This window comes from Haliotis rufescens, unplaced genomic scaffold (assembly GCF_023055435.1).
Source record: "Haliotis rufescens isolate VD_foot unplaced genomic scaffold, xgHalRufe1.0.p SCAF_15, whole genome shotgun sequence".
Classification (NCBI taxonomy): Eukaryota; Metazoa; Mollusca; class Gastropoda; order Lepetellida; family Haliotidae; genus Haliotis; species Haliotis rufescens.
Window position 1 is genome coordinate 22,096,698 of NW_025963835.1, and position 144,179 is coordinate 22,240,876.

Sequence of the window (144,179 nt, forward strand, 5' to 3'; positions counted from 1 at the left end):
GGCTTCACACATTGTACCCATGCAGGGAATCGAAGCCGGGCCTTCGGCCTGACGAGCAAATGCTTTAACCACTAGGCTACCCGACCACCCCAATATATAGAGGAAGAACGCTTATGACATTTGAAATTGATATAACACTTCTTATAAATGTCTATGATAACTTGTGACTTTCTTTTTCTGGTTGGCAGATAGTAGTGTCTTGTCAGTTAGGAAGTTAAAGTGTTATACACTACAACAAGATGTGTTGGTATTTATTATGGACGTTTTCTTCCCACAGGCCCGACTCTGGAATGGGACTCAAGCACTGCTAATAACAATATTGACATGTCTGGATGTGTAATCACAATTACCACCCCAGCCGTCCCTTCTCCTGGCACAGGATGTCGGATGCAAAGCACCAATTCATGTCTGGCATCCAGGCCTTTAATGGTTAAAAACTGTCAAGGCCAGCGATGCATGTATCGCGTAACGTTTCGGGTTTGTGTAAAGGAATTGATACACGATAATACATTTATACAAGAGATTGCCCTTACCCCCACCCCTGTAGATGCTGCCTTTAATCAAGTCACCGGACTGAGTGTACGTGTTGCTGCATGCCTAAAGCACAAGCAGCAGCTGTGTCTCCGTGTAGACTATAATAACACCCTCCTCACTGATCGCCCTCTCATTCAGAACAGAGTTGGACAATCTATTGACCTACAACTGTGTTTTCTAATGGATGGGGCTAATGACAAAATATTTGTTGTTGATGCCGGTGATAACACAGTGTACACCACCGTCACAGATGTTGCTTTTGACAGACCCATGTGGGTCATGATGTATGTTGGTAGTCCCGCAAATTCAGATAGAAGAGGAGAACTGATTACAGGCCACAACATCACAGGAACCTTCGCCAACTACAATCATTAGACTAGTTTCCACTATCCACAACAATAACTCTATGTAACATGCAATGTATACAAGCACAGCTCAGTAAAAAAATATGTATGCCTTTGACACATTATCAACTTGTGTACATATGTAAAAACACGTTTGATTTACATATTTAATACAAATAGTAATGTAACCGTGACGATCCGGGTTAGAATCCTGCTTGCCGTAAGAGGCGACTATGCTTGTCGTAAGAGGCGACTAAAGGGATCGGGTGGTCAGGCTCGCTGACTTGGTTGGTGCATGTCATCGTATCCCAATTGCGTAGATCGATGTTCATGACAACAATCACTGGATTGTCTGGTCCAGACTCGATTATATTCAGTCCGCCGTCATATAGCTCGAATATTGCTCATTTCGACGTTAAACAACAAACAAACGAGCAAAGCAAATCCGAATGAAATTTGAAACCATAATACTGGAACACGGCTGCTGTTCAGTACTTTTACTGTCGCAATACATCAAGCGTCAAAGTGGACATTATTTGAACGCAGACTAGAATAACAAAGTTAATGACTGAATATTCTCATGCTAGCATAAATTGCGTCTTACCTTCGAAGAGTGTAATGTTTTACAATCATATCAATTCTCATTTACCGATTGTCGCATGCTGACCACGGCAAATACTATTTCAAGTAAACATGACACTGTGGTGTAGTTGCTCTGGTCCATTATGAATGTATACACACATTTAGGTTAACAGTACTATCCCGAGAGCAATATAGAATTGACAGCAACTATAAAAGTCCTGACAAAAAAGTCTTCGTTGAAATCATTTAAGCATTGCCATTGTCAACGTGTGGCAATAATTCATGGGAGATAACTCGTGTGGTACTACTGAGTAGGGCACCACCACATCTCTATCCCCGCTCCATATCGATACATCCTCGCCTGTAATCAACTCATTTGAACAGTCCCGTGATATTTGTTATTACCATGTTTTACTGCAATTGTAAATAGCCCGCATTTGTGTATTTTCATTTTTTAGACATGATTATGTCCTTTTTCATCTGACATCATGTTTTCTACTTCGACCAATGTTTATGATGTTCACAAAGGACTACGTCATTTAATGTCAGCGAGTTCGTTATATATAAAGCTATGTCAGTCATATGACGTCATCTGAGTAATTAAAATACCTCCAAGGTAAGGGCTGGACTGAAAATTATATTTTCATTAGGGTTTTTATGACTCGGGGCACGGGCTGCCCAGTCGTCATAGACGGGAGATAGCCAGCTGGCCGTGCTTTCCAATTTCATACTTAGATTAAGGTTCTTGGTTTATGATTAATATTTCCGTGATTAAGGTTTTCATTCATCATTAAGCCGACGCGCTCTTATTTTAACTGAGCTACTGCTCAAAGGAACGTTAAACCTTACACACTCCAACCCAAATTACTTTGACGACACAATAATGATGGCTAACTTCACCTAGTACATCCACTCGTGAAATATGAACGTGTTTTAGTGATGTGGTCATGTTATTCTCTGTGGAATTGTTATTCAAAGTTCTTTCCGCATTGATTAATCAGTATCAGCAGTCATAATTTATGTTTCTACTGTCTACAATGTCTGACGTGTCTGCCTTGTTTCCTTAAGACATTGGTATGTATATTTCTTGCAGAAAATAGAACCCAAGAGCCTCATTAGTATTAATGTTGTATACTTGTTGTGTAGTCGAACACTACTTACGTAAATGCTGCTTTACATAGCGCGCGCGTGTGTGTGTGGATTGTTCCTTATTGTGAAAGATATACACTTATTATACATTTAAGATGTCACCATGAAATGTCTTAAAGTGTTCATTTATTGTGAAGTTGTGCAAGTGTATACAGCAATTCCCAATGTTAGTATTATCTAGATATGTATATTCGTATTATGATGTAATATTAACTGGATTATGAATGAAAAAGTGAAGTGCAACATATAGGTTATGTTGCAATGTTTTGAATGGGGCTTCAAAATTGCTTGAATTTGTGTGAGAAACATCGTCATTTAAAATATAAACTTACCCTGTTTTGAAATTTGATGTAGTCCCCCTGTAGAGGAGATGCCTCTTACTTTAATTTGTAACCGAGTGCTTTACACGAACCAAGATCTATGATGTGGTTTCACATTAACCTGTTGATTTATTGGGAATGATCCTGTTGGTGCAACGTGATTGCCAATGGAACTGGAACAGCCGCAATTTAGGCTGCAGATGAGTGACACGACACAAGTGATTTGTGACCTGTCAGTTTCAAGATTTCACGGCATTCGACGCCAATATTTGAAAGAAATGTGACAGTTTTGGTTCTGACACAGAGGTTCTGTATAATTAGTGAGAAAACGCTACATTCACCATGATCTATCGTTAGTTTCGCCCTATGAATTAGTGTCCTGTGTCAACATTAGTGTCTAGTAGACAAGACAACTATGTATACGCTCATAGGCTTCAAACATTCCATTGATGCACTGAGTGCATCTGCTGAAATGTCAACAGTCAAGGCTGGTGAAAAATAATCTTGTGAAGATCATTATTTCCACCCTTGACATCAAGACTAGGCCTATTTTGGAAGATTGACCGTTGTTGCTTCAAGGTAAATATTAATGTCAATGACTTTATTGCTCTCACATATACTTTTGTGGATTTTGTACTACCACTATAGTGTGTCCACCCGTTGTAATTACTTTGCAGTAATTTGTACCGATTTGTAAACTTAGTTAATTCTATATGACAGTTGTTGATTGTATAGCATTTCTTTGCCTTTTGTTTTTGGTATGCCGTCTGTGACAGTTTAACTCAAACTGATATTTTCAACTTTAGCCAAACTATTGTTAACAAGGAGATAAGTACATATCTAAATATGCTACCAGTGACAAAGTCGACGAACTGACGTCTTTGCACGCGGAGAAAACAATCAAGTAAAGTTCAAGGAATTGCTTCATGCATGAAGTCGCTGAGGTCAAATATCGCATTTCCATGATAATACATCAAATGTTTTGAATGAATGCAGAAACCTAACTTCACACATCTGAAAGAGAATATTTTATATTGAATCTGTTTTTTTACAGTTTCATTGTATATACCTTTTTTATGATTGCAAAGATTATTCCTGTGGCTATACGGCTGAAATGTTGACGAAATGATGTTGTGTAACACAATCACTAACTGAAACAGGAACGCGGCTATTGAGATAACCTACAACGATAACATCAAACCCTATTGTAATAACTAACCTGGCCGTCTATGTGAGCATTGTCAAAACCTGTCAGTTCTCGTGTGTTTGACACATATGCAGGGCTGTAGGTCAGTATACGCCCCACGAATAATTACAACAGAAGTAGTTTCAAGAGACGTTTGTTTTAAGTGAGTACAGTGAGTACATGTTGCAATGACCAAGGATAGAAGTTTCTTGTTTAATAACACACTCTGCAATAATCCAGCTATAAATCGGCGGCTTGTATATAATCGAATCTGGCCAAGAATATCCAGTGATTGATAATATAATGAACAGCGATCTATGCTGAGGTATGATGACGCCAATACAACCAAGTCTTCCAACCTGACCACCAGATCCACTTTCTTACCTCTTACGAGCCGCATAGACTGCAAGTGACCAAACATAACCGGGAACTAGATGTTTTAGAATCAATGCAGAAACTGATCATTGTTTTTGAAAGGAAAGGGCCTTGTTATACAGGATATATGAAGTCTACTGGTATAAGTATATTTAAGCCTCGCTTAATTGGATATGTGTTAAATGCTTCTTCAAAACCGATGTTAAACTGTTCGTGCTTGTGAATTGTGTTACCTTTCTTTTGCCTCACATCATCAATACCCCACGGGCTTGACAGCACTGCATTCTTCTATATGAAGCAATGTCAACACACATCGTTCTTTACTATAAGGTAGCAATATAGTGTAAAGACGGAATATATAAATATTTAAAAGCACAAATATATTGGCATACAAATATATATAACTATAAATAATAAATACACATATATATTTGTGTTAGTTTTAAGCCACACACAAACCTACAAACATATGAGGCTATGACAACGCGAGCCATGTAACCTGACAAACATAGCACTGACCAAAGATAATAGAACTTCAGAACAGAAGACGGATCCTTGTCAGACATTGAAGGCTTTTTTAGCAATGGTTTTAAACTCACTAACGAGGCCGTAGAGTCAACTAAACAACTGCTAAACAAGGTAACGTCTTCTTTGGACAACCACACAGCAGATGAGGAGTAGAGCTGACCAGACAGAAGATCTACAAGTTACGACATCATCGGCTTCTTCTTTCAAAAGGATGTTGCAGGAGTCTCACATTGAGAAACAATATACGAGGACAGGCGTAGGCTTTGTACCTGCCAACCTGACCCACCTTTCCTCCGCAATCCAGGGAGCAGGACTGATAAGGTCAGTCACGTACTTCCCAACACAGAGGCCGGGATATGTACCAGGGGCTGACAGATACATTGCCATCACACTGACACCTGCAGAATTTCAAAAGGGTAAATTAATTTTTATTATGTACATGTATGTAAAAATATCTATAAAATGTTATTGTCGACATGAGGTAGCTGTGGTTCGACAGTTTGTGATGACTACTGTCCCACGTCTGCTTATAATGACTTAAGTTTATAACTAAATGTAAACGGTTGGATATATTCATTATTATAGTGTGTTTGGGTATGTTGTAGTGAAACTAACATTTAGTTTTAAATAGATAAAGGTATATCATAATCTTTAGTTCGACAGTTGGTCTATTTCATTTCTTAGTTACATTGTAATCTGTTTAATTCGCTGATGTGGACAAGACGATTTCCAGCGGAGATGAAGCCATTTCATGTGAGATGTCATGTGTTTAAGCTCCAACTTATCTTACTCATGTGCTCATCAACATAAGGGGCACCGCTTGACCTGTGATGTAAGGCTCCTGTGCGGATTTCCGTAGACGGTTATGCCAAAGTCTGTAGATGATTGGTTTGAATCAAAATTGAACCTTGACTATGACTCTTTGATTGTCTACATCATACGCATCCTCATCGGTTTCACAAGCACCAGATGCTTGCCGTAAGAGGCGACTAACGAGATCGGGTAGTCAGGCTCGCTGACTTGTTTTCTGTTTGTCATAATATCCCAATTGCGCAGATCGATGCTGGTCCAAACGCGAATATTTACAGACCGCCTTCATATAACTGGCGGCGTTAAATAACAAACAGACAAAAAATCCCAAGCTACAGATAGTCGTGGAAGTTCGATGGATAGATGAAGGACATTAAAAAAAACCCATATAACTGTTCATATGATTTGCTTTGTCTTGTACTATATATTTCGCTGAAATGAAATGTCACTTTTTTTACTTGAAGGAATAATACATGGGAGGTGGAAAATACATATTTCGTCTTGTATCATTTTAATAAAAACATTCTCAGTTATGAGGCGGCTGTCAACTTGAATGGGTGTTATGTTATACTGATTCAATAATGTGTATTTGTGAATGAGACTTACAATGAATGTGTTTTGTGTTATTAGTTCGTCTCTTGTTTCCTCCCTAGGTCCGCACCTTGAATGGGACTGCAGTACAGCGAGTGACGACATCACTGTATCTGATACTTTGGTAACAAATGAAAAGCCCAAGACTCCGCCCAAAGACATAGAATGTCGAAAAAGGTCGTGGAGACGTCTGTTGACATCAAGACCTTTGGTTATCAGAGGTGGAAGCCGAGAGATGTTTCTGGTGAAAGTCAGCTTCTCTTTGAAAAAAGGGTCACTGAGATAGGAAGCATGGTGTTTGAGACAGCAATGATTGCCAACCCCGCAGATACTTGCTGGAACCAATCAACTGGACTGAGTGTACGTATCGTAGGATGTCCAAAGCATAAGCACCAGCTTTGTCTCTGGGTGAGGTTTGATGGCAAACTCCTCTCTGATATACCTATTGTTTGCAATCAAATTGGTAAGGCATGTGCCTTACATCTATACACTCTACTGGGCGGTAGGAGCAGTAAGATTTATGTTGTTGACATTGGCAACACTACAGTGATTCAGTCTGTGACTGACACTGTGTGTGAAAGAACATTCTGTGTCATGGCGTATCTAGATGCATCCCAAGATTCAAACATGACGTGTGAACTAATATCAGGTCAAAACCTTACACTATCAGAAGGAATGACCCAGTTGTTATCTCTGAAGGGAAATGACTAGACGGTGAATAAACGCGTAAAACATCATCAGAGGGGATGGTCTCCAGGACCCGACGTCCATTGTGAAAGAATAAAGAGTTCGTGATCATTCCTCCCGTACAGATCTCAGCGACCATTGTGTGCATCCCATCCTTCCTTGCTCACCCGAAAGGCTCGAACCATATTGTATCTTAAATTCAACTCTACTATTTTTTATGTCCGATGTGGAAGGACACCTGAAGAAAATGATGGCGATGTAATTCCTTGTTTTAACTTTTCTTTATGTTCCCGCGTTTGTGCAGGTGAACTCTTGAATTACTTATGCATGTGTTTGTGACGGGTGCCACTGGTGGACCTGGATGCTCTTACCTTACGTGTACACTTCGTATCATCACTAAGTGATGGTGATTCATAGACACCTGCTCATGATATAGTCGGAATCGTACAACAGACTTTGCCTTTAAGCAGAGATTTCTTTTGATTCTGTAAAGGCTTTTGTCGCTAAATATGCAATGCTGATATTTCTTAATATATCTTTACAGTACTGCTAGGTTGACAGTTTAAATTTAAGAGTGAGTGAGTGAGTATGGTTTTAAGCCGCTTTTAGCAATATACCAGGAATATCACGGCGTGGACACCAGAAATGGGTTTACACATTGTACCCATAGCGGGAATCGAACCGGGTCTTCGGCGTGACGAGCGAACGACCACAAGGCTACCCGACCACCTCCTTTCAATGAAGGCAGAACAACATTATCAGTGTTTCACATAAGAATATTTATAGGCATTTGCAAATGATTTAGAGATTATCCTACGGCACACGATTCTTTTTGTGAAATGTAGAAAAATATAGGTTTCCGTGTATCACATGGATATATAAGCTTAGGAAAAATATCTCGGAACGACGCTACATAAAACTGTGTCTGACCACTATCACAATGCATGACATCATATTTAAATATCTGCAACTATTCTTGATATGACGTGACGTTGCTATGTGCGGCATGTAGCATAATAGGACATTTGGTGTGAGTTCCGAGTTGCGAGTTGGTTATTCTTCATATTACCCGAGCGACACTGCAACCCCGCATGCACTCTGCTTGACTCTTTTTACTCTGTCAGTAACCAGCAGGGATTGAGGGAGTACGGTTTAACGCCGCTTTTGCAATATTTCAGCAATATCACGGCGGGGGACACCAGAAATGGGCTTCACACATTGTACCCATGCTTGCAATCGAACCCGGGCCTGCGGCGTGATGAGCGAACGATTTAACTACGAGGCTACCCCATCGCCCCACCAGCAGGGAGATGTAGATTCTGTATACTTATACTGTATACTTACTCTAGGTCACTCGACTATGAGTTTCACATTAGTCATTTTGTTCGTAAGCGTGTTCTTTGTCACAATCATCGACCGGAGCAGAAAATCCAGTATTGCCTACATCAGATGATGTAGTTCAGTACACAAGTTCCCTGTGTATAATTACACGTAATCAGAAAAGAACGTCAACATATATGTTGTTTACATATTCGTATTATGTCGTTATGTTGATGGGCGATAATAGAGCCCAATTATCATTATTCTAAGCAAACATAACCCTGATCATGAAAAGGGTAATTTTAACGAAATGCTGAGAAAATGATACGTACGGCCAAAGTACAGAACTGAATTAAACACAAATACACACCTTCATAAACGGATTAACTATAAGTCTTGATGTCAGTAAACATGCCATTGTTAATTCCATGTCGCCTTGACAGTTGAGAACAGTTCTTTGCTGTGGACCTTACAGGTTGGAATCCAGCATGCGACACACGCTGTTCGTCAAATTGTGATCTAGGTAAATGATATGGAGAAAAAGCAGTTCCATCATTAAAAAATTAGATAGATATGATAGATTCAAATTAATAGGTTTGAACGTGTTCCTCGAACTCAGTATGTTATTCAACATTACCAATGACATTGGGCTAAGGTAGATATACAAAACCTAAAGTTCAATTATTGCAAATCGCAAATATATGTCCTCTTCTTGAGCACCAATTTCGATAACTACACCAATTAACTAAAAAAATACAAACATAGATTGATAAACCAAGACAGATATGACTTATTCAGATTATACAGTTTTTGATTTAACTCACTGTGATATTTAGAGGTTATAATATGGCAGTTTTCATATCAAACCCCAACCCTCATATCAGCTCGAGGGCCGAAGGCCAGATGGCTGATATGGGGGTCGAGGGTTGATATGGCCTTTTTATCATATACCATGGCATAACATTGTAAAATGTATCTGTTTGCCAGTGAATGCAACACATTATATTAATGTCCACAAACGAGCAGGCGACGCACTAAGGGACATAAGTCGGGCTGATTTCGATCGTTATATCAGCACGGCCGGGTTATTACACCCCTGTGAGCCAATATGGAGATGGTCATATCACAGGGGGGTATCACAATAACCAGACCCGTGTTACATCCCTGCCGGGCTGTTATGCCTTGTCAGTGCACTTAGAATGGGCAATCGATATCAGCTCGATTGGAGTTGGTTCGTCGTCTGCTCGGCTAATATTCCCATGACAGCGTCTTCTCAACAAGGTGAAAATGTTATGGATCTTTATGAATGGATACATTATTTTATGGTATATGATAAAAAGGTTATTGTATCATATATATCGACCACCATTCATTTGGCCCTCGGGATGGCATGGGGGTCTCGGTTTGATATGAGGTGTTACATGAAAAATGCCATGTAAAAACTCGAGTTTCCACTGACACTGGTAATATGAATTCATTTATCAATTTGCTGCAGCTGCGCACATATTCGTCTACAAGAGTTTTGTTTTGTCTGTGCATATACGTGCCTGGTTGCATCCACGACACATCACAAGGTGTGATCGAAGTACACTGTTTACAACTGACCTATTTACCATTGTACGAGACTGCACACACCATACGAGGTAGTCATGTCTTTCAAGTTGTTATAATAACGAAAGTAGCAACTGCGCGTGTGCAGAAAGGCTTAGGTGGAGTGGTGTCTGTGTACGTGTATGTAGACGCCTTCTGTACATCTCTCTGTGTCATTTCTCTTAATTAAGGTAAGAAAGTTAATCAGTCTGTTGTTTATGACGTGTTGCTGTGTCAGGATCACAGAACGTATGTAATGCAGCAGCGTTTATGTTGGAGTAGTGATTATATAAAGTTGATGTGAATGTCGAGTTACTTCCTGCTTGTTTTCAACATCTGAATGATATAGGTCGCGTAACATTTGTTACTCAATGACAGACGCAAGAAGCATGAAATGTCGCTGTACCCATTTTTATACAGAATATAAAATTAAGGTTACATATGTTTCACAATGTCACTTGATGAGTGTTGTTAGTGCTGCCTGTCCATGTTGATGGCAACTGTCACCGGGTCGTAAAACCAGTCTGGTCACATTCTTGAGATTTACTGCGTCGTCACCGTTCGACAAACAGCTTCCCTTTCCCTAATATGCCCGGTGTCGCCACCCTTTAATATTGACAGTAGCGGGTGACTTCGCCAAGGTGAACACTACCAAGCTTACTGTCGTTCATTTCCCGACGAACGTCAGTATGTCACATGATTACGTTGTCAATCGCGCGGAGACATACAGAACTACTTTAGGGGAATTCCTCAATGTAAAAAAATAACATTAAAAAATAATTAGGGAAAACTGAGAGCAACATCGATTGAATGATCACGGAATTTGCTTTATCTTCATCAGCTGATCAACGTCAACAAATACAACTTCAATCCTTAAGTTAAGTCCGGCGGATGCCATACTCCGGTGTCTTTACGTTCATTGTCAGGGAATCAGTGACCTGTAAATTTTAATTTCTAGTGGTTTAAATCGCATACTTCTATCATCCGCCGGAGTTTGCCGAGAGGTGACGACGCAAAGGGCAATTAAGAGAGAGGTGAATGTTACGTTCACTAGACCGTGACTAGACTGGTTTTAAGACCCGTTGACATCAACACACGGATATAACAAATCTTTCTGACATTTTGATAAACCACATGATGGGAACATTCAGTGAAGCTTCTTTTTCAAATTTAAGCATTTGTGTAAGACCTGCCCACTTGGTTAAGTACACACTACTTCACTATACGACATGCTGTATGTAAGCAGTCTACTGCCCTACCTTTCTATGGCATGGAGTATTTCTTTTATGAAAGGAGCTTCTGTGCATGAACATTCATTGAGTACACTCAAACTCATATATGTACGAGTTCATGCCACCGAACAGTATTCCATTTATATCACGACGTGTCTGCTTAATGTGGGAGGAAACCCACGAACACGGGTATGTTGCTGGCATACCTAAAAACATAATCAGGGCGAAGCGGGATTCGAAAAAAACGATCATGACTAAGGGACACAACTGTGTACAGTGAAAACCGGTGCCTTAGACGACTGGGCCACCCGTGTCCTCCATACATGTACTTGTGGTTCGACCTTTGCTATTGTTATTCCCGAGGTGATATGGGACACAGGCTGCTCAGCTCTCCACATTGCTGAAACCAGGATCGGCGGTTCGAATCCAATATTTGCTCCTGTTATGATTCTAAGTTTGTCAGCACCCCTTTCATGCACGTGAGTTTCTCTATTGGGTACGTTACTTCGAGCTTTCCTCCCAAATTAAGCTGACATGTCGGTAAATACTTGAACTACAGTGAGCAGAGTAAGCCAAACATCACTCTCACATGGGTTAAAATAATACATCGCTTTACACATAGCAAAAGTGATATACCCGAAAGAGAAACATGTATATGAGGAGGGGAATTCTGAATCCTAGTCTGTAACATTCGTGTGAAGTGATGAGATGCGTATGTGTAGGTGGGAGTCTACATGTATGCTTCGGGAAATTGATCACATATATAAGCACTGTCTCACGACACTTTCAAATTCATAATATATGTTTAAATCCATCACAATGAAAGAAATTGATTCCATTTAATTTAACATGGTCGTGATGATTGTCTTTTGCCAGACATCATGTCGGATCTTGTCTCAGTTGCTGCGATCAAGGATCTTCTGACAGAGTGCCCAATATGTATAGAACACTTTGATGACGCAACACGAATTCCTCGTCGTATGCCATGTTGTGTACAGTCCATATGTCAGCCCTGTCTGGAAAGCTACAGTGGAGGTGCTGCAACCCTATCCTGCCCCATGTGTCGACGGCGACATAATCTGCCTGGTGGGGTGAAATCTCTGCCCAAAGAGACTGTCATCCTGAAGACTCTGGACTACCTCAAGATCCAGAAAGGTCTCCATCTGCCATGTACAGATTGCCCTGACAAGGAAACAGCTGTAGCTCAGTGTGACAACTGTGGAACATTTTTATGTTCCATTTGCTTAAGTGCCCATAAACGGAATACGGTATCAAAGACCCACACTATAAATACATTTGATGAAATGAAGGGCCGACCTCTACAGAGTTTTCGTCGTCTACATCAGTGCAGTCAGCACCAACAACCTGTACAGTTCTACTGCTACACTTGTGACAAAGTCGTCTGTGTGTCCTGCACTGTAGTAGATCACAAAGAAGGGAAGGGACACAACGTCGTGTCCGTGAATGAAGCACACCAAGGAAAGGCGAAGTCCATAAATGATGTTTTAGGAAAGATAGAAGAGAAGACAAAGAGACTGAGCGAAACGGAGTCAGCCCTTCAAAAGAAGATAGAGAACATCAAATTGTCAATGAAGGTAGCAAGAGATGATATCAATAAAATCTTTGACAACCTGAAGGATAGAAGGATTGTTCTTCTTTGATTCAGCCTATCAGATGTTGAGGGGAAATCTGCTGAGAATCTGAAGGTTACAGAGGAGGCCTTGGATTCGACAAGACTACTGCTGACTAAAGTGAAATCTTCTTCCGAATACATGCGACAGATGCGCAACAAAGCTGACAAGGTAGAAGATCTTCAAGTAATGGGATCATCTGAGGCATCTTTGAACTCCATGTTGAAGGAGTCACCACAGGAAATACCCTTTGACAGGACTGGAGTCAGCTTTGTTCAAGCAAACGTACAACATCTGCAGAATACTATCAATGTGGCAGGAATGGTCAGATCAGTCACGTTCTCCCCAACAGAGAGGCCGAATGGTATCCCAGATACTGCAGTACACAACGTCATCACACTGGAACCTGCAGAGTTCCCTACAGGTAGGTAGTAAACTATTACATATTGTTCATCTATTTATCATGTGTGCAGCTACCTCCTATGTATTGAATCCTAGAAGGGACACTGTCGCGTTGTCAGATTGTCGCCCTTACAACAATATAGTTCATATATCGTTATTGTCTGTGTCGTTTTTCATAAACCAAATGTGTCTTCACAGCAAGAAACAACGTTGCTATTTCTATTCAATTTAATTCTGGTCTCAGAACGGCCCTGTCGTTTGCGTCTTTTACAAATGTGAGTGAGTGAATGCGTAAGGTTTTACGTTGCTTTTAGCAATATTCCAGCAATATCACGGCGGGGGGACACCAAAAATGGGCTTCATACATTGTACCCATGTCGGGAATCGAACCCGGGCCTTCAGCGTGACGAGCGAACCCTTCAGCCACGAGTCTACCCGACTGCCCCCTTACAAATGTAGAAGTACCAAAAAACTGTGATCGTGGAATTGAACCCCAGAACCATACACTCAGGGATTTCCTGACACGCTGTAAAATAACTGTAATTTAGTTCAAAGCGGCGTTAAACCACAGGTCACGTTAGTCACGGGGAGTCCTTGGATGGGTGACTGTGTTCGGCTGCTTGGCTCCTTAGAGTTTCTAGGGCTTCGGTCCTGCCCAACGCTGAAGCACATGCACATGTGGTGCCTCTTTGGGCAAGGAAATTCTTCTCACTTTATCAGCTTGTCGTCATGATATTTGATAACTGGTCATCATGTAACTTGTGTGATATCTTGACAGCGTAAATTGTAAGTTATTCTTTTTGATGTTACTACTTCGAAGACATTGAATATGTATACTGAAAGGCAAAAGAAACGTCACTTCTGAAAATACTGATAAAACTTAACAGACACTGGCAGTGACATGTTCTGTGGTCAATAAACTCATTTATCGTTCTACTGCTTCTTTTTGTTGCCTTAAAGTCCATTTAACAATTGAGTGTAAAATGGAGTGCTTTGCCCAAACGCAGCCTACAAAAGTGCAATGGGACTCAGTTGCGGAAAAATCTTGTCAAAAACATGATGCACGTGCATATCGTGGATGGTATGGGTATAAAAGAAAATCAAAACTGTTCAGCTGGCTTTCGTTATTTCGATTAATCAGCTATGCCAAGATTATCAGGAAATGAGAGGCAACAAGCGATCGGAAGACTGCAAGCAGGCCAGAGTGCACAGATCGTTGCACATGCATTCAATGTCAACGTCAGAACGATATATCGTTTGCAACATCGCCAAAACATCACCACCGACGACCGACGACCGACCGCGTAGTGGTCGTCCTTCAGTCACTATTCCCAGAGAAGATACGCCAAAATCTGCAGAATCGATTCCGAAAGGCCACTGAAACAGCTCGGCAAACCTTTGGCAACCACCAGCGTGCCATCAGTGATCGTACAGTCCGGCGTCATCTAACTGCCAACAACATCTCGTGCCACCGTCCTGCTCGTGTACCCATCCTGAGAGATCGTCACCGACAGGCCCGACTGCATTGGGCCAGGCAGCATCAAAATTGGCGTCAACAGCAATGGAGAAGAATCATCTTCACTAATGAAAGTCGCTACTGTGTTTCAACGGTGGATGGCAGAGTCAGGGTCTGGCGAAAGAGGGGCTAACGTTATGCTGATGCTTGTGTTATGGAACGAGACCCGTGGGGCGGCCCAAGCATCATGGTTTGGGTGGAATCGGACTGAACTTTTTTTGCCCGTCATCAAAACCACACCTTTCAGCGAGACAACGTCCGTCCCCACACTTCCAGAGTCACCAGGGACTTCCTCCAGCAGCACAACATCCAAATCATGCCTTGGCCTGCCCTCAGTCCGGATTAGAATCCCATTGAACTCTTGTGGGATGAGATCCAACGCCGACCCAACGACGTACGCCTAAGGCCGACAACTGCAGCAGAACTGCGGGTAGCGTTCCTGAGGATATGGGCCCATATCCCCATATTAATGGCCTTCATCAACAGGCTAGTCCACTGCATGTACAAGAGAAGTGTGGCTATAGTCAACGCCCGTGGTGGCCACACCAGGTACTGATTTTGAACCCCCCGGCTATGATGTCTTTTGTTGCCTCCCCAAATTCACAATTCGCAAAAACCTTCCCCAGACTGTGGGTCAAACACTGACTTTCTCCGACGAGATCATCGGCCCTGTTGTTCTACCGCTTTTGCGTCGTCATGGCCCAGGCATTACCTTTCCTCGTGACAAGGCCCGGCCTCAAATTGCTCGACTTGTTCGATATTCTGTTCAACAAAACAACGTGTATGTCATCCCCTGGATCGGCGCCTTCAACGTCAACCACGTGTTCCACAGACGCTCCAGGAACATATTCCAGCAAACATGGACAGATATCCCACAGGACTTCCAAGAGACAAAGATGTGTTGCTTGCATCGCCACCAGAGGTGGACACACACGCTATTGATGTGTAAGTTGACATTTTTGCATGTTCATGTTTTTTTTTATGAAATCACGCATTTTCTGAAGTCAGTATGGCAAATTAAACCATTTGAATTCTTACAGGAGTCTTTTATCTGTTGGAAACCGAAATTGTTTCAGATTTGGTAAAAAACATAACTTTGCATTAAATCTTATTCAATTGAAGGGAGCACGGGTGGCCCAGTCGTCTAAGGAGCCGCGATTCGCTGTGCAGAGTTGTGGGTTCGAAACCCGGTTCGCCCCGATTATGTTTCTTGGTTTGTCAGCACCATACCCGTGCTCGTTGGTTTCACCGAAGACCTGCATCACATCGGGCTTTCCTCCCACATGAAGCTGACACGCCGTGATATAACTGGAACTGTTAAATGCGGCGTAAAACACAACTCACTCACTATTCAATGTCACAAGATCTTTTGTTGTTCAGTATAACTCCACAAGACTGTTTCACAACGGGGGTGATTCCAACTTTCCAACTTTCCAAAAGTGAACTTCCTCTTTGTGAAGAGCAGTATTCCAACACCGACGTTTCAGCATTTTAAGGTTACACTGGTGGATGTTCTTTCTCCATATTCCATATCCAATGGCAAACATTCCTGGAGTTGCGCCCCCTTGCCCGCTTGGCGGCGCTGCGGTAGTTACGGTCCAACATTCATCGTAGTATCCGCGGGAATATATAAACTTCAGTCGACATTGACCCACTTGCTTTTCTGTAAACAGCCGGTAGTACTTGAAGGCCTATTTCTATCATGAATTACGGAAGCTGGAAGTTGCCCAAACTGAAGACTGAGCTCAAAGCACGAGGTGCTCGAGTGTCAGGAAGAAAAATCGATCTGATAGAACGGTAAGTTTCTGATATTGCTATTTCTCGGTTTTTCTTACTGAGCAGTTATTTTATAAGATTGTAACAGTAACTATTCCCCATTTTGTCACTTTACACAGTGCAATATTGGTATCATGGTCATTGGTAGAACATATGTTTAGTTTAGACAACTGAGATCTCTAAACAAATAACGTAAGCACCGACGCGATAATGCCGACAACATAAGTGCTTCAGTTTTCGTTCACGTAAACAACATGCCCCCATTGCTAAGGACGCGTTGAGATGCACTGACAAGGGAAAGAGCGGTGACCACGGATCTTGTACGGAAGGTAAGTGTCAGTCACAATAATTTATTCTTCGAATTAATGACTCACTGGCAGTGTGCAAAATATTACACCCTTTTACATGCGGTTGGGATAACTTCCGGTTTATAGATTCTATAATTATTTGGGCAATCATTCAATAATACATCGTTCTTCGATACGAAAATACATAGTAAATTTAAGCAGAGATAGTATCTTGGAAGCGCCCTAAGGACTGCATCGCGTTTAACTCACCAACACCCACACAATCAATGTAACATTTTCTCCTATCTCCCCCACCTCCCAATAAATGACAAGTCCCCAAAAATGTATCTTAAATAATCATAATGCCCCCGTCCCTTTCTTCGTTGCTATACACATATTTTGAATTTTGATTCATCTGTGGCCAAAACATGATGTAACAAAGCGTGAGGTAGGTACTGAAATATTTGTAAAACATTAAAAATTGCTTGAGCTCTGCACCATCCGATGGCTGAAGAAAGGCTGAGGGTTATCAAGTTCATCGTCCTTTACAGTGAGTGCCTTTTAGATTTTCATATAGTTTTATTCATTTTAGCAAGTGTGATTGGTTCACACATTTATTATTTCCTCAGTGTGAAAGGTACACACATCTATTATTAAAGCCAGAAGTTTGAAAGGTTCACACATTTATTAGGGCTGAAACGATACATTGGTGCACTGGTGCATCAAGTTTTCATGCATGATACACAGTACTTTTTTACACTTGCTAAATTAAGTTTCTTACTACTTGTTTTATGACACCCAAGTGTCAGTCAAGTACTGCAAATATGATGTAATTAGCATTTCAAATTCACTACTAGAAATTTACTTTTGAACCTGCTCTGAAATATTTAGTCAAGAAGTTTCAACACAATTTGACATAAAAATGTGACCTTATGTACTGTGATGTGACCTCCCTGTACGTATCGTTTCACCTAGAACATTTATTTCATCCTCAAGTGTGAAAGGTTCACACATTTTTTATTTCATCCACAGGTGTGAAAGGTTCACACATTTATTATTTCATCCACAGGTGTGAAAGGTTCACACATTTATTATTTCATCCACAGGTGTGAAAGGTTCACACATTTATTATTTCTTCACCAGTATGATGGGTCCATACTTTGATGTGCATAACAGCGTTTATATTTCTAATATTAAAATTAGATGTAATGAAGCCTTTGAATGGTAGTCTAACAGAGTAATCTTTAGACATCGGTTCGATTCCGGTCGAAGGCAAACACATAAAGAATCCTTATTCACAGCATGTATTTTTATTTTGTGACACAATGTCTTATTCTTGTGATAAAATTAATATCCGTATTATTATATGTTGTTTGTTTTCTAACAAAAAATTTATATACAATTACTGTAGTGCAAGTAAAGATATTATTACTGTACAAAAGTCAAGTTTTAGTACTGATAACAATGCAGAGATGGCTTAAGCTTCCTTACTGACAGAAATACTGATTTGTTGACTTTGGAGTTACAGGGATCTGTTCTTAAAATAATTGTACTTTTTGACAAAATGGAAACTAACACATTTGTGTACTCCAAAAATAATTTAATAGTCCATATATTTTACAGTGATTTTTTTCAATTAGGTTTTTTCTTTTACAGTTGTTTATTTCAAATGTTTTTCAGACTAGAGAGCTATGACCGAAACTGCAATTTTGGGAGAGAGCCAGAACTTGAAGCTGAGTTTGAAATGACACTGCCCCTAGTTGAAACTTATAGGGATGTAAATGGTGACAGTCATCTTCCTTTTTTAGCATATGAAGCTATAAATTATTACTTACAGCCTTTTCAGAAGAAACTTGGTTCAAGTTCAAAGAATCTGTACACTAGTAGGTTTTTGAAATTTTTTCGTTATTCAAAACCTAGTAACATGTGTTTCCTGAAGTCTGAGTGCTGTCTGATGTGACTTACAAAGTCGATATTGCAATTGATGACGATGGTTCTGTTGTGGAGGGGCAGTGTGAGTGTGCTGCAGGCCAGGGTCCATCAGGACATTGCAAACATATTTGTGCAGAGTTATATGCTATGCACAAGTTTTCAACAACTGGCGATGTTTTAACTGAAGAAACATGTACTCAAAGATTGCAAACATTTCATAAAAGTAAACCCTATAAAGGCAGTCCCATAAAGGCGACTGACCTTGATTTATGCAACAGTGAATTGAATGTTATATTTGACCCACGACCAGTTCAGTATCGCAAAGTGCCAAATTACCCTGACTTTTTCCGCAATGTTTTGTTGAACCACCCTAGTGTCAATACATTTCCAGTTGCTCAAATGTTTCCTCCAGCAAATCCATTTGCTGTTAATCATGATCATGATTTTCTTAAGTTATCTTTAGCTGACCAATACCTGAAATCCCAGAATATATCAGAAATATCAGATATGGACAAAACCAACCTTGAAATAATAACCTGTAAACAGTCAAAGAGCGAGGAATGGAAAACTGAACACACACAGAGAATTTCTTCTTCCAATTTTAGGAAAATTTGTTTGGTAACAGACAAAACTGATTTTCATAAACTTGCTAGATCAATGACTAAGCCTTTCGAGGACATTCAAAGTCCACCACTTAGACATGGCAGAAAATATGAAAAGGTGGCAATAAAAGCTTTTGAAAAGTCAAGTGGTTTCAAAACCTCACCATGTGGCATGTTTGTGTCAGATGTTCATCCATTTCTCGCAGCTACACCAGATTCACTTCTCGGTGATGATACTACCATTGAAGTGAAATGTCCATTTGCATCTAAAGACCGTCTAATCTCTGAGATAACTGTTCCCTATTTGAAGGTATCTGAGGGAAAACTTACCCTTGACAAAAGCAAGCCATATTTCTTTCAATTGCAAAGGCAGCTCTACTGTACTGGTAGAAAACAGTGCATTTTTATTGTATACACGATGAAGGATTTGAAATATTTTACTGTATCTCGAGATGACCATTTCATTGAATCTATGGTTGAAAAACTTGTGGCATTTATGACACCTTTTTTCAAAAAGGCACTACTTGACAAATTCTATTTCAGAGATTATGACAGGTATTCCTGGTAAATTCAGTTACTGCTGATACTCATGTGTCAATGGTCATCAGCCCTATAAACAAGAAAGACAGAATTGTAGTCTCAATGTTTAATGCTGAACATATTATATTCTGCATATATGGACATTCACAAACAAAAAGTTATGAAAAAACTTGCAGGGCTCCATTTAAGGATGATATTTCACCAGATGCATGTTGACGTGAAAAGAGTTGCATCAGACAAAACCAGGTTGAACTCTGGTCCCATACATTGATGCATTCACTTGTGTAAATAAATACAATCTCAGATGTTTATTAAGACATTTAGTACTTACTGTTACAGTACTATGTGACAATGGCAACCATCTCTTAATCACTCCAGTAGTTATAAGTTGGATAATCTAAATATCACAACGTACACACTGGTCCCATACATGGATGCATTCACTAGTCTAAATAAATACAATCTCAGATGTCAGTTCGTACTTACTGTTACAGTACTATATGACCAGGCACCTCATTATCAACTACTTGAAAGAAAAAATGGTCTTTAAAAAAAAATAACCTAAATATGTATGTGAATCATTAATTGCCTGTTTTTAAATTTGATGTGATGCTATAATCAACTGACATCATTGCTGACTGGCTAGGTTTGAGCACAACCACCAGTGGCTTAGTTAATGACATAAATCCTGCTGGGGTATCGTGCAGGAAGCAGAGGCACGGTAAGTCCCCATGATCCCCGGCTTTGGTTTCTGATGGCCTATAACCCGTGTTTTAAAACTGTATAAATGATATTGTTATGTCCAAATGTGTATGAAAAAATGTTTTTAAATATACCTTTGCATTCATGAGTAAATTGTGTATATCAACTTGGTCTCGTCGCTATATGGCTGAAATAGTATTGATGTGACATTAACTTTTAACTCCTTTTGTGACGATTGCAACCATCTGTTAAGTACTCCAGTAGTTAATAGTTGGAAGATCTAAATATAGATGAAGCTACAGTGCAATACATAATCACAATTCAGTGTCCATACTCATAAATATCATCACTGCTTGAAGCATACTCCTTCAGCTCTATATCTGAGGAATTACAACTGTCATGTGATTATTATCTGCAGCTGAACTGTTTGAGGGAATGATAAAAAAACATTGTCATTGACTTCTTTCTTGTCATGATTGCCTTTTATAACATCTGAGAGAGCTGAAGCAACAGCACTAAGATGTGCCAAATATCTGGACCGGTCTAGCTGCTGCCAGTATCATATGAAGAATACACAGCCATGGGACACAAAAAATTACAATTTGTTTCTCAGTAAACATGTATCCATTGAAAAAATAATCGATATATGATCCAGAAATATACACTTCAACTTATTCAGATTTTAAGTTCGTGAAATAAAAGTAACCAGTATTTGGGTTTAATCCAAATTGCTGCCATGGAAAACAGGAAAGGGCACCAGTTCAACTTGTGTTTGATACATGTGCAAAGTTTCATAATAACATATGAAACAGTTTCCGAATTATGCTCGGACAAGAAATGTGTCTCTCCCACTTTGTGGCAGGGGATAATGTAACAGTACGCACCAAACAATGTCAACATTCTTAAATTCATGTTACTGATGTCATAAATTTAAAACAAACTCAGTGAGTGAGATGGGTTTAACACCACATTGAACAGGAAGTTTAGCATTACATTATCATAATCTCTGATACTAACACATTTATGTTTGTACCTTGACAAAAGAGTATGATTGATTGTGGCTGCACAAATGGTAAATTTGCTTCAAACTTGCTTTTTGACCACAGATTCCCATTCTAGTCTCAACATGATACATAATCGATAACATGTTACATTCAACTTTATCCTCATGAATATTTAGCAACAATTATCTTTAATCATGTAGCAAACGCAAATAACAGGCCTTTTTGAAAGAAATTAGAAACAAATCTCCATACTCTGCGTCTGACTAACGTCCGCCTGGAATGAAAGATATTTTTAATAATTTGCTAACCAATATGATTAGCAAGTAGAGGGAACAATGCACTTTTTGAAAGAACAAAGCATGAAGCAAACCGTGGTTATTTCTGTGGCTAATTTGGTTTCTGAACTGTTAAGAGGTTCAGTAAGTATTTTGAATGTTTTTGCCAGACCAATAATACGTTCAATGTGAACTCTTTTGCTTGATATTTTCCTATCACGCATAACAGTCTTGCCAGACATACGGTTTTTCTTTGAGAAGAATGTTGGCATATTAATGGTAACATCTTTTGGTGCAAAAATATCTTGTACGTTGAAACCTTTATCGGCCATAATACTATCTCCTGGGTCACACATCACTGTCAAACCACTACGCTCTACTATTTGACGATCACTTGTGGAGCCACCATACGCAGGAGACACGATGCGCAGGAGACACATACGACACAAGACCACCTGGTGTGGATCCAACAAGTATTTTGATAGTATTTCGATTTTTATACGTTGAGTAGGTAGACTGCTGAGCTATGGGGCGTTTTGGTTTCTGGATAGGGCATTCAGTACCATCAATGATAATTCGTGTGGATGGAAATTTGGATTTGAAATCAGAAGGACAAAAATAATGCACTAAGTCTCGTTCTGGCCAGTTATCAAGCTCACTCCACTGTCTATACATAAAATTTACCCAGGTGATCCATACATTTAATACAGTTTTCTCTGAAATTCCAAAATGAAGACCAAGTTCAAAGTTAGTCTTATGTCGGCGCAGTTTCATAAGTGTTAAAAGCAATTGATTTTCCACACTGTTGTCATACTGTCAACTTTGCTGTACAAATAATTTAGGTGATATGCACACGGACCCAAACTTGCAAGTACAAAGGTGAAGTCTGTATAGTTTGACAGTCCTGTATAAAACAAAATTGCTGCAGCATTAAACATAATACTTTGTAATGAAAGCATTGGAAATTTGTCCGTCTGAGCTGATGTACTTTCATATTCAACCTCTGCACTATCTGCAGAACAAATGTTTAAGTCGGTATTCATGTCATCAAACTCAACACTGTCAATTATTTCCTCCCCAGCTACCTCACTCATATCACATTCAATATCACAATCTGTATCCATTGCTTTAAATGTCCTCTTTTGGCTCTCACGTCTTTCAATGCGGGATTTCCGTAATCCCCCATCGGCCTCAAGTGCGTTGGCTGATGCAGTCCAGGGAAAGATTGATGGTACAGCATCTGGTTTTCTCTGTTTCCTCAGAGGTGTACACCCTGGGGAAAACAGCAGTAGATTATTATTTTCCAAACAGATATTGTGCAATCTTTTTACTACCAGTTGTGAGATAGCTTTTTATGATTAGATTTAAGTTAATTTGTAGGGAAAGAAAAAATTTCTATGGGCACGATATGTTTTGTCACATTATGAACATAATAGTGATACACATCAATACATTAGAAAAGTAAACAAACATTTAAATTAAGGAAAATTATGATATAAATTAGCTGACAATTTTCGTAGATATAGTCTCAACATTACATACATCTAATGCCTGATACAGAGAAGTGTCTTCAAGTTCAACACGTACACATGACACTATTCTGACAAATACACATCAAAAGTGAACAAACATGAACCTGTATTCTTGAATCATCTGTGCCTCATCTCTGTGGAAAACAAGCACCTGCAGGAAAATGTAACATGACGCATTAAAGGCAAAAACGTCAAATATGTGTTGACATTCCTGGTAATCATCAATTCAACAAATTAAAGAAGAAAACTAAGAAGGGTTATGGTCAAACATCAACAACTTCATCAACGGGAATATAATGGTGGTAAACAGGGTTTTACCTTAATTAACTGGGTATGCACTAGACCCCTAGTAATTGATTTCAAAGGCCCTTGCATGAAATATATGAGGGTCAAACCTAAACATCACCATGATCACTGACTGGCAAAAAAATGGCTGCTATAGTAAGGCCTAAATGACACATTATTTCTATCTTGGTTTTAAAAAAACAATGAAATATACTCATAGGTTCACATTCAAACACACACAAACGTGATTACATTAGAATTAGCCAATACTCAAATTGACTCGCCTACTCTGACAGGAGGGAACTAAAATTATTGTGAAAAAAATCACACACTTCGAAGTTTTAAGAATCTTTACTCAATTTAACTCAATGACAAAATCAAACTATCTGTGAAAATAAGTGTGTCCCGCGGGACGGAACATATTCTATTTTGTCTGCGTCCATTCTTCACATTTCTGCATACTGGATACACATTTCTGAGTCACGTAAAACCCTCTTCGTAATTTCAATGCAAGAAAATAAAACAAATATAATTGGCATGCACGTTAATTAAATCTGCCAACGAATAGAAACATAACAAGTTACCCAAATATCTTACCATAACTAGTTACAGCAATGAAATCAGACGGTCTGAAGTGGGAATGACACACAACACTGTGAGGTGACAGTTTCCACATCTTGCCTTGGTTTGATTCGTCGCTCCTCCGAATAGCAATCAACCATCGTTTCAACAACATGGGTTCTCTCGGAAACGACAAACCACCTCGATTGCAGCATCCCGGGACACAGCAGCACGTCGAAGGCATCGTAAATACTTCGTTGTAGTTGTTGGTCGTGCAAATATCTATGAACCGCGTAATATACCGGAAGTACGCGCAGGACCGTAGCGTTTGGCGCCATCTTTTGGCGAAGTAGTAAAGGGGCATAACTGAGGAATGTTGGCCATACTATCACCAATGTTCTGCTCGTGCAAACGTAACCAAATCCATAAATGTCAAGTAAATGTTTAATATGAGTTGCCCAAGTAATTCTATCACATTCATCCAGCTCCTTCATTGTGAATAACATTGTCGGGGATATCTGTCATCATTCATTCTAATTGGTTTATACCAGCATTTAATAGTCTTCATATTATAATCCACGTAAACCATATCTGTGTCACATTAAATATCTCATTCAGAATATTCAGTTATTTTACAAATTGACTGAAAAATGTATCATAACGAATTCCAATAGATGTTTAATTTCACACCCCAGCTGAAAGTGATAGGATTAAAACAAAACGAAAGTCAAAGTACATTTCTTTATTTTTTGGTCTATATGTATGCTGTTATGGAAATGTTTGTTGTTACATTTGATTTATGTTTCCATAAACCGAACACAAATAAGGCCGTAGTTGCATTAATGCGCTGAACAATAAACTAATTTTGTTTGTTGTTCTTTTGTGTTAAAGATTAAAAAGACACCCTGTAAAGTCATACCTTCAACGTACTTATTTAGAAGAATTGACTTCATATGTAGCCTCAGGTACAAATATGCAAATATTTCAGTGTACACGTAATTGACACTTACGTTTGTGCGGATGTGTTACATTTATGAACATAAACGAAAAGACATAAAGACTGTTCCCTGAATACATACTGCAAGTATTGATCGATAACAATAATATATAGTTATTTAATATTTCGACAAACAGACAGCTCATAATCTCTCAATGATAGTGTTTACTTTCACAGATATAGATAGTGAAGCCTAATTCGTTGAGGTCACAAATCATAATTAATGAGGATATCATACTACATAAAAAGGAAGTAATAACGAAATGGATGGGCGTATCACACATGTGAATTAGTCCCCAGATTCAAGCATTCATGACTCATGGTGTGCCATTAATAATCAAGTGCCAGCATATATGATGAAAACTGAAATTTGATACATGTTTGTTTGACGTCATGACTTGTTTTATGTCTTTGGAGATGTGGCATTGAGACAAGACGACAGTGGTATATTGATAAATATTATTATATATTTCATCAACTTTCGTTCAACTGAAATAAAACAACCTGGATGTGTAAAACAGAATTTGAAACTTTTTCGGCAACATTAAATTACGACTATATCATGTAAGTAATGTCTTTGAAAAAACAAGTTCGTTTATGTTAATTTCATAACATGGGTAATTGTTAGACATTAATATAATTACATGCAAATTTGTTTCTAAAAAGCCTATTGTTAATATCGGACGTATGTGTTTAATTAGAATGTGTTTATTCTCTTCAATTTGTCTCTGTATTTTTCATTTTTTAAGAATAAAATATGATTAATTTTGTTATTTAAGCATTGACGTGCATGCACCGACGTTTATACAGTTTGACCCTTGCTCTATGTAAGCCCATCCTCACACAAAGTGTCAAATTGAATTCTTATCATTCTTTTATTTCACTATTTTATACCTCGAAGGATGTGTACACATCTTCAAATAGTAGGTCATGTTAACACTGGCCACCGTAAACCAACCAGCTGCATCTTGGAGAAATAGTTTCTCAAAAGAAGTGAGATGAGCGTATGTATGCTCAAAATGTTCCACAGTAACATCGTTTGTAGTTTGGTTACAACATACATTTATAAATGTAAAGGGTATTAACGTCGCTTTCCAGATTATTGTACTGAAAAAGCTACGTGCGTGCATTTATGCGTATATATATATATATATATATATATATATATATATATATATGTATATATGTGTGTGTGTGTGTGTGGCTCCTTGTACTGCTCCTGTGGCTCCTTTGGACCAATGCCGATGTCATAGAGCTAGGACACTGAGATACCATGACGGAAAGTTCACTTCGGCAATCATGTTTGCGGCTTATTTCTAAAACGGACTGAATGATTCTTTGGTTCGTGGTGACGTTTCAAATTGTTGTCTTGACAAATCAGATGTCAGTGATCTCGACTCAATCCCGGATAATCACAGAAAAACACATCTGCAGCAGAATTCAGAAACTATGAAGTGCGTTTAATGTGCATGGTGTTGAATATGTTCTATTTGACCTCAAAGACATACATGTCCCTGTGGCATTCAGGGGATAGCGGTCTGTCAAACATTATCGTGCCCTGTCAGCTTGACATGGTACGAACACCAACTTGGCGCACGTCGATGTCTGGGATTCCATTACGTGTGGCAGCTGAGGGACACAGTCCCGTCAAGTGAATTGCATGTTGTACTTCCTTTTCACATGATAATACTGTTAAAACAGGAACGTTCTGCATTATTTGTTTGTTGTTTGAATCCTCACTCAGCAATATGCCAGCTGTATGATGGATGTCTGTAAATAATCGAGTCTGGACCAGACAGTCCAGTGATTGACACAATTAGCATCGATGTACGCAATTGGGATACGATGACATGCACCAACCAAGTCAGCGTGTCTGACCACCCGATCCCATTAGACCTATTCTGACCCGGATCTTCACGACAGGCAGGCAGGCAGTACGTGTACATGGGACACACATACTGATTAATATCTTTGTTTCAGTGATGGCGATGGACCGGAGCATCTGTGACCAGGAGATAACATGTAAGATCTGTGTCCTTGACTCAATGATGTTACAGTATATTATTCATTGGTTTTGACATTCATTCGTCTGTTGAGTTCGATAGGTTCGACGGCTTTCGAGATCTAAACGAGCGTAAAACGCAGTGTCAGTCAATGTTAAAGTATAGAAGCTATGACAGGATTTGCGTTAGCGATGTTCCATGCAAGAGGTTCTTGGGTTTTCAATGTTATGTACAAGAAATATACAAGAGAGTGAGTGAATGAGTAGGGATTTACGCCACTTTTAGCAATGTTCCAGCAATATTACGGCGGGGGACACCAAAAATGGACTTCACACATTGTACCCATGTGGGGAATCGAACCCGGGCCTTCGGCGTGAAGAGCGAACGCTTTAACCACTAGGCTACCCGACTACCCCAATATATAGAAGAAGAACGCTTATGCCATTTGAAATTGATATAACGCTTCTTATAAATGTCTATGATAACTTGTAACTTTCTTTTTCTGGTTGGTAGATGGTAGTGTCTTGTGAATTAGGAAGTTAAAGTGTTATACACTTCAACAAGATGTGTTTGTATTTATTATGGACGTTTTCTTCCGACAGGCCCGACTCTGGAATGGGACTCAAGCACTGCTCATATCTATATTGACGTGTCTGAATGTGTAATCACAAACACCACCTCAGCCGCCCCTTCTCCTGACACAGGATGTCGGATACAAAATATCTATTCATGTCTGGCATCAAGGCCTTTAATGGTTAAAAACTGTCAAGCCCAGCGATGCATGTATCGCGTAAAGTTTCGGGTTTGTGTAAAGGAATTGATAGAAGATAAGAAACTTATACAAGAGATTGCCCTGACCCCCACCCCTGTAGATGCTGCCTTGAATCAACTCACTGGACTGAGTGTACGTGTTTCTACATGCCCCAACCACAAGCAGCAGCTGTGTCTCTGTGTGGGCTATAATAGCACCCTCCTCACTGATCGCCCTCTCATTCAGAACAGAGTTGGACAATCTATTGACCTACAACTGTGTTTTCTAATGGATGGGGCTAATGACAAAATATTAGTTATTGATGCCGGTGATAACACAGTGTACACCACCGTCACAGATGTTGCTTTTGACAGACCAATGTGGGTCATGATGTATGTTGGTAATCCCGCAACATCAGATGGAAGAGGAGAACTGATTACAGGCCACAACATCACAGGAACCTTCGCCAACTACAATCATTAGACTAGTTTCCACTATCCACAACAATCACACACTCCATGTAACATGCAATGTATAAAAGCACAGCTCAGTAAAATAATATGTATGCCTTTGACACATTATCAACTTGTGTACATATGTAAAAACACGTTTGATTTACATATTTAATACAAATATTAATGTAACCGTGACGATCCGGTTTAGAATCCTGCTTGCCGTAAGAGGCGACTATGCTTGTTGTAAGAGGCGACTAAAGGGATCGGGTGGTCAGGCTCGCTGACTTGGTTGGTGCATGTCATCGTATCCCAATTGCGTAGATCGATGTTCATGACAACAATCACTGGATTGTTTGGCCCAGACTCGATTATTTTCAGACCGCCGTCATATAGCTCGAATATTGCTCATTGCGACGTTAAACAACAAACAAACGAGCAAAGCAAATCCGAATGAATTTTGAAACCATAATAATGCAACACGGCTGATGTTCAGTACTTTTCCTTAGTATCTTACTGTCGCAAAACATTAAGCGGCAAAGTGGACATTATTTGAACGCAGACTAGAATAACAAAGTTAATGACTGAATATTCTCACGCTAGCATAAATTGCGTCTTACCTTCGAAGAGTGTAATGTTTTACAATCATATCAATTCTCATTTACCGATTATCGCATGCTGACCATGGCAAATACTATTTCAAGTAAACATGACACCGTGGTGTAGTTGCTGTGGCCCATTATGAATGTATACACACATTTAGGTTAACAGTACTATCCCGAGAGCAATATAGAATTGACAGCAACTATAAAAGTCCTGACAAAAAAGTCTTCGTTGAAATCATTTAAGCATTGCCATTGTCAACGTGTGGCAATAATTCATGGGAGATAACTCGTGTGGTACTACTGAGTAGGGCACCACCACATCTCTATCCCCGCTCCATATCGATACATCCTCGCCTGTAATCAACTCATTTGAACAGTCCCGTGATATTTGTTATTACCATGTTTAACTGCAATTGTAAAAAGCCCGCATTTGTGCATTTTCATTTTTTAGACATGATTATGTACTTTTTCATCTGACATCATGTTCTCTACTTCGACCAATGTTTATGATGTTCACAAAGGACTACGTCATTTAATGTCAGCGAGTTCGTTATATATAAAGCTATGTCAGTCATGTCACGTCATCTGAGTAAGTAAAATACCTCCAAGGTAAGGGCTGGACTGAAAATTATATTTTGATTAGGGTTTTTATGACTCGGGGCACGGGCTGCTCAGTCGACATAGACGGGACATAGCCAGGTGGCCGTGCTTTCCTATTTCATACTTAGATTAAGGTTCTTGGTTTATGAGTAATATTTCCGTGATTAAGGTTTTCATTCATCATTTAGCCGACGTGCTCTTATTTTAACTGAGCTATTGCTCAAAGGAACGGTAAACCTTACACACTCCAACCCAAATTACTTTGACGACACAATAATGATGGCTAACTTCACCTAGTACATCCACTCGTGAAATATGAACATGTTTTCCTCTCTGTGTGGTTATGTGGGATGGGGTGAGTTTGGTTAGGATGGGGTGAGGTTGAGGTGGGTGGGTTTGGGTTTGGGGTTGGGTATGGGGAGTTAGTCGTATTCAATGATACCTTTTCGAATGGTAGTTTTTAAGTGACTTCGCCCCTTGTATAATATCACAGGAAAGAAATCATCTGGTAAAATGATGTGGTCATGTTATTCTCTGTGGAATTATTATTCAAAGTTCTTTCCGCATTGGTTAATCAGTATCAGCAGTCATAATTTATGTTTCTATTGCCTACAATGTATGACGTGTCTGCCTTGTTTCCTTAAGACATTGGTATGAATATTTCTTGCAGAAAATAGAACCCAAGAGCCTCATAAGTATTAATGTTGTATACTTGCTGTGTAGTCGAACACTACTTACGTTAATGCTGCTGTACATAGCGCGCGCGCGTGTGTGTGTGGATTGTTCCTTATTGTGAAAGATATACACTTATTATACATTTAAGATGTCACCATCAAATGTCTTAAAGTGTTCATTTATTGTGAAGTTGTGCAAGTGTATACAGCAATTCCCAATGTTAGTATTATCTAGATATGTATATTCGTATTATGATGTTATATTAACTGGATTATGAATAAAAAAGTGAAGTGCAACATATAGGTTATGTTGCAATGTTTTGAATGGGGCTTCAAAATTGCTTGAATTTGTGTGAGAAACATCGTCATTTAAAATATAAACTTACCCTGTTTTGAAATTTGATGTAGTCCCCCTGTAGAGGAGATGCCTCTTACTTTAATTTGTAACCGAGTGCTTTACACGAACCAAGATCTATGATGTGGTTTCACATTAACCTGTTGATTTATTGGGAATGATCCTGTTGGTGCAACGTGATTGCCAATGGAACTGGAACAGCCGCAATTTAGGCTGCAGATGAGTGACACGACACGAGTGATTTGTGACCTGTCAGTTTCAAGATTTCACGGCATTCGACGCCAATATTTGAAAGAAATGTGACAGTTTTGGTTCTGACACAGAGGTTCTGTATAATTAGTGAGAAAACGCTACATTCACCATGATCTATCGTTAGTTTCGCCCTATGAATTAGTGTCCTGTGTCAACTATGTATACGCTCATAGGCTTCAAACATTCCATTGATGCACTGAGTGCATCTGCTGAAATGTCAACAGTCAAGGCTGGTGAAAAATAATCGTGTTGAAGATAATTATTTCCACCCTTGACATCCAGACTAGGCCTATTTTGGAAGATTGACCGTTGTTGCTTCAAGGTAAATATTAATGTCAATGACTTTATTGCTCTCACATATACTTTTGTGGATTTTGTACTACCACTATAGTGTGTCCACCCGTTGTAATTACTTTGCAGTAATTTGTACCGATTTGTAAACTTAGTTAATTCTATATGACAGTTGTTGATTGTATAGCATTTCTTTGCCTTTTGTTTTTGGTATGCCGTCTGTGACAGTTTAACTCAAACTGATATTTTCAACTTTAGCCAAACTATTGTTAACAAGGAGATAAGTACATATCTAAATATGCTACCAGTGACAAAGTCGAGGAACTGACGTCTTTGCACGCGGAGAAAACAATCAAGTAAAGTTCAAGGAATTGCTTCATGCATGAAGTCGCTGACGTCAAATATCGCATTTCCATGATAATACATCAAATGTTTTGAATGATTGCGGAAACCTAACTTCACACATCTGAAAGAGAATATTTTATATTGAATCTGTTTTTTTACAGTTTTATTGTATATACCTTTTTTATGATTGCAAAGATTATTCCTGTGGCTATACGGCTGAAATGTTGACGAAATGATGTTGTGTAACACAATCACTAACTGAAACAGGAACGCGGCTATTGAGATAACCTACAACGATAACATCAAACCCTATTGTAATAACTAACCTGGCCGTCTATGTGAGCATTGTCAAAACCTGTCAGTTCTCGTGTGTTTGACACATGTGCAGGGCTGTAGGTCACCAGATCCACTTTCTTACCTCTTACGAGCCGCATAGACTGCAAGTGACCAAACATAACCGGGAACTAGATGTTTTAGAATCAATGCAGAAACTGATCATTGTTTTTGCAAGGAAAGGGCATTGTTATACAGGATATATGAAGTCTACTGGTATAAGTATATTTAAGCCTCGCTTAATTGGATATGTGTTAAATGCTTCTTCAAAACCGATGTTAAACTGTTCGTGCTTGTGAATTATGTTACCTTTCTTTTGCCTCACATCATCAATACCCCACGGGCTTGACAGCACTGCATTCTTCTATATGAAGCAATGTCAACACACATCGTTCTTTACTATAAGGTAGCAATATAGTGTAAAGACGGAATATATAAATATTTAAAAGCACAAATATATTGGCATACAAATATATATAACTATAAATAATAAATACACATATATATTTGTGTTAGTTTTAAGCCACACACAAACCTACAAACATATGAGGCTATGACAATGCGAGCATGTTATTGATTTTGCCATGTAACCTGCCAAACATAGCACTGACCAAAGATAATAGAACTTCAGGACAGAAGACGGATCCTTGTCAGACATTGAAGGCTTTTTTAGCAATGGTTTTAAACTCACTAACGAGGCCGTAGAGTCAACTAAACAACTGCTAAACAAGGTAACGTCTTCTTTGGACAACCACACAGCAGATGAGGAGTAGAGCTGACCGGACAGAAGATCTACAAGTTACGACATCATCGGCTTCTTCTTTCAAAAGGATGTTGCAGGAGTCTCACATTGAGAAACAATATACGAGGACAGGCGTAGGCTTTGTACCTGCCAACCTGACCCACCTTTCCTCCGCAATCCAGGGAGCAGGACTGATAAGGTCAGTCACGTACTTCCCAACACAGAGGCCGGGATATGTACCAGGGGCTGACAGATACATTGCCATCACACTGACACCTGCAGAATTTCAAAAGGGTAAATTAATTTTTATTATGTACATGTATGTAAAAATATCTATAAAATGTTATTGTCGACATGAGGTAGCTGTGGTTCGACAGTTTGTGATGACTACTGTCCCACGTCTGCTTATAATGACTTAAGTTTATAACTAAATGTAAACGGTTGGATATATTCATTATTATAGTGTGTTTGGGTATGTTGTAGTGAAACTAACATTTAGTTTTAAATAGATAAAGGTATATCATAATCTTTAGTTCGACAGTTGGTCTATTTCATTTCTTAGTTACATTGTAATCTGTTTAAGTCGCTGATGTGGACAAGACGATTTCCAGTGGAGATGAAGCCATTTCATGTGAGATGTCATGTATTTAAGCTCCAACTTATCTTACTCATGTGCCCATCAACATAAGGGGCACCGCTTGACCTGTGATGTAAGGCTCCTGTGCGGATTTCCGTAGACGGTTATGCCAAAGTCTGTAGATGATTGGTTTGAATCAAAATTGAACCTTGACTATGACTCTTTGTTTGTCTACATCATACGCATCCTCATCGGTTTCACAAGCACCAGATGCTTGCCGTAAGAGGCGACTAACGAGATCGGGTAGTCAGGCTCGCTGACTTGTTTTCTGTTTGTCATAATATCCCAATTGCGCAGATCGATGCTGGTCCAAACGCGAATATTTACAGACCGCCTTCATATAACTGGCGGCGTTAAATAACAAACAGACAAAAAATCCCAAGCTACAGATAGTCGTGGAAGTTCGATGGATAGATGAAGGACATTAAAAAAAACCCATATAACTGTTCATATGATTTGCTTTGTCTTGTACTATATATTTCGTTGAAATGAAATGTCACTTTTTTTACTTGAAGGAATAATACATGGGAGGTGGAAAATACATATTTCGTCTTGTATCATTTTAATAAAAACATTCTCAGTTATGAGGCGACTGTCAACTTGAATGGGTGTTATGTTATACTGATTCAATAATGTGTATTTGTGAATGAGACTTACAATGAATGTGTTTTGTGTTATTAGTTCGTCTCTTGTTTCCTCCCTAGGTCCGCACCTTGAATGGCACTGCAGTACAGCGAGTGACGACATCACTGTATCTGATACTTTGGTAACAAATGAAAAGCCCAAGACTCCGCCCAAAGACATAGAATGTCGAAAAAGGTCGTGGAGACGTCTGTTGACATCAAGACCTTTGGTTATCAGAGGTGGAAGCCGAGAGATGTTTCTGGTGAAAGTCAGCTTCTCTTTGAAAAAAGGGTCACTGAGAAAAGAAGCATGGTGTTTGAGACAGCAATGATTGCCAACCCTGCAGATACTTGCTGGAACCAATCAACTGGACTGAGTGTACGTATCATAGGATGTCCAAAGCATAAGCACCAGCTTTGTCTCTGGGTGAGGTTTGATGGCAAACTCCTCTCTGATATACCTATTGTTTGCAATCAAATTGGTAAGGCAGGTGCCTTACATCTAGACACTCTACTGGGCGGTAGGAGCAGTAAGATTTATGTTGTTGACATTGGCAACACTACAGTGATTCAGTCTGTGACTGACACTGTGTGTGAAAGAACATTCTGTGTCATGGTGTATCTAGATGCATCCCAAGATTCAAACATGACGTGTGAACTAATATCAGGTCAAAACCTTACACTATCAGAAGGAATGACCCAGTTGTTATCTCTGAAGGGAAATGACTAGACGGTGAATAAACGCGTAAAACATCATCAGAGGGGATGGTCTCCAGGACCCGACGTCCATAGTGAAAGAATAAAGAGTTCGTGATCATTCCTCCCGTACAGATCTCAGCGACCATTGTGTGCATCCCATCCTTCCTTGCTCACCCGAAAGGCTCGAACCATATTGTATGTCTTAAATTCAACTCTACTATTTTTTATGTCCGATGTGGAAGGACACGTGAAGAAAATGATGGCGATGTAATTCCTTGTTTTAACTTTTCTTTATGTTCCCGCGTTTGTGCAGGTGAACTCTTGAATTACTTTTGCATGTGTTTGTGACGGGTGCCACTGGTGGACCTGGATGCTCTTACCTTACGTGTACACTTCGTATCATCACTAAGTGATGGTGATTCATAGACACCTGCTCATGATATAGTCGGAATCGTACAACAGACTTTGCCTTTAAGCAGAGATTTCTTTTGATTCTGTAAAGGCTTTTGTCGCTAAATACGCAATGCTGATATTTCTTAATATATCTTTACAGTACTGCTAGATTGATTCTTTAATTTTAAGAGTGAGTGAGTGAGTATGGTTTTAAGCCGCTTTTAGCAATATTCCAGCAATATCATAGCGGGGGACACCAGAAATGGGTTTCACACATTGTACCCATAGCGGGAATCGAACCCGGGTCTTCGGCGTGACGAGCGAACGCTTCAACCACAAGGCTACCCGACCACCTCCTTTAACATCATTATCAGTGTTTCACATGAGAATATTTATAGGCATTTGCAAATGATTTAGAGATTATCCTACGGCACACGTTTCTTTTTGTGAAATATCACGGTTTCCGTGTATCACATGGATATATAAGCTCAGTCAAAATATCTCGGAACGACGCTACATAAAACTGTGTCTGACCACTATCACAATGCATGACATCATATTTAACTATTTGCAACTATTCTTGATATGAAGTGACGTTGCTATGTGCGGCATGTAGCATAATAGGACATTTGGTGTGAGTTCCGAGTTGGTTATTCTTCATATTACCCGAGAGACACTGCAACCCGCATGCACTCTACTTGACTCTTTTTGCTCTGTCAGTAACCAGCAGGGATTGAGGTTTAACGCCGCTTTGAGCAATATTTCAGCAATATCACGGCAGGGGACACCAGAAATGGGCTTCACACATTGTACCCATGTCGGGAATCGAACCCGGGCCTGCAGCGTGATGAGCGATCGCTTTAACTACGAGGCTACCCCACCGCCCAAGCACTGGGGAGATGTAGATTCTGTATACTTACCACGATGTCACCGTGACATGTGGAATTTGGCATATATGTATCTATGTCATTCTACTATGTGTTTCACAGTAGTCATTTTGTTCTTAAGCGTGTCCTTTGTCACAATCATCGACCGGAGCAGAAAATCCAGTATTGCCTACATCACCTAGTGTAGTTCAGTACACAAGTTCCCTGTGTGTAAGAACACGTAATCAGAAAAGAACGTCCACACATATGTTGTTTACATATTCGTATTTTGTCGTTATGTTGATGGGCGATAATAGGGCCCAATTGTCATTATTCTAAGCAAACATAACCCTGATCATGAAAAGGGTAATTTTAACGAAATGCTGAGAATATAATACGTACGGCCAAAGTACAGAACTGAATTAAACACAAATACACACCTTCATAAACGGATTAACTATAAGTCTTGATGTCAGTAAACTTGCCATTGTCAATTCCTCTTGATTTCTTCCATGACGCCTTGACAGTTGAGAACAGTTCTTCGCTGTGGACTTTACAGGTTGGAATGCCGCATGCGACAAACGCTGTTCGTCAAACTGTGCTCTAGGTAAATGATATGGAGAAAAAGAAGTCCCATCATTGAAAGATATGGATAGATATGATAGATTCAGATTAATAGGTTTGAACGTGTTCCTCGAACTCAGTATGATATTCAACATTACCAATGACATTGGGCTAAGGTAGATATACAAAACCTAAAGTTCAATTATTGCAAATCGCAAATATATGTCCTCTTCTTGAACACCAATTTCGATTAACTACACCAATTAACTAAAAAAATACAAACAAAGATTGATCAACCAAGACAGATATGACATATTCAGATTATACAGTTTTTGATTTAACTCACTGTGATATTTAGAGGTTATAATATGGCAGTTTTCATATCAAACCCCAACCCTGGGGGGTCGAGGATTGATATGGCCTTTTTATCATATACCATGGCATAACATTGTAAAATGTATCTGTTTGCCAGTGAATGCAATACATTATATTACTGTCAACAAACGAGCAGGCGACGCACTAAGGGACATAAGTCGGGCTGATTTCGATCGTTATATCAGCACGGCCGGGTTATTACACCCCTGTATGCCAATATGGAGATGGTCATATCACAGGGGGGTATCACAATAACCAGACCCGTGTTACACCCCTGCAGGGCTGTTATGCCTTGTCAGTGCACTTAGAATGAGCTATTGATATCAACCCGATTGGAGTTGGTGCGTCGTCTGCTCGGCTAATATTCCCATGACAGCGTCTTCTCAACAAGGTGAAAATGTTATGGATCTTTATGAATGGATACATTATTTTATGGTATATGATAAAAAGGTTATTGTATCATATATATCGACCACCATTCATTGGCCCTCGGGATGGCATGGGGGTCTCGGTTTGATATGAGGTGTTACATGAAAAATGCCATGTAAAAACTCGAGTTTCCACTGACACTGGTAATATGAATTCATTTATCAATTTGCTGCAGCTGTGCGCATATTCGACTACAAGAGTTTTTGTTTTGTCTGTGCATATACGTGCCTGGTTGCATCCACGCCACACCACAAGGTGTGTTTACAGCTGACCTATTTACCATTGTATGAGACTGCACACACCATACGAGGTAGTCATGTCTTTCAAGTTGTTATAATAACCAAAGTAGCAACTGCGCGTGTGCAGAAAGGCTTAGGTGGAGTGGTGTCTGTGTACGTGTATGTAGACGCCTTCTGTACATCTCTCTGTGTCATTTCTCTTAATTAAGGTAAGAAAGTTAATCAGTCTGTTGTTTATGACGTGTTGCTGTGTCAGGATCACAGAACGTATGTAATGCAGCAGCGTTTATGTTGGAGTAGTGATTATATAAAGTTGATGTGAATGTCGAGTTACTTCCTGCTTGTTTTCAACATCTGAATGATATAGGTCGCGTAACATTTGTTACTCAATGACAGACGCAAGAAGCATGAAATGTCGCTGTACCCATTTTTATACAGAATATAAAATTAAGGTTACATATGTTTCACAATGTCACTTGATGAGTGTTGTTAGTGCTGCCTGTCCATGTTGATGGCAACTGTCACCGGGTCGTAAAACCAGTCTGGTCACATTCTTGAGATTTACTGCGTCGTCACCGTTCGACAAACAGCTTCCCTTTCCCTAATATGCCCGGTGTCGCCACCCTTTAATATTGACAGTAGCGGTTGACTTCGCCAAGGTGAACACTACCAAGCTTACTGTCGTTCATTTCCCGACGAACGTCAGTATGTCACATGATTACGTTGTCAATCGCGCGGAGACATACAGAACTACTTTAGGGGAATTCCTCAATGTAAAAAAATAACATTAAAAAATAATTAGGGAAAACTGAGAGCAACATCGATTGAATGATCACGGAATTTGCTTTATCTTCATCAGCTGATCAACGTCAACAAATACAACTTCAATCCTTAAGTTAAGTCGGGCGGATGCCATACTCCGGTGTCTTTACGTTCATTGTCAGGGAATCAGTGACCTGTAAATTTTAATTTCTAGTGGTTTAAATCGCATACTTCTATCATCCGCCGGAGTTTGCCGAGAGGTGACGACGCAAAGGGCAATTAAGAGAGAGGTGAATGTTACGTTCACTAGACCGTGACTAGACTGGTTTTAAGACCCGTTGACATCAACACACGGATATAACAAATCTTTCTGACATTTTGATAAACCACATGATGGGAACATTCAGTGAAGCTTCTTTTTCAAATTTAAGCATTTGTGTAAGACCTGCCCACTTGGTTAAGTACACACTACTTCACTATACGACATGCTGTATGTAAGCAGTGTACTGCCCTACCTTTCTATGGCATGGAGTATTTCTTTTATGAAAGGAGCTTCTGTGCATGAACATTCATTGAGTACACTCAAACTCATATATGTACGAGTTCATGCCACCGAACAGTATTCCATTTATATCACGACGTGTCTGCTTAATGTGGGAGGAAACCCACGAACACGGGTATGTTGCTGGCATACCTAAAAACATAATCAGGGCGAAGCGGGATTCGAAAAAAACGATCATGACTAAGGGACACAACTGTGTACAGTGAAAACCGGTGCCTTAGACGACTGGGCCACCCGTGTCCTCCATACATGTACTTGTGGTTCGACCTTTGCTATTGTTATTCCCGAGGTGATATGGGACACAGGCTGCTCAGCTCTCCACATTGCTGAAACCAGGATCGGCGGTTCGAATCCAATATTTGCTCCTGTTTTGATTCTAAGTTTGTCAGCACCCCTTTCATGCACGTGAGTTTCTCTATTGGGTACGTTACTTCGAGCTTTCCTCCCAAATTAAGCTGACATGTCGGTAAATACTTGAACTACAGTGAGCAGAGTAAGCCAAACATCACTCTCACATGGGTTAAAATAATACATCGCTTTACACATAGCAAAAGTGATATACCCGAAAGAGAAACATGTATATGAGGAGGGGAATTCTGAATCCTAGTCTGTAACATTCGTGTGAAGTGATGAGATGCGTATGTGTAGGTGGGAGTCTACATGTATGCTTCGGGAAATTGATCACATATATAAGCACTGTCTCACGACACTTTCAAATTCATAATATATGTTGAAATCCATCACAATGAAAGAAATTGATTCCATTTAATTTAACATGGTCGTGATGATTGTCTTTTGCCAGACATCATGTCGGATCTTGTCTCAGTTGCTGCGATCAAGGATCTTCTGACAGAGTGCCCAATATGTATAGAACACTTTGATGACGCAACACGAATTCCTCGTCGTATGCCATGTTGCGTACAGTCCATATGTCAGCCCTGTCTGGAAAGCTACAGTGGAGGTGCTGCAACCCTATCCTGCCCCATGTGTCGACGGCGACATAATCTGCCTGGTGGGGTGAAATCTCTGCCCAAAGAGACTGTCATCCTGAAGACTCTGGACTACCTCAAGATCCAGAAAGGTCTCCATCTGCCATGTACAGATTGCCCTGACAAGGAAATAGCTGTAGCTCAGTGTGACAACTGTGGAACATTTTTATGTTCCATTTGCTTAAGTGCCCATAAACGGAATACGGTATCAAAGACCCACACTATAAATACATTTGATGAAATGAAGGGCCGACCTCTACAGAGTTTTCGTCGTCTACATCAGTGTAGTCAGCACCAACAACCTGTACAGTTCTACTGCTACACTTGTGACAAAGTCGTCTGTGTGTCCTGCACTGTAGTAGATCACAAAGAAGGGAAGGGACACAACGTCGTGTCCGTGAATGAAGCACACCAAGGAAAGGCGAAGTCCATAAATGATGTTTTAGGAAAGATAGAAGAGAAGACAAAGAGACTGAGCGAAACGGAGTCAGCCCTTCAAAAGAAGATAGAGAACATCAAATTGTCAATGAAGGTAGCAAGAGATGATATCAATAAAATCTTTGACAACCTGAAGGATAGGCTGAATCAAAGAAGAACAATCCTTCTATCAGATGTTGAGGGGAAATCTGCTGAGAATCTGAAGGTTACAGAGGAGGCCTTGGATTCGACAAGACTACTGCTGACTAAAGTGAAATCTTCTTCCGAATACATGCGACAGATGCGCAACAAAGCTGACAAGGTAGAAGATCTTCAAGTAATGGGATCATCTAAGGCATCTTTGAACTCCATGTTGAAGGAGTCACCACAGGAAATACCCTTTGACAGGACTGGAGTCAGCTTTGTTCAAGCAAACGTACAACATCTGCAGAATACTATCAATGTGGCAGGAATGGTCAGATCAGTCACGTTCTCCCCAACAGAGAGGCCGAATGGTATCCCAGATACTGCAGTACACAACGTCATCACACTGGAACCTGCAGAGTTCCCTACAGGTAGGTAGTAAACTATTACATATTGTTCATCTATTTATCATGTGTGCAGCTACCTCCTATGTATTGAATCCTAGAAGGGACACTGTCGCGTTGTCAGATTGTCGCCCTTACAACAATATAGTTCATATATCGTTATTGTCTGTGTCGTTTTTCATAAACCAAATGTGTCTTCACAGCAAGAAACAACGTTGCTATTTCTATTCAATTTAATTCTGGTCTCAGAACGGCCCTGTCGTTTGCGTCTTTTACAAATGTGAGTGAGTGAATGCGTAAGGTTTTACGTTGCTTTTAGCAATATTCCAGCAATATCACGGCGGGGGGACACCAAAAATGGGCTTCATACATTGTACCCATGTCGGGAATCGAACCCGGGCCTTCAGCGTGACGAGCGAACCCTTCAGCCACGAGTCTACCCGACTGCCCCCTTACAAATGTAGAAGTACCAAAAAACTGTGATCGTGGAATTGAACCCCAGAACCATACACTCAGGGATTTCCTGACACGCTGTAAAATAACTGTAATTTAGTTCAAAGCGGCGTTAAACCACAGGTCACGTTAGTCACGGGGAGTCCTTGGATGGGTGACTGTGTTCGGCTGCTTGGCTCCTTAGAGTTTCTAGGGCTTCGGTCCTGCCCAACGCTGAAGCACATGCACATGTGGTGCCTCTTTGGGCAAGGAAATTCTTCTCACTTTATCAGCTTGTCGTCATGATATTTGATAACTGGTCATCATGTAACTTGTGTGATATCTTGACAGCGTAAATTGTAAGTTATTCTTTATGATGTTACTACTTCGAAGACATTGAATATGTATACTGAAAGGCAAAAGAAACGTCACTTCTGAAAATACTGATAAAACTTAACAGACACTGGCAGTGACATGTTCTGTGGTCAATAAACTCATTTATCGTTCTACTGCTTCTTTTTGTTGCCTTAAAGTCCATTTAACAATTGAGTGTAAAATGGAGTGCTTTGCCCAAACGCAGCCTACAAAAGTGCAATGGGACTCAGTTGCGGAAAATTCTTGTCAAAAACATGATGCACGTGCATATCGTGGATGGTATGGGTATAAAAGAAAATCAAAACTGGCTTTCGTTATTTCGATTAATCAGCTATGCCAAGATTATCAGGAAATGAGAGGCAACAAGCGATCGGAAGACTGCAAGCAGGCCAGAGTGCACAGATCGTTGCACATGCATTCAATGTCAACGTCAGAACGATATATCGTTTGCAACATCGCCAAAACATCACCACCGACGACCGACGACCGACCGCGTAGTGGTCGTCCTTGAGTCACTATTCCCAGAGAAGATACGCCAAAATCTGCAGAATCGATTCCGAAAGGCCACTGAAACAGCTCGGCAAACCTTTGGCAACCACCAGCGTGCCATCAGTGATCGTACAGTCCGGCGTCATCTAACTGCCAACAACATCTCGTGCCACCGTCCTGCTCGTGTACCCATCCTGAGAGATCGTCACCGACAGGCCCGACTGCATTGGGCCAGGCAGCATCAAAATTGGCGTCAACAGCAATGGAGAAGAATCATCTTCACTAATGAAAGTCGCTACTGTGTTTCAACGGTGGATGGCAGAGTCAGGGTCTGGCGAAAGAGGGGCTAACGTTATGCTGATGCTTGTGTTATGGAACGAGACCCGCGGGGCGGCCCAAGCATCATGGTTTGGGTGGAATCGGACAGAACTTTTTTTGCCCGTCATCAAAACCACACCTTTCAGCGAGACAACGTCCGTCCCCACACTTCCAGAGTCACCAGGGACTTCCTCCAGCAGCACAACATCCAAATCATGCCTTGGCCTGCCCTCAGTCCGGATTAGAATCCCATTGAACTCTTGTGGGATGAGATCCAACGCCGACCCAACGACGTACGCCTAAGGCCGTCAACTGCAGCAGAACTGCGGGTAGCGTTCCTGAGGATATGGGCCCATATCCCCATATTAATGGCCTTCATCAACAGGCTAGTCCACTGCATGTACAAGAGAAGTGTGGCTATAGTCAACGCCCGTGGTGGCCACACCAGGTACTGATTTTGAACCCCCCGGCTATGATGTCTTTTGTTGCCTCCCCAAATTCACAATTCGCAAAAACCTTCCCCAGACTGTGGGTCAAACACTGACTTTCTCCGACGAGATCATCGGCCCTGTTGTTCTACCGCTTTTGCGTCGTCATGGCCCAGGCATTACCTTTCCTCGTGACAAGGCCCGGCCTCAAATTGCTCGACTTGTTCGATATTCTGTTCAACAAAACAACGTGTATGTCATCCCCTGGATCGGCGCCTTCAACGTCAACCACGTGTTCCACAGACGCTCCAGGAACATATTCCAGCAAACATGGACAGATATCCCACAGGACTTCCAAGAGACAAAGATGTGTTGCTTGCATCGCCACCAGAGGTGGACACACACGCTATTGATGTGTAAGTTGACATTTTGGCATGTTCATGGTTTTTTTTATGAAATCACGCATTTTCTGAAGTCAGTATGGCAAATTAAACCATTTGAATTCTTACAGGAGTCTTTTATCTGTTGGAAACCGAAATTGTTTCAGATTTGGTAAAAAACATAACTTTGCATTAAATCTTATTCAATTGAAGGGAGCACGGGTGGCCCAGTCGTCTAAGGAGCCGCGATTCGCTGTGCAGAGTTGTGGGTTCGAAACCCGGTTCGCCCCGATTATGTTTCTTGGTTTGTCAGCACCATACCCGTGCTCGTTGGTTTCACCGAAGACCTGCATCACATCGGGCTTTCCTCCCACATGAAGCTGACACGCCGTGATATAACTGGAACTGTTAAATGCGGCGTAAAACACAACTCACTCACTATTCAATGTCACAAGATCTTTTGTTATTCAGTATAACTCCACAAGACTGTTTCACAACGGGGGTGATTCCAACTTTCCAACTTTCCAAAAGTGAACTTCCCCTTTGTGAAGAGCAGTATTCCAACACCGACGTTTCAGCATTTTAAGGTTACACTGGTGGATGTTCTTTCTCCATATTCCATATCCAATGGCAAACATTCCTGGAGTTGCGCCCCCTTGCCCGCTTGGCGGCGCTGCGGTAGTTACGGTCCAACATTCATCGTAGTATCCGCGGGAATATATAAACTTCAGTCGACATTGACCCACTTGCTTTTCTGTAAACAGCCGGTAGTACTTGAAGGCCTATTTCTATCATGAATTACGGAAGCTGGAAGTTGCCCAAACTGAAGACTGAGCCCAAAGCACGAGGTGCTCGAGTGTCAGGAAGAAAAATCGATCTGATAGAACGGTAAGTTTCTGATATTGCTATTTCTCGGCTTTTCTTACTGAGCAGTTATTTTATAAGATTGTAACAGTAACTATTCCCCATTTTGTCACTTTACACAGTGCAATATTGGTATCATGGTCATTGGTAGAACATATGTTTAGTTTAGACAACTGAGATCTCTAAACAAATAACGTAAGCACCGACGCGATAATGCCGACAACATAAGTGCTTCAGTTTTCGTTCACGTAAACAACATGCCCCCATTGCTAAGGACGCTTTGAGATGCACTGACAAGGGAAAGAGCGGTGACCACGGATCTTGTACGGAAGGTAAGTGTCAGTCACAATAATTTATTCTTCGAATTAATGACTCACTGGCAGTGTGCAAAATATTACACCCTTTTACATGCGGTTGGGATAACTTCCGGTTTATAGATTCTATAATTATTTGGGCAATCATTCAATAATACATCGTTCTTCGATACGAAAATACATAGTAAATTTAAGCAGAGATAGTATCTTGGAAGCGCTCTAAGGACTGCATCGCGTTTAACTCACCAACCCCCACACAATCAATGTAACATTTTCTCCTATCTCCCCCACCTCCCAATAAATGACAAGTCCCCAAAAATGTATCTTAAATAATCATAATGCCCCCGTCCCTTTCTTCGTTGCTATACACATATTTTGAATTTTGATTCATCTGTGGCCAAAACATGATGTAACAAAGCGTGAGGTAGGTACTGAAATATTTGTAAAACATTAAAAATTGCTTGAGCTCTGCACCATCCGATGGCTGAAGAAAGGCTGAGGGTTATCAAGTTCATCGTCCTTTACAGTGAGTGCCTTTTAGATTTTCATATAGTTTTATTCATTTTAGCAAGTGTGATTGGTTCACACATTTATTATTTCCTCAGTGTGAAAGGTACACACATCTATTATTAAAGCCAGAAGTTTAAAAGGTTCACACATTTATTAGGGCTGAAACGATACATTGGTGCACTGGTGCATCAAGTTTTCATGCATGATACACAGTACTTTTTTACACTTGCTAAATTAAGTTTCTTACTACTTGTTTTATGACACCCAAGTGTCAGTCAAGTACTGCAAATATGATGTAATTAGCATTTCAAATTCACTACTAGAAATTTACTTTTGAACCTGCTCTGAAATATTTAGTCAAGAAGTTTCAACACAATTTGACATAAAAATGTGACCTTATGTACTGTGATGTGACCTCCCTGTACGTATCGTTTCACCTAGAACATTTATTTCATCCTCAAGTGTGAAAGGTTCACACATTTTTTATTTCATCCACAGGTGTGAAAGGTTCACACATTTATTATTTCATCCACAGGTGTGAAAGGTTCACACATTTATTATTTCATCCACAGGTGTGAAAGGTTCACACATTTATTATTTCTTCACCAGTATGATGGGTCCATACTTTGATGTGCATAACAGCGTTTATATTTCTAATATTAAAATTAGATGTAATGAAGCCTTTGAATGGTAGTCTAACAGAGTAATCTTTAGACATGGGTTCGATTCCGGTCGAAGGCAAACACATCAAGAATCCTTATTCACAGCATGTATTTTTATTTTGTGACACAATGTCTTATTCTTGTGATAAAATTAATATCCGTATTATTATATGTTGTTTGTTTTCTAACAAAAAATTTATATACAATTACTGTAGTGCAAGTAAAGATATTATTACTGTACAAAAGTCAAGTTTTAGTACTGATAACAATGCAGAGATGGCTTAAGCTTCCTTACTGACAGAAATACTGATTTGTTGACTTTGGAGTTACAGGGATCTGTTCTTAAAATAATTGTACTTTTTGACAAAATGGAAACTAACACATTTGTGTACTCCAAAAATAATTTAATAGTCCATATATTTTACAGTGATTTTTTTTCAATTAGGTTTTTTCTTTTACAGTTGTTTATTTCAAATGTTTTTCAGACTAGAGAGCTATGACCGAAACTGCAATTTTGGGAGAGAGCCAGAACTTGAAGCTGAGTTTGAAATGACACTGCCCCTAGTTGAAACTTATAGGGATGTAAATGGTGACAGTCATCTTCCTTTTTTAGCATATGAAGCTATAAATTATTACTTACAGCCTTTTCAGAAGAAACTTGGTTCAAGTTCAAAGAATCTGTACACTAGTAGGTTTTTGAAATTTTTTCGTTATTCAAAACCTAGTAACATGTGTTTCCTGAAGTCTGAGTGCTGTCTGATGTGACTTACAAAGTCGATATTGCAATTGATGACGATGGTTCTGTTGTGGAGGGGCAGTGTGAGTGTGCTGCAGGCCAGGGTCCATCAGGACATTGCAAACATATTTGTGCAGAGTTATATGCTATGCACAAGTTTTCAACAACTGGCGATGTTTTAACTGAAGAAACATGTACTCAAAGATTGCAAACATTTCATAAAAGTAAACCCTATAAAGGCAGTCCCATAAAGGCGACTGACCTTGATTTATGCAACAGTGAATTGAATGTTATATTTGACCCACGACCAGTTCAGTATCGCAAAGTGCCAAATTACCCTGACTTTTTCCGCAATGTTTTGTTGAACCACCCTAGTGTCAATACATTTCCAGTTGCTCAAATGTTTCCTCCAGCAAATCCATTTGCTGTTAATCATGATCATGATTTTCTTAAGTTATCTTTAGCTGACCAATACCTGAAATCCCAGAATATATCAGAAATATCAGATATGGACAAAACCAACCTTGAAATAATAACCCGTAAACAGTCAAAGAGCGAGGAATGGAAAACTGAACACACACAGAGAATTTCTTCTTCCAATTTTAGGAAAATTTGTTTGGTAACAGACAAAACTGATTTTCATAAACTTGCTAGATCAATGACTAAGCCTTTCGAGGACATTCAAAGTCCACCACTTAGACATGGCAGAAAATATGAAAAGGTGGCAATAAAAGCTTTTGAAAAGTCAAGTGGTTTCAAAACCTCACCATGTGGCATGTTTGTGTCAGATGTTCATCCATTTCTCGCAGCTACACCAGATTCACTTCTCGGTGATGATACTACCATTGAAGTGAAATGTCCATTTGCATCTAAAGACCGTCTAATCTCTGAGATAACTGTTCCCTATTTGAAGGTATCTGAGGGAAAACTTACCCTTGACAAAAGCAAGCCATATTTCTTTCAATTGCAAAGGCAGCTCTACTGTACTGGTAGAAAACAGTGCATTTGTATTGTATACACGATGAAGGATTTGAAATATTTTACTGTATCTCGAGATGACCATTTCATTGAATCTATGGTTGAAAAACTTGTGGCATTTATGACACCTTTTTTCAAAAAGGCACTACTTGACAAATTCTATTTCAGAGATTATGACAGGTATTCCTGGTAAATTTCAGTTACTGCTGATACTCATGTGTCAATGGTCATCAGCCCTATAAACAAGAAAGACAGAATTGTAGTCTCAATGTTTAATGCTGAACATATTATATTCTGCATATATGGACATTCACAAACAAAAAGTTATGAAAAAACTTGCAGGGCTCCATTTAAGGATGATATTTCACCAGATGCATGTTGACGTGAAAAGAGTTGCATCAGACAAAACCAGGTTGAACTCTGGTCCCATACATTGATGCATTCACTTGTGTAAATAAATACAATCTCAGATGTTTATTAAGACATTTAGTACTTACTGTTACAGTACTATGTGACAATGGCAACCATCTCTTAATCACTCCAGTAGTTATAAGTTGGATAATCTAAATATCACAATGTACACACTGGTCCCATACATGGATGCATTCACTAGTCTAAATAAATACAATCTCAGATGTCAGTTCGTACTTACTGTTACAGTACTATATGACCAGGCACCTCATTATCAACTACTTGAAAGAAAAAATGGTCTTTAAAAAAAATAAATCTAAATATGTATGTGAATCATTAATTGCCTGTTTTTAAATTTGATGTGATGCTATAATCAACTGACATCATTGCTGACTGGCTAGGTTTGAGCACAACCACCAGTGGCTTAGTTAATGACATAAATCCTGCTGGGGTATCGTGCAGGAAGCAGAGGCACGGTAAGTCCCCATGATCCCCGGGTTTGGTTTCTGATGGCCTATAACCCGTGTTTTAAAACTGTATAAATGATATTGTTATGTCCAAATGTGTATGAAAAAATGTTTTTAAATATACCTTTGCATTCATGAGTAAATTGTGTATATCAACTTGGTCTCGTCGCTATATGGCTGAAATAGTATTGATGTGACATTAACTTTTAACTCCTTTTGTGACGATTGCAACCATCTGTTAAGTACTCCAGTAGTTAATAGTTGGAAGATCTAAATATAGATGAAGCTACAGTGCAATACATAATCACAATTCAGTGTCCATACTCATAAATATCATCACTGCTTGAAGCATACTCCTTCAGCTCTATATCTGAGGAATTACAACTGTCATGTGATTATTATCTGCAGCTGAACTGTTTGAGGGAATGATAAAAAAACATTGTCATTGACTTCTTTCTTGTCATGATTGCCTTTTATAACATCTGAGAGAGCTGAAGCAACAGCACTAAGATGTGCCAAATATCTGGACCGGTCTAGCTGCTGCCAGTATCATATGAAGAATACACAGCCATGGGACACAATAAATTACAATTTGTTTCTCAGTAAACATGTATCCATTGAAAAAATAATCGATATATGATCCAGAAATATACACTTCAACTTATTCAGATTTTAAGTTCGTGAAATAAAAGTAACCAGTATTTGGGTTTAATCCAAATTGCTGCCATGGAAAACAGGAAAGGGCACCAGTTCAACTTGTGTTTGATACATGTGCAAAGTTTCATAATAACATATGAAACAGTTTCCGAATTATGCTCGGACAAGAAATGTGTCTCTCCCACTTTGTGGCAGGGGATAATGTAACAGTACGCACCAAACAATGTCAACATTCTTAAATTCATGTTACTGATGTCATAAATTTAAAACAAACTCAGTGAGTGAGATGGGTTTAACACCACATTGAACAGGAAGTTTAGCATTACATTATCATAATCTCTAATACTAACACATTTATGTTTGTACCTTGACAAAAGAGTATGATTGATTGTGGCTGCACAAATGGTAAATTTGCTTCAAACTTGCTTTTTGACCACAGATTCCCATTCTAGTCTCAACATGATACATAATCGATAACATGTTACATTCAACTTTATCCTCATGAATATTTAGCAACAATTATCTTTAATCATGTAGCAAACGCAAATAACAGGCCTTTTTGAAAGAAATTAGAAACAAATCTCCATACTCTGCGTCTGACTAACGTCCGCCTGGAATGAAAGATATTTTTAATAATTTGCTAACCAATATGATTAGCAAGTAGAGGGAACAATGCACTTTTTGAAAGAACAAAGCATGAAGCAAACCGTGGTTATTTCTGTGGCTAATTTGGTTTCTGAACTGTTAAGAGGTTCAGTAAGTATTTTGAATGTTTTTGCCAGACCAATAATACGTTCAATGTGAACTCTTTTGCTTGATATTTTCCTATCACGCATAACAGTCTTGCCAGACATACGGTTTTTCTTTGAGAAGAATGTTGGCATATTAATGGTAACATCTTTTGGTGCAAAAATATCTTGTACGTTGAAACCTTTATCGGCCATAATACTATCTCCTGGGTCACACATCACTGTCAAACCACTACGCTCTACTATTTGACGATCACTTGTGGAGCCACCATACGCAGGAGACACGATGCGCAGGAGACACATACGACACAAGACCACCTGGTGTGGATCCAACAAGTATTTTGATAGTATTTCGATTTTTATACGTTGAGTAGGTAGACTGCTGAGCTATGGGGCGTTTTGGTTTCTGGATAGGGCATTCAGTACCATCAATGATAATTCGTGTGGATGGAAATTTGGATTTGAAATCAGAAGGACAAAAATAATGCACTAAGTCTCGTTCTGGCCAGTTATCAAGCTCACTCCACTGTCTATACATAAAATTTACCCAGGTGATCCATACATTTAATACAGTTTTCTCTGAAATTCCAAAATGAAGACCAAGTTCAAAGTTAGTCTTATGTCGGCGCAGTTTCATAAGTGTTAAAAGCAATTGATTTTCCACACTGTTGTCATACTGTCAACTTTGCTGTACAAATAATTTAGGTGATATGCACACGGACCCAAACTTGCAAGTACAAAGGTGAAGTCTGTATAGTTTGACAGTCCTGTATAAAACAAAATTGCTGCAGCATTAAACATAATACTTTGTAATGAAAGCATTGGAAATTTGTCCGTCTGAGCTGATGTACTTTCATATTCAACCTCTGCACTATCTGCAGAACAAATGTTTAAGTCGGTATTCATGTCATCAAACTCAACACTGTCAATTATTTCCTCCCCAGCTACCTCACTCATATCACATTCAATATCACAATCTGTATCCATTGCTTTAAATGTCCTCTTTTGGCTCTCACGTCTTTCAATGCGGGATTTCCGTAATCCCCCATCGGCCTCAAGTGCGTTGGCTGATGCAGTCCAGGGAAAGATTGATGGTACAGCATCTGGTTTTCTCTGTTTCCTCAGAGGTGTACACCCTGGGGAAAACAGCAGTAGATTATTATTTTCCAAACAGATATTGTGCAATCTTTTTACTACCAGTTGTGAGATAGCTTTTTATGATTAGATTTAAGTTAATTTGTAGGGAAAGAAAAAAATTCTATGGGCACGATATGTTTTGTCACATTATGAACATAATAGTGATACACATCAATACATTAGAAAAGTAAACAAACATTTAAATTAAGGAAAATTATGATATAAATTAGCTGACAATTTTCGTAGATATAGTCTCAACATTACATACATCTAATGCCTGATACAGAGAAGTGTCTTCAAGTTCAACACGTACACATGACACTTTTCTGACAAATACACATCAAAAGTGAACAAACATGAACCTGTATTCTTGAATCATCTGTGCCTCATCTCTGTGGAAAACAAGCACCTGCAGGAAAATGTAACATGACGCATTAAAGGCAAAAACGTCAAATATGTGTTGACATTCCTGGTAATCATCAATTCAACAAATTAAAGAAGAAAACTAAGAAGGGTTATGGTCAAACATCAACAACTTCATCAACGGGAATATAATGGTGGTAAACAGGGTTTTACCTTAATTAACTGGGTATGCACTAGACCCCTAGTAATTGATTTCAAAGGCCCTTGCATGAAATATATGAGGGTCAAACCTAAACATCACCATGATCACTGACTGGCAAAAAAATGGCTGCTATAGTAAGGCCTAAATGACACATTATTTCTATCTTGGTTTTAAAAAAACAATGAAATATACTCATAGGTTCACATTCAAACACACACAAACGTGATTACATTAGAATTAGCCAATACTCAAATTTACTCGCCTACTCTGACAGGAGGGAACTAAAATTATTGTGAAAAAAATCACACACTTCGAAGTTTTAAGAATCTTTACTCAATTTAACTCAATGACAAAATCAAACTATCTGTGAAAATAAGTGTGTCCCGCGGGACGGAACATATTCTATTTTGTCTGCGTCCATTCTTCACATTTCTGCATACTGGATACACATTTCTGAGTCACGTAAAACCCTCTTCGTAATTTCAATGCAAGAAAATAAAACAAATATAATTGGCATGCACGTTAATTAAATCTGCCAACGAATAGAAACATAACAAGTTACCCAAATATCTTACCATAACTAGTTACAGCAATGAAATCAGACGGTCTGAAGTGGGAATGACACACAACACTGTGAGGTGACAGTTTCCACATCTTGCCTTGGTTTGATTCGTCGCTCCTCCGAATAGCAATCAACCATCGTTTCAGCAACATGGGTTCTCTCGGAAACGACAAACCACCTCGATTGCAGCATCCCGGGACACAGCAGCACGTCGAAGGCATCGTAAATACTTCGTTGTAGTTGTTGGTCGTGCAAATATCTATGAACCGCGTAATATACCGGAAGTACGCGCAGGACCGTAGCGTTTGGCGCCATCTTTTGGCGAAGTAGTAAAGGGGCATAACTGAGGAATGTTGGCCATACTATCACCAATGTTCTGCTCGTGCAAACGTAACCAAATCCATAAATGTCAAGTAAATGTTTAATATGAGTTGCCCAAGTAATTCTATCACATTCATCCAGCTCCTTCATTGTGAATAACATTGTCGGGGATATCTGTCATCATTCATTCTAATTGGTTTATACCAGCATTTAATAGTCTTCATATTATAATCCATTATAATTTCCATAAACCGAACACAAATAAGGCCGTAGTTGCATTAATGCGCTGAACAATAAACTAATTTTGTTTGTTGTTCTTTTGTGTTAAAGATTAAAAAGACACCCTGTAAAGTCATACCTTCAACGTACTTATTTAGAAGAATTGACTTCATATGTAGCCTCAGGTACAAATATGCAAATATTTCAGTGTACACGTAATTGACACTTACGTTTGTGCGGATGTGTTACATTTATGAACATAAACGAAAAGACATAAAGACTGTTCCCTGAATACATACTGCAAGTATTGATCGATAACAATAATATATAGTTATTTAATATTTCGACAAACAGACAGCTCATAATCTCTCAATGATAGTGTTTACTTTCACAGATATAGATAGTGAAGCCTAATTCGTTGAGGTCACAAATCATAATTAATGAGGATATCATACTACATAAAAAGGAAGTAATAACGAAATGGATGGGCGTATCACACATGTGAATTAGTCCCCAGATTCAAGCATTCATGACTCATGGTGTGCCATTAATAATCAAGTGCCAGCATATATGATGAAAACTGAAATTTGATACATGTTTGTTTGACGTCATGACTTGTTTTATGTCTTTGGAGATGTGGCATTGAGACAAGACGACAGTGGTATATTGATAAATATTATTATATATTTCATCAACTTTCGTTCAACTGAAATAAAACAACCTGGATGTGTAAAACAGAATTTGAAACTTTTTCGGCAACATTAAATTACGACTATATCATGTAAGTAATGTCTTTGAAAAAACAAGTTCGTTTATGTTAATTTCATAACATGCGTAATTGTTATATATAATTAGACATTAATATAATTACATGCAAATTTGTTTCTAAAAAGCCTATTGTTAATATCGGACGTATGTGTTTAATTAGAATGTGTTTATTCTCTTCAATTTGTCTCTGTATTTTACATTTTTTAAGAATAAAATATGATTAATTTTGTTATTTAAGCATTGACGTGCATGCACCGACGTTTATACAGTTTGACCCTTGCTCTATGTAAGCCCATCCTCACACAAAGTGTCAAATTGAATTCTTATCATTCTTTTATTTCACTATTTTATACCTCGAAGGATGTGTACACATCTTCAAATAGTAGGTCATGTTAACACTGGCCACCGTAAACCAACCAGCTGCATCTTGGAGAAATAGTTTCTCAAAAGAAGTGAGATGAGCGTATGTATGCTCAAAATGTTCCACAGTAACATCGTTTGTAGTTTGGTTACAACATACATTTATAAATGTAAAGGGTATTAACGTCGCTTTCCAGATTATTGTACTGAAAAAGCTACGTGCGTGCATTTATGCGTATATATATATATATATATATATATATATATGTGTGTGTGTGTGTGTGTGTGTGGCTCCTTGTACTGCTCCTGTGGCTCCTTTGGACCAATGCCGATGTCATAGAGCTAGGACACTGAGATACCATGACGGAAAGTTCACTTCGGCAATCATGTTTGCGGCTTATTTCTAAAACGGACTGAATGATTCTTTGGTTCGTGGTGACGTTTCAAATTGTTGTCTTGACAAATCAGATGTCAGTGATCTCGACTCAATCCCGGATAATCACAGAAAAACACATCTGCAGCAGAATTCAGAAACTATGAAGTGCGTTTAATGTGCATGGTGTTGAATATGTTCTATTTGACCTCAAAGACATACATGTCCCTGTGGCATTCAGGGGATAGCGGTCTGTCAAACATTATCGTGCCCTGTCAGCTTGACATGGTACGAACACCAACTTGGCGCACGTCGATGTCTGGGATTCCATTACGTGTGGCAGCTGAGGGACACAGTCCCGTCAAGTGAATTGCATGTTGTACTTCCTTTTCACATGATAATACTGTTAAAACAGGAACGTTCTGCATTATTTGTTTGTTGTTTGAATCCTCACTCAGCAATATGCCAGCTGTATGATGGATGTCTGTAAATAATCGAGTCTGGACCAGACAGTCCAGTGATTGACACAATTAGCATCGATGTACGCAATTGGGATACGATGACATGCACCAACCAAGTCAGCGTGTCTGACCACCCGATCCCATTAGACCTATTCTGACCCGGATCTTCACGACAGGCAGGCAGGCAGTACGTGTACATGGGACACACATACTGATTAATATCTTTGTTTCAGTGATGGCGATGGACCGGAGCATCTGTGACCAGGAGATAACATGTAAGATCTGCGTCCTTGACTCAATGATGTTACAGTATATTATTCATTGGTTTTGACATTCATTCGTGTGTTGAGTTCGATAGGTTCGACGGCTTTCGAGATTTAAACGAGCGTAAAACGCAGTGTCAGTCAATGTTAAAGTATAGAAGCTATGACAGGATTTGCGTTAGCGTTGTTCCATGCAGGAGTTTCTTGGGTTTTCAATGTTATGTATAAAAAATATACAAGAGAGTGAGTGAGTGAGTGAGTAGAGATTGACGCCACTTTTAGATATGTTCCAGCAATATCACGGCGGGGGACACCAAAAATGGACTTCAGACATTGTACCCATGTGGGGAATCGAACCCGGGCCTTCGGCGTGAAGAGCGAACGCTTTAACCACTAGGCTACCCGACTACCCCAATATATAGAAGAAGAACGCTTATGCCATTTGAAATTGATATAACGCTTCTTATAAATGTCTATGATAACTTGTAACTTTCTTTTTCTGGTTGGTAGATGGTAGTGTCTTGTGAATTAGGAAGTTAAAGTGTTATACACTTCAACAAGATGTGTTGGTATTTATTATGGACGTTTTCTTCCGACAGGCCCGACTCTGGAATGGGACTCAAGCACTGCTCATAACTATATTGACGTGTCTGAATGTGTAATCACAAACACCACCTCAGCCGCCCCTTCTCCTGACACAGGATGTCGGATACAAAATATCTATTCATGTCTGGCATCAAGGCCTTTAATGGTTAAAAACTGTCAAGCCCAGCGATGCATGTATCGCGTAAAGTTTCGGGTTTGTGTAAAGGAATTGATAGAAGATAAGAAACTTATACAAGAGATTGCCCTGACCCCCACCCCTGTAGATGCTGCCTTGAATCAACTCACTGGACTGAGTGTACGTGTTTCTACATGCCCCAACCACAAGTAGCAGCTGTGTCTCTGTGTGGGCTATAATAGCACCCTCCTCACTGATCGCCCTCTCATTCAGAACAGAGTTGGACAATCTATTGACCTACAACTGTGTTTTCTAATGGATGGGGCTAATGACAAAATATTAGTTATTGATGCCGGTGATAACACAGTGTACACCACCGTCACAGATGTTGCTTTTGACAGACCAATGTGGGTCATGATGTATGTTGGTAATCCCGCAACATCAGATGGAAGAGGAGAACTGATTACAGGCCACAACATCACAGGAACCTTCGCCAACTACAATCATTAGACTAGTTTCCACTATCCACAACAATCACACACTCCATGTAACATGCAATGTATAAAAGCACAGCTCAGTAAAATAATATGTATGCCTTTGACACATTATCAACTTGTGTACATATGTAAAAACACGTTTGATTTACATATTTAATACAAATATTAATGTAACCGTGACGATCCGGTTTAGAATCCTGCTTGCCGTAAGAGGCGACTATGCTTGTTGTAAGAGGCGACTAAAGGGATCGGGTGGTCAGGCTCGCTGACTTGGTTGGTGCATGTCATCGTATCCCAATTGCGTAGATCGATGTTCATGACAACAATCACTGGATTGTTTGGCCCAGACTCGATTATTTTCAGACCGCCGTCATATAGCTCGAATATTGCTCATTGCGACGTTAAACAACAAACAAACGAGCAAAGCAAATCCGAATGAATTTTGAAACCATAATAATGCAACACGGCTGATGTTCAGTACTTTTCCTTAGTATCTTACTGTCGCAAAACATTAAGCGGCAAAGTGGACATTATTTGAACGCAGACTAGAATAACAAAGTTAATGACTGAATATTCTCACGCTAGCATAAATTGCGTCTTACCTTCGAAGAGTGTAATGTTTTACAATCATATCAATTCTCATTTACCGATTATCGCATGCTGACCATGGCAAATACTATTTCAAGTAAACATGACACCGTGGTGTAGTTGCTGTGGCCCATTATGAATGTATACACACATTTAGGTTAACAGTACTATCCCGAGAGCAATATAGAATTGACAGCAACTATAAAAGTCCTGACAAAAAAGTCTTCGTTGAAATCATTTAAGCATTGCCATTGTCAACGTGTGGCAATAATTCATGGGAGATAACTCGTGTGGTACTACTGAGTAGGGCACCACCACATCTCTATCCCCGCTCCATATCGATACATCCTCGCCTGTAATCAACTCATTTGAACAGTCCCGTGATATTTGTTATTACCATGTTTAACTGCAATTGTAAAAAGCCCGCATTTGTGCATTTTCATTTTTTAGACATGATTATGTACTTTTTCATCTGACATCATGTTCTCTACTTCGACCAATGTTTATGATGTTCACAAAGGACTACGTCATTTAATGTCAGCGAGTTCGTTATATATAAAGCTATGTCAGTCATGTCACGTCATCTGAGTAAGTAAAATACCTCCAAGGTAAGGGCTGGACTGAAAATTATATTTTGATTAGGGTTTTTATGACTCGGGGCACGGGCTGCTCAGTCGACATAGACGGGACATAGCCAGGTGGCCGTGCTTTCCTATTTCATACTTAGATTAAGGTTCTTGGTTTATGAGTAATATTTCCGTGATTAAGGTTTTCATTCATCATTTAGCCGACGTGCTCTTATTTTAACTGAGCTATTGCTCAAAGGAACGGTAAACCTTACACACTCCAACCCAAATTACTTTGACGACACAATAATGATGGCTAACTTCACCTAGTACATCCACTCGTGAAATATGAACATGTTTTCCTCTCTGTGTGGTTATGTGGGATGGGGTGAGTTTGGTTAGGATGGGGTGAGGTTGAGGTGGGTGGGTTTGGGTTTGGGGTTGGGTATGGGGAGTTAGTCGTATTCAATGATACCTTTTCGAATGGTAGTTTTTAAGTGACTTCGCCCCTTGTATAATATCACAGGAAAGAAATCATCTGGTAAAATGATGTGGTCATGTTATTCTCTGTGGAATTATTATTCAAAGTTCTTTCCGCATTGGTTAATCAGTATCAGCAGTCATAATTTATGTTTCTATTGTCTACAATGTATGACGTGTCTGCCTTGTTTCCTTAAGACATTGGTATGAATATTTCTTGCAGAAAATAGAACCCAAGAGCCTCATAAGTATTAATGTTGTATACTTGCTGTGTAGTCGAACACTACTTACGTTAATGCTGCTGTACATAGCGCGCGCGCGTGTGTGTGTGGATTGTTCCTTATTGTGAAAGATATACACTTATTATACATTTAAGATGTCACCATGAAATGTCTTAAAGTGTTCATTTATTGTGAAGTTGTGCAAGTGTATACAGCAATTCCCAATGTTAGTATTATCTAGATATGTATATTCGTATTATGATGTTATATTAACTGGATTATGAATGAAAAAGTGAAGTGCAACATATAGGTTATGTTGCAATGTTTTGAATGGGGCTTCAAAATTGCTTGAATTTGTGTGAGAAACATCGTCATTTAAAATATAAACTTACCCTGTTTTGAAATTTGATGTAGTCCCCCTGTAGAGGAGATGCCTCTTACTTTAATTTGTAACCGAGTGCTTTACACGAACCAAGATCTATGATGTGGTTTCACATTAACCTGTTGATTTATTGGGAATGATCCTGTTAGTGCAACGTGATTGCCAATGGAACTGGAACAGCCGCAATTTAGGCTGCAGATGAGTGACACGACACGAGTGATTTGTGACCTGTCAGTTTCAAGATTTCACGGCATTCGACGCCAATATTTGAAAGAAATGTGACAGTTTTGGTTCTGACACAGAGGTTCTGTATAATTAGTGAGAAAACGCTACATTCACCATGATCTATCGTTAGTTTCGCCCTATGAATTAGTGTCCTGTGTCAACTATGTATACGCTCATAGGCTTCAAACATTCCATTGATGCACTGAGTGCATCTGCTGAAATGTCAACAGTCAAGGCTGGTGAAAAATAATCGTGTGAAGATAATTATTTCCACCCTTGACATCCAGACTAGGCCTATTTTGGAAGATTGACCGTTGTTGCTTCAAGGTAAATATTAATGTCAATGACTTTATTGCTCTCACATATACTTTTGTGGATTTTGTACTACCACTATAGTGTGTCCACCCGTTGTAATTACTTTGCAGTAATTTGTACCGATTTGTAAACTTAGTTAATTCTATATGACAGTTGTTGATTGTATAGCATTTCTTTGCCTTTTGTTTTTGGTATGCCGTCTGTGACAGTTTAACTCAAACTGATATTTTCAACTTTAGCCAAACTATTGTTAACAAGGAGATAAGTACATATCTAAATATGCTACCAGTGACAAAGTCGAGGAACTGACGTCTTTGCACGCGGAGAAAACAATCAAGTAAAGTTCAAGGAATTGCTTCATGCATGAAGTCGCTGAGGTCAAATATCGCATTTCCATGATAATACATCAAACGTTTTGAATGATTGCGGAAACCTAACTTCACACATCTGAAAGAGAATATTTTATATTGAATCTGTTTTTTTACAGTTTTATTGTATATACCTTTTTTATGATTGCAAAGATTATTCCTGTGGCTATACGGCTGAAATTTTGACGAAATGATGTTGTGTAACACAATCACTAACTGAAACAGGAACGCGACTATTGAGATAACCTACAACGATAACATCAAACCCTATTGTAATAACTAACCTGGCCGTCTATGTGAGCATTGTCAAAACCTGTCAGTTCTCGTGTGTTTGACACATGTGCAGGGCTGTAGGTCACCAGATCCACTTTCTTACCTCTTACGAGCCGCATAGACTGCAAGTGACCAAACATAACCGGGAACTAGATGTTTTAGAATCAATGCAGAAACTGATCATTGTTTTTGAAAGGAAAGGGCATTGTTATACAGGATATATGAAGTCTACTGGTATAAGTATATTTAAGCCTCGCTTAATTGGATATGTGTTAAATGCTTCTTCAAAACCGATGTTAAACTGTTCGTGCTTGTGAATTATGTTACCTTTCTTTTGCCTCACATCATCAATACCCCACGGGCTTGACAGCACTGCATTCTTCTATATGAAGCAATGTCAACACACATCGTTCTTTACTATAAGGTAGCAATATAGTGTAAAGACGGAATATATAAATATTTAAAAGCACAAATATATTGGCATACAAATATATATAACTATAAATAATAAATACACATATATATTTGTGTTAGTTTTAAGCCACACACAAACCTACAAACATATGAGGCTATGACAATGCGAGCATGTTATTGATTTTACCATGTAACCTGCCAAACATAGCACTGACCAAAGATAATAGAACTTCAGGACAGAAGACGGATCCTTGTCAGACATTGAAGGCTTTTTTAGCAATGGTTTTAAACTCACTAACGAGGCCGTAGAGTCAACTAAACAACTGCTAAACAAGGTAACGTCTTCTTTGGACAACCACACAGCAGATGAGGAGTAGAGCTGACCAGACATCTACAAGTTACGACATCATCGGCTTCTTCTTTCAAAAGGATGTTGCAGGAGTCTCACATTGAGAAACAATATACGAGGACAGGCGTAGGCTTTGTACCTGCCAACCTGACCCACCTTTCCTCCGCAATCCAGGGAGCAGGACTGATAAGGTCAGTCACGTACTTCCCAACACAGAGGCCGGGATATGTACCAGGGGCTGACAGATACATTGCAATCACACTGACACCTGCAGAATTTCAAAAGGGTAAATTAATTTTTATTATGTACATGTATGTAAAAATATCTATAAAATGTTATTGTCGACATGAGGTAGCTGTGGTTCGACAGTTTGTGATGACTACTGTCCCACGTCTGCTTATAATGACTTAAGTTTATAACTAAATGTAAACGGTTGGATATATTCATTATTATAGTGTGTTTGGGTATGTTGTAGTGAAACTAACATTTAGTTTTAAATAGATAAAGGTATATCATAATCTTTAGTTCGACAGTTGGTCTATTTCATTTCTTAGTTACATTGTAATCTGTTTAAGTCGCTGATGTGGACAAGACGATTTCCAGTGGAGATGAAGCCATTTCATGTGAGATGTCATGTATTTAAGCTCCAACTTATCTTACTCATGTGCCCATCAACATAAGGGGCACCGCTTGACCTGTGATGTAAGGCTCCTGTGCGGATTTCCGTAGACGGTTATGCCAAAGTCTGTAGATGATTGGTTTGAATCAAAATTGAACCTTGACTATGACTCTTTGTTTGTCTACATCATACGCATCCTCATCGGTTTCACAAGCACCAGATGCTTGCCGTAAGAGGCGACTAACGAGATCGGGTAGTCAGGCTCGCTGACTTGTTTTCTGTTTGTCATAATATCCCAATTGCGCAGATCGATGCTGGTCCAAACGCGAATATTTACAGACCGCCTTCATATAACTGGCGGCGTTAAATAACAAACAGACAAAAAATCCCAAGCTACAGATAGTCGTGGAAGTTCGATGGATAGATGAAGGACATTAAAAAAAACCCATATAACTGTTCATATGATTTGCTTTGTCTTGTACTATATATTTCGTTGAAATGAAATGTCACTTTTTTTACTTGAAGGAATAATACATGGGAGGTGGAAAATACATATTTCGTCTTGTATCATTTTAATAAAAACATTCTCAGTTATGAGGCGACTGTCAACTTGAATGGGTGTTATGTTATACTGATTCAATAATGTGTATTTGTGAATGAGACTTACAATGAATGTGTTTTGTGTTATTAGTTCGTCTCTTGTTTCCTCCCTAGGTCCGCACCTTGAATGGCACTGCAGTACAGCGAGTGACGACATCACTGTATCTGATACTTTGGTAACAAATGAAAAGCCCAAGACTCCGCCCAAAGACATAGAATGTCGAAAAAGGTCGTGGAGACGTCTGTTGACATCAAGACCTTTGGTTATCAGAGGTGGAAGCCGAGAGATGTTTCTGGTGAAAGTCAGCTTCTCTTTGAAAAAAGGGTCACTGAGAAAAGAAGCATGGTGTTTGAGACAGCAATGATTGCCAACCCCGCAGATACTTGCTGGAACCAATCAACTGGACTGAGTGTACGTATCATAGGATGTCCAAAGCATAAGCACCAGCTTTGTCTCTGGGTGAGGTTTGATGGCAAACTCCTCTCTGATATACCTATTGTTTGCAATCAAATTGGTAAGGCAGGTGCCTTACATCTAGACACTCTACTGGGCGGTAGGAGCAGTAAGATTTATGTTGTTGACATTGGCAACACTACAGTGATTCAGTCTGTGACTGACACTGTGTGTGAAAGAACATTCTGGGTCATGGTGTATCTAGATGCATCCCAAGATTCAAACATGACGTGTGAACTAATATCAGGTCAAAACCTTACACTATCAGAAGGAATGACCCAGTTGTTATCTCTGAAGGGAAATGACTAGACGGTGAATAAACGCGTAAAACATCATCAGAGGGGATGGTCTCCAGGACCCGACGTCCATAGTGAAAGAATAAAGAGTTCGTGATCATTCCTCCCGTACAGATCTCAGCGACCATTGTGTGCATCCCATCCTTCCTTGCTCACCCGAAAGGCTCGAACCATATTGTATGTCTTAAATTCAACTCTACTATTTTTTATGTCCGATGTGGAAGGACACGTGAAGAAAATGATGGCGATGTAATTCCTTGTTTTAACTTTTCTTTATGTTCCCGCGTTTGTGCAGGTGAACTCTTGAATTACTTTTGCATGTGTTTGTGACGGGTGCCACTGGTGGACCTGGATGCTCTTACCTTACGTGTACACTTCGTATCATCACTAAGTGATGGTGATTCATAGACACCTGCTCATGATATAGTCGGAATCGTACAACAGACTTTGCCTTTAAGCAGAGATTTCTTTTGATTCTGTAAAGGCTTTTGTCGCTAAATACGCAATGCTGATAGTTCTTAATATATCTTTACAGTACTGCTAGATTGATTCTTTAATTTTAAGAGTGAGTGAGTGAGTATGGTTTTAAGCCGCTTTTAGCAATATTCCAGCAATATCATAGCGGGGGACACCAGAAATGGGTTTCACACATTGTACCCATAGCGGGAATCGAACCCGGGTCTTCGGCGTGACGAGCGAACGCTTCAACCACAAGGCTACCCGACCACCTCCTTTAACATCATTATCAGTGTTTCACATGAGAATATTTATAGGCATTTGCAAATGATTTAGAGATTATCCTACGGCACACGTTTCTTTTTGTGAAATATCACGGTTTCCGTGTATCACATGGATATATAAGCTCAGTAAAAATATCTCGGAACGACGCTACATAAAACTGTGTCTGACCACTATCACAATGCATGACATCATATTTAACTATTTGCAACTATTCTTGATATGAAGTGACGTTGCTATGTGCGGCATGTAGCATAATAGGACATTTGGTGTGAGTTCCGAGTTGGTTATTCTTCATATTACCCGAGAGACACTGCAACCCGCATGCACTCTACTTGACTCTTTTTGCTCTGTCAGTAACCAGCAGGGATTGAGGTTTAACGCTGCTTTGAGCAATATTTCAGCAATATCACGGCAGGGGACACCAGAAATGGGCTTCACACATTGTACCCTAAAGCTTGCTGTGAATCGAACCCGGGCCTGCAGCGTGATGAGCGATCGCTTTAACTACGAGGCTACCCCATCGCCCCACTACTGGGGAGATGTAGATTCTGTATACTTACCACGATGTCACCGTGACATGTGGAATTTGGCATATATGTATCTATGTCATTCGACTATGTGTTTCACAGTAGTCATTTTGTTCTTAAGCGTGTCCTTTGTCACAATCATCGACCGGAGCAGAAAATCCAGTATTGCCTACATCACCTAGTGTAGTTCAGTACACAAGTTCCCTGTGTGTAAGAACACGTAATCAGAAAAGAACGTCCACACATATGTTGTTTACATATTCGTATTTTGTCGTTATGTTGATGGGCGATAATAGGGCCCAATTATCATTATTCTAAGCAAACATAACCCTGATCATGAAAAGGGTAATTTTAACGAAATGCTGAGAATATAATACGTACGGCCAAAGTACAGAACTGAATTAAACACAAATACACACCTTCATAAACGGATTAACTATAAGTCTTGATGTCAGTAAACTTGCCATTGTCAATTCCTCTTGATTTCTTCCATGACGCCTTGACAGTTGAGAACAGTTCTTCACTGTGGACTTTACAGGTTGGAATGCCGCATGCGACAAACGCTGTTCGTCAAACTGTGCTCTAGGTAAATGATATGGAGAAAAAGAAGTTCCATCATTGAAAGATATGGATAGATATGATAGATTCAGATTAATAGGTTTGAACGTGTTCCTCGAACTCAGTATGATATTCAACATTACCAATGACATTGGGCTAAGGTAGATATACAAAACCTAAAGTTCAATTATTGCAAATCGCAAATATATGTCCTCTTCTTGAACACCAATTTCGATTAACTACACCAATTAACTTAAAAAATGCAAACAAAGATTGATCAACCAAGACAGATATGACATATTCAGATTATACAGTTTTTGATTTAACTCACTGTGATATTTAGAGGTTATAATATGGCAGTTTTCATATCAAACCCCAACCCTCATATCAGCTCGAGGGCCGAAGGCCAGATGGGGGGTCGAGGAGTGATATGGCCTTTTTATCATATACCATGGCATAACATTGTAAAATGTATCTGTTTGCCAGTGAATGCAATACATTATATTACTGTCAACAAACGAGCAGGCGACGCACTAAGGGACATAAGTCGGGCTGATTTCGATCGTTATATCAGCACGGCCGGGTTATTACACCCCTGTATGCCAATATGGAGATGGTCATATCACAGGGGGGTATCACAATAACCAGACCCGTGTTACACCCCTGGAGGGCTGTTATGCCTTGTCAGTGCACTTAGAATGAGCTATTGATATCAACCCGATTGGAGTTGGTGCGTCGTCTGCTCGGCTAATATTCCCATGACAGCGTCTTCTCAACAAGGTGAAAATGTTATGGATCTTTATGAATGGACACATTATTTTATGGTATATGATAAAAAGGTTATTGTATCATATATATCGACCACCATTCATTTGGCCCTTGGGATGGCATGGGGGTCTCGGTTTGATATGAGGTGTTACATGAAAAATGCCATGTAAAAACTCGACTTTCCACTGACACTGGTAATATGAATTCATTTATCAATTTGCTGCAGCTGCGCGCATATTCGTCTACAAGAGTTTTTGTTTTGTCTGTGCATATACGTGCCTGGTTGTATCCACGCCACACCACAAGGTGTGATCGAAGTACACTGTTTACAACTGACCTATTTACCATTGTATGAGACTGCACACACCATACGAGGTAGTCATGTCTTTCAAGTTGTTATAATAACCAAAGTAGCAACTGCGCGTGTGCAGAAAGGCTTAGGTGGAGTGGTGTCTGTGTACGTGTATGTAGACGCCTTCTGTACACCTCTCTCTGTCATTTCTCTTAAGGTAAGAAAGTTAATCAGTCTGTTGATTATGACGTGTTGCTGTGTCAGGATCACAGAACGTATGTAATGCAGCAGCGTTTCTGTTGGAGTAGTGATTATATAAAGTTGATGTGAATGTCGAGTTACTTCCTGCTTGTTATCAACATCTGCATGATATAGATCGCGTCAACATTTGTCACTCAATGGCAGACGCAAGAAGCCTGCAATGTCGCTGTACCCATTTCCATACAGAATACAAAATTAAGGTTACATATGTTTCACAATGTCACTTAATGAGTGTTGTTAGTGCTGCCTGTCCATGTTGATGGCAACTGTCACCGGGTCGTAAAACCAGTCTGGTCACGTTCTAGAGATTTACTGCATTGTCACCGTTCGACAAACAGCTTCCCTTTCTCTTATATGCCCGGTGTCGCCACCCTTTAATATTGACAGTAGCGGGTGACTTCGCCAAGGTGAACACTACCAAGCTGGCTGTCGTTTCAGGACGAACGTCAGCATGTCACGTGATTACGTTGTCAATCGCGCGGAGACATACAGAACTACTTTAGGGGAATTCCTCAATGTAAACAAATAACATTAAAAAGATAATTAGGGAAAACTGAGTGCGACATCGATTGAATGATCATGGAATTTGTTTCATCTTCATCAGCTGATCAACGTCAACAAATACAACTTCAATCTTTAAGTAAAGTCCGGCGGATGTCATACTCCGGTGTCTTTACGTTCATTGTCAGGGAATCAGTGACCTGTAAATTTTTATTTCTAGTGGTTTAAATTGCATACTTCTATCATCCGCCGGGGTTTGCCGAGAGATGACGACGCAACGGGCAATTAAGAGAGAGGTGATGTTACGTTCACTAGACCGTGACTAGACTGGTTTTAAGACCCGTTGACATCAACACACGGATATAACAAATCTTTCTGACATTTTGATAAACCACATGATGGGAACATTCAATGAAGCTTCTTTTTCAAATTTAAGCATTTGTGTAAGACCTGCCCACATGGTTAAGTACACACTATTTCACTATACGACATGCTGTATGTTAGTAGTGTACTGCCCTACCTTTCTATGGCATGGAGTATTTCTTTTACGAAAGTAGCTTCTGTGCATGAACATTCATTGAGTACACTCAAACTCATATATGTACGAGTTCATGCCGCCGAACAGTATTCCATTTATATCACGTCGTGTTTGCTTAATGTGGGAGGAAACCCACGAGCAAGGGTATGGTGCTGGCATTCCTAAAAACATAATCCGGGCGAAGCGGGATTCGCAAAAACGATCATAGGTTTCTGTCATGTATAAGGGACACAACTGTGTACAGTGAAAACCGTTGCCTTAGACGACTGGGCCACCCGTGTCCTCCATACATGTACTTGTGGTTCGACCTTTGCTATTGGTATTCCCGAGGTGATATGGGACACAGGCTGCTCAGCTCTCCACATTGCTGAAACCAGGATCGGCGGTTTGAATCCAATATGTGCTCCTGTTATAATTCTAAGTTTGTCAGCATCCCTTTCATGCACGTGAGTTTCTCTATTGGGTACGTTACTTCGAACGTTCCTCCCAAATTAAGCTGACATGTCGGTAAATACTTGCACTACTGTGAGCAGAGTAAGCCCAACATCACTCTCTCACATGGGTTAAACTAATACATCGCTTTACACATAGCACAAGTGATATACCCGAAAGAGAAACATGTATATGAGGAGTGGAATCCTGAATCCTAGTCTGTAACATTCGTGTGAAGGGATGAGATGCGTATGTGTAGGTGGGAGTCTATGCTTCGGGAAATTGATCACATGTATAACCACGGTCTCACGACACTTTCAAATTCATAATATATGTTTAAATCCATCACAATGAAAGAAATTGATTCCATTTAATTCAACATGGTCGTAATGATTGTCTTTTGCCAGACATCATGTCGGATCTTGTCTCAGTTGCTGCGATCAAGGATCTTCTGACAGAGTGCCCAATATGTACAGAACACTTTGATGACGCAAAACGAATTCCCCGTCGTATGCCATGTTGTGTACAGTCCATATGTCAGCCCTGTCTAGAAACCTGCAGTGGAGGTGCTGCAACCCTATCCTGCCCCATGTGTCGACAGCGACATAATCTGCCTGGTGGGGTGAAATCTCTGCCCAAAGAGACTGTCATCCTGAAGACTCTGGACTACCTCAAGATCCAGAAAGGTCTCCATCTGCCATGTACAGATTGCCCTGACAAGGAAACAGCTGTAGCCCAGTGTGACAACTGTGGAACATTTTTATGTTCCATTTGCTTAAGTGCCCATAAACGGAATACGGTATCAAAGACCCACACTATAAATACCTTTGATGAAATGAAGGGCCGACCTGTGCAGAGTTTTCGTCGTCTACATCAGTGCAGTCAGCACCAACAACCTCTACAGTTCTACTGCTACACTTGTGACAAGGTCGTATGTGTGTCCTGCACTGTAGTAGATCACAAAGAAGGGAAGGGGCACAACGTCGTGTCTGTGGATGAAGCACACCAAGGAAAGGCGAAGTCCACAAATGATGTTTTAGGAAAGATAGAAGAGAAGACAAAGAGACTGAGCGAAACGGAGTCAGCCCTTCAAAAGAAGATAGAGAACATCAAATTGTCAATGAAGGTAGCACGAGATGATATCAACAAAATCTTTGACAATCTGATCGATGGGCTGAATCAAAGAAGAACAATCCTTCTATCAGATGTTGAGGGGAAATCTGCTAAGAATCTGAAGCTAACAGAGGAGGCCTTGGATTCGACAAGACTACTGCTGAGTAAAGTGAAGTCTTCTTCCGAATACATGCGACAGATGCGCAGCAAAGCTGACAAGGTGGAAGATCTACAAGTAATGGGGTCTTCTGAGGCCTCTTTGAACTCCATGTTGAAGGAGTCACCACAGGAAATACCCTTTGACAGGACCGGAGTAATTTTTGTTCAAGCAAACGTAAAACATCTTCAGGATACTATCAAGGTGGCAGGAATGGTCAGATCAGTTACGTTCTCCCCAACAGAGAGGCCGAATGTTGTGCCAGATACTGCAGTATACAACGCCATCACACTGGAACCTGCAGAGTTTCCTACAGGTAGGTAGTAAACTATTACATACTGTTCATCTATTTAACATGTGTGCAGCTACCTCCTATGTATGGAATCCTAGGAGGGACTTTGTCCCTTTGTCACATTGTCGCCGTTACAAAAACAAGCAAAAGGTGTCAAAATTAACCAAAGCGCGACAATGCAAGAATACAACAATAAGACATTTTGGCTATTTGTCACATTGTCACATCATCGAATTGTTGCGCTTTGAACAATATTTCATATTTTACCAAAGGTCGACAATGCAACATTTTTCAATTTGAAAATATGTCACCTTGTCGCCCATCAAAACTGAGCGAAAAGGGCGTTAAAATGCGCGACAACACTACAATGCGACATATTGATTTTGTTGCATTGTCGAGTTGTCGTCCTGTTCAATTATTGGTGCGCATGCGTTGTAAGTAAATTAATCTACGCATGCGTACAAATGGTTATACCTCTTTTCAAACTCCAGTGGTCATTTGCTAGCTCCAATTGTTCCAAAACCAAAATAGCAATGGCAATGTGAGTAGCTTTTCTCAAAGTTAAAAGAACTTTTTCATCGTTGCTTCAGAAAGTAGTTCATATATCGTTATTGTCTGTGTCATTTTCCATAAACCTTATGTGTCTTCACAGCAAGAAACAACGTTTCTATTTAATTTAATTCTGATCTCTGACATCTTCTTAAATCGATGCCCCTGTCGTTCACGTCTCTTACAAATGTGAGTGAGTGAATGAATTAGTATGGTTTTACGTCGCTTTTAGCAATATTCCAGCAATATCACGACGGGGGACACCAGAAATGGGCTTCATACATTGTACCCATGTCGGGAATCGAACCCGGGTCTTCAGCGTGACGAGCGAACGCTTCAACCACGAGTCTACCCGACCGCCCCCTTACAAATGTAGAATTACCAAAAAACTGTGATCGTGGAATTGAACCCCAGCACTATACACTCAGGGATTTCCTGACACACTGTGGAATAACTTGTAATTTAGTTCAAAGCGGCGTTAAACCACAGGTCACGTTAGTCACGGGGAGTCCTTGGATTGGTGATTGTGTTCGGCTGCTTGGCTCCTGGGAGTTTCTAGGTCTTCAGTCCTGCTCCACACTGAAGCACATGCAACACATGTGGTGCCTCTTTGGGCAAGTGACTTTGTTTTTACGATGAATTCACTGTGCAGAGTGATGTCCCCTAAGCGTGCCAGAACCTTATGATCGTGGGTACGAATTCCCAGTTCGTTCTGATTAAGTGTCTTCATTTTGGACCTAAATCACTTCAGGCTTTTCTCCCACATCAAGCTGACACGCAATGACTGTTGAGAGCGGCGTTAAACAATACTGCCTCACGATTTTCACAATAATGTTTCAGCAATGTCAATATTTGAATCATATGTACTTTTTCGGAGTCAATACATCGAACTTCAGATAACTGACGACCCTTAAGCTCACAGACTTAGCTCCTTCGCGGACGCACATATATGTATGCGCATTTGTAATTGTTGTAACTGAGTTCGATCTCTAAGAGCATTTCTTTATAACCATAGATAGTGTTTTGTTAAAATCTCCAAAATAAGCAGTGACCAATAAAAGGAACTTTTTGATGAATTGTCACATTATCGCTTTATCACGCTTTGGTTAATATTGACACTTTTGGCATTAGTTGTAAGGGTGACAATGCGACAACGCGACAATGTCCCTTCCAGGATTCCATCATATGGTATGTAATGTCTAAAGTGAAGGTTTTTATATTAATGAAAGTGTTTTTTATATCTTACATATTTTAATATTGCCACTATTTCCCCAGCGGTGAAAAGCCGATTCCCTTCACTGATATACCCACTTGAAGCAGAAATAGAAGGGACGGGTTAAAACAGACTCATTTGTTTCATATTTAGATCTATGCATAAAGTTTAAGTGTGACACAAATATCTCAACAAGACTGTATGACAACAGGGGTGATTCCAACTTTCCAAAAGTGAACTTCCCCTTTGTGACGAGCAGTATTCCAGCAGCTACGTTTCATCAGTTTTATGTTACAGTGCAGCATGTTCTTTCTCAGAAAATTTCTAAGAGCGTCAAATGACACTTGCTCAAAAGTTGTGATCTGTTTCTGATATTTCTGAAAGCTGTAACATAATATTCTATATCCAATACTATCTTAACATGTGAATAATACCTTAATTTACAAGACTCATCAATTCTCATCTGGATACTATTTTTACAATCCAACAAACGCTGTCTAAACAATTAACATCACCAATATTCTGCTCGTGCGCATGCAAACGTAGCCAAATCCATAAATGTAGCGGAAATGTTTAACATGAGTTATGAGTTATGAATTCTAACACATTCATCCAGCTCCTTCATTGTGAATAACACTGTCGGGGATATCTGTCATCATTCATTCTAATTGGTTTACACCAGCATTTAACACTCTTCGTATGATAATCCACATGCACATAATATCTGTTTTACATTTAATATCTTATTCAGACAATTTTGAAGTGCTTGGTACATATTTACCAACCCCTGAAACAAATTTTACAAAAACTAGTATGATAAGTATCGACAGTTTGACCAGCTTTGCATCCGCAAATCTCCGCAACACAAAGAAGAAAGGGCTTTATTTAATATCACATGATTTAAATAAAATGTTAACTGGCATATTTATAAAGTGAAACTGCAGCATTTTGATGGTAAGCAAAGCCTTATTGGCGTTTAATCTTGAGGGTATCAATGCATTTAAACCAAGACAATCTGGTTGAAAACAGAACTTCAGTAAGTACTTAAATTAATATGCTTATCATTCAAGCACCATCGTTTATCATCCCTTAAAGTGCCACCTCTTCTGAACACCAAGCCTTCGGTATTAGACAAAGTCCCAACGTTTTATAAAAAAATAGATGAAATGTCAATCTTGCCTTGCAGACCTATTACGGTGTCATCGAATATACCCAAATCATCGTCATATAGTAAAAGTAATATTGGTCAACGAATTCCTCTCAAAAAAACATTCCTCTTTCTGTCATAGACTGTAGTTCGAGGTTAAACATCATGAAGGGACTCAACATTCAGACTTGTCGAACGCTGGTCAGTGATTCGAAATAATCTGAAAGAGAGGTTTTTGATGTCCTGACAGCACACTGGATCTTGGAGTATAGATCCTTCAAAAACCCCAATCAACAACTGTTGATTTCATTTTCAGTAGTAAATACCACAAGAACTTCCTTTTGATCGAATCCAACACTTTTCGGAAATCAACAAACAAACACTAAAATCTACCTCGACGTTTAGCTATATATAGAGAGATACTTTTGTGCTAAACACTGTAAAGTGAATATATTGTCAATTGTACTCCATCTGCTCCGAAATCAATCCAGAGCTTCAGGAATCGTTTCATAAATTTCTGCAAAAGTCTTGAGCCGTTCATTTAATATTGTTGTTATCAACTTTCCAAATACATCCACCTTATCAACTTTCCAAAAACATCCACCAGCGTATTTCCTCTATAATTATTGACATGATTAATATTATCTTTCTCATGCACGGGAAGTATTATACCCTTTGCCCACTAGTAAGGGAATACGCCGTTATGCATAATCCTATGAACAACTATTTTTAAGTGTGATATGATTGAAGTGCTGCAACATTTCACAATTTCGGGAAAATTCCATCCGGTCCTGCCGATTTACCAAATTTCAAGTTATGTATTGCTGGTAATACTTCTCCTTCAGTTACATCAGTATTAGGGGATTATTCATACCATCATCATTTCAGTAATTGCACTCTTTAATAGAATGGCTGGTGATAAAATCTTGTGCCGCGTGTAGATTGTCCCCTTCCACATGTATATCCCTTAAATTAAACCAATGCTGGAAATATTCTGTCCATTGCACATTGCTAATACCTGCAGCTGGGCTGCTTGTCACAGAAGGTGAAGAAATAATATTGTTGACACGTCTCCAAAAGGATCTATACAATCATCTATACAATCTTCCTCATGCTCAACTCGCTTCTCTCTTCTGTGATATCATCCACTGTCATTTTGGGCAAAGCAAAATTACTGTGTGTTCAGAAATTTAAATATCGGATATTAAGTCGAAGGATTGAATTTCAAAAAATAGCACATTAGTGATCACGGGAATCTGTTTTTCACCAAAACATCAATGATAATTCTGAAACGTCGCCGAGGAATCTAGACTCGTTTTGAACGATTGGGAAAATACCCAAACACAAACGCCGAAGTGTACTTTCCGCCATATTGGATTCTGTTCACAAAAATCATGTTTCACGTATGCGGGTTATGAAACGCCTTTGAGATCACGTACATTTCAAACTCAGCTGCGATACATGCATCCCTGAATTCCTCCTACATTGTAGAATCAAATGACAAATGGTCTTTATCACCAATACAAATTATCGAGATGACATCGTTCGAAATAAATTAGGTTTGGAAACGAACACTGTGCTCGGAAAACTGTACTTGTTGAAATGTAAACAAAGCAAAATTCAGATTTTACACCTTCCCATTTTGAGAGATCAATTCGTCTAATTGATCAGGGAAATTCAACATCGATCGTAAACGTTTTACATAAACGTACTGTTGTCAGTGAACACGCCATTTTGTAGACGTCGGTCACCGGCAGTGATGTCATACGATATATAAACATTGTTGTACATATTTGGTTATTTCTTTGAGGTGATTTTGTTTAACTCAGCATCATGCGGGTTCTTTGATCTTATCTAGTTTGCACTAAAATCATGGCTTTTGTAATCCACAAAAAGGCAGAAACGTTTTCAGGCTTAGGTGTAGGGTCACATTATTTATGAATAGTAAGCAGTACGTCGGATGACGTCACTCATGACTGTTTGGTTTTGTATGAATGCGCCACTGCGATCATGGAAACAGACAAAATGCATCGATTCGATGCTAATAACGTGCGACTTTAGGGTTTGTTAGAAACAGATTACTGCACTCATGCCTGTCAGATACCATTTTTCTTACAACTCGTTGTTTCAAAGCGTATCTAACGGGCGAAAGCTTTTTGAAAAAACTCGTTGTAAGATAAATTGTATCTGACAGGCAATTGTGTAGTATTCTCTTTATATCTGATGATACATTATTATCCTCGTTCGTCGCCCGGTTAGCCGTTGCACTATGGGCCGTATTTACTTCCAATGACATAACGCATGGAAAATGATCCGACACCATGTTCGTGTAGTACTGTGGTAAATTAGTAACTTGAACATAAACGGTAATCAACCAGACTTGCTTCGTCTCCTTTAAAGGGGCACTGATATTCAACAATTTCCCGGGACTGATTGCTGCCTTTGTTGTTGTGTACCGTAAGTACCCTGGTGATATCCCAGAAATCTCGACTAGTTCGCGACCTGTGCTGCGCCAACAGTAAGCGCATTTGTCGCTTTTATTTAATATTTCACCTGAGCATTGCTTATTCTATCGTTTGTACATGTTATAGCCAATGTGTAATATGACTAAAATTTTCACTTAGGCAATACATCAAACTTTTAAATATTCAGTTATTTTACAAATTGACTGAAAAATGTATTATAACGAATTCCAATAAAAAGCGTACTATTGGTTAATCTGTTGAACAAAACATCTTGTTTTTAAATAGGCATAGTGAACCTACCCATGTAAACACTTGTGACAAATCCACTGTGCAAGATAACAGCGATGAATCAATCAACGTATTTTCGGTTTAACCTTTGATGGATGTTGTTTTTTTGTAACTCAACTGATCATTCTTTCTTGCTGCGCTGTCACGTTCATTGTTCAGAACATGCATTTCCCCCAAGTTCAAACCTGGATTTGGATTGAATAATTACCCCAGACACAAGAAATGCCAAATTGGAAGTTTTGTCAGTGGTTCTACCACTAATTATATCTGTAATAAATTCATTAACCGAGCATCAAGTGAATGAAGAAAAATACACAGGTGTTGGGTATACCACGATAGATGGATGACAAGGGAGTGGCAATCGTATATAGACTATCCTTTATATGGTCTCCCTGGTGTTAGCCATGTCATCCGAAATCTAAAACTGCTTTCATTGCAGGGATTCATTTTGATTAAACCATAACCATCAGGGGTATTTCCATATAATGACATCGGATGGGCTTCCGCCGTTCTTTTTGTCTGTTTTATTAGGTTGAAGAAATTAATTAGCATGTGCGCATGCCCTTTGTAATATCGAAGACTTCATAGATCACGGGTAACCAATCAGTGTTAAGAAATGCGTATAGATATTGCCTCAAAGTTTATTTACGCTGTTATGGAAATGTTTGTTGTCACGTTTTATTTATGATTCCATGAACCGAAAACAAATAAGGCCACGTCCACTAACCGACTTCTGTGTCCTGATTGGCTGATAAAAGAATGGGTTGGGCTGTAGTTGCGTTATAGCGCTAAACGATAAACTGATTTTGTATGTTATCTACAGTTTCTTTTGTGTTAAGGATTAGAAAGACATCATGTGAAGTCATAATTTCAACGTATTTATTAATAAGAACTACTTCATATGTAGCCTTAGGTACAAATATGCAAATATTTTAGTGTACACGTAATTGACACTTACGTTTGTGCGGATGTGTTACATTTATGAACATAAACAAAAAGACATAAAGACTGTTCCCTGAATACATACGACAAGTATCGATCAATAACAATATATAGTTATTTAACATTTCGACTAATAGACAGCTCATAATCACTCAATGATAAACAATGCCAGTTCATGCAAGTCTTTCCTTTCTGGATGACGAATGAGTTGTATGACGCACATTTCTATAAGATCTGAAAATTAAATTAGTCATGGTGTAAAATTAACTGCAATCATTGAACTGGCTCGAGAAACCGACAGTGCTTTGTGTTGCCGAGATTTTGTTATACGTCAACTCGTAGCATATTGCGCCACATTTTTTCGTACACAAACAAAATACTGTCTAATTTCTGAAGGACTGAAATCTATATCAAGTTGATTTGCATGTTTATATATAACGTTATGCATTCGAGTTTGGTGATAATTTGCTGTGGATAACGACAATGTATTTTCGCATTGTTTTGTTCACGATTAACCCATCCATTCCAACGTCACCTCAAATAATAATTAATGAGGATATCATACTACACACATAGGAAGTCATAGCGAAATGGATGACCATATCTAACACGTGAATTAGTCCCTGGGTTCAAGCATTCACCTGATTGTGTCAGTGTCATGTGACTCATGGTGTACCATTAATAATCAAGTGCTTACAAATATGATGAAAACTGAAAATTTGACACAATTTCGTTTGACGTCATTACTTGTTTTATGTCTTTGGAGATGCGGCATTGAGACATGCTATATTGATCAATATAATTATATATTTCATCAACGTGCGTTCACCTGCAAAAACAACCTGGATGTGTAAAAAAGAATCTGAAACTTATTCGGCAACATTGATTTATGTTTACATCATGTAAGTAATGTCTTTGAAAAACAAAGGAGTTCGTTTATTTTTTTCCGATAACATAGACATTAATACTACATATAAAAAAGAAATCTATAAAGTCAAATCTGTTGTTAATATCGGAGGTATGTGTGTAATTAGAATGTGGTTATTCTCTTCAATTTGTCTCAGTATTTTACATATTTTAAGAATAAAATATGATTAATTTTGTTATTTAAGAATTGACGTGCAAGCTCCAACGTTCATACAGTTTGACCCTTACTCTATGGAAGCCCATCCTCGAACTCACACAAAATGTCAAATTGAATTCTTATCATGTTTTTATTTCACTATTTTATACCTCAAAGGATGTGTACACATCTTCAAATAGCACGTCATGTTTACACTGGCAACCGTAAACCAACCAACCTCACAAAGTCATAGTTACAACGGGTCGTACTGCATTGAAATAAAGAAGAAGACGTCTAAATGTAACAAGTGAGGTGTATAGGGTATTAACGTCGCTTTACAGATTATTGTACTGATATAGCTACGTGCATGTGTGTGTGTGTGTGTGTGTGTGTGTGTGTGTGTGTGTGTGTGTGTGTGTGTGTGCTTTTACTGGTTTGGATCAATGCCGATTTCATAGTGCTAGGACACTGAGATACCATGACGGAAAGATCCCTTCGGCACTCATGTTTGCGGCTTTTTTCTTTAACGAACTTTGGTTCGTGGTGACGTTTCAGAAATATAATTTGGTGTCTTGACAAATCAGATGTTCTATTTAATCTCAAACTGAGGTTGAAGGACAAAGACATACATGTCCCTGTGGTATTCAGGGGATAACAGTCTGTCAGACATAATCATGCCCTGTCGGCTTGACATGGTACGAACACCAACTTGGCGCACGTTGATGGCTGGGATTCCATTACGTGTGGCAGCTGATGGACACAGTCCCGTCCAGTGAATTGCCTGTTGTACTTCCCTTTTCACATGATGATACTGTTAAAACAGGTACGTTCTGCATTATTTGTTTGTTTGTTGTTTGAATCCGCACCCAGCGGTATGTCAGCTATATGACGGCGGTCTGTAAATAATCGAGTCTGGACCAGACAGTCCAGTGATTGACACCATGATCATCGATGTACGCTATTGGGATACGATGACATGAACCAACCAAGTCAGCGTGTCTGACCACCCGATCCCATTAGACCTGTTCTGACCCGGATCTTCACGGTAGACCTTCTGCATTAAAGTAGTGCGAGCAGGCAGTACGTGTATATGGGACACACATACTGATTACTATCTTTGTTTCAGTGATGGAGATGGACCGGAGCATCTGTGACCAGGAGATAACATGTAAGATCTGCGGCCTTGACTCAATGATGTTACAGTATATTATTCATTGGTTTTGTCATTCATTTTGTCTGTTGAGTTCGATAGGTTCGACCACTTTCGAGATCTAAACGAGCGTAAAACGCAGTGTCAGTCAATGTTAAAGTATAGGAGCTATGATAGGATTTGCGTTAGCGATGTTCCATGCAAGAGGTTCTTGGGTTTTCAATGTTATGTACAAGAAATATACAAGAGAGTGAGTGAATGAGTAGGGATTTACGCCACTTTTAGCAATGTTCCAGCAATATTACGGCGGGGGACACCAAAAATGGGCTTCACACATTGTACCAATGCGGGGAATCGAACTCGGGCCTTCTGCGTGACGAGCGAACGCTTTAACCACTAGGCTACCCGACCACCCCAATATATAGGAGAAGAACGCTTATGACATTTGAAATTGATATAACACTAAATTGTGACTTTCTTTTTCTGGTTGGTAGATACTAGTGTCTTGTGAGTTAGGAAGTTAAAGTGTTATACACTACAACAAGATGTGTTGGTATTTATTATGGACGTTTTCTTCCCACAGGCCCGACTCTGGAATGGGACTCAAGCACTGCTGATAACACTATTGACGTGTCTGGATGTGTAATCACAAACACCACCTTAGCCGTCCCTTCTCCTGACACAGGATGTCGGATACAAAATATCACTTCATGTCTGGCATCCAGGCCTTTAATGGTTAAAAAATGCCAAGGCCAGCGATGCATGTTTCGCGTAAAGTTTCGGGTTTGTGTAAAGGAATTGATACAAGATAATAAACTTATACAAGAGATTGCCCTGACCCCCACCCCTGTAGATGCTGTCTGTTATCAAGTCACCGGACTGAGTGTACGTGTTGTTACATGCCCCAACCACAAGCAGCAGCTGTGTCTCTGTGTAGTCTGTAATAACACCCTCTTCACTGATCGCCCTCTCATTCAGAACAGAGTTGGACAATCTATTGACCTACAACTGTGTTTTCTAATGGATGGGGCTAATGACAAAATATTAGTTATTGATGCCGGTGATAACAAAGTGTACACCACCGTCACAGATGTTGCTTTTGACAGACCCATGTGGGTCATGATGTATGTTGGTTATCCCGCAATATCAGATGTAAGAGGAGAACTGATTACAGGCCACAACATCACAGGAACCTTCGCAAACTACAATCATTAGACTAGTTTCCACTATCCACAACAATCACACACTCCATGTAACATGCAATGTATACAAGCACAGCTCAGTAAAATAATATGTATGCCCTTGACACATTACCAACTTGTGTACATATGTAAAAACACGTTTGGTTTACATATTTAATACAAATAGTAATGTAACCGTGACGATCCGGGTTAGAATCCTGCTTGCCGTAAGAGGCTACTATGCTTGTCGTAAGAGGCGACTAAAGGGATCGGGTGGTCAGGCTCGCTGACTTGGTTGGTGCATGTCATCGTATCCCAATTGCGTAGATCGATGTTCATGACAACAATCACTGGATTGTCTGGTCCAGACTCGATTATTTTCAGTCCGCTGTCATATAGCTAGAATATTGCTCATTGCGACGTTAATCAACAAACAAACAATGCAAGTCCGAATGAAATTTGAAGCCATAATAAAGCAACACGGCTGATGTTCAGTACTTTTCCTTAGTATCTTACTGTCGCAAAACATTAAGCGGCAAAGTGGACATTATTTGAACGCAGACTAGAATAACAAAGTTAGTGACTGAATATTCTCATGCTAGCATAAATTGCGTCTTACCTTCGAAGAGTGTAATGTTTTACAATCATATCAATTCTCATTTACCGAATATCGCTTGCTGACCAAGGCAAATACTATTTCAAGTAAATATGACACTGTGGTGTAGTTGTTGTGGCTCATTATGAATGCATGCACACATGTAGGGAGAACAGTACTATTGCGAGAGGAATATAGATTTGACAGTAACTTTGAAAGTATTCGTTGAAATCATCTGAGGATTGCAATATCACCTCAGTCAACGTGTGGTTACAGATAATTTATGGGAGATAACTCGTGTGGTACAACTTGGGCACCACCACATCTCTATCCCCGCTCCATATCGATACACCCTCACCTGTAATCAACTCATTTGAACAGTCCCGTGATTTTTGTTATTACCATGTTTTACTGCAATTGTAAATAGCACGGATTTGTGTATTTTCATTTTTTAGACATGATGATGTACTTTTTCATCTGATATCATGTTTTCTACCTCGACCAATGTTCATGACGTTCACAAAGGACTACGTCATTTAATGTCAGCGAGCTTGTTATATATAAAGCTATGTCAATCATATGACGTCATTTGAGTAAGTAAAAATACCTCCAAGGTAAGGGCTGGACTGAAAAATATATTATCATTAGGGTTTTTATGACTCAGGGCACGGGCTGCCCAGTCGTCCAATGCGCCGTAGCTCGATGTGTCATGGACGGGACATAGTCAGGAGGCCGTGCTTTCCAATTTCATACTTAGATTAAGGTTCTTGGTTTATGAGTAATATTTCCTTGATTAAGGTTTTCATTCATCATTAAGCTGACGCGCTCTTATTTAACTGAGCTACTGCTCAAAGGAGCGTTAAACCTTACACACTCCAACCCAAATTACTTTGACGAAACAATAATGATGGCTAACTTCACCTAGTACATCCACTCGTGAAATATGAACGTGTTTTCCTCTCTGTGTGGTTATGTGGGATGGGGTGAGGTTGGTTAGGATGGGGTGAGGTTGAGGTGGGTGGGTTTTGGTTTGGGGTTGGGTATGGGGAGTAAGTCGTATTCAATGATACCTTTTCGAATGGTAGTTTTTAAGTGACTTCGCCCCTTGTATAATATCAAAGGAAAGAAATCATCTGGTAAAATTTGTGGTCATGTTATTCTCTGTGGAATTATTATCCAAAGTTCTTTCCGCATTGAATAATCAGTATCAGCAGTCATAATTTATGTTTCTACTCTCTACAATATATAACGTTTCTGCCTTGTTTCCTTAAGACATTGGTACTTATATTTCTTGCAGGAAATAGAACCAAAGAGCCTCATTAGTATCAATGTTGTATACTTGCTGTGTAGTCGAACACTACTTGCGTTAATGCTGCTGTACATAGCGCGCGCGTGTGTGTGGATTGTTCCTTATTGTGAAAGATATACACTTATTATACATTTAAGATGTCACCATGAAATGTCTTAAAGTGTTCATTTATTGTGAAGTTGTGCAAGTGTATACAGCAATTCACAATGTTAGTATTATCTATATATGTATATTCGTATTATGATGTTATATTAACTGGATAATGAATGAAAAAGTGAAGTGCAACATATAGGTTATGTTGCAATGTTTTGAATGGGGCTTCAAAATTGCTTGAATTTGTGTGAGAAACATCGTCATTTAGAATATAAACTTACCCTGTTTTGAAATTTGATGTAGTCCCACTGTAGAGGAGATGCCTCTTACCTTAATTTGTAACCGAGCGCTTTACACGAACCAAGATCTATGATGTGGTTCCACATTAACCTGTTGATTTATTGGGAATGAGCCTGTTGGTGCAACGTGATTGCCAATGGAACTGGAACAGCTGCAATTTAGGCTGCAGATGAGTGACACGACACGAGTGATTTGTGACCTGTCAGTTTCAAGATTTCACGGCATTCGACGCCAATATTTGAAAGAAATGTGACAGTTTTGGCTCTGACACAGAGGTTCTGTATAATTAGTGAGAAAACGCTACATTCACCATGATCTATCGTTAGTTTCGCTCTATGAAGTAGTGTCCTGTGTAAACATTAGTGTCTAGTAGACAAGACAACTATGTATACGCACATAGGCTTCAAACATTCCATTGATGCACTGAGTGCATCTGCTGAAATGTCAACAGTCAAGGCTGGTGAAAAATAATCGTGTGAAGATCATTGTTTCCACCCTGGACATCCAGACTAGGCCTATTTTGGAAGATTGACCGTTGTTGCTTCAAGGTAAATATTAATGTCAATGACTTTATTGCTCTCACATATACTTTTGTGGATTTTGTACTACCACTATAGTGTGTCCACCCGTTGTAATTACTTTGCAGCAATTTGTACCGATTTGTAAACTTAGTTAATTCTATATGATAGTTGTTGTTTGTATAGCATTTCTTTGCCTTTTGTTGGGTTTCACACTAAATGATTTTACACATGGATTTATTGGTCAACTTGTTTCAATTTGGACGTCGACACGTAGCATTACACAATCTAAATATATCACTTAACAAATGCAAAGAATGTGTAATTTAATATTTGTCCCTTCGTTGATTTGAATATTAATAAAACTATCAAAATGTATTTGTCAACTTGCACTTTTTTATTTATTTACACTGTAGATCTAGAATAAGTCCTGATAACCGCATGCATGCTGAAAAAGGCAACTCAAATACGGATCAGATGTGACTAGGTTGATAGTATGCCAATGGGCATGCATGTTGCTTTCAACCACCGGTAAGCCTGATCTATCACACAAGTCATGGCAAGGGAAATAACGTGCTCGCGATGTCAATGTTAGGTTTTAGGTACTCATATGCAGTACATAGCCTAACATATTTGTTGGTTTGTATGTAGCGTAAACCTAACACAAGTGTTTTCAGTATATATCACTGTGTCACATCGCCAATACATCATTGCCGTGTTTACACTTTATCGAATAGTTTAACATCGGTTTTTAAGATTCTAGATAAACATACAGCTTTAAACACATATCCACTTCAGAGAGGCTTAAATATACTTAATATGTGCAATATCTTATGTCTGTCGTGCCCGTCGTGCTATAACAAACCATTTACATGTGACGGTTATTACTCTATCAAGACATAGTCCTATTTTGAAGCTCAGGGTCACTAGTTACGAAATGATCATACAAATTAAACTGTGTTTGACCCGAATAACATCAGATTTTGTGGGAGATTGTTATACAATTAAATGAAGGTAAACTTCTGTACCTTTGTTGCTCTGGTATTTTTTCCAATCCCCACAAGCTGATAACTCTAAAATACATCAAATGTCCTTGTCATTTTTTCCCTATATGCATGAACACAAGTGTAAGGGAATACATAATAGTCATGTTCCAGAAAACCACATGCAATGGAAATATTCACAGTGCGTTGTACATATGAACATATATATCTAAATGTCACGTACATGAATGCGATTTAGTGAAATGTTCGCCCAGATTGCAGACGCAGGATAATCAAGCATATGCCAATAGAAGTTAGCATTTTATCAATGTCAATTCCATGGCCTCTCACGCTTCTCCACCGTCAACATTTTCTTCAAAATATGTAAGGCTTAAATTCAACTTTGTATATGTGTTTTGTTGTTCAACGCCGCACTCAGTGATATTCCAACTTTATGACGGCAGTCTGTAATTAATCTGGTGATTGACATTATGAGCATCGATCCACGCTATTGGGATACGAAGGCATCAACCAAGTCAGCCAGCCTTACCACCAGATCTCGATCGCCTCATACGACAAGCATAGTCGCCTTTTACGGCAATCATAGGTTGCTGAAGACCAAGTTTTAGCCCGGATCTTCACGGGTCTGTCAGATATGTGGAGGACATGTGACTCAAATGATGTCAGATATAATTCCCTATGTCAACTTGTACCATATGTTCCCCCGTTTGTTCTATATTTCAAATTACAGGAACCACCAACAATGCCATTTTCCAAAGCGAGCACCATTTCATCCAGGCTGTTCAATTAAAGGAAAGTGTTGCAGAACGTGGACTTGGCAGCTCATAATGTGAATTCCACTACCTGTTCCTTCTAAGACATAGCATGTACCAGCCTATAGGTCATATAATCACAGGTGACTTCTCTTTTGTTGACAATAATAACATTCGTCAGTCATTCAAATATGGACCAAAATCATTCCAATGAGCAGCATCATTCCAATTGGGATCACAACTGTAAATCTTAGGGATGCTGTCGAAGAATATGCCAATAAATGGGGCAAAGGAGAACAGGAACCTGTGAATGTCCTCCAGAGTGGGTTAAGTCTGTGCGTGGTGTTGTCAGTGGTAGAATGCACAAACTGAAAAGAGAGGAAATAGAAATGGAACAAACCAATTCTGTCCCAATCAGCAGTCATCCAACTTCTGGCTGCCCTACATGAAAAGTCGTTGTTCCCACTGGCAAGGCCTCAAATAACATAACCATCACATGTAAGCATCCTACACACATTGGTTCATCAAAGAATTTGGAATAAGTGACATATCAAATAATGCCACCTATAAGGCCAATATGTTAACTGCCATGCATCAGCATGTCACGTCAAAAAATGAAATCCCGTATAATCTGCCAAAACCATGCATCAGTACTATCAACTTTTGACTTGACTAGAAACCTGAAACCATATTTACTCCTAGTTTGTACTGGATTCCAAAGCTCCAACGAAATCCGTACAAAGAGAGATATATAGTTGGGTTCAGCAAATGTACCACCAAATCCATGTTTTAAAGATTAACCATAATCTTTAACACAATCAAGGAAGGACTTTCTTTATATTCACAAAAAACTATTTCTCCGTCAGTAATATCAGTCGGTAATCTTCACATATTTATCGAAATGTCACCATGATATTTAACTTTTGGAACATATACGTATCTAGGTCAGTGGAGTAAAAGTTTGACAGGTGTCCATTTGTCCTTAACTGTGTCCCTTATCACACTCATTCAGTGAAGGGGAAATCCCGTATAATCTACATCAGATGATCCGTAATCTATTACACAGCTGCCCCGTGTGTACATTACAACTTATCAAAAATGAATTTTCACACTAATGGTGTATACATTTTAGCATTTAAATATTTAATGATAACAGTTTTAAAATCCACTGACTTTGTCCTTTCACAAAAGTAAATCAATGTGTACCAAGTAGAGACAACATTGCAGGCCAAGGTTTGCTGTTCTCTCTTGAAGAGAATTCATTAGTAGGGAGTTTATGATGAGGATTGTCTTTACATGCACCAGAAACAATATCAACATAACCAACGAAATATTGTAATTCTATTCCAATCATATTTGGGTGAGTGGGTATTGTCTAATGCAGCTGTCAGCAATGCTCAAGCTATATAACGGTGGACTTTATGTTTGGATAGACCGTCAAGTGGCGGATCACATTAGCAACGTCCCACGCCTTCAGGGTAGGCCGACACTCGATAAGCATGTCACTATAGTTAGGTCCGACCAACCGATCACCACTAGTTGCCTGGTACAAACAATACGAGTGTTTGGGACCTATTCGCTCCCTCATACATTGACATATACAACATCCCCAGAAGGTTATTCTCTATGAAACAATATACTTTTCCGGATCTCTTTTGCACATCGGCATCAATGTGTGTTGTATTTCTGCTCTTTGTCAGTTTAATCAATTAAAGTTTGTCTGACACGTACATCATTTATACGAAATTGTGGCAAGTTAAATATGGTCATTCTCAAAGAAAGTTGATTGCAACGTTGTTTATACAGTATTTCGGTTTATCACGATGTGTGACTACAATGTAGGAGTAAAATCTTAGGTGACCGTTTCAATGTTTTGTTTCGTTAGCACGGCTGTCAGGCTGAAAATCCCCATTTCATAACTGAAACATTTACGGGATTCCAACAAAAGCTTAATTGTGGATGAAGTCATTTTGGTGTAACCAAATAGCAGGGGTATGGTACCGATTAACCATGGACTATAATCAAGGTGATCATTGGCTTTTTCTAACCCATGATGACATATTTGCACACTGCTGATTGACATAATCCTGCAAAATGATTGCTCCACCTTGTAACACAGGGCGTCCTGTAATTTTGGACTATTGTACGGAAAGTATAGGTATAGGTAAGACTGCTCGGAGCCGATGTTTTATAGTTGAAATCGTCAGTTATACCCTGAAGTGCAACATTCATTTCCCCTTCAATACTGTAGTCCTTATTGTGATGCTATATCCCTAAATAAAGCAAGTCTGGATTCTTCAGAGGTTCTGAATCCCCCATCTCATTGGGGTTCCTTTTCAATTTAAGTGGTTTATTTCTATCAACATTAAATATTTTCAAAGACTATGAGTAGGTCTACACATGTACTTGGCTCGGAGGCAACTATGGTTATTTAATGCATGATGCGGAACACGTATTCAGATTAGATAGGACCATCTCGAGCACATTTGTTGATCACATAAATATTACATGTTGTATTTAGTCGTGTACAATAGACCGGCTCTGTGGTCTGGTGGTAAAGCGCCCGCCCGGAGAGCGAAAGGTCCGGGCTTCGATCCCCGGCCACGTCATACCAAAGACGTTAGGTTAAAAGATGGTACTTGTTGTTACCCTGTCTGGCGCTCGGCATTAAGGACTGGTCGTCTCGGAGTCAGTTTACTGAGAGGGGTGTGCGTTACATACTGCTGCATGGTATCACATTTGGCTTGGACTATGAAATCGGCATTAGTCAGGACTAGCAAAAGCAGCCACACATGTAAACACACACACATGCATGCACGTCGCTATATATCTGCAATAATCATGGACGCAACGTCATACCCCATTTCACCTCACCTCGTACATAATACGCACTACGAATTTTTATAACCAGAATTGTTATACACAAAAACAAAATATTACCACCTTTTACCCATCACAGCAGGTGGCCATGCAACAGAAGGGTATGACCAGAAATTATCGTTAGCTACATCCAGGGATGTATAAGCATATTAATAATGATGATATATTAATGTTTATCACTGCTTCTTTGTCTCAGCTACTGATTTGTAAAATTAACATGAAATAGTTTTTTCTCAAAACGTTTGTTGTTATTCTGTTGGCCATGTACCTGGCCATGCCAGATCATCAGTTCAACAATCAATACACACCCAGCGTTTGAATGAAAGTACTAAAACTACCTACAAAACAAAATTCATAAACATTTTCTGAAGTAAATATATGCAAATATCCCTATAATTAAATGTAGTTTTGAATTGATCAAACCTAGCATAACACCTCTGCCATAAGCTAATTTGCATGTCGCCGTGACCGGACTTTTCTCTCGTTTTTAAACAAACACTGAAATCAGAACAGACTGGCCTAATGCAAGTCTTTGGTGCGCTTAACGTATTGTTTTGCATAATTATATAGGTATGCTACTACAACTGCGACAGTGAGGTGCCTGACAATATATATTTATGCATCAAAGTGACTCGTATCGCCAGCTCTCCGCAGTGTAACTTGAAGGAAAACTACGCAAATGGAAATATTTTGTTCACGTCTTGGGATACGTTGTCAATGAAAGTTAACCATGCCATATGTTTATCTAGATGTGTAGACTCATCAAAAATGAATCCGATGAAAAACATGCAGTATCTTGAATGGACTGTGATAGATGTGACGAATGCTGTCCTCGTGGAACTCTGGGTAGGAGAGTGGACCGGACGGTGTCAAGACAATTTATGCCTAAACCAAGAACTGGTAACGAAATACATGCAGATCTAGGTCTTCATCTCGGGTGGCTTGCCATATCTTTTTTTACCAAAGGGCTTTTTGTTCCTCCTTTCAATGGGAGTTCTCCTGTTTCAACTTGTAGTGCTAACATTTGTCTTTGTGTTGTATTCTGTCGAGGCGGCTCAAAACAGTGCTGATGCTGAAAGAGCTTACAACCATAGTCTATTGTTTTAATCTGATTAGTGATCTGTAGAAGTTCGGTTGAGTGTTCCTAATGGCGACCTGTCTTGCAGGAAGCTGTCTATGTACTTTGCCATGCTCCCTTTTTTCCATTTGGTGCTAGTTTGGTGAGTACATCATTCCATTCACCATTTTATTCAGTATTTCAGTCAGCATTCACAACAAATCTCACTAAACACTCCTTATGTAATACATTTGATCGTGACATGGAATCTGTATCTCCACGCCTGACAGCCTGAAATGATAATATAGAAACATCAGTGCGTTTTTCTACAAGAGAGATCATATATTTTCCAGGTTTAAATTGCCTATAATTGCAACAATAAGGGGTCTGTCATACACAAAACTAGGGATACCTCTTCTGGTTTGACAAGTGTTTCCATTGTATTACTTATATGTAATCGGAATCGTGCAATGGATTTAGCTTTTAGCAAGGATTGCGTATGTTCATGGAATTGTTTTTTTGCATTTATTCTAGACAGGTCCTTTGTTTATTAATGTTTTCCAGCAAAATGACCGTTTCTAGACTTCTCATTGTCATAATATGATTACCCCCCTCCACCATGATATATATGATAGATTTAGATTAAACGGTTTGAAGGCGTTCCTCTCACTCAGTATGACGTTCCAAATTAACCTGAAATTGGGCATATACAACATATACAAAACCTTAAAAAACATACAAACATTTCAATGCTTGTGTCCCGCCTTTCGCAAAAGTATTTTCATCCATATAGTCAGTACTAGGGAATTTTACCTCCTCTTCTGGAACAATTTCGACCAGTTAACAAAAAATACAAACACATAGATCAAGCAAGATAGATATCACATATTCATAGCTATACAGTTAACTTGTTCCGCCCGATCAGTGTGAAAATCCACATTAACCTAGATTAACAGTGAATCTTTGAACATATATACTTTTGATAGAAACAAGCAACATTATATAAATTGAATAGGAGCCACAGTGAGATGAGAGTTTTGTGGAAAATCTAGACTTGCGTTATTTAGGCATATATCATAACAGTAAAACCTGGACGTAAGGGGAAGGAATATGCTTTAGGGACAGTGAGACAGCCTACACATTATTCCTGACACTGGTATGAATTCATATCTCAACCGTCTGCACGAGGCGCAAGTGTGCCCACACGGCGTGATCGAAGTACATTGTCAAAGCTGACCTACTTTACCGTTGTACCTTGGAGGTATTCGTGATTTCCGGGTTGTGCTGATAACGAAAGTAGCTACTGCGCGTGTGCAGATAAGGTGAAGGTCCAGTATTGTTTGTGTACATGTATATAGGCAACCAACTGTACTCTCTGCTGTCAGTTCTCGTAAGGTAAGAATGTTAATCTGTCTGTTAATGGGAGAGTGTCTTGGGGTGGAGGTTAGGGGGTGATTAACATTTGTAATGCAGCAGCTTTTCTGGTGGAATAGCTAGTTAATAGGTTGAGGGGATTCAGAGTTTTACACCGACTTCAATAGTATTCACCGTATATACCATATTTTCTCTATCAGTCGCCGTATCAACGTATCGCGCGAACGTAATAGACGTCGAGGCGTCTAATTGAGGAAATACAGTGCCCATAAGCCTACAACGGTCTTAAGTCTACAATATTCATGAATGGGCGGAGCTTATGTGACCACGTCACACTTGTTTCGTACGCACTGCATCTCACCTGAACACGGAAGTGCATCGGACTTCTGCCGAGTTGTGACACCATACAGCGTATATGCCGGCACTCCATTGTTTGCGGTACAATCACTATAACCTAAACAACCTGTAACTTCTTTGTTAAATAAGCAAACGATCACATCAGTGAATCCCTGTGAAATGAACAAAGCGAACTGTATATTACAAAGTGGTGTTTAAAGATTGTGTAGCTTTTAGGCAAGAATGTCACGGTTTGAGATGTAATCTCTTAGTATGCCACATTTCTTTTTGTCATTTAGTCCTGGAAATTAAATACTGGAAACATGTGCTGAATATATTAAAAATAAAATGAAATCTCAAAGAAATATGAAAGTATTTCTTTCTTTATTTTTTCACACCAGTACGTCATAACAACACTGTTGTTGAGGTGCTTTATGTTGATGCGTCTTGCGAAAACGAACATAAAACCTCAGTCTAAACGAAGACATAAGTAGCTTTTAATTTAGGCATCCTAAATATTAATGATTTTTGTTTGTTTAGTTGTTTTTGGAGCACTCAGCAACGGCGGTCTGTAAATAATAGACTCTGGGCCAGACAATCCAGTGATCACCATCAGGAACATGTATCTAAGCCATTGGGATACGATGACAAGCATTAGCCAAGTCAGCGAGCCTGACAACCCGATCCTTCTAGTCGGCTCTTACCAAAAGCATGTATTGTCGCAGGCCCACAGGCATAAATAACAGTAATGTTTTATTGGGGATGTATCCCCACTGGCATTATAAGTAGTAGTAAGATTCAAACCAACTTTCATTATATATAATAGTAATGTTTATTGGGATGAAGATTGAACCCAAAGGCATTATGAACAGTAGAAATGTTTTATTGAGATGAAGATTGACCCCAAAGGCATTATAAATAATAGTAATGTTTTATTGAGATGAAGATTGACCTAAGCTATTTGAAAGTAATTGGTCTGTATCATAAATTTTAAATATGTATGTGAATAATTAAATGCTTGTTTTTATTTGGTGTGATGCTATTATGAACTGACATTATTGTGGGCTCTGTCCAGGAGCTGACTTTGTGTGCTGGCGATTAGGTGCCTCACCCTGGCAGGTGTATGTTCGAATCCCGCACGGTACTCAACCCAAAAAAAGTACTAGAATCTGTACTTTACTAAGAAAGTGTTATCCCAAATATAACATTAGTTACATTTGATCACTTTCTAAATGGCATTGTGTATTCATACTGTCCAGGTGGGTAACGTAGCGTAAAAATATTGTCCCCATGTGTGATCCTATCATAATCGAGATCACTATCATGTTGGAACAGCTCCCCCTGGCGGTCCAAAGTTGGGAGGAGGTGATGACGCAGAATTTGGTCTATGTATTGGTTTGCTGTAAGATTGCCCTGGACAACCACTAACTGTGATCTATCCGTGTAGGATATGGCTCCCCACACCATGACACTCCCACACCAAATCGGTGCACCTGTCGAACGCAGTTCGGCGCAAAACGTTCATGTCGACGTCGGTATACACGCTGTCTTCCATTCCGTCGTTGAAGAAGAAAACGTGACTCAACGCTGAACCAAACGCGTCGCCAGTTCCTGAGATCCCATGCCTGTACTCTGTTGCACCACCGGACACGTCGTTGACGGTGTAGACGTGGCAAGACAGGTCCAACTTTTGGTCGTCTCACTCGAATTCCCACTTACCTCAGACGATTTCTGATGGTTTGGTCGGAAATTCTTCCCACATCAGGCACTTGTCCTTCAGTGTCCGTTGCTGTAGCAAATCGATTCCGAATGTGATGTAACCGGATGTACCGATCCTGAGCAGGGGTGGTCACTCTTGGTCTTCCACTTCTGTGATGATCTTGAGTCGAATTAGTGCTGGTATATCGATCCCATAATCGAGATATGGTGCTTTGGTGAATGTTGAAGTGTCTTGCAACGGCAGACTGGGACTCCCTTGCTTCCAAACGTCCAATGGCGATATTTCGGTCAGCTGCAGTTAATCTTGGCATTTTACGATCTCCGTTCACGTCAGAAAATTCGTAGTGAACTGTTGAATTTTGTACGGTCTTTTATAGTCAGTGTCTCTACTATTGTTTCCAACACTTTGCACGTGCATTGTGCTGAAAACGTTTTCTGAAAGCAATTTCCATGCATCCTTTGCATTTTTGCTGATAAACGTTTACAAAAAAACACATTTTGAATTGTGCTTGCGCGCAGTGCACAACAAACATGACACGATTAACGGGAAGCAAACATAAGAATTGTCTTTATGACGATTGCTTGGAAAAAAATCTAATTGGAATTCTCAAAACACCTATGCGTTTCTTTTTTGAAGAGTGTATTTTATACAAATAGGGCATCATATCATATACTGTTTGGAGATAAAAGTTGTATCACTCTAACACCTGGAACTGTTTGTAATATTGTTTACTTTATATATTCTACGTGCATGAGGACCATAGTTAAGCAGTACAGAATGAATGAAAGTGTCTCAGAATCTCTGCTCATATGGATTGCACATTCCTGAACCTCTGTCTCTCCGACACATATGAATAAATAGAGAAAGGAACTCAAGTCTAGAATGATTTGGCCAGTCCTAAATGCCTGAGCCCTGGGCCTGATTAATAAACATTGTTCTAGGTGCTATTTGGATTTTATTTTACCTATTTATTTTACAAGCATGATAACTCTTTGTTTCTTGGACAACCTGGAATCTTATCAGGGTTTCTGAAATAAATAAAATATAGTTGTATCTTGTAGTTAACCACCTTATGCCATGCGCAGAGATTGCTTTGCTCTTGCATATAACAAGTAGGGAAAGATATATTGTATTAGTATGGAGCTTGGTGACAAAAGGTTTTTACTGTGTTGGGTATGAAAGTAATAGCAAAGACATGTCAATGTTTCGATCAGGGCTACTGTGCATCACTGAATGTTTCGGAGATGGGCGAGTTGGGTTGACTCAGTAATTCGCGTAAATTTCGATCTGTCCGAAGTCGAGGCTTGCAAATACAGTACAGCACAATCTTCAAAGACACATAAACTACATGTTATATACCTGATGTGCAGATTGTGAGTTAAACATCGTATCACGCAATGACAGCCGAGACAGCGATGCGCTCGTTAGACGTCAACTAGTTTAGCGGAAGATAGTGTCACGTGCATACATAAGCCACGCCCACTCACGAATATTGTAGATTTAAGACCATTGTAGGTTTAAGGGCACAACATACGTATGATATTTAATTATTTTGGCATTTGCATACAAATGATAAAGTTTATATTTATAACGGCAGTTTCCTCTTTGAAAGAGACTATAATACAATTAAGCTATAACATTGTAAAACAATGTTTTATTCTTTTTATTCATGACAACTTGCCGTTGACATTACAACTTGCTAATTAGAATCGTGCAAGGCATTTTTGGTGTGTCCTTTAGGGTCCGACCATTTGATTTGATTTGTATCGAATAAAACATTGCTCGAAAAAACCCTAAAATGCATCATACTGTTTGAATAAAATACACTTGTTTGCCACAAAGAAACATTGTTGCAAAGTGTTTAATAAAAAATATTCAGGGCTCATTGCTTTATTTAGAAATGGGCGGTCCCTTCCACAAGCAAAGATGACATGTATGGCTAATGTCATTCCCACCAGAAGCGTGACATCTTAAAACTGTAAGAATAAAATAGATATGGAGTACATTGACACGCATATAAGTGTGCTAGAGTTCTGACCTTTGTCATTGTGATTTCCCATTAGATGTTTTGCAGGTAACCAGGAGTATTTGTTCGAATCCCATATTCACCCCAATAAATTGCTCTTGGTTTGTCTGCACCATATTCAAGCTCGTGAGTTTCTACACTGTTACTTTAAACGTTCCTCCCACATTATGCTGACATGTCCTTATATCACTGAAATATTGTTTAAAGCAGACTAAAGCCCAACACCACTCAGGTAATCATCCGGGGCGAAATAAACTATTAGAATATCGCTTGTTTACCCACTGCACAGGGGTTTTACTTGAGGTAAAACATGTGAAATCCCGAATCTGTTCTTGTCTCTTATCAACAACTGTATAAAACGTGTATACTACATTGTAACAGACGTATGGGTTGATGACGTGTCAATATGTATGTGTACGGGTGTGTATATGTGTCTACTCTTAGAAGCAGATCATATAGAGTTTCCTCTTTGTGGATATTTGGGTTGTCATTGTTTCCCAATTATGCCTTTGATCATTGAATGCTTAACAACGACAGTACATACACATTAGGACTACCTCATTACAGATTCTTTTTCAATTTCATATAACATAATCGTGATGATTTTCCTTTGCCAGACATCATGTGGGATCTTGTCTCAGTTGCTGAGATCAAGGATCATCTGACCGAGTGTCCAATATGTAAAGAACACTTTGATGAGTCGACACGAATTCCACGTCGTATGCCGTGCTGTGTACAGTCCTTATGTCAACCATGTCTAGAAACCTGCAGTAGAGGCACAACAGTCTTAGACTGCCCCATGTGTCGACATCGACATTACCTTACAGGCGGTGTTAAATCTCTTCCCAAAGAGACTGTCATCCTGAAGTTTCTGGACTACCTCAAGATCCAGAAAGGTCTCCATCTTCCATGTTCAGATTGTCCTGACAAGGAAACGGCTGTAGCCCAGTGTGACAACTGTGGAACATTTTTATGTTCCATCTGCCTAAATGCTCACAAACGAAATATGGTAACAAAAGCCCACACAATAAATACCTTCCACGAGATGAAGGGCCGACCTGTACAGAGTTTCCGTCGTGTACATCAGTGTAGTCACCACCAACAACCTCTACAGTTCTACTGTCACACTTGTGACAAGGTTGTCTGTGTGTCCTGCACTGTAGTAGATCACGATAAAGGGAAGGGGCACAACGTCCTGTCCGTGGATGAAGCACACAAAGAAAAGATAAAATCCACTGATGAAGTTTTGGTCAAGATGGAGGAAAAGACGAAAAGACTGAGCAAAACAGAGTCAGATCTTAACATGAAGATAGAGGACTGTCAAAGCGCGTATCAAGAGATGATATCAACAGAGTCTTTGACAACTTGATCGATGCTCTGAAGCAAAGACAAAAAATCCTTCTGTCTGATGTTGAGGAGAAATCAGCTAAAAGTCTCAAGCTAACAGAGCAGGCGCTGGATGCAACAAGACTACTGCTGAGGAATGCGAGGTCATCTATAGAATACACGCGACAGATGAGCAGCACAGCTGACAGGATAGAATACATGTTGAAGGAGGAGTCACCAAAGGAAATACCCTTCGTCATGACTGGAGTTAATTTTGTCCAAGCAAATGTAAAACATCTTCAGGATACTATCAAGGTGGCAGGAATGGTCAGATCAGTCACGTTCTCCCCAACGGAGACGTCGCATGGTGTGGAAGATTCTGCAGCATACACCGCTATCATTGTGGAACCAGCCGAGTTACCTTCAGGTAGGTAGTACTAAATAATATATTTCTCATGGAAATAACAGATACGATAGACAGACAGTATGAAGTAAGTGTACGAAGCGTATAAAAGGGAAATCACTCAACATAACTGCAATACAACATGTTAAACACGCGTGATTTTACTTTACTGATTTCACTGTAAAATATTGACAAGGAGTTCTTTACATTTATAAATTCGAGCAATATTTGGTAAAGTTGGTTGGTTGGTTGGTTGGTTGTTTAACGCCGCACTCAGCAATATTCCAGCTATATGACGGTGGTCTGTAAATAATCGAGTCTGGGCCAGACAATCCAGTGATTAATTTCATGAGCATTGATCAAAGCAATTGAGATCGACGACATGCATCAACCAAGTCAGCGAGCCTGACCACCCGATCCCGTTAGTCGCCTCTTACGACAAGCAGAGTCACCTTTTACGGCAAGCATGGGTCGTTGAAGACCTATTCTAGCCCGGATCTTCACGGGTCATATTTGGTAAAGACCTATTTTAGAACAATAGATTTTTGGTTCTCATGTAAATTAAATATCATACTCATCCTCAATTTCACAACTGTCACAATGTGTACATACACAATGAAACACCTGAACAACAGATCCTTTTGTTATAAGATCCAACATGGGCAAAAGCAGTAGGGAAAAAAGGTCTATCCCAAATTTTCTTTTCAAGGTGTCATCCCAACCTTTTAACATTAAACAACAATCTATCCCCAACAACCTACCCAACAGCTTACAACTCTATATTGGCACTGGACATGCATACTGTAACCTCAGCTCCCCAAAGTATGGCATTTACTACATTTTCATTTCACAAATAATATTATTGGAGACTTGTTTCCATCAAACAATATTGTAGCTGGCTCGAAATATAAATGGCTTTTGGTCTTGAGCAATTTATAAATGGGAATAAAAACATTTGATGCTGGTGTAGCCTACAAGGCAGGATGAAAAACGCTATACCCAGGTATTTGTAGTAAGATACTACAATTTTCAGTCGTATGTACATCGAATTTATTGTATGTTTCTGATGCGTTCGAAAAAGATCCACCCGTCGTCCCAAGACGGTTTTCTTTGTTTGCTAAATTACATGATTTCCTACTTTTGTACAACGTTCCCGTCTCAAGACTTAATTACGTGACGCTATTCCAAAGAAAATGTAGTATTGATTGTTGTCATGTCTTTCTATGTGGAAATGTTATACTATGTGCCACCCGCAGTGATAAATCGGTATTAAGGTTTGGAGTTCTGATGCATCTGAACAAGTGAGAAATGTCAAAACAGGGATTTGCATCATTCTTGTCACTGATGCGTCAATTTTGGAAATGTTATCAACGTCAAATGTCTACCATACATGTTTTTGAAAACTTTACTGAGGCCTTGAATTTTGTAACCTTGATCAAACAACTTTTGAGCAAGAGTCCTATGACTCTTTTTGAAATCGTCAAAGAACAGCATGCTCGATTGCACCTCAAAACAATGGAAACCCCAAAGACCGGACCCGCTGGATTCAGCTTGATATCAAGAGGAAATTGACTACTGGAAAGTTGAAGTCATCACTCTAGTTATACGGTCTGGTGAATTTGTTTGGCTATTCTGAATCTTTATTCATAAATATAAATATGAAACTGATGAGGCGGTATCATTTGTCTCTTTTATTTCTACTTCATGTTGGTTGGTTGGTTGGTTTGTTGTTTTACGCCGCGCTCAGCAATATTCCAGTTATATCACGGCGGTCTGTAAATAATCGAGAATAGACCAGACAATCCAGTGATTGATATCATGAGCATCGATCCACGCAAATGGGATCGATGACTTCATGTTGGTAAATCAGTGGAAGGGAATTGGCTATTTAGCCATAATGGAATTATATGAGATCAAACGTATTATCCAAATTACCTAGTTTTGACTTTGCCAAGCAGGGCAGAAATTCTGATCCATATGTAAAAAGAACAGATAAGTAAGAAGGGGAGCAAAACTGATGCCCAAGGTGATGACTTCTTTCTTGCCTAAATATCTACGGCAAATATTCAGATGCATCAGAATGACACGACCCCGTCCAGTGAAGTTTGTACTTCTGTTTCATCCCGCGATACTGTTATAACGGGTAATGTATGCAATCAAAATGGTAAGAGCAGGCAGTCCGTGTACATGGGACACACATAAAGATTAATATCTTGTTTCAGTGATCGAGATGGACCGGAAGATGTCTGACCAGGAGATAACATGTAAGATCTGCGCCCTTGACGACATGATGTTACAAGATATTTTTCATTGGTTTTGTATCTGTCAGTTGATTTCGAGAGGTTACGACCGCTTTCGAGATCTGATCTTTGTGCTTACCTTTTGATAGTTTAGTACAGAAGTTTTATTAGTGGTCGCGTTAGCAATGTTGCATATCATGCATGTGTTGCCTGATCTTTGAATGTTATGTAATAGAAGTATGTAGGAGAAGAAAGCCTCCTTGATGTAGTGGATAAAAACGTCCGTCCGGTGAGCGGAATGTCGGAGGTTCGATCCCCAGTCACGTCATACCAAAAGACATTAAAATATGGTACTTGTTGTTACCCTACCTGGCGCCCGGCACTAAGGGAACAAAATTAGGACTGGTCGTCTCGGAGTCAGCATACTAAGTGGGGTATCCATGTTAAAATTGTGGCATGGTATCTCAGTTGGCTAGCACTTCGGCAGTCGTCCTCACTAGTACAAGTAGCCACACACATACAAACACACACTTACATACACACCCTCGCGCGCCCGGGCATGCATGTAATACGTGTAATAATCCTGAAGTTGTATATATTAAACCCAACTTAACCACCTCACCAGAGAGAAGAAGAACGCCTTGGCTTTAACACTTCTAACTTAATACATAATAGATCAATGATAGCTCATAGTGAGTGAGTGAGTGAGTTGGGTTTAACGCCGCTTTTAACATTATTCCAGTTATATCACGGCGTGTCAGCTTAATGTGGGAGGAAAGCCCGAAGTGATACAGGTCTCAGACGTTTACCACTTCGGTGAAACCCACGAGCACGGGTATGGTGCTGACATACCTAGAAACATAATCGGGGCGAATCGGGATTCGAACCCACAATCATAAGTTTCTGTCGTGCCCAAGGGACGCAACTCTGCACAGCGAATCGCGGCGCCTTAGACGACTGGGACACCCGTGCCCCCATGACAGCTTATAACTTTCATTTGGTAGATTGACTAAATTGTCGGTAAAAAACGTATTAAGTGATATATATGTTAGCTACAAGAAGACATGTTGGTACTCATTACGAATGTTTTTTTTATCACAGGCCCGACTCTGGAATGGGACACAAACACTGCAAAATGCATCATTGACGTATCTGAATGTGTAATCACAAACACACGACCGGCTGTTATTTCTCCGAACACAGGATGTCGGATACGAAATGCCTGATCATGTCTAGCGTCCAGACCTTTGGTGGTCCGAAACAGTCCTGGGCAGCGTTGCATGTATGGAATAAAGTTGCGGTTATCTATAAAGACATTGGTAGGAAGTAATAAACTTATACAAGAGATAGCCCTGACCTCCTCTCCTGAAGATGCTGTCCGGCCGCAACACATTGGACTGAGTGTATATGTTGCAACATGCTCCACCCACAACCAACAGCTGTGTCTTCGGGTAAAGTACAATAAAAAGCTCCTCAATCACATTCCACTCACTGAGAACAGAGTTGGACAGTCTTATGACCTTCAGCTATACTTTCTACTGGATGGAGCTAGTGACAAAATATTAGTTGTTAATGCCATTGACAATTCAGTGTACACCACTGTTACAGATGTAGAATTTGACAGACCGCTGTGGGTTATGATGTATGTTTGTGATCCTACAAAAGCGGTTGTAAGAGGAGAACTGATATCCGGCCACAAAATCCAAGGAACCTTTGCCAACTTTAATCTGTAGAATCTGTAGAACATATTAACATTTTAACAATAGATTTTTGTAAATAAAGTGTTTGAATCTGAATTTCCCACACAGTACTGTCAGTGATCATGAGCACGCGATTTGTTTGGAAATGAGTGAGTGAGTGACAGAGTATGGTTTTAGGCCGCTTTTAGCAATATTCCATCAATATCACGGCGGGGGACACAAGAAATGGGCTTCACACATCGTACCCATGTCGGGAATAGAACCCGGATCATCGGCGGGACGAGCGAACGCTTTAACCACTAGGCTACCCGACCGCCCTGTTTGGAAATGCTGGTAGTGGTGCTGAACGATGTAGGATGTAGACATATGGAGGGCATTTGTCTTTTGTTGGCTCGCACGAACCCATGACTAGCATTTGCATGCATTTTTGTGGCGTGCTATCGGAAGGGCAAGCAACGCTGACATTCATTATTATGCTTCAGGCTGTTGTAAAGGTATTTGTCATTGATAATGATAGACACAACAGCCTAATGTTCTATATGAGGTCACATGTGCACGGGTTATCAACATGATATGTGTGGACTTTGTACATCCAAACCATACCAGTCACATTGATCTGTGCCGCCCACATATATCTGCATCTCCCTTGACTCCTTAGAGAGACCATGCTCGATTGTACATCAAACGTTTTGAAATGTTTACGCCATCAGCAAAGTCACAGATACTGACCACGCAATCCAATTTTTCGCAACGATCAGCAATAGAATCCTATATGTTCGAAGCTAGTTCCCTACATGATTCATACATGGGCGCTGATATCGAGACCTTACACTTGTGAAAGGTATTTGTCATTGATAATGATAGACACAACAGCCTAATGTTCTATATGAGGTCACATGTGCACGGGTTATCAACATGATATGTGTGGACTTTGTACATCCAAACCATACCCTGGGTCCGTGTTCCAGTCACATTGATCTGTGCCGCCCACATATATCTGCATCTCCCTTGACTCATGAAAGCCAATTCGATCGTGTCTATGTCTGTATGTCAGGGTGATGCGACCACAGATCCCTTTTACAGGAAGGTAGGTCCCAAACAAGTTGTAGCGTCAGTGTGTGTTACCACTTGAGACTTAAGGTTTAAAATTAGGAAGGTTTGACGCGCCTTTCAACATGTCCTTTATAATTTGTTTCATTTAACAAATTGAATTTCACACATACACACACACACACACACACACACACACACACACACACACACACACACACATATATATATATATATATATATTTGTTTTTTGCCTAACGCCGCACTCGAGACTGGACCAGACAATCAAGTGATTGACATCATGCGCATCGATCCACACAAATGGGATACGATGACATGTATCAACCAAGTCAGCGAGCCTGACGATCCGATCCCGTTAGTCGCCTCTTACAACAAGCATGGTCGCCTTTTACGGCAAGCACGTGGTACTGAAGACCATTCTACCCCGGATCTACACGGGTTATATATATCAAGGCAATTTTCATTTAAGGTATTGAAAACATTAATAATCATGCTTTCATTAAACTGTACCACCTTAACACGAAAGAAGTTAGCATGAAATCCATCTCTATCATGAACCATCACAATTATTTTCTCTGTACTAATTGATATAATTGGATTGCGTGTTTTCATATAGATAGGGGGCATAATGTAAGAGGACTGTCATACAAATTAATATTGCAACATTCATTATCGAGTTGTGTGTGCTTTTCGCAGGAACAATGTCTGACTCTCTCTCATCGTCACATGTCCAAAGTTATCTCACAGAGTGTCCAGTATGTTCTGAACAATTTGATGATGCCGCGCGCCTTCCCCGCCGTATGTCGTGTTGTGTACAGTGTATCTGTCAGCCATGTTTACAGCAGATCTACAATGAAGAAGACAAGACGTTGCTCTGCCCTGTCAGTCACCACAAGCACGAACTTCATAATGGAGTTACCTCTCTTCCGACTGAGCCTATCACATCGAAGATACTAGACTACCAGAAAATCCAAAGAAATGAGCGGGTGGTATGTACAGATTGCCCAAGCAGCAACGAGGCAATAGCACGTTGTGAAGAATGCTGTGTATTTTTATGCAAGGAATGCAGGATAACCCATGATCAACACAGATTGTCACGACATCACAGAACTCATACATTTGAGGAGATTAAAGGTCAGCCGATCCAGGCCTTGAGACGACTGCACGAATGCGGCCATCACCCACAGCGTCAGGAATACTTCTGCAATACCTGCGAGAAGATCATATGTGTTTCCTGCACTGTAGAGGAGCATCGAGAAGGAGCGGGACACATGTTTGTACCTGTGGATAAAGCACACCAAGAAAAATCAATACATGTTGATAACATGTTAAATCAACTTGACGAAAAGGCTGTAGAACTGAGTCAAACAGAACAAGAATTGTTACACAAAGTCGACAACATGCACGTGTCAGCACTTGCAGCGAGACAGGACATCAACAAATGCTTTGAGAAGATGTTAGAGGAGTTGCAACAAAGGAAAGCAACTCTTTTGTCAGACGTTGAGGAGAGAACCGGCGCTGATGTAAAGCTGACCGAAGAGATCCTCCAGTCAACCAGAGAGCTGCTGGCGAAGGTGAGATCCTCAACAGAGTACATTAGACAGATGAGAAGCATGGCAGATAACATCGAGGATCTTCATCTGATGCTTTCCTCTACACCCTCACTGAATGGCATACTAGCTGAGGAGCCAAAGAAAGTGGAATTTGTAAGCAGGGGAACATCCTTTGTCCCAGCCAATCTGAATAATCTCGCGTCCACTATCAAGGTGACAGGCATGGTCAGGTCTGTCACATACACGCCAACCCAGAGGCCAAAATATGTACCACAGAAGACGATATATAACACCATCACACTGGAGCCAGCTGAGGTACCTGCAGGTCGGTTTCTGAAATAGTTCAAATATTTCAATACCTTTGTGACCCTATCTTAAACTGGTTGTTCGATTCTGTTGTTTTAAGCTTGTTTATTTAATTTGCTGTTATTGCTTTTATGTATATTCCAGCAAAATCATAGCAATATGTACATAACCGACTGAAAATGGTTGGCCTTTTAGCGATATCTCATGCAGTTTTAATGTCCTCTCCCAGCAATCATTGATTACTTGGGACGAATTCTTGTCCCTCAATTCACACTAGAGAACGTCATATATGACCATGGAATTAACTGAACATATGCCATATGTATCCCAATGTCGCAAGTAGTAAGCAGTTCACACACTACGATCACCCGGACCCAAGAAAGTCACTAAACCGTACCTCATTGATCCAATCTAGTCACCGAAGTGGTAAACGTCTGAGACCTGCATCACTTCGGGCTTTCCTCCCACATTAAGCTGTCACGCCGTGATATAACTGGAATATTGTTAAAAGTGGCGTTAAACCCAACTCACTCACTCCCTCACTCCAATCTAGTCACCTCTTACGAAAGGAAATTGAGAGCTGGGGGGCCAGTTCTATGCTGGATCCTTATTAGATATGTATTGTTTAATAGTGGTAAACACCGTGTAACTTTTTTTAGTCTAGTAAGGCTTCAGTAATATGATTTGATATGACAAACGGTAGGCTTGGCATTCATTTTATTCACTCAATCAGTATCTTATTTCAGTGTGTGATGGTGACATGGTTCTATCGAAGGTAGACACAATGGTTACAACATGTAAGTTTAAATATGTTTCTATTCATAACAACGTTTTTATTTCAAATACGAACAGATCATATACACATACCATATGTATAAAAAACAAGTTTGTAATATTAAAGGTACTCCTTGTCACGTCTTAGAAAACCACTATTGTCGAATAACTTCAACTTCAGCTATGACGTCGTTTCTAGAGTGACGTCATTCCGGCCCTATGTCACAATCGAATGACGTAAACAATACTAGTGTGATGTGCACTTGAAAGAAGAGACCAAACTGGGAAAGAAATACATTGCTTCTTACTAAGTAATTAAACCTCATCATGAAAATAAAGTCCCCCTCCTGAGCTAATCAAGTATTAAAAAGAAAAAAACCACAACTGCTAGTATAGCAATTTGTCTCCATTTAACATCCCACCTATTGGGTGCACCTTAGCTTCAGACAATCAGTTACTGTTACAAACATCTTTCTTTAAACTGTCACATCCACTTTGAACAGTGGTTACCGTCAGATAATTATGGAATAATGTGAGGGACATTCTCGCGATCTCGACCTTTGGAAACGAGGTAAATATGCCCAAAACACGAGGATGCGAGATTTGTCCAATCTACCGAACCTTTGACAGTTGCAATTTCTCTGATCTACCGTGAGTAACATAGATATTAAGATTACATACTTTGATCTATTTTCAACAGTGGATTCAAAATGTATCCACATTTGCCATGGACGACCGTGATTTCTGAATATTAGCCATATGTTTCCTACTCCTTTCAAAAGGTACACATCTGGAGTGGGACTCAACCGTTGCTAATCGTGACGTGACTGTAGAAGGGACTACGATCTCTAATGCCAGGCCGGATGTCTCGCCAAATGACACAGGCTGTAGGATACAATCCCAGAGATGTGTCATGGCATCGAAACCTCTGATCATGAAGACTCGTCGCATTGACATGTTCCAGGTGAAGTCTCGATTCAGCCTACGACAGAAGGCAGAAAGGAATACGATGCTATTTGAAACAGCTCTTACCCCTTCACCATTAGATTCCGATTGGAATCAGTTGTTGGGGTTCAGTGTAAGTATTGTTGCATGTCCTAATCACAAAACGAAGCTGTGTGTCTGGGTGAGGTATGGGAAACTTGTCACTGACCTGCCACTCTTCAAGAATGAAGTTGGCATGTCCTGTGAGTTGCACTGGAATTTTCTTCTTGATGGCAACACACAGAAAATACATGTCATTAATGTTGGGGATGGGAACACGTTCAGCACTGTGTCGAATGTTCTACTCAACACGCCACTGTGGGTCTTGATGTACGTTTCTCTACCATCTACATCAGAGATGACAGGGGAACTAATATCAGGCCACAACATTGACAAGAAGGGTCACATGTTTGAACTGTGAGTCAGTTAATATTTATCGTGGCAATACCTTCACGGTATAGCGACGGATTATACGCAGTATATCAAGTCTCATACTGTAACATCTTAAATTGAAATTATTTTATCAGAAAAATTTGATGTTGTGTATAACATATGTTTATATTTATACAAAGTCCAAAACTAAGAGAAACTTATATAGATTACTTCATTGGCATGCGTAGTTCATGCAACCAAACATTGTCTGTATTATGGGCCTATGGCCTTTCTACTGAATATACAGTCTGTCTCTGTCTGTAAAGCCAAAATATTTAGACAAAAATATGAAATGTCTCTCAACAACTTACTATAATACATGTAGGTCTATGTAAAGTCTAAATTACTAACACATGTTCTAATTATTTGTATACTGTACAAATGATGTACTATCTGAATGAGACATGTGAACCATTTGTATAAGGAATTTCGGCACCCTCTAACTAACCAGCGGGGCCACGGGTGGCCCAGTCGTCTGAGGCGCCGCGATTCGCTGTGCAGAGCTGCGTCCCTTGGGCACGCCAGAAACCTATGAGTGTGGGTTCGAATCCCGGTTCACCCCGATTATGTTTCTAGGTTTGTCAGCACCATACCCGTGCTCGTGGGTTCACCGAAGTGGTAAACGTCTGAGACCTGCATCACTTCGGGCTTTCCTCCCACATTAAGCTGACACGCCGTGATATAACTGGAATACTGTTAAAAGCGGCGTTAAACCAAATTCACTCGCTCACTCACTCACTAACTAACCAGCAGCTGTTCGTCATCCATTCAGCAGCAAAACGGAATGGTGTCGCAAAAAGATGTATACTGTAATGAAGAAATAAATGGTCTTTGGTGTGGAAAGTGATCAGCCATTATCCTTAACTACCTCTACTGTGTAACTCTGTTTCTAATTGTATTGCTTTCAGACATCTATATTTTGCAAAATGGTACCAATATATAAATTGCATTGGTGTTTTGTTAGTGTACCATATGCCATGATGTGATTTGTGTTGGAGACTTATGTTTGCTCTTCTGTCAGCAGCTGTACAATGAACACCAGTTGTTTAACCATACTTATCCAGTGGAGGATTTGATCATGATCGAGTTCAAATTATCTCAACAAATAACCCATACTATTGTGCACCCACTGGAATCTGTTTTGTTGGATAATCGAGACTGGTTATTAGAGGATATATGTATCTATTTACTTTTCAACATGGATGAGGATGTGCGAATTTCATAGCTTTGATTCCATGATAGTTTTGAATGATTATTGTATTTTAGTAATTAATATATTGTTCTTGAATATGTATGCATGTTCTATAGCAGCACCCATGATGTTATTCTGTTCTTCGCGGGTGGTTGGAGCATATAATGCACAAACCTCTCACTTTTGTACGTGATTCGTTATGTTTTGAAATATGAATACATCTATAAAGTTCCAAGGCTGTTAAAACTGTATGAAAAGAGGTGACGGAAATACACTATCTGTGCAATATTGAATTTGTTGCTGAAATGTTCTGTGAACCTCCTTTTATACAAGTAGCAGTATTTAAACCAACTGAATCCATGGTTTAATTTAGCTTTTAAAAGAAACCACAGGCTGGAACATATCGCAGAGGGATTCCGTGACTGACTGTTCTGTCATCTCGTTCAAACTCCTTGCGTGACAAATATATACAAGTCATCCTATTTCACGTACGCTTGGTGGAGAATGCATATTTCTTAGATATAATTAATTATCTTATGTTTGTTTGTTGTTTAACGCCGCACTCAGCAATGTTCCAGCTATATTATGGAGGTCTGTAAATAATCGTGTCTAGACCAGACGATCCAGTGACTGACATCATGAGCATCGATAAACGCAATTGGGAAACGAAGACATGAATCAACCACGTCACCGAGTCATACTACCCGATCCCGCTAGTCACCTCTTACGACAAGCATGGGTTGCTGAAGATCAGTTCTAACCCGGACCTTGGTCATCACAAGGTGTACACTAACACTACCTGTAAACTTATCAGCGATGGACAGTATAATTACCAAAGTTATCACAGAGGTATTAACAATAGTATCATTGTGTTTAAATGTAATGAATACTTACCTCAGAGAAAAACTCGACGTCTTGTTGCGGAGGTCTTCATTCACATTGTTTGTATGCTCTCTGTATCAAATGATTTGACATCCTTTGATACCGAGTTTGAGTTCATTTTGTTTTGTTGCTGAAATAACCCACAAAACAGGCACATGCTAGTTCTGTACCATTGTGGTGTTACTCACGAGGGTGTTATTATTTGCGCTACGTAGTAACTTTGGTCTGCTCCCTGGAGTGTAAAAGTTGTCAGTGCTGTGCAAAATAGTATGTAGCAGTAAACGTTATAGTTATTATTTGAATGTACAGTATAAAAGCGGGCTAGAGATCACCTGCAACCAATGTTAGGCCACCATACTAGGGATCAAGAGTTACAGTACCATCAGGATTTACACCATTCCTTTAGGTACTGGCTATTGTTACAAAGATAAGTCTAAAGTATAATAAAAAAAGTTAACTGCGTTTATCACTGTTCCCCGCCTAGGGGAACATTAAAATGATGTTTCGTCATATATAGTGAATATAAACTATATACAAAGAACAGAATAAAGCCTTAATACAGTCTTGATAATTATCTCTTAGATAAGCTTGCAATGTAACATCAGTAGTTTCGTAGAAACATGTCCCTATTACAGACACTTTATACTGTGTTGGAGGGCATAGAGCAAGGGCCATAACACTAAAAAATAATTTACGGCAACAATTTTCGAACTCAGTTTTGACAAGTATCACTCAGATGAGCATGCTAAATGTCGTTCATGTAACGTAGGTAGTTTCTGAGACAGGTAGTCAGTGGGGACGCGTTTTCTCAGAAACTGCTGATGAATGAAACTTTGTATGCTCACCTATGAGATACTTGTCAAGACTGTGTTCCATAATAGGCGCCGTAAATTATTTTTTTTATTATTACATTTTGTAAAGATTTTAAGCATACATAGTTACAGCCCTTGATCGATGTTATTTTACAAGCGCATAATGTCTGTACATGGGTCACATTTTCTCTGGAGCTACTGACGCTAGCTGATCTAAGAGATACTTATCAAAACTTAGTTCGAGAATTGGCGCCATAAATCATGTTTTTCAGAGAAGGGTCTTTTTGTGTATTTATTTCACATTTAATAAAAATATTTCTGATGATATAAAGTGACCCCAGTGCCATCTCTTCTTAAGGCTTTATAGGACTCTTTTTTATAGTTTATATTCACTACTTTATGAACAAACAAAATTCTTATGTGCCCTAAGGCGGGGGATAATGGTAGTGCTGTTTTCTTGTTGGGTCTTAGTTCTTGAAATATTTGCATGCAATTGCGACATTTCTGTATGCGTTTTAAGTTGAGTTTGGGGTCTTCAACAGTTTTCTGGAATGTGCTGCATATGTCGCATCGCACCTGTGTCAGTGAGGACAGACACACAATGCCCAAGTGAAGGATATTTCCTTGACGATTGTTAGAGAGGTTGCTCTTGCATATATTTGACACGTTAAAATATATTAAATTCAACCAGGTTGTTTGTGTTATTTTCACATTAATTGTCACCATTACTGTGTCGATTACACCAAATGGAGTCTGTTTTGGCAGATAATTATTCTCTGACGTCGACGTTTTTAATTTTCACAAAAACACATTTCTAATCGCGACATTAAAATCCGATGTACCTCACATCCGCTGTGGATATATATTGGCGTGTTATGAAATGAAATGTGTTGTAATGACCGTTAAGCAACACACAGTAAGCACGACTCGGGATTGGAAAGTTGATAGAATGCATAAGACATTCTCAAGAATGTACACTTGGTGTAAAAGGGGCTCTTACGAAGTACAGTAAACTACTTTATAACGAACTGACGGACATAACGAACTTATTATTAGTCCCGGTCATTTGTTGTATATATGCTGTATGTATGCTTATAACGAACTACGGTTATTACGAACTGTACTTAGTGGTCCCCTCGAGTTCGTTATGACCGTAGTCTACTGTAATATGTCGTTTGATGGTTGCGGAGAGTTCTCTATAAGTGATACTCGGAACCTATATTATGCTACAAGGCTTGTATTACAACAATGCGAGAGTCAGTAATTCTCTATTTATTGTGTCTATGCTCAATGTTCTTCGACAAAATTTGGTAGATATATCAAACAGATCCTGAAGTGGTTATTTTTGTTTTTTTATATATTTTTGGCATTTTGATGATTTAAACCATATCTATTTCCAAGAAAAAGAAATCAGATCAGTGAATAGGTTCAAGCTATTTACACACCTCTCCCTATAGAGGGCATTTAACAATAGCTGAGAGTAAACTGTACATAAAATAAAAAAATTCAATGAAATGTACCTACTGTTGCGAATATTAGGATGCGAATATACAAGTAACACACAAATACACACATACACATTTGGCTACATAAACAAACAGCATGTCAGCATATCACACATACTAACAACTATTAATTTTGATTGATGACATTTTTATGTTTCTCGATTCCCATGGAAACAATTTTTATTGAGTCTTATGAGGGGGTGTATTTTGTTTCCGGGGCACAACTCAAAAACATTTAACATCTTTCATCAAAACTCGGCACATATATCAAACAGATCCTGAAGTGGTGCCTTCTGCTATTTAGGAATTTTTCACAAATTGATTTTTCCCTGTTTTATGGAAACAAGTTAGACTTAGGTCTTTGAAAGGCATTTAGAAGTGATACACATATTGCTTTGATCTTTGTCAGTGTTAATAACCTAGCTGGCTTCAATTTGCCCCTTGCTATGTCCATTCTTTCACCTAGCAGTGCTAATTACTCCCGGTCTCCCGTTTGCCCAGTGTCCATAACCTATTACTTATCTATGATAACTTATGTACTGGTATCCATACCATCAGCGCTAACTACTGTAAAGTGTTGGCTTCCATTGTCTAGTGCTAATCACCCATCAGCGCCAATCATCTGTTGGCTTACCTTGTTAGTTTCTACTCTTTGTTATTTTCCACCTTTTGTTATGTTATTAATTTTGCTGTCCTCACATGTACATATATGTATGTATGTACATATATATATATATATATATATATATATATATATATATATATATATATATATATATATATATATATATATATGCTCTCGGAGCCCCACCCTCTTCAAAATAATGATAAACGATCTATTCGAGGGCCTATCTCCTAAAGTGAACACATCAGAATTCGCGGATGATGGAGCCATCTGGATCCGCACTAAAAGCATGAAAATGGCCCAGAATTTACTCCAAAAATCTCTTAATAAAATACATTAATGGGCTGACAAATGGGGCTTCTCCCTTAACTCAGAATAAAACAACAGGAATAGTATTCAAACATAAAAACATGAAACCCGCCTCCCCAATTCTCCAGCTAAACAATCAAACAATCAAATTTAAAAAACAAACCAAATTCTTCGGACTTATTTTCGATGAACATCTCACCTGGGATGCTCACATCCAAAACCTAACAACTAAATGCAGTAAAGACCTAAACACCCTAAGATGCCTAACTGGCTCTATCACTAATTAGATCAAAACTAGACTACGGCTGCGCCATATACAACACCCTAAAAAACTCTCTATCTAAAAAACTGGACTCAATACAATATCAGGCTCTCTAACTAATTACACGCACCCAACATGGCACCTCCTACACCTCACTTCAGGCCTTAACAGGAGAAATGCCACTAAGTCTACGCAGGGAACAGCTAAGCTTAAATTTCTGGGCCGCGTCCCAATCAAACCCTCTCATCCAAAACTTAATAAACCAAAACATCAGCCCCAAAAACCAAGCTCTAGCTCGTAAACACCCCTTACTTACCCCAATATCCCAAAGAATAACAAACTATCTAAATGAACACCAAATTAAAAATCTTAAACAAAACTGCAAACAATCAAATATCTTCACCCCTAAACTTAAAAAACCCAAAATAGACACAACACTAGCTAGCCAAAAAATTAACAAACCGACCCAACCATAGATAAAACCACCACACTAGCATACATACACGAAACTTGGCCAAATTGGTGTCACATTTACACGGACGGATCCTCAGATCCGAACTCCAAACACACAGGTTTCGGAGTCCATACCACACAACCAACTAAAACCACACAATCCTTCCGACTCCCAAACAACCAATCAATATTCACGGCAGAACTGATGGGCATGGCCTCAGCCCTCCATAATCAAGAATCCAAAAACCACAAAAAAATCCTAATACTTACCGACTCCTTAAGTGGACTGCAAGCCCTCCAAAACAAAAATACCAAAAACCGACCTAAATTAATAAATCAAATACTTAAAAGCTCCTACGACCTAACTAAGGCAAGCAAACAAATAACCTTCTTGTGGATACCCGCCCACGTAGGAATATACGGTTATGAAAACGCCGATAAAGCAGCTAAACTATCCCTCAAAATCCCAGAAATAAGCTTAAACTTACCCATCTCAAAAACAGAAATTAAAAGTGTAAACAAGCAAAAAATCACAAAAAATGGCATAACCTATATCTAAACTCAAATAGCCAAATCAAAAAAGTGCTCAGCAAACCACAAACCAAACCAAAAATTCTCCATCCTTCAAAAAAAATCGACAGAGTAATCACTTATCTCCAAACAGGACACACCAACCTAAATAACCAACTAAATAAGATAAAAACACACAACAGGTAACTCCCCTCACTGCAAACAACTAGAAACCCCAGAACACGCACTCATCCACTGCACACACTACCTAACACATCGAACCGCATTACAAACCACCCTCAATCTAAACAAGGCTCACACTCTAGAAGCAATACTAAACCAACATAATAAACTAGAAAACTTCAAGGCCTTAGGCGTATTCATAATTAAAACGGAACTAATAAAAAGCATCTAAAAACACAATAACCTACCAAATCAAAATCACATAAACAAACAAACATCCACCATACCCAGCTCCCTTAGTTCTCCTCCCCGACCCCATCGGCATCTATTCCAAATTTCAAAATTTCCAAATTCTATATAAGCAACCCCTAAAGCCCCCTCTTGGGTTACTCAGACCACTTTCGCCCCTTTCGGAAACACATTAAATGGCCTGGCCGGGCCCGTGTGCGAAATACGCATCAGTCGGAAAGCGCACGTTAAATCTCCAAAGCAAGTAAGTAAGTAAGTAAGTCTTCGCATTCATTCACCTGATGAAGGAGTAAGCATGTACTCCGAAACGCTGTGTTCCTCATAATAAAGAAGTTGACATCCATATATTATCTTCCTTAAGTTAGACTGCTGAAACGGAGGTAGGTGTCGTTTCCGGGGTAGAACTAAAACATTCTTCAACAGTTTGCATCCAAACTTGGTAATGTATTAATCAAGGACTGAAGTTATGTCTTTTCGTAGTTAGGAATTTAAAAGAAATTCCTGTTTCCATGGCAACAGGTTTGTTTTGAGTCTGCTCATAGTAGTGTGTTTGTCCGGACCATCTCTCTAAAACTAATTGGTATTCTTCTTGAAACTGTTCACACTCAAAGACCAGGTTGTCAACGGGTGTCATTTGCTATTCAGGGAATTTTAGAATTTCCATGGCAACACGTTTGAATTTGATTCTGTTCATAGTGATGTGCACCTAAGGTGGAAATACAAAGTTCCGAATACTAATTCTACGGTATTATTTTGATAGATCAATAACTGCTCTTGTATATGGACAGACAGATTATACAGAAATCTCTCATCAAGTTGGACATAAGGTAACAGTCAGATGATTTGTTCCTTTGTAGTTGCGGGGACCGGGGGGATTTGTCTTCTGACATGATAACTCTTGTGTTAATCACTTTTGAGATATACACATTTGCTATGCCAATTTTTCGCGTACTGCTGGGTGTGTGTTGTCTATGATAATGTAATCATAAAATGCTTGCGAAGCTTTACAGGGTTTGAATAAATGGAGTGCTTCTTTACTAATTCACAGGTTGAATATCGTTATTGATTTTTTTACCATTTAACTTAATAATATCCTTCCGACTGAAGGGTATATAGTGTAGCATTTTGTTTTGATGAAATCATCCAAAATGATCTATTTGAAATTATAGTTCAAATGTTAATATACCATTCCCATCCCAAATATTTTTTTAATAAAGCATATGCCCTTGTCAAACCAGTATTTTTGTTATCATAACCTGTTTTGGTTGTGACATGGTTTAACACAGTTGCCTGACTGTTGAGGTTTCCGTCAGAAGGGATAAATATTTCACATAATCACCTCTAAAGGATCTTTAAGGGATCATTTGTTTTATACAAAACCTTTTTTGAAATCGGGTGAATAAATTGCTGTTATCTCGAAGGGGGTCAAGGTAGAATAAAAATATTGTTCCTCGGAGTGGATACTTAAGTTCCACACAATCAAAGTATATTTATGTCTTGCCACAATTTTAATAGTGGAATATTTGTTGATTTTATTTGTCGCCTAAACAAATCAGCTGTTCAATGGGTAATTGCTGTCGCCTAAACAACAATCGCCAGCAGCTGAAGAGATGTTGTAAATCCTGATGGGGGTACCATGTAGGCAGGAGTAATAAATACGTCCACATGATCCCCAGTGGCAATCTTAGCCCCTTTTTATAATGCCTTTTCAAAGTGATGCCTTTTTTATGGCCACATACAAGTTTTAAGTATAAATCTGCGTCCTTGTCGACAGATTTTAAAAAGTGTGGGTTATGTATTTTTAAATACTGCCGATCTATAATTCTATAAACTCACTCACTCACAAATATGTAATTCTATTTGCCAAAGTATGTATTGTTTATCAAGGTTGACTGAAAAATTAACGCCACTCAATGTTGTCGTACAGTAGTCCAGGAAGGAGTTAAGTGCTACAGTGGTATCGATCAGCGTCGGTAACAGCTGACGACGACAGCATTGGAATTGATGCTGGTTATGTTGTCAAACTGAGGCATGACAAAGCCAGACTACAATATACAATGGGTAATACGTTGCTATTACTTTTAACGACTCTCCAGCAAATGTTCACTTGGTATAAATAAACTTGTAAGTAATCGATTTCTTCTAGGTCTCCTATTTTGAGCGATAGAATAGCCCTATATTTTTAGATTATGCATGGAAGAGTATCGTAGCAAGAATTAGGGAATTAGAAAACAGATGCATTACAACGATTGGTAAATTCAACAGATATTGTCAAAGTTTCCGTCCTGTGTGACGTCATGACTGACGCAAACTCACGTACAACTTCGACGTTTTTTTATCGGCATTTCTGACTATTTCTCTTGGTTACAATGTACAACATAAACATATTAATAACAAAATGTTTCTGACTACTTACATGGCACATTTATGTACAATCAACGAGAATCAACGAAAGTCCCCACGAAAATCCCGCATAATGATGTCAGTGGAAACACCATTTTGTGAAGGTGATCACGAGTTGTGATGTCATACGTCAACATATATTGTACATACAGTAAACTATATTTATAACGAACACGCCATGCCGAACTGATGGATATAACGAACACGCCATACCGAACTGATGGATATAACGAGCACGCCATACCGAACTGATGGATATAACGAACACGCCATACCGAACTGATGGATATAACGAACACGCCATACCGAACTGATGGATATAACGAACACGCCATGCCGAACTAATGGATATAACGAACAGTTTTGGGGTCCCGTTCATCTGCTGTATACAGGTTGTATACGTTGTACGAACGAACGGTTATAACGAACTAAAATCTATGGTCTCTTTTAGTTCGTTATAACTGTATATGGTGAAGGTCGGGTGAAAAAAGAGTAATTTCTGATGTTAAATTATTAAAAGTAACACTCGTTGATTAACACTGAGTTGTGTTTTTTATTTATGGGATTGGACGTACTTTGTTTTGCGTAAGTGTGAACAATATATCCACTAGTTGGTCACTGCATTCCAATGCAACGGGTAACCTAAATTGTCGAAAATGTTTTGTGTCACAGTGCAATTGGCATCCCTTAAACTTCAAAATACGAGGGCGGTCGTGTAGCCTAGTGGTTAAAGCGGTCGCTCGTCACGTCATGGGTACAATTTGTGATGCCCATTTCTCGTGTCCCCCGCCGTGATATTGCTGGAATTCTGCTAAAAGCGGCGTAAAACCATACTCACTCACTCAAAATACGAATTTAATTTCACATTACTGGAGTATGAACGCTTTGGACCGAGAACGTTAAAATCGTGTTAACGCCGGAGCCTGCCTCGGCAAAGTGAAATTCATTTCGTAAGTAACCACTGCCTAGACTGTATGAGTGAGTGAGTGTGTATGGTTTTACGCCGCTTTTAGAAATATTACAGCAATATCACGGCGGGGGACACCAGAAATGGGCTTCACACATTGTACCCATGTCGGGAATCGAACCTAGGTCTTCGGCGTGACGAGCGAACGCTTTAACCACTAGGCTACCCGACCGCCCCTAGACTGTATGATGTGATGAACATTAGACTCGTTCATGGTGAAACTCCTCTCACCCAAATCAGCTGGGCCTGCTTCAAAACGAAGCTCATGCAGAGACAGGCGACAGCAGTCCACTGAAATGCACTGTAACACGTCTCCCTCATTCAAGTCAAATACTGGCTGGTATTAACGTGAAGCAAACGACGCACAGGAACATAATTACGGATGACGCCATGTCACATATGGAACGATCACGTGACACATGAAGCTGAATAAGTCGTAGAAAAGTCAATCAATATGTATAAAACTTATTGGTATTGTTGTATGCATACACACCATAGACACGACCAGCAGGTATGTAGTTTAGACTTACGATAATGGTACGGGTTTTCATATCCACGACTAGTTTAATTTAATCTTATTGACATTGCAATTGCATGTAGGAAGTTTTGTGGAATGATATGGAACATTAACGTGGATTTTAAAAGTGGATTTTGTAATATAATTCGTTATAGCCGATAGATCGCTATATCCGTTGGTTATAGCCGATAGATCGCTGTGTCCGTTGGTTCGAAGCACCGTACCCAAGTTCGCCCTTGTATACCGGTCTGTATCCCGGGCTCGTATGTTTCACCAACTCGACCACCCGTACCCCAACACAATATATAAAACACAGCAAGGAGGAAAATAGATACAGATTGTAAATCAAGTCTTGGAAGGCATTTAGAATGATACACATAAGGAAGAGAATTTATGGATGTTAACTTCTTTATTATGAGGAACACAACGTTTCGTAGTATATGCTCTCTGCCTCATAGGATTCATTCATCTGATGAAGGAGTAAGGATATACTCCGAAACGATGTTCCTCATAATAAAGAAGTTATCCATAGATTTTCTTCCTTTGAAAGAAAAATCATTAGACATATTGTCCCGTCGACTATCACAACTACATACAGTGTGTTCCGGTTACAGGAGACGAACAGCAGTAATTTCCGTCCAGACATCATGAGGTTCAACATGAAGACCGCGGTCACTTTGCTGCTGTTGTTTGTCGCCGTGGTGCTGTTCCTGTTGAGGCGCAGTCACACTGCGGTAACTGCCACGCGTCAACAGGTGGAAGTGAAGAGCTGGGCGGAAGAGTATGAACAGGCAAAGACGAAGGACTCCCTTATACTACCCGCTTCCGGCGTCGTTAACGTCATAGAGGAACACCATGAGGGTAGGTGACAAAGATGGACTGGACAGATGATTGTGCACGGGGGTGTCTGTAGGAGACGATGTTGTCGCGATCAGGTGGTGGTGTGAGTGAGTAGTATGGTTTTAGCAATATTCCAGCCCTGTCACGACCAGAAACACAAGAAATAGGCTTCACACATTGTACAGCGGGCCGTCGAACCCGGGTGTTGGGAGAGCACCGGAGGTAGGAGACAAAGATGAAATGGTCAGATGATCATGCAGTAGTGTATATGTAGGGGTCGAGTTTGTCTGATCAGGTGGTGATGGAGGAGACGATGGTGCAGCGATCGGGTGATGTTTGGGGAGAGTATGTTGTAGCGATCATGCAGATGGTGGTGGAGGAGACGATGTTGTAGAGATAAGATGGTGGTGGAGAAGACGATGTTGTAGCAATCAGATGGTGCTGGAGGTGACGATGCTGTAGCGATCCGATGGTGCTGGAGGAGAAAAATGCTGTAGCGATCAGAATGTAGTGAGGTGACGATGCTGTAGCGATCAGATGGTGGTGGAGGAGACGATGTTGCAGCGATAAGATGGTGGTGGAGGAGACAATGTTGTAGCGATCAGATGGTGGTGGAGGAGACGATGTTGTAGCGATCAGATGGTGGAGGAGGAGACGACGTTGCAGCGATAAGATGTTGCCGGAGGAGACAATGTTGTAGCGATAAGATGGTTGTGGAGGAGACGATGTTGTAGCGATAGGATGGTGGTGGAGGAGTCGACGTTGCAGCGATCAGGTGGTGGTGCAGGAGACGATATAGTATTCTGTACACGTGTGTGTTGCTGCACTAATGTCCTAACTGTGGTAGAATAGGTCTTCAGCAACCCATGCTTTCCGTAAAAGGCGACTATGCTTGTCGTAAGAGGCGACTAACGGGATCGGGTGGTCAGGTCATGCACGTCATCGCATCCCAATTGCGTGGATTGATGCTCATGATGTCAATCACCGGATTGTCTGGTCCAAACTTGATAATTTACTGAACGCCATCATATAGCTGGAATAAAGCTGGAGTGCGGCGTTAAACAACATAAAAACGAAACAAACGGTACTTACCTGTGTGTCTGTTGCAGAACTGGTATGTGTATTCAAGCACTGATGCACTCTGTGTGTATGGTGCAGCACTGATATACTCACAATGTGTGTTGTAGCACTGATGCATTGTGAGTACTCTTTGTATGTGTTGTAACTCTCAATTTGATATTCTACATGTGTAGTGATTTACTCTGTGCTATTTGTTGCAGCACTGATGTACTGGTTCTCGGCCGCGTCGAATGGGACCATCAAGAAACAGGGTAACACCTTGGTAATATCCTTTTCGCCATATCATACCCTCATATATGTACATTTGCAGTGACCAGGCGATGGTGAACAATATGTGAAGGCAATTGACGTTGTTACCTGAATATTCATCAGACTTGTGTCAAACCATACGTGAAAACACACTCTCTCATCCCCTCACCCACTCTCTCACTCACCCACATACATTCACTCACACAGATATTTATATATGTGTGTGCATATATATGTGTGTGTATATGTACGTGTCTTGGTAAAATAGATCTTCACCAACCCATTCTTGCTGTAAAATGCGACTATGCTTATCGTAATAGGCGACTAACGGGATCGGGTGGTCAGACTCGCTGACTTGGTTGATGCATGTCATCGTATTGCAATTGCGTTGATCGATGCTCATGATGTCAATCACTGTATTGTCTTGTTGAGACTCAATTATTTACAGTCCGCGTTTGGTTCAAGCCGCTTTGAAATGTTTTTCAGTTGTATCGCGGAATGTGATGTGGGAGGAAAACCGATGTGTTCCTATATGTATCTTACACGTTTACTACTTGTGTTTGTTTGTATGTATGTTGTCTGACGCAGCACTCAGCAATATTCCAGCTATATGGAGGCTTAAAATGTGTGAATCTCACGAGCACGACCACGCTGCTGTCAAACCAAGAATCGTAATCTGGGCAAAACGGGGATTTCACCATAGCACCATGTCAGTAACCGGAATGCACATCTACCACTAGTCTGTTTCTACCAATACAGGGCGGTACACAGACATTTCTGTGAGAATTAAAATACTGAACAAAGCGCTCGACATGAGCAACACAAACGCCTTCATATGTGTTACTTTGTTAATCGACCATGATCATATAGCTGGAATATTGTGCAGCGTTAAACAACAAATAAACAAACAAAACAAACATTTGTGTTGAGATGCATTAGTAGACTGAGTTTTTAAGACCCATTTAGTAAAATTCAGAACTCGCTGGTCGCAAGTACCAGATTCGTCCTATTGATGATCTTCGGTACAAGGCGAGATAATGTCGTACAACGCAAGATAAATGTCGTACAACTCAAGATTAATGTCGTACAACGCAAGATAAATGTTGTACAACGCAAGCTAAATTTCGTACAATGCGATATATCACGCGTCAGCCTCCAGTTTTATGATATGCAGCTCCAGTGGTATTCAGATGGCTTACTTTTTATCATTTATCTTACCCTGATCGACGTTAACATACTCTACTTCCTGTTACCCTGCCTTGCGCATGGCATTAACAGGGTAAAACAATGCTGTCACACATTGTGATACAGATAGAAGCTCATTGTTCATAGTATTATTTACCATCATGTCAATAATTAACTGAATGAAATGCACGGTCCTGAATACTGGGTAATCGTTTTAAGTCCTGTTTTAGTCCTGTTCTAGTCCTGTTCTCTTCTCTTGTGTAGTTGCACATAGATGGCCACAATGAAGCTGCCAGCCCAGTGCACTGGAGGAAGATGCCACTATTTCAGTTTCCAAAACGCCAGGAGGAGTTGAACCAAATGATGGAGAAAAGCAATGCTTTTGTCCACGTAATTAATCAAAATTATTGTTGGTGTGAGTGAGTGGCGTCGAGTAACATGAGTGAGTTGGTGAATAGGTAAGCGTGTGTGAGTTAGTGAGTGAATGTCCGAGTGACCTGAATTCAGTTAAATATATGGTCAAGCTAAATATTAATTTCCTGCAAATGATCAAAAATCTATAAACGGTATGTGCTCATCTGAAAAAATATAATTTTGAGTGAATGACTGAATTTGGTCATTCTTTCATCTTTCATCTATGTCTTAAATGTCAGTAATGTGAAATAGATCAGTGTAAGTTTTAATTAATAACGTTTACTCTTCTGTCTAATAAATCTTCAATATATTGCCAGGTGGCTGCCGTCACGGGGTTGATCAACCGTTTCATATGGGTGTGGCCACCGTATGATTCTGGCGGATATCAGCACGAAAACAGCGAGCCCTACGTGTCTCTGCGACTGAAAGTTGGGGTCATGTTTCAGCCAAGAGATAGACGTGATGTACTAGTACACTGTGCTTGCGCAGAATCCGACCAGCTGAAGATGGAGAAGACGTGTGTCTGGATTGATGCTCATCGAGATGGTTCGGAGGAATATTTTGAAATACCGGAGTCAACATGTGTTGATATGTCTCTTAGTGGCACGGTGGAGTTCGTAAGTACAGGCAAGGCTATAGAGCTGGCTAAGTCAGGCACCTGGATCACGGCGAATGACAGCATCATCCTGGACATTGATGAGGACTACTACGGCAGTGAAGCTGCATCATCTCCTCTGTATGAATCTGGCATGAGCAAGACTCAAATCAAAGAGATATCATCAAGTGTTGGGATGCTATTGTGTGTTGGAAATGCACACGATGAAATGATGGCTGACAAATTCTTCCATGACCTTTTAAAGATCATTCTCAAACACATCAAACCCTGCGATAATAATGCAGCCGAGGGTAACAGCATATGCTCTGACCATCTTGCAATGACGAATGCAGTTATCGGCAATATATACGATATACTGGAAAAAGCTAGGCATGTTATGTGCATGCCAACCCAATCTACACAATATATGCTCAACCGTCTTCTCAACGATCTGCTCTACCTCAATGAGCGTCAGTTGGAGGAACTGACAACCGTAGGCGTGTGTATGAACCAGTCCCCAAGAAGCACATTCTTCAACCTAAATGATGGTGTGGTGTTATGCCAGGGGTACAATGCCCCAAGGACAACGCTCATCCAATACCAGAGCGTGGATAAGGAGGCGATTGACCAGACCACAAACCATCTCCAAACCATCCTTTCCCACTCATTTCCTCCCGGAGTGGTGACTCTCGCCCGCTCTGTGCGAGATGGCTTTACTCCGAGGAAACATGCCCACACTATTGAGTATAAAGTTATCAATGTTTTGAAAACAGTGTTCCCAAACAGTATAGATGACAGTAGCATACACTATGACTCGCAGCTGCTTGGAGGTAAAGACGGGTGGTATTTTCGACACAAGACCATTAAGGCTTAATCATTCATGTTGGAAATAAAACTTGTGTTTTGTTCTTAAAACTAGCTGCCTGTGTCTTTCTGAAATTCAATATTAATACGGATAAAAATATACAAAAACTCATTTTTATCCAAACTGATTGAAATAAAGGAGCAACCATTTGATATTTTGTGTGTCTACATTTAATTTTAAAAATATATTGTCCCAGAATATTTGTGTAAAAAGGTAATTATGCCTCAGACTGTTGTACAATAATTGTCTGCCACAAAAAATTTTTTTTTGTTGCAATGTGTTATTATATTGAAGAAATTCAATATCATAGCTTAAAAAGTATGAGCTGCAACTGAAAAATATCTAATCTCCAGACACAGCGGTTATGGAAATATCTGCATATGATACGTTATCTTTTAGGTTCACTCTCGTCCTGTTGACAATGGCCAACAACTTGGTAATACATTCAGGTCTTGATGACATTGGTCCACAGCTGGGTAATGCATCCTGGTCATGTTGACATTTGTCCACAACTGGGTCATGTTGACAGTGATCCACAAATGTCATGTTGACAATGGTCCTCGGCTGGGTAATACATTCAGGCTATGCTGACAATGGTCCACAAGAGGGTAATTATATTCAGGCTATGTTTACAATGGTCCACAGCCGGGTAATACGCATCCGGTGTCAGGTACACTCAGGTCACGTTGACAATGGTCAACAAAAGGGTAATTGCATTCAGGCTATGCTGACAATGGTCCACAGCCGGGTAGTACGCATCCTGTGTCAGGTACAATCAGGTCATGTTGACAATGGTCAACAAAAGGGTAATACATTCAGGCTATGCTGACAATGGTCCACAGGCGGGTAATACGCATCCTGGTCAGATACAATCAGGTCATGTTGACAATGGTCCACAACAGGGTAATACATTCAGGCTATGCTGACAATGGTCCACAGGCGGGTAATACGAATCCTGGTCAGATACACTCAGGTTACGTTGACAATGGTCCACAACAGGGTAATACATTCAGGCTATGCTGACAATGGTCCACAGGCGGGTAATACGAATCCTGGTCAGATACACTCAGGTCATGTTGACAATGGTCCACAACAGGGTAATACATTCAGGCTATGCTGGCAATGGTCCATAGCTGGGCAATACACATCATATGTCGATTTTTAATTCGAACCCACAATCACTTCTTCCTGGCTTGGCCAGCGAACTGCGTCGCCTTACAATTAAACGGCTGGACTCCCAATACTCCCGAACAAGTGTGTGTTATAATTATGCCCCTCTGTGTTCAGAGTGGATGCTGCTTTTCTTGTACATACTTTCTGATTTTGTTGAGTCTAATTTTTCTGATACTAGTATGTATGCAAAATGTATAGATACAATGACCAAATGACAGACAAATGATCACACAACCTTTTGTCCGCTCATAGTATAAGTCTGATTCGGGCACAGTTTACAAATCTGTATCACAATTTAAATCTCAATTTGCCCAGCACAAGAGAAGAAATCAAGCTTCAGCGATGGTCATACGCACGAAAGACACATAATTGTGAGCACTGTCTTTGCATGTGAGTAGTATAAACAACATGAGATTTCATGATCAGTAGATTTGTGACATTGGTACAAACTGAAAACATAAATTTTGAGGCGTTTGAAGAATGTTTCTCAAGAGTAATTCTGTACTGGTGGCAGTGGTATTAAGGTAGCGAGGCTGGAGCGCCAGGTGGTGACATTGCGAAAGAGACGCTTTATTCTCCGCAATGCTGATGAGACCATCCCTGGTCAATCCATTCCGTAAGTAAGGCCGAATACAAAAGCGGAAATGCTGACAGCAAAATACGGCCAACGCTGGAGTATAAATAGATCTCGATTTGACCCACATAGCGATTGTTTGGGCACATGGGAAAGAGAAGAGTCAGATGCTTAGACAGTGCCAAGGTAGGTTACTTTTACTCCATGTAAACTGTTCCTTGAAATGCAACGCTGGTGCTGGCGACAGCCAAAGTAGAGAGAGAGTAGGGTTGAGTAATTTGGAAGCAGCTGTTGTTAACATACAAGTGAGATGACTCAGGGCATGCACGCACTGAACAGTTTATTAGGCAGCTCATATATCTGGAGGGGTCAGTCACATTCTTGTGATATGGAGCGCCGAATAATGATTAAAGGCGTTGTTTATTTCTACGATCTGGTTATACAGTTGCTTAGTGCTCTGGACAATATCACTTACATTCATAGGAGCTACATTGCCAAACCATTTTTATTAATATGTTTCTTATATGTTTTGTAATACTGAGAAATAGGGAATAAAGTCTGATACGCAGTAATTTGAATTCAAAGTTGCTTGTGGTATAAGTTTCCGTAGGAGGGGAATGCAATTGTAGACTATCGATTGAGGTTTTCTGGAGGCTACATGGGTCTCTGCTAGGTTGAGGCCCCAACCAATCTTCCATGTCAAAGTAGCAGCTTGTCATTTCCATGATAGCAAAGTAGCATCACGCCACCCATGATAGCAAAGTAGCATCACCCCACCCATGATAGCAAAGTAGCATCACCCCACCGATGATAGCAAAGTAGCATCACCCGACCCATGATAGCAAAGTAGCATCACGCCACCAATGATAGCAAAGTAGCATCACCCCACCCATGATAGCAAAGTAGCATCACGCCACCCATGATAGCAAAGTAGCATCACCCCACCCATGATAGCAAAGTAGCATCACCCCACCGATGATAGCAAAGTAGCATCACCCGACCCATGATAGCAAAGTAGCATCACCCCACCCATAATAGCAAAGTAGCATCACCCCACCCATGATAGCAAAGTAGCATCACCCCACCCATGATAGCAAAGTAGCATCACCCCACCCATGATAGCAAAGTAGCATCACCCCACCCTTGATAGCAAAGTAGCATCACCCCACCCATGATAGCAAAGTAGCATGACCCAACACATGATAGCAAAGTAGCATCATCCCACCCATGATAGCAAAGTAGCATTACCCGACCCATGATAGCAAAGTAGCATCATCCCACCCATGATAGCAAAGTAGCAGCACGTCACCAATGTCGAAGTTGCAGTTTATCGAGGTATTTATAGTTCACATTTAGCGGTCTGTGGGATTTGAATCTAGTAGCACGTCATACCTTCCAGACTATAGGATTTCAATGTTGTAACACGTCTCATCATTAAGACGGTAGGACCTCAGTGTTGTGACACCTCAAATAATACAGACTGTGGGGTCGCTATGTTGTAACACGTCACATCATGTGGACGATAGGACCTCAGTGTTGAAACACGTCACATCATGCAGAGTGTAGGATCTCTATGTTGTAACACGTCACATCATGTAGAGTGTAGCATCTCTATGTTGTAACACGTCACATCATGTCGAGTGTAGGATCTCTATGTTGTAACACGTCACATCATGTAGACTGAAGGATCTCTATGTTGTAACACGTCACATCATGTAGAGTGTAGGATCTCTATGTTGTAACACGTCACGTCGTGTAGACTGAAGGATCTCTATGTTGTAACACGTCACATCATGTAGAATGAAGGATCTCCATGTTGTAACACGTCACATCATGCAGACTGAATGACCTCGATGTTATAACAATTCAAATAATGCAGACAGTACGACAACAGTGTTGTTACACGTCACATGCGGACGATAGGATCTCTATGTTGTAACACGTCACATCATGTAGACTGTAGGACCTCAATGTTGGAGTTTGTCACATCATGCAGACTGTAGGATATCAATGTTGTAACACGTCAAATCATGTAGACTGAAGGATCTCCATGTTGTAACACGTCACATCATAAAGACTGAATGACCTCAATGTTGTAACAATTCAAATAATGCAGACTGTACGACAACAATGTTGTTACACGTCACATGCGGACGATAGGATCTCTATGTTGTAACACGTCACATCATGCAGAATGTAGGATCTCTATGTTGTAACACGTCACAACATGCAGACTGTAGGATCTCTATGTTGTAACACGTCACATCATGCAGACTGTAGGATCTCTATGTTGTAACACGTCACATCATGCAGACTGTAGGACCTCAATGTTGTAGTATGTCACATCATTCAGAATGTAGGATCTCATTGTTGTAATACGTCACATCATGCGGAAGATAGGACCTCAGTGTTGAAACAGGTCACATCATGCAGAATGTGTGATCTATATGTTGTAGTATGTCTCATCATGCAGACTGTGGGATCGCTATCCTGTAATGCGTCACATCATGCGGACTGTAGGACCTTAATTTTGAAACACGTCACATCATGCAGACTGTAGGATCTCAACGTAGCAGCTCGATATTCTTTGAGGCCTTGTGGTCACAGAGTTGTAGCACGTCACACCGTATCAAGGTGATAACTCATCACAGTTTGCAGGCTATCAGGTCAATAAGTAGTTAGGGCGTCAATAAGTAGCAGCCCCATGATGTCAGTGCATTGTCACTTCTGAAGAGTGTGTTCCCAATTCCCATTTCACACAAATTCCAACAAAAATATTGTTTTACAGCAGTTTTTCTTACCATTCAGTATCTGACATCTTTCATTTGAGATTCAAGTCTTGTATGACCATTTTCAGACTCTTCAGACACTCCGCTCAAGGCTTTGACGAATACGACAACCGACGTCCGACATGGAGATACGTGTAGCTGATGATGGTGGAGATGAGATGACGCTGCTCAGCTACAATGGCCACAAGTATTCGTTTTGGCCGGAAGCTCTCCAGTCCAACCCATTGGAGAGATTACCATCTGTTGAAATACGCCCTGATGACATTATAATATGTGCTTTCCCTAAGTCAGGTAGGTAAACGAATACACGTTTCTTATCAATACAACAGTCATGATGTCAGTTCAGTTGGTTAGCCTATGTCAGGCTATATTGATGACATGATTGTGACATTATAAAGGAACTCATTTAAGTCATATCAACAAGTGAGTGAGTGAGTGAAACCCACGAGCACGGGTCTGGTACTAACAAACATAGAAACATCATCGGAGCGAACCGGGATTCGAATCCCACAATCATAGGTTTCTGGCGTGCCAAAGGGACGCAACTCTGCACAGGGAATTGCGGCACCTTAGACGACTGGGCCACCCGTGCCCCCTATCAACAATGACGTTATGCATACAGTGACGTTATACCAGATATGCAGTGACGTGCCACAAATTATGCAGTTGAGTTTTACAAGAACAATGTAACTTAGTGTATGAATAACGTGACGTACATATAGAACGTCAACGTCGGAGAGCATCAAGTCTCGAATATCTGCCGAAATAGATTTTATTGTGCTTGTACTAGTCCGGACTGGTGCCGATTTTAGTGCTAGCCCATGCCGCAGTTTAACATGAATACCCTACTCAGACATAGTATACTGACTCCGAGCCGACCAGTCCGTGTTTTAGCCCCTTAATGCCGAGCGCCAGACAGGGCATTAACAAGTACCATATTTTAACGTTTTTTGGTATGACGCGGCCGGGGAGCGGACGTTCTTCCACTAGACCACCGGTGGCGGTCTGTGTATACAAGAAGTCACGTAAACCATGTGAAACAATGTCCTAGCAGATCATTCCATCGTTACATATTTGTTTTATTTCAGCCACAATCAGACAGTGTGTTGAATGGCTTTGACCTAATATAATGCTCGTCATTATTAGTTCCACATTTTAATACATTATATTAAATGACGACCGCCAGTGGCGTCCTCATGAGTAACAGAAGTAGCAAGTATTTCACTGCCTGGAACGAGACATTACTCGTTGCCAAAGCCACTAAATGTTATAAGATTTTACTTAACAGGTACCCACTGGGTTTGGGAGATGGTTCGCCTGCTGATGGCAGGACAACTCGACCGTGATGAAGTCAGCAAAGGGTCTAATATGATGGAATTTGCCAGTGAAGAAGAATACAAAGATCTCCCTTCTCCCAGAATTCTTAACACTCACTTGTTGTTCAGCCAACTTCCAGAGCAGGTTAAAGTGAAGAAACCTAAGATACTGTACTTAACTCGGAACCCCAAGGACATGACTGTGTCTTTTTACAACTTTGTAATGAAACTGCCTATGTACTACAAATACACAGGAGAGTGGAACAATTTCGTCCGACCCTCACTGGAGGGGAAGTGTAAGTGATTTTCTCTCTATTAACACATTGGTGAACACAACTCTTGCATATCACACACAGGTTCCTCCAAGGTACATTGATCACGTATTAGAATCCGAAACACGTACCGATTATGATCCTTGTTTTTTTCAGCACAATGCGCTTGGTCGTGGGTTTTACCAAGTATGCCGACCTCATCACTTAAGGCATTCCTCCGTCATTTCTGAAAATGTGATATAACTAAAAATCTGTCCAAAACGACGGTAGGCCCAACTCTTTTACTCCTCAACTTATTTCTCACCATGATTTGTGACCTCGGTGTACCTTATTTCAGTTGACTACGGTTCCTGGTTCGACTATGTGAAGGACTGGGAGGAGGTGAAAAAAACCACTGACGTCCCCATCCTGACACTCAACTATGAAGACATGAAAGAGGTACAGGTCTTGCTTGTTATTCCAGTGTTTGCAAGGCGCAGGGGCGTATAATACCACGTTCTCAGAAGGGGCGGTGGGATTGATAAAACTCGTTACACTGAGGTCCGGGTTGTAATCAAAATATGCCATGCATGAAACCAAAGAGTTCCCGCTTCTGGAATATCGATAAAAGCGGCATAAAACCCAACTCACTTATGCTCATTGCTCTGATGGATGCAAATCATTATATTAGTATTTCATCACGACATGAGTTGTATGTTATGGGTGCCACTGGTGGCCATGGCACGCTCACCTTTTTGCGAACATCTGGTATCATCATTATTTCATGAAAGCAAGCTCATGATATAATCGGTTTTCTTATGGACAATGGTAGGTTTTTGTCGCTATTCACATTCATTAATTGGTTATTACAGGACGATTATGATTTTGTATTATAAGACTTGAAATCATGACTTTTCAATCTAATATCCGCATGACTTAGTGATCTGGTGTTCACGGAAACCATTTCCATTTACATCATTACATGGGTTCATGTTAATCGTTTTAATGTATTTAGGATATTAGCGTGTTTATCACAGTTTCGTTTGTGCTATGTGTTTTATAGTATTCAAGATATTAATGTTTTTTACTACGACGTGTGTTGTTGTTCGTGGTTTTGTTGTGCTCATGGCATTGGTTAGACTAACATTTAGTCTCTGAAATCTTATATTACACAATATCCTTCTTGACTCTAAAAATAAAAATAAAATTCCCTATGCTGATTTCAGAATAGAGCTAGCTTGAGCTGGCTAGACTTGCTTTTGTATGCATTTCTAGATTATGTTTTTTTCATAAAATAAATATATTCCACGGTCATGGTGCAGGACTAGGCATTGGTGTTTTGATCGTGATGTGTGTACATGTTCATTTATTTGATGTGTTCAGGCACGCGTTCCACAAAGCGATCTTAGCGCTAAGACAGTCAATTCCCATACCCAAACAAATCGTTCAACGATCGTCGTAGCGCCCGAACGCTTTATGTAAGGGGTCCCTGGATATCAGTGTTTTGATTACGAAATGTGTACATGTTCATTTATTTGGTGTGTTCAGGCACGCGTTCCACAAAGCGATCTTAGCGCTAAGACAGTCATAATTCCAATACTTCAACAAAGGATTACGATCGTCGTTGAGCCCGAACACTTTGTGTAACGGGTCCCTGGATATTAGTGTTTTGATTACGAAATGTGTACATGTTCATTTATTTGGTGCGTTCAAGATTTGGTATGTTTTTTTATTGCGGCGTGTATTCTTACTCATTGGTTTGAGTGGTCGAGATATGCACTACGTCGATGTTCTGTTTGTTCAAAGGATGTATTCCGCGAGATGAAGAAAATGCAAGACTTCCTTGGTGTCAATAGAAGTGATGAGTTTGTGAAGGAAGTGTGTGATCACTGCAGCTTCACCTCCATGAAGAAAGTCAAGGCAGACATGGCAAACATCGTGTACAGAAAGGGTGAGTATTTACCTCACACTCCGCTCTGTGGAAGAAATATCCAGCAAATGTGTGTATTAATCACCCGGTACGCTCAATCGCATATAAAATCTAGCAAATATGAGTAATAACTTACATTGCGCTCTATGTACTTGGATATCTGCAAAATGTGAACGTTTGTCTGCTTGTCAAACGGCCAGTGTATGGGATCTGTGAGACTGGCCTGTGTCCTGTCATCAAAAGTTATGTCATCTTCCCAAGGCAAGAGAGTTAACCGACTTTAAAAGTCCGGTTTCCACCCTTGCCGAACAAGGCTGGAATAACTGGGTTTGATCGTAGCGACACCAGTGGCTATTGCCGGTTATGACCCTTCTAAGCCTCTCCTATGGACCCATCAGATTACACCTCTCGTATCACTTGCGTTTGCTTCACACAAAATGGTGGCGCCCAGTCAGGACGATCTGGTCGATAATCAAGTTCTACATTGTGATAAAACGGATCTTACATCGAGAAATGCAGCAAAGACGTGAGCACCGTTATTAAAAACATGAAAAGATTTGGAAAATATCTGCTGACAAAGAGTTGGCGGTGCACATGTTTTGCAAATCCGGCAATCGATCGAACCGGATTTCGATTTCGGTGCGCGATTTTGATTGGACTATGCATAGACTCGTTAGTCCAGCCAAAATGTAACTCCATAATACCAGCCTAGTTCGGCAAGGGTGGAAACTGGACTTTTATAGTCAGTTAACTCTCTTGCCTCGGGAAGATGTAGTTATGTAAATATGAGGTAAGTGTGTACTGCCACCATCAGGTACGATAGTCTATGTTAAGATATCGCACTTTGCCAATGATGAAACGATTCATCATTGAAATATCTGATCATGCAAGAGGCGTGGGTGACTCTATGACGATCTTATTTTCCTTTATGAAATCCGCGCATTTCCTCAAAATTCATACCGCGTCGTGTAGTATCATTCAGCGTGCCGTTTGCTTATTGTTGTATATTCGCTGTCATTCTCCTCGTGCCCACATAAGAAGGTTTGAGATACGAGGTTGTTATCACGTCGTATTTTGTTAAGGAAACCAATACTAAGCTTGTCTGTGTCAACCGCGTCTTTGTGACTAACACCAGAATTATCAGCAATGCTAAGTTTTCAGATCATAAATGTCATACACACATCAATGCAATGTTATACGATTTGATTCATACATTTATTACTGGTTTTGTTTCAGGTGAGGTTGGGGACTGGAAGAACTGGTTCACTGTCGCTCAAAATGAGTGGTTTGATCAAATCTACAAGGAGAAGATGAAAGATTGTCCTTTGGAGTTCAGATATACATCGAAATAATGGTCCCAAGGGGTGGGTAGAGTTAGAGGAAATAGCTAGAGTAGTAAGTAGAAATGGCTAGAGTAAGCAGTGCCGGTGGAATAATTAGTAATGAAGATTGCATGTTCGATCCGCGGAAATATATAGAAAACTTTTGAGATTTGATTTGCATTACATTGTGTTCCAAAGTGACATAACTTTCAAGCGAAAAACATTCATACTTTACAGTATAAATGGATATAAAAGGTTGAACACGAACATCAAAGTTGTATTAATAAAATTCCAGGGATATTATAAAATCCCTGTTTATGAGAATTAACCCCACTGGCGAAGAATTGGATGACGTCACTGGAGATTTATAAAAGCGTTTGCAGTGAGATGGTAGGGCGGGTGGCTTACTGGGAGAGTGGTTTGAGTGCGTGGAGGGGTTGGATAGAGTAAAATGGATGGTATAGGTGTAGAGTCGTAAGAACAGCGGAAGTGAGTGGAGCGAAAACGATAAAATGATGTGGTGCAAGACAATTGGTGGTGTGGATGGAGTGGATGTATGGCAGCAGGCTCTGTTTTTCAGATTGAGAACGGAAAGAATCACAACACAGGTCATGTGAGCATACTGCTCTTCATAGCACGAACTGTGTACCATCCAAGTTTGGGAAACCATAATACCGTTTCATTGGTATTTTCTTTCTGAATATCTGCGTGTTATATGATGACGGACAATTATCGTCACTGTCACCCACAAGAGACAGCCAAAGATAGCGGGTGTCGCCTTTGATTTAAAAAGAGATCTGTTGGATGTTGTTTCAATGTCAATCATTGTCTATGTGCACTGTAAAATGAACTATGGCAATAATAAAAGGAATATAACTTTCTGTCTGCGCATCACATTCAAGCAACAAAGACAAAATATACTTTTATAAATTTGTATACAGATCAGTCAGTGGTGAACTGGTACCTTTTCATGATTTTGGATGTTTGGGTTTTTTAAAAATTAATTTTAGCTATGTTTTCATGACGATAAATTGGATTTTACTGAAAACGGGGATAGTGGTCATTTCCGGAGCAGATGAAACTTGATTAATCGATCACTCTCGGGGTGATTCAATTTTTACTTGTTCAGTAAGTAGTGTTCTTCCAATTTGCCGCCATGACATAGACGACCCTGACTGATGCATGAAGCTTATAAAACTCGAGTGAGGGGAACCAGCTCGCTTAGCAGAGGCACCACTGTACATGACCAACCACACACCAACACAAGACATGAGTTAATCAACAGTCAGTTTATTAGACAGTTACAGAATGATTTGTGACTGTCTGTCGTCCGTATTTATACCTATTCTAACTACTACATATAACCCCATTTACTGATTTCACAATTTCCAATTATTAATATGTGGCATGTAAAGTGATCAAATATTTGTAAAACTGGGTCCATTTTCCCATTGTTACTAGTACACCCCTGTTCTTCTAAAATTGGTCCCGAAATTTCCATAAACAAAATATAATTAAAGATATTTACATTATAACAGATGGGTAAAGTGACATTGCTGGCAGTGTCGCTGCAGGTTTAACAGAGACAACTGGCAATAGTACCCATGATGGTTGATGAGAACATGCACAAAATGACTTCTTTTCAAACAGGGTCCAAACAGCAGGCGGGGCGGTCGGGTAGCCTAGTGGTTAAAGCGTTCTCTCGTCACGCCGAAGGCCCGGGTTCGATTCCCGACATGTGTACAATGTGTGAAACCCATTTCTGGTGTCCCCCGCCGTCATATTGCTCGAATATTGCTAAAACCGGAGTAAAACCATACTCACCCACTCAAACAGCAGGCTGTATAGAGCCGTGGGGGATATGGTGAAGGTAAGGTGACTGGCATATCGACATAATTATAATCAAGACGAACACAACCTACTATGTTTGTTTGTGTGTTGTTTAACGCCGCACTCAGGAATATTCCAGCTATATGACGGCGGTCTGTAAAATAATCGTGTCTGGACCAGACAATCCAGTCATTCAGATCATGAGCATCGATCCACGCAATTGGTATCGATGACATGCATCAACCAAGTCAGCGAGCCCGATCCCGTTAGTCGCCTTTTACGACAAGCATAGTCGCCTTTAATGGCAAGTATTGGTTGCTGAAGACATATTCTACCCCGGAATCTTCACGGGTCCAACCTACTATGAAGAGATTGATGATTTCTCTGGTGCTTCTATGTATGTATGTATGTATGTGTGTGTGTGTGTGTGTGTGTGTGTGTGTGTGTGTGTGTGTGTGTGTGTGTGTGTGTGTGTGTGTGTGTGTGTGTGTGTGTGTGTGCAGGAGAGCAATTATTCGTGTCACCTTTTGAGATACATAATTATATATGAATAAATAAATAAATCTCATTACTATTCAATAAAATTTAGAATATAAAAATAACGTATAATCATCAACATCTGATTGAAACTAAACATTTTTGCAATGCTACTGTCGTCTGATTATTTGGTAGAGATATAACAAAAAATCATAATAAAATGGACACATATAGCCCCCAACTCGTTACATTGCAGGAGAATTCAAATCACGTCACTTGACTTTGCGCTTCGGTGGGTCAGTAAACAATAAACATTTGGGACAATCAAATGTACAATTATGGGGGAAAACACCATGCAATAACGAAACATAGTCCCTAAGAATTTGGGATATGGTACCAAATTGTCAGAGATTGCATGTTAATTCAAGCCTAATGCGGTGCTCCATCGTTAAAAAGATAACATTATTTCATTGATTTAATGAAAACTTCCTGTGGTCTGAAAAGCATAATGTCCCCTTTCGAGTTGAACAGTGTGATTAAAAAAGTAATGTTTTACGACGCTTTAAACAATAGCATGAACGTTTACTAAGTTTGTACTCCACGTTAACTTCTTACGAATCCATGTTTTATCCTTAATGCCGAGCGCCAGGCAGGAAAACAACAATTACGATATTTCAACGTCTTTTGGTATGACGCGGCTGGGGATCGAACCACCGACCTTCCGCTTTAAGGGCAGACGCTATTTCCACAAGACCACGGAGTTACGAATTCGTGTGACACATATGTGATTGTAGACGTTCGTTGTATGCTACTATATATGGTAAGTATTACTATACTTTTAGAGTAGGTTCCCAGCATTCTAGTGTTCGTCGAGAGGGTGTTAATTGGATCGCATCGTCAGGCTTGTAATATAGCTGGAGTATTGCAGCATGCCACCAGCAATAAAGCATAGAAGGTTTGATTCATCCTGTACCCATTTCTCTTTCTCCACGCAAGCAATAGCCTATTCTCAATACAATCCCCTTTCGCATATAATGTATTTTATACAAAATGTTGCAGCTTCTACGTTCTTTTTAAAACAGACTTAAACGTCGGTGAAAACCGTACTTATAGTTAAATCCTGTCAACACAATTTCCCCTTGCGAAAAATATTCCAAAATACAGTAAACTACGGTTGTTACGAACTCAAAGGGACCACTTATTTTAGTTCGTTATAACCGTAGTTCGTTATAAGCATATATACAGCATATATGCAACACATAGACGGGACTACAAAATAAATTCGTTATATCGGTCAGTTCGTTATAAGCATGTTCTTTATAACCGTAGTTTACTGTATCTAAATCTTACGCCGAGCGTGGAAAATGTTTGAGGCTGTCATATGTAGTGTTTTGTCACAGGGAGGCTATTCCTATAACACCGGCACACTTTTGAATTGATTTCATTGACGCAGTAGTTCACGCACAGGAGTCCGTATCTAAAAATAGACGCCCTCATGCATATTCATGACCATCTCCGCACGCGTGCCCGAAGGAGATGGTCATGAATATGCATGAGGGCGTCTATTTTTAGATACGGACTCCTGTGGTTCATGTGACATACTCCTCAATGTTGTTGAGACCATCCCTGCTAAATCCACACCATCAGTCGAGAGGACTACAAACCTGACCGAATTAACGCGGTGAGTCAAACGGGGTCATACCCATCTCGATTTGACCCATATAACGATTAGTTGGGACCGTGACTCGGAGCACATTCCGATGCAACCATAAGGTCAAAGTACGTTACTCTGTTTTAACCACTTGAACTTGCATAGCTGGTGGCGGGGACTGTGTAAAGAGAGTGGGCGAAGTACTTTCGAAGCAGTGGAGCATCGAACGTTGTACAGACAAGTAAGGGTACTCAGTACACGCGCATTATCACAGTTTTGAGCACAGATAATGTAACGAGGCACGAAGGCGTTGTTTATTTCTCTAGTATATTTCTACTACATCGTGATTGGACAATATCGGTATAAGAGCTGAGTTGCCTAACCTTTTACTAATGTTGCTTATTTGATTAGAAATGCTGACGACCCGTGACGACCCGGGGCATATTAGGCCTTCAGCAACCCATGCTTGCTGTAAAAGGCGACTATTCTTGTCGTAAGAGGCGACTAACGTGATCGGGTGGTCGGGCTCGCTGACTTGGTTGATGCAAGTCATCGATCCCAATTGCGTCGATCGATGCTCATGATCTGAATGACTGGATTGTCTGGTCCAGGCTCAATTATTTACAGACCGCCGATATATAGGTGGAATATTGCTGAGTTAAACAACAAAACAATTTCTGTATTCAGAAATGTACCCACCCATGTTTCAAATCATGACGTCGCCTGTGGTATGTTAATTGTTACATGGGAAAAAGGATGCAGTTGTCCATCAGGATCACAGTGTACAAGTATGTCTCACAGTGACGGCTGTAGGATCACAGTGTACAAGTATGTCTCACAGTGACGGCTGTATGATCACAGTGTACAAGTATGTCTCACAGTGACGGCTGTATGATCACAGTGTACAAGTATGTCTCACAGTGACGGCTGTATGATCACAGTGTACAAGTATGTCTCACAGTGACGGCTGTATGACCACTGTGTACAAGTATGTCTCACAGTGACGGCTGTAGGATCACAGTGTACTAGTATGTCTCACAGTGACGGCTGTATGATCACAGTGTACAAGTATGTCTCACAGTGACGGCTGTATGATCACAGTGTACAAGTATGTCTCACAGTGACGGCTGTATGATCACAGTGTACAAGTATGTCTCACAGTGACGGCTGTATGATCACAGTGTACTAGTATGTCTCACAGTGACGGCTGTAGGATCACGGTGTACAAGTATGTCTCACAGTGACGGCTGTAGGATCACAGTGTACAAGTATGTCTCACAGTGACGGCTGTATGATCACAGTGTACAAGTATGTCTCACAGTGACGGCTGTATGATCACAGTGTACAAGTATGTCTCACAGTGACGGCTGTATGATCACGGTGTACAAGTATGTCTCACAGTGACGGCTGTATGATCACAGTGCATCCGCCTTTGCGTGAGAAATGACTTAAATTTGTCCCATGCTCCCCAAACCTAAAACATTGCTCCATCCACAGACATATACAAACAACAAAGTGAATAAAATATTAAAAAATTTTTTTTATTATTTTATAACTGTCATAATGAGCCAGATAATAAAATGTTTTAAAGGCAATGTTTGGGCAGTGTGACTAGAAGTGAGTTTTCTATTGCACTCACAACCTGCGTCTACATGTGAACAAAAACTTTCCCATTTCATCATATTTTTCCATATTTTCTAAAATCCTATAATTACATACCATACAGTATGACGGGCATTATATTACAGTGAACTAGTTTGTAAAACGTAAACGCCGCTTTTAGAACAGACTATACGAATATTACAATCGTTACAACCATTTTTCAACATTACATTACATTACAACATTACAATCATAGCCTCCCTGCTGTGATGCTGCTTCGATTGAAGAGTGACATTATAAACTCTTCTAAATCAACCAACACTACAAGGTGTGTGTTTGACGTAGTTGGGTCTAAACGTATGATGAGGTCACACTATGCGATCTGTAGAATTTAGATATAAAAGTACGTTACACGATGCGGGTTGTAGGATATCCATGTACTAACACGCCAGTTTTGCAGTCAATGTAGACGTACGTCACACCACGGGGACTGTCGATCTCAGTGCAGCGTAATGTGACTCCGTGCGAACTGTAGGATGACACTATAATGGAACGTCTAACAGTGACGGCTGTAGGATCACAGTGTACTCGTATGTCTCACAGTGACGGCTGTATGATCACAGTGTACTAGTATGTCTCACAGTGATGGTTGTAGGATCACAATGTACTAGTATGTCTCACAGTGACGGTTGTATGATCACAGTGTACTAGTATGTCTCACAGTGACGGCTGTATGATCACAGTGTACTAGTATGTCTCACAGTGACGGCTGTATGACCACAGTGTACTAGTATGTCTCACAGTGACGGCTGTAGGATCACAGTGTACTAGTATGTCTCACAGTGACGGCTGTAGGATCACAGTGTACTAGTATGTCTCAGAGTGACGGCTGTAGGATCACAGTGTACTTGTGTGTCTCACATTGACGGCTGTATGATCACAGTGTACAAGTATGTCTCACAGTGACGGCTGTAGGATCACAGTGTACTAGTATGTTTCACAGTGGCGGCTGTAGGATCACAGTGTACTAGTATGTCTCACAGTGACGGTTGTAGGATCACAGTGTACTAAATCGTCACACAATGAGGGCTGTATGACCATAATGTACTGGCACGTCACACAATGGGCCAAGATAGCAATGCAATCAAACGTCAGACCATGTTGGCTGTAAGATCACGGCTATAGGATCACAGTGTACGAGTATGTCTCACAGTGACGGCTGTAGGATCACAGTGTACAAGTATGTCTCACAGTGACGGCTGTATGATCACAGTGAACTAGTACGCCTCCGTGACGGCTGTAGGATCACAGTGTACTAGTATGTCTCACAGTGACGGCTGTAGGATCACAGTGTACAAGTATATCTCACAGTGACGGTTGTAGGATCTAAATGTACTGGTACGTCTCACATTGACGGCTGTAGGATCACAGTGTACTAGTTTGTTTCACAGTGACGGCTGTAGGATCACAGTGTACTAGTTTGTTTCACAGTGACGGCTGTAGGATCACAGTGTACAAGTATGTCTCACAGTGACGGCTGTAGGATCACAGTGTACTAGTATGTTTCACAGTGGCGGCTGTAGGATCACAGTGTACTAGTATGTCTCACAGTGACGGTTGTAGGATCACAGTGTACTAAATCGTCACACAATGAGGGCTGTATGACCATAATGTACTGGCACGTCACACAATGGGCCAAGATAACAATGCAATCAAACGTCAGACCATGTTGGCTGTAAGATCACGGCTATAAGATCACAGTGTACGAGTATGTCTCACAGTGACGGCTGTAGGATCACAGTGTACAAGTATGTCTCACAGTGACGGCTGTAGGATCACAGTGAACTAGTACGTCTCCGTGACGGCTGTAGGATCACAGTGTACTAGTATGTCTCAGACCATGTTGGCTGTAAGATCACGGCTATAGGATCACAGTGTACGAGTATGTCTCACAGTGACGGCTGTAGGATCACAGTGTACAAGTATGTCTCACAGTGACGGCTGTAGGATCACAGTGAACTAGTACGTCTCCGTGACGGCTGTAGGATCACAGTGTACTAGTATGTCTCACAGTGACGGCTGTAGGATCACAGTGTACTAGTATATCTCACAGTGACGGTTGTAGGATCTAAATGTACTGGTACGTCTCACATTGACGGCTGTAGGATCACAGTGTACTAGTTTGTTTCACAGTGACGGCTGTAGGATCACAGTGTACTAGTTTGTTTCACAGTGACGGCTGTAGGATCACAGTGTACTAGTATGTCTCCGTGACGGCTGTAGGATCACAGTGCACTAGTATGTCTCACAGTGACGGCTGTATGATCACAGTGTACAAGTTTGTCTCACATCGACGGCTCTATGATCACAGTGTACAAGTATGTCTCACAGTGACGGCTGTAGGATCACAGTGTACTTGTACGTCTCACAGTGACGGCTGTAGGATCACAGTGTACTAGTATGTCTCACAGTGACGGTTGTAGGATCACAGTGTACTAGTATGTCTCCGTGACGGCTGTAGGATCACAGTGTACTGGTATGTCTCACAGTGACGGCTGTAGATTCAGAGTGCACTAGTATATCTCACAGTGACGGTTGTAGGATCACAATGTACTGGTACGTCTCACAGTGACGGCTGTAGGATCACAGTGTACTAGTTCGTTTCACAGTGACGGCTGTAGGATCACAGTGTACTAGTTTGTTTCACAGTGACGGCTGTAGGATCACAGTGTACTAGTATGTCTCCGTGACGGCTGTAGGATCACAGTGCACTAGTATGTCTCACAGTGACGGCTGTATGATCACAGTGTACAAGTTTGTCTCACATCGACGGCTCTATGATCACAGTGTACAAGTATGTCTCACAGTGACGGCTGTAGGATCACAGTGTACTAGTACGTCTCACAGTGACGGCTGTAGGATCACAGTGTACTAGTATGTCTCACAGTGACGGTTGTAGGATCACAGTGTACTAGTATGTCTCCGTGACGGCTGTAGGATCACAGTGTACTGGTATGTCTCACAGTGACGGCTGTAGATTCACAGTGTACTAGTATATCTCACAGTGACGGTTGTAGGATCACAATGTACTGGTACGTCTCACAGTGACGGCTGTAGGATCACAGTGTACTAGTTTGTTTCACAGTGACGGCTGTAGGATCACAGTGTACTAGTATGTCTCACAGTGACGGCTGTAGGATCACAGTGTACTAGTATGTCTCAGAGTGACGGCTGTAGGATCACAGTGTACTAGTATGTCTCGAGGTGACGGCTGTAGGATCACAGTGTACTTGTGTGTCTCACATTGACGGCTGTATGATCACAGTGTACTAGTATGTCTCACAGTGACGGCTGTAGGATCACAGTGTACTGGTATGTCTCACAGTGACGGCTGTAGGATCACAGTGCAATAGTATGTCTCACATTGACGGCTGTAGGATCACAGTCAAAAGTATGTCTCACAGTGACGGCTGTAGGATCACAGTGCACTAGCAAGTCTCACAGTGACGGCTGCAGGATCACAGTGTACTAATATGTCTCACTGTGACGACTATAGGATCACAGTGTACTAATATGTCTCACAGTGACGGCTGTAGGATCACAGTGTACTAAAGCGTCACAACATGAGGGCTGTAGGATCGCAATGTACTAAACGTCACACCACGGGGGTTGTAGGATCACAATGTACTGGTACGTCTCACAATGACAGCTCTAGGATCACAGTTTTCACAAACGTAATACCACATGGGCTATATGATCACAATCCACTAAAACATGACACCATGTGGGCTTTAATATCGCAATGTACTAAAACATCAAACCATGTGGGATGTAAGATCCAATATACTGGTACGTCACACCATGTGGGATGTAGGACCACTATGTACTAGAACGTCATATCATGTTGTCTTTAGGATCTGAATGACAAAGAACGTCACGCCATATGCGGACTGTTGGATATCAGTGTTCTGTTAATGTCACACATGGAGGGCTACAGGATCTCAGAGTAACAGCACGTCACACCATATCAAGGCAGTTTCACGTCAGACCTTGAGGCCTGTGTGGTCACACAGTAGTAGCGTGGCACATCACATCAAGGTGAAAGCACTTTTCAGTTTGCAGATGAAGTGGTCAATAAGAAGTAGTACCACACACTATAATAGCAAAGCAGCCCCTTGACGTCAGTGCATTGTCAAAATTTAAGTCTTTCCGGAAACGTTGTTTGTTCGAAAATACCCATTCTTAGCAAAATGTCACTATTCACTGTATGACATGTTTCTTTTCAGATTCAAATCGCGCGTGACCATTTAGACGCTTCAGACACTCTGCTCACCAGGTGAACGAACAAGACGACCTTCCGTCACCATGGCGACGCGTGTAGCCGATGATGGTGGGGATGAGATGACTCTGCAAAGCCACAATGGCCGGAAATATCCTTACTTTCCCTCCGCTGTTCAGCACAGTCCATTAGAGAGATTACCATTTGTTGAAATCCGCTCTGACGACATTCTAGTGTGTGCTTTCCCCAAGTCTGGTATGTAAAATTATATGAGTTTTCTTTATCAATGAAACAGTACTGCCTCTTTATTTGTTTGTTGTTTAATACCATAATCTGCTATATGGCGGCGGTCTGTAAATAATAGAGTCTGGACCAGTAATTGACATCATGAGCATCGATCCACGCAATTAAGATTACGATGTACGATGACATGCATCAACCAAGTCAGCGAGCCTGGCCACCCGATCCTTCGTGGCCGAACTATCTTCGGACATGATGTATTGTCCTTGCAGTGACGTAGTAAAGTATGAAGTGACATTATACAAGTACAACATAACGTAGTGTATGCATGAGGTGAGGTCAAACGTCGCGTCAAAGATAATTGCACTTATATAGCGTGTGTGTGTGTGTGTGTGTGTGTGTGGCTGCTTGTACTAGTCCGGACTGATGCCAATTTATAGTGCTAGCCCACTCAGATACCATGCCGCAGTTTAACATGAATACCCCACTCAGACACAGTATACTGACTCCGAGCCGACCAGTCCTTGTTTTAGCCCCTTAATTCCAAGCGCCAGACAGGATAACAACAAGTACCATCTTTAACGGTTTTTGGTATGGGGGAGCGGACGTTCTACCGCCAGACCACGGAGGCGGGTCTGTGTATACAAGAAGTCACGTAAACCATGTGAACAATGGCCAAACAGATTATTCCATCGTTACATACTTTTTGATTTAAGCCAAAATCAGACAGTGTGTTGCATGGCTTTGACCTAATGTAATGGTCGTCATTATTAGTTCCACATTTTATGACATTATATTAAATGACGACCGCCAGTGGCGTCCTCATGAGTAACAGAAGTAGCAAGTAGTTCACAGTCTGGAACGAGACATTACTCTGTCAAAGCCAGTAAACTTAATAAGATTTTACTTAACAGGTACCCACTGGGTTTGGGAGATGGTTCGCCTGCTGGTGGCGGGACAACTCGACCGTGCTGAAGTCAGCAAAGCGTCTGCCATGATGGAATTGGTCAGTGAAGAAGAATACAAAGATCTCCCTTCTCCCAGGATTCTTAACACTCACGTCATGTTCAACGAACTTCCGGAGCAGGTTAAGTTGAAGAAACCTAGGATAGTGTACGTGACTCGGAACCCCAAGGACGTGACTGTGTCTGATTACAACTTTGTGAAGAAACTGACGATGTGCTACAACTACACTGGAGAGTGGAAGAATTTCTTTCGACCCTCATTGGAGGGGAAGTGTGAGTGATTTCTATCATTCCTAGTTGAAACAAAAGTGCACACTGCTTAGGCATATATGTACTATAGGCGATAGTCAGTATTTTCCTCTTACAAATCACAGTTCTATCCTCGATTGGTTGTGTCAGGGTACTTTTATCACAGGCTCGAATCCCAAATCCCTCGAGGTTGATCATTGATCTATCAGCAAAATTCACTTGGGCGTGGTTTCTACCAAGGCGTCCGATGTCTTCGAACTTCAAACTGTTCAAAGCGTCGTTAACCCAAATTTCTGACTCTTTAACCTAATCCTGACCAGCGTTATGTGACGTCATGAATGTGTACCTTATTTTAGTTGACTACGGTTCCTGGTTCGACTATGTGAAGGACTGGGAGGAGGTGAAGAAAACCACTGATGTCCCCATTCTGACACTGAACTATGAAGACATGAAAGAGGTAAGCGTGGCCATTGCAATAAATTCCAGATAGGGCCCTTTAATGAATTTAGGGTCATTTCTTAAAGGGATCTGGCAGGCCTTGTCGTTGTTTATCATCACACGTTAGGATAAACAACGACAAGGCTTGCCAGATCCCAGGGGTTTTACGAAGGAAGCGTCGTGTCTTCGTCCAGGTGAGGTGAGTTGAAATGGGGTAATGTAAATGGCGTTCGAGATTATTCGACTTATAAAGCGACGTGCCACGCCAGGCAGGGTAACAACAAGTAACATATTTTAAGCGTCGTTTGGTATGACGCGGCAGGGGATAGAAGCCCCGACCTACCGTTCTCCGGGTGGAAGCTCAACCACTTGACCACAGAGGCGGTCTGTTCGTCTTGGATAGTGTTCATGATCTTTGTCTTGGTGTGTATAGGGTAAAGCGCGTTCATCACGATGTGTAGCCTTCTTTTATTTTATAAGTAGGGTATTTACGAGACATTCGAGAGTTCATCGCGATTTGCTTCCTTGTGTTTGTTTCTTGATACGGTTTTTACGAGACGTTCGTGTGGTCGTGTTCATTATTGTGATGTTTGCGATTTGCAAACTATTTGCAAAGGCAAGGGCGTGAAGCAGTAAAATAAGCAGTCTTTAACCCTGTGTAAATGGACATACTTAACCACTGCATATTCCTAAAGTTTTCCATTTTCCAAAGGTCATAGACCGCTGCTAATTATCCCAATTTGATCAACCGACTCAAGTGTCTGTGCAGATACCTCTAAGAAATTCATGGAAGGTCTACAACAAAATATTTCACGTCTTTGAAAGGCATTTAGAAGTGTTTGTTTGTTTGTTGCTTAACGCCGCACTGAGCAATATTCCAGCTATATGACGGCGGTCTGAAAAATAATCGAGTCTGGACCAGAAAATCCAGATTTGCAAACTATTTGCAAAGGCAAGGGCGTGAAGCAGTAAAATAAGCAGTCTTTAACCCTGTGTAAATGGACATACTTAACCACTGCACATTCCTAAAGTTTTCCATTTTCCAAAGGTCATAGACCGCTGCTAATTATCCCAATTTGATCAACCGACTCAAGTGTCTGTGCAGATACCTCTAAGAAATTCATGGAAGGTCTACAACAAAATATTTCACGTCTTTGAAAGGCATTTAGAAGTGTTTGTTTGTTTGTTGCTTAACGCCGCACTAAGCAATATTCCAGCTATATGACGGCGGTCTGAAAAATAATCGAGTCTGGACCAGAAAATCCAGTGATTAATGCCATGATCATCGATCCACGCAATCGGGATAGATGACATGCATCAACCAAGTCAGCGAGCCTGACCACCCGATCCCCTTTGTCGGCTTTTACGACAAGCATAGTCGCCTTTTACGGCAAGCATGGGTTGCTGAAGACACATTCTAACCCGGAATCTTCACGATTCACATAAGGAAGATAATATATGGATGTCAACTTCCTTATTATGAGGAACACAACGTTTCGGAGAATATGCTTACTCCTTCATCAGGTGAAAATATTTCACTATTACAGAATTCGTTCTATGCGAATAAAGGGTTCAGTCATCACGAGCTGAGTTTGACAATCCGGCAATGCTTGGATGTGTGAATTAAATTGAACATTGTCAAAAGCAGCCAGTAAAAAACCCTTCTCACTCATTATTAGTGAATGAGCTAACAGGTAAAATGTATGTTCGATTACGTAGAGAAGTGAGTTCAACTTGGTAAAGGCCCTAGATGTTGACCTCGTTGTTGAAACCCACGAGCACGGGTATCATACTCCTAATTTAGGATTGAAATCAGGGAGATCCGACAAATCCGACACACCCAGTGACTAACGCATCGTGCCAAGCACCTAACGATTTCCCAGAACGATTCCTGACCATGTAGCACTGTAACGACAATGAGGGGTCGCAATGAAAACAACCCACACATCCAAAATTATAATCCTGTCTTTTCATGTTGGAATCGTTTAAATTGCGGCAGTTACTGTGGACATCGTTGATGTTGATGTCATAAATATTAACAGGAAGCATTCCGCGAACATGGTCAATACAGAGCTATAGTGTTGATGCATTAATTTAACTTTTAAGGACATTTCATGTTTTCATCACGACGTATATTTGTGTTCTTTTTATTGCGTGGATAGAAAATGGGTGTTGATGATTTTCTATATGTTCAAAGGATACATTCCGCGAGGTGAAGAAAATTCAAGACTTCCTTGGAATTGAGAGAAGTGATGAGTTTGTGAAGGAAGTATGTGATCACTGCAGTTTCAGCTCCATGAAGAAAGTCAAGGCAAACATGGCAGGGGTCGTGTACAGGAAAGGTGAATATGTATTGCCAATGATTAAAAACTCGGTCATGTCATCAAGGTAGGGAGAGGCTTACATCGTATTTATAAGGTGGAATCACTACAGTGTACCGCTACCAAGGTATGATGGTCCTTGGTAAGTTATTGTAAAGTCTACGTCGACTTATTGGCTATTCAAAGTCCCTCATAAGCAATCAGGATAATCCTCAATTATTAAATGTTGCTTTAATTGGACAAAAAATATTTGGTAAGAGTGGTGTCCAATACTTCGCCAATGATGAATCGACAACCAATGGCATGGTTTGAGTATAGAGTTATGCAGGTAGACCGAGCGACATTCTTTGTATCTTGTTTCTCTTTATAAAATTCGCGCAGTGTCCATGACATGATCTTACCAATAATCTCTAATCAGCACATTTGACACATATTGTGTTTGATCACTAATGTTGGACATTCCTATTCCCGTAACAAGCATCTTCAGCTCATGCGAATGTGGTAGAGATTAACAAGGATCTGGAACTATTATTCTGTGTGCCACTTATTTTGATGTTCGCTGCCATTATCCTTGAGTTAACATAGTAACGATTTGGGATTGTTAAACTCTTTCCTGTGTCGAGCGCAGCGTTTGTGACTTACATAAGTATTACCATTAACTTGAAGTTTTTTTTGTACCGTTTGTTCATAAGTATACAATCTTCAATATAATTCATACACAAGTATTATAATTAATTTCCGGTTCTGTTATCCTTCAGGTGAAATCGGGGACTGGAAGAATTGGTTCACTGTCGCTCAGAATGAGTGGTTTGATCAAATGTACGAGGAGAAAATGAAAGATTGTCCTTTAACTTTTAGATATACATTGAAATAACTGTTGTTGACAGAAGGGGCGAATTTCAGTGCGTGTTTGAGAGAATTGGTAGAGTTTTAGAGTTGATAGGAGTGTGAGTTTATGCTTTACGTCACATCGGCAATATGTCAGCCATATCTGACGATAGAGTTGATAGGATTGGCTGGAGTTGATAGTAAATGAAAGCGGGGAGTGCGATGTGGAGTAATTGGAAGCGCCGAGAACGGGTGATGAGGAAGAAGTGAGTTCATTGGCAAGATGCTGTGGAGTGGCTGGACTGACTAGAACGCCTAGCGTCAGCGAGCAACGGGAATGTGTTTGTAGAGACGTAGATTGAGGGCGTGTCACCACCGATTTTCAGTAATTCATTCATATAATTTTCACCGGATGTTTGCCTTATTCTCTAGCATTGACGTATCAATCCATATGCCTCTTGTTTGATAGTGTGATATATTTACATATTCTGTTATTATATTGCAACTGAAATATTAGGTCTACACATTCAGATAACAATATGATCCTCGCATTACGGTCAGGCAGTCGTCCATGTGTACTTAGCGTACTGTTTTCGGGACAAAATGATAGCGTGACTGAATTCTGTATGAAAGCAGACACTATGTCCTGAGGGTGTTTGTGTGCACGGAACAAGGCGCCAGCTTGTGTCAATAGGCATGTGCGAACATAGCGTGAATGGGTAGCAAAGTTCGACTTTTGTATCTTTATATCAATGATGAGCTGTATACCTGAAAGTCAATAAAAGAATTTCCATTTGAACCTTGGTGACTCATCATTCTGATGCAACTGCCACGACAACAAAGTATATTTAAGAGGCTGATCGTTCAGTGGTGAGTATATGTTGTGTTACGGTGCGTAGTGTAACGTATGTAGTCTCTCTTGACCAACTTGTGTCTTATAGCCGTAAGGTAAG

At 40.1% G+C, this 144,179-nt stretch overlaps 11 protein-coding genes and 2 long non-coding RNA genes across 19 annotated transcripts in view; 11 read left to right on the forward strand and 2 right to left on the reverse strand.

Moving 5' to 3' along the window:
- The first annotated feature begins 10,085 nt into the window (after positions 1–10,085).
- LOC125380082 lies at positions 10,086–30,102 on the forward strand. 2 transcript variants are annotated; one of them, XM_048396316.1, is made up of 4 exons: positions 10,086–10,207; positions 12,125–13,303; positions 27,271–27,312; positions 27,896–30,102. In XM_048396316.1, exons 2-4 carry the CDS (start codon positions 13,021–13,023, stop codon positions 28,525–28,527), a joined length of 957 nt encoding a protein of 318 aa, XP_048252273.1. In that variant the 5' UTR covers positions 10,086–10,207; positions 12,125–13,020; the 3' UTR covers positions 28,528–30,102. The 2 variants fall into 2 exon arrangements, with proteins under 2 accessions (XP_048252273.1, XP_048252272.1); XM_048396315.1 differs by lacking the exons at positions 27,271–27,312; positions 27,896–30,102 and adding an exon at positions 18,541–21,168.
- LOC124119341 lies at positions 23,056–24,471 on the reverse strand. The gene is made up of 3 exons (XR_007221054.1): positions 24,330–24,471; positions 23,552–23,598; positions 23,056–23,188 (listed from the first exon to the last, which is right to left on the reverse strand). It is a non-coding gene; the product is annotated as an uncharacterized LOC124119341 (long non-coding RNA).
- A 1,573-nt stretch (positions 30,103–31,675) lies between the features above and the next one.
- Positions 31,676–34,556, forward strand: LOC125380083. The gene is made up of 3 exons (XM_048396317.1): positions 31,676–32,987; positions 33,277–33,324; positions 34,035–34,556. Exons 1-3 carry the CDS (start codon positions 32,714–32,716, stop codon positions 34,283–34,285), a joined length of 573 nt encoding a protein of 190 aa, XP_048252274.1. The 5' UTR covers positions 31,676–32,713; the 3' UTR covers positions 34,286–34,556.
- A 3,013-nt stretch (positions 34,557–37,569) lies between these two features.
- LOC125380085 (E3 ubiquitin-protein ligase TRIM33-like) lies at positions 37,570–57,401 on the forward strand. Of its 2 annotated transcripts, XM_048396319.1 has the most exons (4): positions 37,570–37,727; positions 39,645–40,823; positions 54,566–54,607; positions 55,195–57,401. In XM_048396319.1, the coding sequence occupies exons 2-4, from the start codon at positions 39,650–39,652 to the stop codon at positions 55,527–55,529; spliced, it is 1,551 nt and encodes a 516-aa protein (XP_048252276.1). In that variant the 5' UTR covers positions 37,570–37,727; positions 39,645–39,649; the 3' UTR covers positions 55,530–57,401. The 2 variants fall into 2 exon arrangements, with proteins under 2 accessions (XP_048252276.1, XP_048252277.1); XM_048396320.1 differs by lacking the exons at positions 54,566–54,607; positions 55,195–57,401 and adding an exon at positions 46,054–48,682.
- Positions 50,590–52,151, reverse strand: LOC125380087. Its single transcript, XR_007221055.1, has 3 exons — positions 51,844–52,151; positions 51,066–51,112; positions 50,590–50,702 (listed from the first exon to the last, which is right to left on the reverse strand). It is a non-coding gene; the product is annotated as an uncharacterized LOC125380087 (long non-coding RNA).
- LOC125380086 lies at positions 57,397–62,501 on the forward strand. Its single transcript, XM_048396321.1, has 3 exons — positions 57,397–60,280; positions 60,570–60,617; positions 61,328–62,501. The coding sequence occupies exons 1-3, from the start codon at positions 60,076–60,078 to the stop codon at positions 61,576–61,578; spliced, it is 504 nt and encodes a 167-aa protein (XP_048252278.1). The 5' UTR covers positions 57,397–60,075; the 3' UTR covers positions 61,579–62,501.
- A 2,420-nt stretch (positions 62,502–64,921) lies between these two features.
- LOC125380084 (E3 ubiquitin-protein ligase TRIM33-like) lies at positions 64,922–78,381 on the forward strand. Its single transcript, XM_048396318.1, has 4 exons — positions 64,922–65,066; positions 66,989–68,167; positions 76,937–76,978; positions 77,544–78,381. The coding sequence occupies exons 2-4, from the start codon at positions 66,994–66,996 to the stop codon at positions 78,173–78,175; spliced, it is 1,848 nt and encodes a 615-aa protein (XP_048252275.1). The 5' UTR covers positions 64,922–65,066; positions 66,989–66,993; the 3' UTR covers positions 78,176–78,381.
- Positions 78,382–82,518: 4,137 nt separating this feature from the next.
- LOC125380088 lies at positions 82,519–97,634 on the forward strand. 2 transcript variants are annotated; one of them, XR_007221056.1, is made up of 4 exons: positions 82,519–82,855; positions 92,723–93,858; positions 96,057–96,098; positions 97,176–97,634. XR_007221056.1 is itself a non-coding variant. In XM_048396322.1 (4 exons), exons 2-4 carry the CDS (start codon positions 93,621–93,623, stop codon positions 97,298–97,300), a joined length of 405 nt encoding a protein of 134 aa, XP_048252279.1. In that variant the 5' UTR covers positions 87,960–88,044; positions 92,723–93,620; the 3' UTR covers positions 97,301–97,634. The 2 variants fall into 2 exon arrangements, 1 of the variants encoding a protein (XP_048252279.1); XM_048396322.1 differs by lacking the exon at positions 82,519–82,855 and adding an exon at positions 87,960–88,044.
- Positions 97,635–98,505: 871 nt separating this feature from the next.
- On the forward strand, positions 98,506–103,448 carry LOC124135194 (E3 ubiquitin-protein ligase TRIM56-like). Of its 2 annotated transcripts, XM_046500445.2 has the most exons (4): positions 98,506–98,861; positions 99,542–100,723; positions 101,451–101,501; positions 102,261–103,448. In XM_046500445.2, exons 2-4 carry the CDS (start codon positions 99,547–99,549, stop codon positions 102,881–102,883), a joined length of 1,851 nt encoding a protein of 616 aa, XP_046356401.2. In that variant the 5' UTR covers positions 98,506–98,861; positions 99,542–99,546; the 3' UTR covers positions 102,884–103,448. The 2 variants fall into 2 exon arrangements, with proteins under 2 accessions (XP_046356401.2, XP_048252280.1); XM_048396323.1 differs by lacking the exon at positions 101,451–101,501.
- A 10,290-nt stretch (positions 103,449–113,738) lies between these two features.
- Positions 113,739–119,143, forward strand: LOC124135269. The gene is made up of 5 exons (XM_046500537.2): positions 113,739–113,757; positions 114,378–114,624; positions 115,884–115,945; positions 117,382–117,507; positions 117,849–119,143. The coding sequence occupies exons 2-5, from the start codon at positions 114,411–114,413 to the stop codon at positions 118,998–119,000; spliced, it is 1,554 nt and encodes a 517-aa protein (XP_046356493.2). The 5' UTR covers positions 113,739–113,757; positions 114,378–114,410; the 3' UTR covers positions 119,001–119,143.
- A 1,648-nt stretch (positions 119,144–120,791) lies between these two features.
- LOC124135197 (sulfotransferase 1A1-like) overlaps positions 120,792–144,179 on the forward strand; it is a 29,761-nt gene continuing 6,373 nt past the window's right edge. Inside the window, exons 1-6 of one of the 2 annotated variants that reach the window (XM_046500452.2) lie at positions 120,792–120,924; positions 123,596–123,818; positions 124,816–125,139; positions 125,453–125,553; positions 126,901–127,045; positions 128,261–128,366. In XM_046500452.2, the coding sequence (XP_046356408.1) occupies positions 123,650–123,818; positions 124,816–125,139; positions 125,453–125,553; positions 126,901–127,045; positions 128,261–128,366 (845 nt within the window). In that variant the 5' untranslated portion in view covers positions 120,792–120,924; positions 123,596–123,649. Of the gene's footprint in view, positions 120,925–123,595; positions 123,819–124,815; positions 125,140–125,452; positions 125,554–126,900; positions 127,046–128,260; positions 129,228–144,179 lie in introns of those variants that run through there. The other variant, XM_046500451.2, reaches the window with a different exon arrangement.
- Positions 132,233–144,025, forward strand: LOC124135200 (sulfotransferase 1A1-like). Of its 2 annotated transcripts, none has more exons than XM_046500454.2 (6): positions 132,233–132,334; positions 138,193–138,440; positions 139,340–139,663; positions 139,996–140,096; positions 142,275–142,419; positions 143,157–144,025. In XM_046500454.2, exons 2-6 carry the CDS (start codon positions 138,272–138,274, stop codon positions 143,270–143,272), a joined length of 855 nt encoding a protein of 284 aa, XP_046356410.2. In that variant the 5' UTR covers positions 132,233–132,334; positions 138,193–138,271; the 3' UTR covers positions 143,273–144,025. The 2 variants fall into 2 exon arrangements, with proteins under 2 accessions (XP_046356410.2, XP_046356411.2); XM_046500455.2 differs by lacking the exon at positions 132,233–132,334 and adding an exon at positions 132,371–132,545.
- LOC124135199 (sulfotransferase 1A1-like) overlaps positions 144,010–144,179 on the forward strand; it is a 6,523-nt gene continuing 6,353 nt past the window's right edge. Inside the window, exon 1 of the mRNA XM_048396325.1 lies at positions 144,010–144,096. The gene's annotated coding sequence lies outside the window, so the exon portion shown is untranslated. The remainder of the gene's footprint in view (positions 144,097–144,179) is intronic.

What these genes read in the sequence shown, in the direction of transcription:
- LOC124135194 (XM_046500445.2), top strand. Translation starts at nt 99,547, where the DNA reads ATGTCTGACTCTCTCTCATCGTCACATGTCCAAAGTTATCTCACAGAG. An exon ending in GCCAGCTGAGGTACCTGCAG is followed by an intron (nt 100,724 to 101,450) that starts GTCGGTTTCTGA and finishes ATCTTATTTCAG; the next exon opens with TGTGTGATGGTGACATGGTT. An exon ending in AGACACAATGGTTACAACAT is followed by an intron (nt 101,502 to 102,260) that starts GTAAGTTTAAAT and finishes TCCTTTCAAAAG; the next exon opens with GTACACATCTGGAGTGGGAC.
- LOC125380083 (XM_048396317.1), top strand. Translation starts at nt 32,714, where the DNA reads ATGAGGAGTAGAGCTGACCGGACAGAAGATCTACAAGTTACGACATCA. An exon ending in ACCTGCAGAATTTCAAAAGG is followed by an intron (nt 32,988 to 33,276) that starts GTAAATTAATTT and finishes AATCTGTTTAAG; the next exon opens with TCGCTGATGTGGACAAGACG. An exon ending in TGGAGATGAAGCCATTTCAT is followed by an intron (nt 33,325 to 34,034) that starts GTGAGATGTCAT and finishes TTTCCTCCCTAG; the next exon opens with GTCCGCACCTTGAATGGCAC.
- LOC125380086 (XM_048396321.1), top strand. Translation starts at nt 60,076, where the DNA reads ATGTTGCAGGAGTCTCACATTGAGAAACAATATACGAGGACAGGCGTA. An exon ending in ACCTGCAGAATTTCAAAAGG is followed by an intron (nt 60,281 to 60,569) that starts GTAAATTAATTT and finishes AATCTGTTTAAG; the next exon opens with TCGCTGATGTGGACAAGACG. An exon ending in TGGAGATGAAGCCATTTCAT is followed by an intron (nt 60,618 to 61,327) that starts GTGAGATGTCAT and finishes TTTCCTCCCTAG; the next exon opens with GTCCGCACCTTGAATGGCAC.
- LOC124135200 (XM_046500454.2), top strand. Translation starts at nt 138,272, where the DNA reads ATGGCGACGCGTGTAGCCGATGATGGTGGGGATGAGATGACTCTGCAA. An exon ending in GTGTGCTTTCCCCAAGTCTG is followed by an intron (nt 138,441 to 139,339) that starts GTATGTAAAATT and finishes TTTACTTAACAG; the next exon opens with GTACCCACTGGGTTTGGGAG. An exon ending in AGGGGTCGTGTACAGGAAAG is followed by an intron (nt 142,420 to 143,156) that starts GTGAATATGTAT and finishes GTTATCCTTCAG; the next exon opens with GTGAAATCGGGGACTGGAAG.
- LOC125380084 (XM_048396318.1), top strand. Translation starts at nt 66,994, where the DNA reads ATGTCGGATCTTGTCTCAGTTGCTGCGATCAAGGATCTTCTGACAGAG. An exon ending in ACCTGCAGAGTTTCCTACAG is followed by an intron (nt 68,168 to 76,936) that starts GTAGGTAGTAAA and finishes TCTTTGTTTCAG; the next exon opens with TGATGGAGATGGACCGGAGC. An exon ending in CTGTGACCAGGAGATAACAT is followed by an intron (nt 76,979 to 77,543) that starts GTAAGATCTGCG and finishes TTCTTCCCACAG; the next exon opens with GCCCGACTCTGGAATGGGAC.
- LOC124135269 (XM_046500537.2), top strand. Translation starts at nt 114,411, where the DNA reads ATGAGGTTCAACATGAAGACCGCGGTCACTTTGCTGCTGTTGTTTGTC. An exon ending in AGAAACAGGGTAACACCTTG is followed by an intron (nt 115,946 to 117,381) that starts GTAATATCCTTT and finishes TCTCTTGTGTAG; the next exon opens with TTGCACATAGATGGCCACAA. An exon ending in AAAGCAATGCTTTTGTCCAC is followed by an intron (nt 117,508 to 117,848) that starts GTAATTAATCAA and finishes ATATATTGCCAG; the next exon opens with GTGGCTGCCGTCACGGGGTT.
- LOC125380085 (XM_048396319.1), top strand. Translation starts at nt 39,650, where the DNA reads ATGTCGGATCTTGTCTCAGTTGCTGCGATCAAGGATCTTCTGACAGAG. An exon ending in ACCTGCAGAGTTCCCTACAG is followed by an intron (nt 40,824 to 54,565) that starts GTAGGTAGTAAA and finishes TCTTTGTTTCAG; the next exon opens with TGATGGCGATGGACCGGAGC. An exon ending in CTGTGACCAGGAGATAACAT is followed by an intron (nt 54,608 to 55,194) that starts GTAAGATCTGCG and finishes TTCTTCCGACAG; the next exon opens with GCCCGACTCTGGAATGGGAC.
- LOC125380082 (XM_048396315.1), top strand. Translation starts at nt 18,940, where the DNA reads ATGCACAAGTTTTCAACAACTGGCGATGTTTTAACTGAAGAAACATGT.
- LOC125380088 (XM_048396322.1), top strand. Translation starts at nt 93,621, where the DNA reads ATGAGCAGCACAGCTGACAGGATAGAATACATGTTGAAGGAGGAGTCA. An exon ending in ACCAGCCGAGTTACCTTCAG is followed by an intron (nt 93,859 to 96,056) that starts GTAGGTAGTACT and finishes ATCTTGTTTCAG; the next exon opens with TGATCGAGATGGACCGGAAG. An exon ending in GTCTGACCAGGAGATAACAT is followed by an intron (nt 96,099 to 97,175) that starts GTAAGATCTGCG and finishes TTTTTATCACAG; the next exon opens with GCCCGACTCTGGAATGGGAC.